Source organism: Vulpes lagopus, chromosome 8 (genome assembly GCF_018345385.1).
Source record: "Vulpes lagopus strain Blue_001 chromosome 8, ASM1834538v1, whole genome shotgun sequence".
NCBI lineage: Eukaryota > Metazoa > Chordata > Mammalia > Carnivora > Canidae > Vulpes > Vulpes lagopus.
Genome location: NC_054831.1, coordinates 122,932,670 through 123,054,565, shown reverse-complemented (window position 1 = coordinate 123,054,565; position 121,896 = coordinate 122,932,670). Strand labels below are relative to the sequence as shown.

General features: G+C 47.8%; 5 protein-coding genes and 1 non-coding gene across 12 annotated transcripts; 2 read left to right on the top strand and 4 right to left on the bottom strand.

Moving 5' to 3' along the window:
• The first annotated feature begins 5,988 nt into the window (after positions 1–5,988).
• Positions 5,989–21,278, top strand: EXTL1 (exostosin like glycosyltransferase 1). Of its 2 annotated transcripts, XR_005989461.1 has the most exons (12): positions 5,989–7,633; positions 13,476–13,566; positions 13,869–13,976; positions 14,790–14,909; positions 15,484–15,616; positions 15,803–15,909; positions 16,702–16,791; positions 17,612–17,698; positions 18,287–18,447; positions 19,676–19,847; positions 19,998–20,544; positions 20,623–21,278. XR_005989461.1 is itself a non-coding variant. In XM_041767075.1 (11 exons), the coding sequence occupies exons 1-11, from the start codon at positions 6,858–6,860 to the stop codon at positions 20,166–20,168; spliced, it is 2,016 nt and encodes a 671-aa protein (XP_041623009.1). In that variant the 5' UTR covers positions 5,989–6,857; the 3' UTR covers positions 20,169–21,278. The 2 variants fall into 2 exon arrangements, 1 of the variants encoding a protein (XP_041623009.1); XM_041767075.1 differs by having other exon boundaries at positions 19,998–21,278.
• Positions 21,279–23,480: 2,202 nt separating this feature from the next.
• On the bottom strand, positions 23,481–30,453 carry SLC30A2 (solute carrier family 30 member 2). 3 transcript variants are annotated; one of them, XM_041767076.1, is made up of 8 exons: positions 29,712–30,453; positions 28,822–28,924; positions 27,946–28,092; positions 27,073–27,226; positions 26,191–26,347; positions 25,383–25,488; positions 24,202–24,336; positions 23,481–23,728 (listed from the first exon to the last, which is right to left on the bottom strand). In XM_041767076.1, the coding sequence occupies exons 1-8, from the start codon at positions 30,411–30,413 to the stop codon at positions 23,583–23,585; spliced, it is 1,650 nt and encodes a 549-aa protein (XP_041623010.1). In that variant the 5' UTR covers positions 30,414–30,453; the 3' UTR covers positions 23,481–23,582. The 3 variants fall into 3 exon arrangements, with proteins under 3 accessions (XP_041623010.1, XP_041623011.1, XP_041623013.1); XM_041767077.1 differs by having other exon boundaries at positions 28,822–29,042; positions 29,712–29,908; XM_041767079.1 differs by lacking the exon at positions 29,712–30,453 and adding an exon at positions 29,043–29,251.
• A 9,297-nt stretch (positions 30,454–39,750) lies between these two features.
• TRIM63 (tripartite motif containing 63) lies at positions 39,751–54,578 on the bottom strand. 3 transcript variants are annotated; one of them, XM_041766883.1, is made up of 9 exons: positions 54,284–54,578; positions 53,235–53,407; positions 50,227–50,395; positions 49,393–49,488; positions 47,950–48,183; positions 47,181–47,203; positions 46,723–46,847; positions 44,529–44,603; positions 39,751–39,773 (listed from the first exon to the last, which is right to left on the bottom strand). In XM_041766883.1, the coding sequence occupies exons 1-9, from the start codon at positions 54,440–54,442 to the stop codon at positions 39,766–39,768; spliced, it is 1,062 nt and encodes a 353-aa protein (XP_041622817.1). In that variant the 5' UTR covers positions 54,443–54,578; the 3' UTR covers positions 39,751–39,765. The 3 variants fall into 3 exon arrangements, with proteins under 3 accessions (XP_041622817.1, XP_041622816.1, XP_041622814.1); XM_041766882.1 differs by lacking the exon at positions 39,751–39,773 and adding an exon at positions 42,523–43,116; XM_041766880.1 differs by lacking the exon at positions 39,751–39,773 and having other exon boundaries at positions 44,146–44,603.
• Positions 54,490–90,547, bottom strand: LOC121497810 (translation initiation factor IF-2-like). Its single transcript, XM_041767515.1, has 3 exons — positions 90,467–90,547; positions 89,747–90,308; positions 54,490–54,749 (listed from the first exon to the last, which is right to left on the bottom strand). Exons 1-3 carry the CDS (start codon positions 90,545–90,547, stop codon positions 54,490–54,492), a joined length of 903 nt encoding a protein of 300 aa, XP_041623449.1.
• Positions 88,984–99,081, top strand: PDIK1L (PDLIM1 interacting kinase 1 like). Of its 2 annotated transcripts, none has more exons than XM_041766885.1 (3): positions 88,984–89,157; positions 91,820–92,121; positions 98,237–99,081. In XM_041766885.1, exons 2-3 carry the CDS (start codon positions 91,837–91,839, stop codon positions 98,975–98,977), a joined length of 1,026 nt encoding a protein of 341 aa, XP_041622819.1. In that variant the 5' UTR covers positions 88,984–89,157; positions 91,820–91,836; the 3' UTR covers positions 98,978–99,081. The 2 variants fall into 2 exon arrangements, with proteins under 2 accessions (XP_041622819.1, XP_041622818.1); XM_041766884.1 differs by lacking the exon at positions 88,984–89,157 and adding an exon at positions 89,513–89,655.
• TRNAR-CCU lies at positions 97,679–97,751 on the bottom strand. The gene has a single exon. It is a non-coding gene; the product is annotated as a tRNA-Arg (tRNA).
• Positions 99,082–121,896: the final 22,815 nt, after the last annotated feature.

Genomic DNA, 121,896 nt, shown 5'->3' with positions numbered 1-121,896 from the left:
ACAATGCTATTGTGAGGCCTAAATGAAATCATGTACACAAGGAGCTCAATAGTGCCTGGTATATGGGGAGCAAATGTATGGGCCCTTCCCTCAAATTCCCTTGAATTCCTCTTGAATTTTACAGGAGAGGAAAATGAGGTTCACTGAGCTATCAAATTATAATCTTCCAAGTGTTTTTTTAAAAAATGATTGTACCCCTGCATAGCAAGCACGTGTCAAAGTTGTATTTCACTCATTCATAAGGAAACTATAGGATGACAGAGCTGGTTCAGGAGACTCGTTGAGGATAGTCGATGAATAAGATTGCTAATCAGATTCCAACCTGGCAAATACCCTATAGGGCATGATTTACAAGCTTTGGGGTGATCTCTATTGGTCATAAATCATGTGTATTTGCTGCTATTGGATAAAAATCGTTTGTATCTTACTTGTGTTCTACAACTTAGTGTCTTAGTTCTCATACTTATAAAATGTTTGGGCTCCCAATATGTAGGGGGTCACATGACCCTTGCGGGCTTCTTGGATGATGCCCCGGTGGAATAATAAAAGTTCACACTGTCTCATCGCCTTGCTTCCAAGTTTTGTATATTTTTCCTTATAAAGTCAAGTGTCCTTAGGATGAAAAAGGGGAGGCTCGGCCTTCCAAACTGTCAGAATTACTTCTCAGTAAGAATTTCAGATCTTTGTGCTCTAAAATCTAGTCCTGCTTCCATGTTAGGCTGATGGAGAGAAATTGAAGTTCCAGGAAAAGAGTGTGACTTATCCAAGGTCAATAGCTATACCTGGGGGAGTGGAAGAGACCTGCTTTCCCTGACTTCCAACCCCAGAGCCCCTAGGAGCTTCCTTGGCCCTGCCCCAGGTCTGGGATCCACTTTAGCTGGAGCTGGGTTGATATCATAGAGTCCTGTGGGGATTCACCACAGTTTGGGGTTATCAGTGCTCAGGCAAGTGAGAGCTGAGACCCCAGAGCTTCCCATGGCCTCCAGCCTCCCACACTTGTGAATTCTTCAGTGAGACACCCAGAAAGCTCAGAGCTGGAGGAAAAAACAGCAGCAAACAAGAAGCAGCAGATGGGTTGCCATGGTGATCACCTCCTGGAGCTCCAAGTGTCTTTCTTTCTGAACAGAGATGGAGGTACAGCAGGAAGAACATGGGCACAGGAGAGAAAGCCCAAGCCCTGGCCCCAATCTACCCCATATGCACAGCCTGGTGCATGGTCACCTTGGTGCTGAGAGGGAGAGAGGACACATTCATTAGGCGTTAGCTTTGTGCCAGGATGATGTGTTAAAGGTTGTCCATTCCTGACTTCATTTAATCCTCTTCCCAGAAAGCCTTTGAAGAATGTGCTATGATCAGTATTTCATAGAGGGGGAAACAGCAACACAGAGAGGTGAAGTAACTTGCACAGGAATGCACAGCTTGTTAAGAGCACCTGAGCTAATGCTCTGGGCCCCTTTCTCTTGGAAGACTAGATACATTCCTTCTGGAAATTTCAGAGAAGGAAGGACCAGAGGGAGGCAGAACCAGGGTGCAGAGAGGGAATAAATACTTCAGAGACAAAACAAAAAAAAAAAACAAAAAAAACAAAAACAAAAAAAACAAAAAAAACAAAAAAAACTTCAGGGACGCCTGGGTGACTCAGTGGTTGAACGTCTGCCTTTGGCTCAGGTCATGAACCTGGGGTCCTGGGATCGAGTCCCACATCAGGCTCCCCTCAGGGAGCCTGCTTCTCCCTCTGTCTGTGTCTCTGTCTCTCTGTATCTCTCATGAATAAATAAATAGCTTTTTTTTTTCTTAGAAAAAAAAAGAGGGACCCTTCAGATCAAACACAGTGGTGTTACTCCCTTTTTCTACCTGTGTGTTTGGCCAGTATGACACCTGGCACCTCAGGCAGGTAGCAAGCCCTTGCTCGGGCAGCCCCAGGCAGCATGACACATCCTTGTAGCTCCCCAAAGCAAAACCTGCAGTGCCCCAGCCCCGGGGGGCCAGCCTGAGCATGTCCAGTCTCCAATCCACATCAAGGTCTGCATCAACCCTGCCCTCCAAGATCTCTGTCTGCTCCAAGAAGCCTCCCCACACTGCACGGGAGCCCTGGCCGCCTCCTCCTCCTCCTCCTCCTCCTCCTCCTCCTCCTCCTCCTCCTCACTGCTGTCCTTTCCTCCCTGCCCTGTCTCACCCGCCTCTCCCCCAAGTGTTGGCTACCGTGCCATTGATCAGAGCCCAGGTAGAGGTTGGGGACTCCTGGTTGCTTTGAGGAGCCTTGAAGAGCTCGATGGAGGCTGCCAGAGCTTTGGGCAGAGCCCAGCGATGCATTTTTAGAATGAGCCAAGCTCAGTCCCACCTGCCAGGATGCCCTGCCTTCTCTCCCTCTATCCAAGCCGCAGGGCAACCATGTGAATCGCAGGCCAGACAAGCCCAGGGCCAGCCAGTCTGAGAGCCACCCCACAGGGCCGTAGGAGGTGGCCTGTGTGTGGACACGAGTGTGGACACGGGCAGGAGCCAGCCAGGGTGCTCAGGGTTGGGGGAGCAGGAGCCTCTACCTGGCCTCTACCAAACCCCTCGCCAGCTGGCCTTGGCCTCCCAGCCCTCTCAACTTTGTCCACCCATCCATCCATTCATTCATTCAGCAAGTATTTGTTCAGCAAGTATTTATTACCCCAGTGCCGGGAAGACAGGGGTGAATGAAACAGAACTCCTAGCCTCAGAACCAGACTCCTGATTGTCTCTGGCATTGGCTCCCTACTTGGTCTTCCTGGTCTCGGTTGACGGCAGCTCTATCCTGCTGATGGCATCCAGTCCATCAGCAAATCTGTCGTTTTGCCTTAGCTCGAAATATACCCAGAATCCAAGGACTTCTCACCCCTTTCACCCTGCCACCCCAGTCCTAGCCACCATCGGGGCTCCTCTGCGAGGTTCCCTGGGGCCAACACGGCTCCCCACTTCTGTCTCTGCCCGTGTCCAGTGGTGCCACAAAAACAAGTCGGATCATGCCTCTCACATCATCACACGTCCATGCCGCCCCCAGAACTTGTGCCCTGGTTTCTCTCTGCCCTGCTGGAGTGACCTGACCTTGCACATACACCCCCCCCCCACTCCCTCACCTTCAACATCAGACAGCGTGTCAGTGTGCCCTCCCCTGTTCGTCCCTTTAAGTGCTGCAGCTCCTCCTCTTCTCCACAGCTTTATTGCCAAATAATACAGGATGTGTTATTTGTTTTGTTCACTGCCCATCTCCCCGCCCCGGAACATGAACTCCATGAGCCCAAGGTGTGTCTGCTTTGTTCCCTGCCCTGAGAACGTGTCTGGCCCACATTCGGGGCTCATGCAGGAGCTGTGGAATGAGGGCCTCTGTGACTTGTGGGGGCGCGAGAGCCATAATAAAAAGCAGTCCTTGGGATCCCTGGGTGGTGCAGCGGTTTGGCGCCTGCCTTTGGCCCAGGGCGCGATCCTGGAGACCCGGGATCGAATCCCACGTCGGGCTCCCAGTGCATGGAGCCTGCTTCTCCCTCTGTGTCTCTGCCTCTCTCTCTCTCTCTCTCTCTCTCTGTGTGTGACTATCATAAATAAATAAAAATTTAAAAAAATAAAATAAAATAAAAATAAAAAGCAGTCCTTGCCTCCACTCCTGCCATTTCCTATCTGCTCCCACATGAGCAGCCACAGAGATTTTTCTAAAAAACTTATTGTGTCCTTCAAGTCTTAGGACAGGCATCACTGCCTCGGATGGATGACTTCTCTGGCCCTGAGTTAGGCAGCCCCTCCGGCCCTCAGAGCTCTCCTGTCCTTCCCCCTCCCTGCTACTTCATCCTGTAATTGCCTGGATCCTGGTGTTTCTCTGGGATGTAGGTGCCTTCTGCAGAATGGGGGCGTACCCGTCTCACTCAAGAGACAGGATGGTGCAATGGCTGAAGGAATGGACTGCCCAGGTCCAAATCCCAGCTAAGATGTGGGAATTTGGGTGAGTTAGTCAAGCTGCCCGGGCCTCTGTTTTCCCATCTGTAAGATGCAGGTAACAACAATACCTTCCTTGGAGGCCCCTAGGAGAGGATTAAGTGAGCTAATATACTTGCACCTGGAGTTGTGTGTGGAACGTGGTAAATGTAATATGAATGTCAGCTGTGGGACGCCTGGGTGGCTGGTGGTTGAGTGTCTGCCTTCAGCCCAGGGTGTGATCCCGGAGTACCAGGATCGAGTCCCACATGGGGCTCTCTGCATGGAGCCTGCTTCTCCCTCTGCCTGTGTCTCTGCCTCTCTCTGTGTGTCTCTCATGAATTAAAAAAAAAAAAAAAAAAAAGAATGTCAGCTGTTACTGACACTGTTACTGTTCTTCAATGTCACATCTCTAGGGCTTGGCACAAAACCTGGCCCACATTTAGTACTTAATAAGTATTTGTTGGATGAATGAATGAATGAGTACAGGGATACAAGGATGAAGAAGTGACATGAGAACCTAGAGGAGGAGGTCCCAGACCCAGCCCGAGGAGAGTCTGGGAGGCTTTCTGTAGGAAGGCAGCCTTTCACTGGTTCCTGTAGGATGAGGTGGAGTTAGCTGAGCAAGGTGAATGGCGGGAGCAGCAAACAGAAAGTACAAAGGCCCCTCTCCACTTGAGAAAGCCTGATGCGTGCAGGGAAAGTCTGCCTTTCTGCCATCACTAAGTGATGGACAATAGGCAAAGAGGCCAAGTTTCCCCTGTGCTGGCCACTTTGAGGGCACTAGGTGAATGAACTGTGCTCTTCCCTCAGACCTGCTGCCCACGGACAGCAAAACATTGTCCCTGGTCAGATCCGAGATTGGGGAAGGCAAGCAAGAAAAGGAAGTTGCCATTTGTTGAGGGACCCCATGGGATAGGCCTGGATTTAACCTGGCAACCATCTCACGGTCAAGCTCTTTACCTCCATATAGAGCTGAGGGGACAGAGGCCCCACATCACCCAGCTGTTAAGAGGTGGAGTTGAGTTCACTCTAGGTTGGCCCATTCCATACAGCCTCCCCCAACAGACTGGGACTCCTGGCAGCCAGGGTCTGTGTCCCCCTTTCACCTCAGCAATTGTTCAGCGGGTGACATCACCTATTCCTGACCCCCTCCCCCTTCAGAGCACAGACCAAGGAACTAAGCAGGGGAACCCCTCAATGGCTGTGGATGAATGGTTAGCCAAGTTCAATGCCAGGCAGAACCACATGGACTGGAGGGTGAGCGTCAAGACCTTCCACGGGGTGGCTCAGTGGTTGAGCATCTGCCTTTGGCTCAAGTCGTGATCCCAGGGTCCTGGAATCAAGTCCCTCATTGGGGTCCCCACAGGAAGGCTGCTTCTCCCTTTGCCTATGTCTCTGCCTCTCTCTCTGTGTCTCTCATGAATAAATAAATAAAATCTTTAAAAAAAAAAATAAGACCTTCCCTGCAGAGCTCCAGACAAGTGCAGACCTGGGCACCTGAGTGAGAGGGGCCGGGAGTGGGCCTGAAATGAGATTTGGTGGGCGATGCTGATGGAGGAGGGACTAAGCCTGGGAATGGTTGAAAGCATCTTACCCAATGCCACCCACCCCATCCCACCTACTCCCTTGCCCCACTTCACACCTCACTTTCTCATCTGTGGACTCTCTCATCTGCTGACTGACACAGACTCCCCACACTCATACCTGTGGGGAGCACCCAGGAATAGAGTCAGGAGTTCAGGTTTCAAATCCCTGCCCTGTCACATCTTAGTCATCTTCGGAAAGTACCAGTCCTCTCTGAGTTTCACTACTCTCACTTGTTAAAAAAAAAAAAAAAAATGACGGTGATAAACCTCTGCCTTGGAGGGTTGATGTGTGAATTAGGCAAACTGTGAGGTGTGGGTCCCGCTCAAGAGGATTATTGGCCAGTGAGGAAACTGGTTTGGAAGGGGTTAAGTGGAGACCCTGCCTCCCAGGCAGGAACGAATCAGAGCTGGCAGGGGAGGAGCCAGGCTGGGAAAGAGATCTAGTCCGGCCAGATGCTGCCCTGAGAGGGAGCCGGAGGAGACACCAGCAGGGCTTAGGGTTATGGGACAGGGGCTTGGGACCAGGTCCCGGTGTCTGCACCGTGAGAGCTCATCTAAGTTTGAGGGTGCAGGCCCAGCTGCTAGGGGTGGGGGAGGAGGGGCCGAGCTGCCTAGGCTGGGGGACAGGGGCAGGGTGGGAGAGGACTAGGGATCCAGAGCACTCCCAGCCCCCCCAGGCAGGGGGCACGGCTGCACCCAGGCCTTGACCTCAGCTGACCCTGAGAGCCCACATGGGGCACGGGGTCTAATTTTAGCTCCAGCCGCAGGGCCCACAGCCCAGGAGTGCTCGCCAGTGGGCACAGGGGCAGCCAGGGCTACTGAGGGGCTGCTGAGGCAGGGGGAGGATTGGGGAGGCCAGCCCCACTTCTGTCCAGCCCCGCACCCTGGCCAAGCCACCTCCTGTGAGAGCCCTGACAGGTCCCCCATGGCCTGGCAGACTGCCCGCCTCTCCGCTGAGGCCAAGGTCAGGGGGTGCAGCCAGGAGGGCAGAAGGACGTGGCCTTGCAGTGTGGTCAGGGATTGCATCAGCCTGAGCAGTGCCCAGGGGCAGGGGGCCTTGCTGGGGGGGGACAAAGCCTGGCTTGTTTGTCCAAAGGCCAAGGAAGCAGATTCCTGACTGCAAGAAGGCAAGGCCAGAAAGCCGGGTCCTCCCCGGCCTCCCGGTGCCTGGCTGGTGGTTGCAGTTTGACCTTACACAGGCAGCCTGTTCTCAATGGGCCTCAGTCTTCCCATCTGTACAATGAAGGCGCCGAACTAGAAGGCCGACTCCAGCTCCAGCGGCTCACCCTCAAGCCCCTGCTCCTCCTGCTTCCCCCAGCCCTGGCTGTGGGTGGCCACATGCAGTCGTGGAGAAGAAAGGCCCTCTGGCTGGCACTGTTGGCCTCTTGGCTCCTCGTCCTCCTGAGAGTCTTCCCCCTTCTCCGCCTGGCAGTGCCTGCCAGACCTTGGACAGGTGCCCCCCAAGGCTGGCCCCGCTGGCTGGATGCAGAGCTCCTGCAGAGTTTCTCGCAGGCTGGGGAGCTCCCAGAAGATGACCCTCAACCTCCTCAAGCCCCCCGTGATGGCAGCCACTGTGACTGGGGAGCTTGCTTTAATGTCTCCAAGTGCAGGGGTAGTGGCCTCAAGGTATTCGTGTCCCCCGTGGCTGGACCTATCTCTGACACTCAGCGCGGGATCCTGGCTTCCATTGAGAGCTCCAGCTACCACTCAGTCAGCCCTGATGAGGCCTGCCTCCTCCTCCTCCTCGGCCCCGAAGCCCCGGCTGGAGAGTGCAGTCCGGTGCCCCAGCAATGGAATGGGGGAAAGAACCAGCTGGTCCTCAGTCTCCACCCAGCCCTCTGCCCCCAGACCTTCCCACCGGGACAGGCGATGGTGGCCAAGGCCAGCCCCGCGGTGGACACCTTCCGGCCTGGCTTTGATGTGGCCCTGCCGCTTCTCCCTGAAGCCCACCCATTGCGAGGTGGGGCACCTGGTCAGCTGCGACAGCACAGCCCCCACCCTGGGGTGCCCCTGCTAGCCCTGGCAGAGGAGAGGGGCGGGTGGCGAGTGGCAGGCGCTGACTCCCCTGCCTGCCCCTGGGACGGGCGCTGTGAGCAGAACCGTGGACCCGAGCAGTAAGTGGACCTTTACCCTGGATGGGGGGAGGACTGGGAGGGGTCTGCAGTGGGGGTGAGCCCAGAGGCCTGGGTGGAGGGCAGGATTGAGATGGGATGGGAGAACGAGCTAGGCCTCAGCTGCAGCAGGAAAGAATCAGGGTAGACCCAGAGAAACACCAGCAAGATGGTACTTTGCCACAGGAGGTGTCCAAAGTAGGTTTTGGAGTTCTCCCTTGGGGGATCTGTAAAAACAAAAATATGACTCACTCCTATTGACTTTTTCTCCTCTTCTAATTCCTCCTCTCCCAATATTTTAACCTACACTGCTCTTGTGTTCACTCTGTGCTACATTATATATAATGGTTAAAATAAAATCATCCTAACTGCTATCATTTGTGTACCAGACAGTAAGCTCAGAGAGGTTAAGTAACTTGCCTGAAGCCATCCAGACAGAAAGAGCACAGCCAGTGTTGAAATCCAGAGTTGCCTGTTGGCAAAGCTGTCAGCTTTAGAATTCTGAGTTTTAACCAAGAGTTTATGATCAACCCATCAAATGCCTCAGAGCCATGGTGATTAAGGACTGGTCTCCAATGGAAGCCACTCTTGTATCTAATTTGGGGGATTAATCCCTTAAGGAAACAGCAAATATGAATGAGGTCAGACCTACAGAAGAACTTCCCATCAGCGCAGCTGCCTGGAGACATGGAAGGGGCATGGTGGCCTATGGGACAGGGAGAGTTGTTCAGAAATTCCTCTCCCTGGGTTAGTTGGAGTGACCTCAGGTGATAAAGCAGTTAACCCCTAAGCACCCCAACCCTTCTGCACCCCTCCCTGGAAGGCCGGAGGTGTCCAAAGGCTGGTTGGGCAGACAGGATCTCAAGGCCTTTTGAGGTTGTCCAGGGCCCGAGCGGCTGGCTGAGGGTTCCTGCTTCATCTCTGGGGCAGACCTGAGTTGGAACCTGTCACTCTGGTGTCCTTCCCTTGCTCCCTCCCTCAGGTATCCCCCTGTGCTCTGCTAGAACAACACGGGCTATTCTCAGCTCCACCTCCCCCCTAGGAATTCTTCACGTGGCCAAGCTCCATTTTTGCCTCTGCTTCTCAGGGGCTTCTCTCAGCCAGAGGGCTCTCACGGGAATGCAATCCCTCTACCTCCTGAAGGCACATGGCCTCCAGGGAGCCCCACAGCCAGGGGTAGGAATGCAATGTTGTCTCCTTGGCCCCCAGGCCCTTCTGCAGAGACGCATTCTTAGTAGGTGTCCTGGGCATGATCTGAAAAGTCAGGGATCCCCCACCCCCCACCCCAGGCACCTGAAGCTCGGAGCTCAGACAGGACTTATGGTCAGTGAACAAGTTTCTCTGGCTCACCATGGCGCCCCCTCAAGTTTCTGATTAGGCTCTTAGCTATTCTTGCTTATAGGAAGTTCCTTCAGCTCACTTTAATTCCCGTTCTCTGCAGCTGGTGACTGGTGAATCTGAAAGCTATTTCAGTCTGAACTTCTTTGAGAAGCTGGAAGTTAGGGAGCTGCATATAGTAGGTGAATTGTTGACTCACTGAGTGTTTACGGATTGATCCCAAATTAGCCAGAATTGGTCAAGGCTTTCAAACTGCTGTGGGCCACCCCCTTAGAGTCATTGTTGATGAGTTTCTGTCCCAGGTGCAATGCCTGCAGCCTCTGTCCTCTGAACTTTCAGAAGCTGTGTCTGGCATCAGCAAGGGACAGGCCTGTAATCTCTGGAGTAGCTTGAGGCTAGGTTCCCCGGAGTGAACCAGCCAGACAGTGGAGGGACAGAGTAAGAGACAGAGGCCACCAGCCACAGGGGAGCCCCCAGAAGGTGGCCTGAATAAGCAAGTACTGGCCAGAGAAAGAGGCAATTCACAGTCCCTGCCACTGTCCCACGGCCACTGCCCCACATTCACTGGGCTGGTGAGGAGGGGGAGAGGGGGAGGAGGAAGTGAGCACGTGGGGAGAGCTTGCCCTGGGCTGGGTGCTGTGCCAGCCACTGTCATGCACCCTCCAGCACCCTTCAAGGGAAGTATTGTTATTCCCATTTCAGGGAACAGGAAACTGAGGCTCAGAGAGCCAGCCGAGGCCCTTTGGTGAGGAGCTCCTTGATTCACCAGGGCCTCCCTCGGGTTTCTGATGGGGCAGCTGCGGTAGTGGCAGCAGTGGGGTTGGGCTTAAACCCTATACTTCTGGTTCCAAAGCCCATATTTTTCCACCTTTGGTGAACAGTCTCCTGTTGCTTTGGAATAAACCTCCACCCATTTAAATTGTTATTTATTTATTTTTATGAATAGGGGATTCATTCGCATGGTATGAAATTCCAAAGGCACAAAAGGGTGTACAGTAAAACTCCCTCCCACCCCTGTCTCTGGCCACCCAGTTTCCCTTCCTGGAGCCAAACACCATTTCTACTTTCTCTCATGTCTTTTCTGAAGTGCTCTGTGTGTGTGCAAACGAGTGTATATGCTCTCCCCAACTTGGGCTTTTTTTTTTTTAAACATAAATTCAATGCATGTTTTAAAGTTCCCTGTTTTGTCTTTTTTTTTTTTTTTCCCTCTGTTTCGTCTTATTTGGATATAGGAGGCACCATACCTGGGACCCATGGTATTTTCAGGCACCCAGGAAAACATTTTCATTTGTTTGAAAATCAGAAGAAAAACATGTACCTTTAAGTAGAAGAAAATGCTTTAATATACAATATTAATGTTTTCATTTATTTTTAAGATTTTATTTTTATTTATTTACTTTTAAAGATTTATTTATTTGAAAGAGAGAGCATGAGAGAGAGAGAGAGAGAGCACGAGCAGGGGGCGAGGAGCAGAGGAGAAACAGACTTCCTGTTGAGCAGGGAGCCTGACTGGGGACTCCATCCCAGCATACTGGGATCATGACCTGAGCCAAAGGCAGATGTTTAACTGACTGAGTCACCCAGGCACCCCAAGATTTTTTTTTAGCATATATATGAAGTTTAATAAAATATGAAATTATACTATGTGTTGAGTAGGGATAGGTATAAAAACCCCAAGATTTTATTTTGAAGTAATCTCTACACCTGATATGGGGCTCAGGTATACAATTCCAAGATCAGGAGCTGTACACTCCACCGACTGAGCCAGTCAGGCATCCCAATGTGTTTGTTTTTATATCAACAAAGTTATCAAATGTAATTTTTTGAAGTATTTATTTATTTATTTAGTTAGTTAGTTAGTTAAGAGAGAGGAAGAGAACACAAGCAAGGAGAGCAGCAGAGGGAGAGGGAGAAGCAGACTTCCCACTGACAGGGAGCCCGACACGGGGTTCAATCTCAGGACCCCGGGGTCATGACCTTAGCTGAAGGCAGATGCCCAACCAACTGAGCCATCCAGGCGCCCCTCAAATGTAATTTATGTATATATATATATATATATATATATATATATATATATATTTTTTTTTTTTTTTTTTTAAATGGCAGAGGGGCCCCAAAGGCCAAAGTGCCTGGGATACATGGAAGTCACGATGTGGCCCTGCCTATAACCAGGCCACAAGAGAGCCCAGTGGAGCCATGGGGCCATGGTGGAGCCACACTGACTCCATCATTGGGGCTGAGGCCCTGAGTCTATGACAACACCTTATATGGTGACCAAACCCTGAGACTTCATTGGCAGGTACCGTGGTGTCCCCTCCATAACACACATGCAGGCAAACATACAAAGGCAGGTGCTCATCAGCTCTGCTTATTTGCCTTTGCCTACGGGGATCTCAGCATCTCCCAAGGCCACCCGCTGGCCACTCTCATCCAGACCCATTACTAGGATTGGTGCAGAGACTGACCTTTCAGACATTTGGCCCACTGGTCCCGGGCCCATCCTTTATTGCACACCAAGCAGCCACTACCTGCCCTGTCTCTGCCAGGGGCTCCACGAGACCCTGGGGATGCTGAGGTGAGGACCACATGGCCCCGGGTGCTCCGTGTTTTGGGAGAGGCAGGCAAGTCACCAGTTGGGATCCACGTTGTTAAGAGACCTGCTGCAAGCTGCCTCGCTGGCCCCTCTTCTTGGGAGCTGCGAGGCCTCTCTAGGCCTCCGTTCCCTCATCTGTAAAGCAGAGGACTAACCACGCAGGCCCCCGTCTCTGAGGGAGTGCTGTGACAGTGAGTGAGGGCGTGAACACTTGTAAAGCACTTAGAATGGTGCTCTGTGAAGGTCGGCAGGGCTCACTCTTACTGAGCACGCACACACGCACACACGGGAGGCTGTGGGAGCAGCGAGGAGGGAGCCATCTCTGGGAAGATCAAGGCGGGCTTCCCAGAGAAGGTGAGGTTTGGGCTTAGACCTTAAGAACCAGTAGGAGGGGGCAGCCTGGGTGGTGCAGCGGTTTAGCACCCGCCTTCAGCCCAGGGCGTGATCCTGGAGTCCTGGGATCGAGTCCCACGTCGGGCTCCCTGCATGGAGCCTGCTTCTCCCTCTGCCTCTGTCTCTGCCTCTCTCTCTGTGTCTCATTAATAAATAAATAAAATATTAAAAAGAAAAAGAACCAGTAGGAGGAATTCCCTGGGCCATAAGGCAGAGAGGGGTGCTCCAGGCTGGGGGCGCATGTGCAGAGACACAGAGTCCAGAACAGTGGAGGTTACGGAGGACCGATGAGTACAGTTTATTCAGAAAGCGCTTTGTCTCTGGGTTCTCAGTAGCCTTGAACTTAGGGCTTCTCAGTCCCTTAGGGCTTTGTTGGGGAGGGGAGGAGGGCTGTGGCCGGCTGGTGCTGTGGCACCAAAGCAGTAGAGAAAGTCCTGGTGTTTAATATGTGGCTTCTTCCAGGAGAAGCCTGGTGACCACCTGAGCAGCAGACAGAAGGCAGGAGACAACCCCTGGGAAGCCCCTGAGCCGCAGTTCCGGGGTAGTTCAAATAACCCAGGGGCGGGAGTTAGCCTACCTGGTTCTAGTTCCAGCTCTGCCTTTACCCTTTCTGAGACCCTAAGCTGGAGTCCTTGGGTCTCTCTGAGACTCAGTTTCTCCATCTGTTCAATGGTTCAGACTCAGGCCAGGGAGGCTGTAGCTGAGGAGGGCTCTGTTCATCAGTCCCACTCTGAGCAGGCCTGTGAGTCCAGGAGTCCCGCTCCCTCCACGCCCTCCCCGCACCTCCCAGGAGCTGTCCTGGGCACTGCTTCCCCGGGTGGGCAGTCCCAGGGAGGGGCTCTCAGGAGGCTGGGACTCAAGCCCTTCCCCCCACAAACACACACAGTCTGAGTGTGGCCCTGGGGTTGGGGGGAGAAGGTGGGAGGAACAGAGGAGGCCTGTCCTCTGGGCGAGGGGGCCTCTGGGCAGCGGCTTCCTGTGCGGTTCCAGGCTGGGGGCCCGGCCCACCTCCTGACAGAAGAGCCTTTCATGGGCCTGGGCTCCCGGGATGGGGGGGCGGGAAGCAGGGCAGGAGGCCACTCAGGTGAGGGCTGCCAGAGAATCTGCGTGGGGCAGAGCAGTGGGCGGGCAGACCGTGCCTCTCCTCGTCAGACAGGCCTTGGGAACAGCGGCTCCCACCACCTCCCATTTTGCACGTGAGGAAACCAAGGTCCAGAGAAGAGCAGGGGGAGATGTCTGAACCCGGGAGGGCAGAGGCAGAACTAGAACCCAGGGCTCCCGCCTCCTAGGCCACCGTGGGTGAGGGGCAGGTGTGAAGCTGGTGTCTGTGTCCAGGTTCAGTGCGTGGTTGTGTGCGTGCTTGAGTGTTTGCTGACATATGAACCCCAGGTGATGGGCTTGCACACTATGAATCTGGGAATGTTGGAGGGGGGGCGCTGGAGGCCATCAGGGAACCGGGTGGGGTGAAGGGCAGCTGTCTCAGGCCTCATATGTTTAGGACCCCCTCCTGTACCTCCTTAGGACCCCCTTTGGGGCAACGCTACCCAATGCCACCTTCTGCATCATCCCTGGCCACCGTCCGGAAGCCTTGCACTTCCTCCAAGCCCTGCAGGTACAGCCCCAAGCTGGGCATCCCCTGGCCCTGTCCCCCCGCCCCCTGCCTGAGCTGACAGGCCACCGTGGGCCCAGGCCGATGGGAAGGGACAGTGAGCTGCTCGCTCCTTTACTCCAGGACGCAGGAGTGCCGACACCCAGGCTCACCACACCCTCTGCAGAATGACCCAGCGCCCCAAAAAACACTTTCTCCCCTCTCTGCCCCTTGCCCCCAACTGAAGCAGCCGCTAATTTGGAACTAGGGGAGGGGGAGGTGTGTAGGACAGGACTGGGCTCCCCAGTGACGCCCCGTTTCCCCAGGCTGGCTGCATCCCTGTGCTGCTCAGCCCTCGGTGGGAGCTGCCGTTCTCCGAAGTCATCGATTGGACCAAGGCCGCCATTGTAGCGGACAAGAGGCTCCCATTTCAGGTGGCTCAGGGCCCTGGCCTCGGGGTGGGGAAAGGGCCTGGGATCTCGGCCCCCGGGCTCCGCTCAGTCCTCACTCTACGTGTATATTGATGGTTTTGCTCCAATCCCCAAGCCTCTGGGGCTCCCATAGGCTCAGAGAGAGGCAGAGACTCCTGATGGTTCTGAGAGCAAGTCCTGAGCCTTTCCTAGCCTCAGTTTCCCCATCTGTACAACGGGATAAGTTAGACCAGATGATGTCTGTGGGCCCAGCCCATGACTTGACCAGTTCAAGGGAAAGCCACAAAAAATCCAAAATCTGAGTATCTCCATAGAGGCTGAGGAGGAAAAGCAAAATGCACGGTGACCTTTTCCATGATGAAACCAATTTCGCCTGGCTATGAAAAAACATGCATAAGCTTGAACCCCCTGAGAAGTGAGGACGGTGTGGTTGTTAATAATAACGGCCACCGGTCACTGAGCCTCTACCACATGCTAAGCACTTAACGTGATTATCTAATTTATTCCCCACTGCCACCCATGGGGCAGGTACTGTTATCATCCCCACTTCACAGATGAAGACAGACTCAGAGAGGTTGAGTAGTTTGTCCACCGTCACACAGCTACTAAGTGACATCTAGGGCCAGCTGTGTGTGACCCTTGAACTCTTAATTGCTAAGTTACCTGGGACTTGGCCAAGGGTGGCTGCTGCTAACCCATATGGAAGACCGTGGGGAGAAAGCTTCTGGTTCCCAGACCTCCCACCGAGGTGGTCCCTCTTCAGAGTCAGAGCCTGACAGGGCCCCGTGCCTTCTCCTTCCTCCCTCTGTGCCTCAGGTCCTTGCTGCCCTCCAGGAGATGCCCCCCACAAGGGTCCTTGCCCTGCGTCAGCAGACCCAGTTTCTGTGGGATGCCTACTTCTCCTCAGTGGAGAAAGTCATCCACACCACTCTGGAGGTGAGGGGGACCTCCATGAAGGGGGCCTTGGTGCTGGGCTCCTGCCTCAGCCCGGTTCCCTCTCCACACTGCTCCCCGCTGTTTGGACTTCCTTTCCCCTTGAAGAGGCTTCTGGGATGAATCTGAGACTTGGCTCTGAGCTCTTGGACAAGTTCCCTCTCCACTCTTCCACACTTTGCCTCAGTTTCCCCATCAGCAGAGGATACAGCTCTGGCCAATAGATTCCGAAGCACGTGCCAAGTTGGCAGCCCAGGTGATGGGCAGCGGCTGCCTGGGATGCTGTGTTAAAGGGGAGTCTGGGTCTGGAAAGAATCTCACGACTTGTTAGCAACATCTGCCGTGAGTGAGGAAGGGAAGGGGGGCAGCAAGCTCACCACCATCTGCCGCCTCCTGACACCATCACCGAGTGTCCCCCACTCTGGACTTCTGGACCGGAACCCTTCGGACAGGGATGCAGCTGCTGCCCTCGCAGGAGCCGGAAGGGGGGCAGGGGGGTTCCCAGGTCCACACTTCCCCGACCGTGCCCTCGGCCACACCGGCCACTCCCTCAGCACAGCCCTCTCTCCTTTCACAGATCATTCAGGACCGGATCTTCGGAGCATCTGCTCACCCTTCGCTACTGTGGAACAGCCCCCCAGGCGCCCTCCTGGCCCTGCCCACGTTTTCCACAAGCCCCTCAGACTTCCCATTCTACCACCTACAACGGGGTATGCCCTCGGGAGGGGACACCTTGAAGTCCCCTCACCAACTCTTCCCAGCCTCATCCATATAGAGCCCTGCCAACCCTCCCTGGTTCTCCAGCGTCTCTCCTGGCTCCTGGAGTCCCCAGCTCAGGTCCCTCCTAGGGGGTCCTGTCCCCTCCTCCCCTAACAGCCTGTGTCTCATTCCCCCAGGCTCTCGGCCTGTGGGTGGGTTCAGCGCCCTGATCTGGGTGGGGGCCCCAGGCCAGCCCCCGCTGAAGCTCATCCAGGCGGTGGCAGGCTCCCAGCACTGTGCCCAGGTCTGTCCCCTTTTCCAGCCGGGGTCCTGGGATCCAGGGTGGGGGCAAGGGAAAGACATGGAGACCTCAAGCGTAACCGTACATTTCGGGGGGAGAGACTCGGGAGGGGCTTTCAAGTGCCATCACTGCCTTCCTCTTAGTCCCAGGGTTCTTATTCCTTTCCTCCCCCTCCTTCCCTCCCTCCATCCCTCGTGGAAACTGATGAAATCATCTAAAAAGCAGGTACCCCTTGGGGAGGCTGGAGAGGTAAACATACATGCATTCACGCGCTCACCCGTCAGTCACCAAGCCCACCCAGGCCGTGGGCTTGATGCTGAGGATGCAGAGAAAAAGCCAGAAAGGTTTCCGCCCCAGATTCAGATTCAGTTAGCATTTCCTGGCACAAGCTGTCAAATCCCACTTCCAGAGGAGCCACATAGACTCTTGAGAGGACTCACAGGGGAGGGAAGCACTTAGCTCAGCCCTCAGCCCAGGACAGACAGAGCAGCTCCACAGATGGGACGTCTGAGCTGAGCAGCCAATGCTATGAAGGAGCAGAAGAGAAAGAAAGAAAGCCTCTGAGGGAAGATGGGGATGGAGCGAGGGGTCAGGGCCCAGGCCAGGAGCCACCACAACTGACTCTCTCCAGTTCTGATGCTATAGGTAGCTACCTTCCTGTCACCGGGAACCTTCCAGAAGCCCAGAGGCAAAAACAGGGCAGTGAAGAGAGGGCCTTGGCTCCAACTAAACTCTCCCAGACTCCCCAATACAGCTGCTCCCCCTGATTTCAGCAACACCCCCTCTTCCTCCTAGATCTTGGTTCTCTGGAGCAGTGAGAAGCCACTTCCACCCAGGTGGCCCAAGACAACAGTGCCCTTGACAGTCCTGGCCGGGCAGAGGAAGGTGAGGAGTGGGGAGGGGCGCGGAAGGAGGGCTCCAGCCCCTGCATGTGGGGGAACCGGGAGGGCACACACAGGGTGCTTTGCTTGAGCCTGAGCCAAATCTGGACTTCCATCAGCTTGAAGCTGGCTGGGAAGTCCCTCCTCATGACTCACTTAAGTATCTCCCCAGGGGCGACTTTGCTTGCACCGTGTGGGTGTGGCAGAGCTTTCTGGAGTGGATGATGGGCTGTCTGTCGTGGTCTCAGCTACAGGCCCAGTAGAAATGATCCGCTTCCATCCCTGGCCCCTGTGGATTGTGCTTCCAGAGAACTGGTGTTTTATGTGACGAGAGAAGGCAGAGGGAGTGTGTTGGCTGTCTTGGATGAGCTAGAGGAGAAACGTGGGATCTTGAGGAAATGAGGACAGATGGCAGCCAGTCGAACCAGAGGAGGGTGGCTTCTGAGAACCCGGGATGGGATGAGCCACCTGCCTGCTGCGTGGTTCTGGGCAAGTCCCTTCATCTCTCTGGATGCCTTTCCTTCAAATGAAGGATGTCCGACAACCCCTCCCAAGGGCTGAGGTGAACATGTCATGTGACGAGAGGAATCCTGAGGTGTCAGAACTAGAAGGGCCCCTAGATACCATCTGCCCCATTTTACCAAGGGGGAAATTGAAGTGCAGAGAGCTGCAGCGAGTTCCAGGTCCCAGTTCCAGGCAGCCAGGCTGCTTCCACTGCCCTGCCTCTATACCACGTGTGCAGGGGCTCCGCACAGCAGATATTTAGACGGGCACCGTGGGAGGCTGGGGAGCGTTGAGTTGGCCTCCCCTCCCCCCCACTACAGGTCAGTGATCGCTTCTTCCCGCACCGAGCCATCAGCACTGATGCCATCCTCAGCCTCGATGCACACAGCAGTCTTACCACAAGTGAGGTGAGGACGGGCCGCGAGGAGCCCAGTGTATGGCGGGGACAGAGCCAGAGGGCCCGGGCAGCCCCTCGGGTCCCCAGAGCAGGGAGGAGCATCGAGGTGCCAGCATAGAGGTGCAGCTTCCAACTGTAGACACCACTCAAGGGAGCCAATCAGCCTCCTCCTTAGCAATCTCTGGAAGCTTTCAGCAGACTCTTGAAGACAGTTCTCAGCTCCAGCTGAGAAAGCATTGTTCCTAGCTCCTAGATGGGCACCCCACCCCCGCCGCCAGAACTCCTGGAGACTTTCATGCTCCTGTCTCCTCTCCTCTGAGTCCCCTCTGCCAGGCTGGCCTTGCCTCCGGATCTTTTTTTTTTTTTTTTAAGATTTTATTTATTCATGAGAGACACAGAGAGAGAGGCAGAGACACAGGCAGAGAGAGAAGCAGGCTCCCTGCAGGGAACCCCATGTGGGACTCGATCCCAGGACTCCAGGATCAGACCTGAGCCAAAGGGAGACTCTCAACCCCTGAGCCACCCAGGCGTCCCGTTGCCTCTTGTTCCCAGCTGGTGGGGAAGTCCCTCCTCATACCTCACTTAAATGTCTCTCCAGGTGGACTTTGCTTTTGCAGTGTGGCAGAGCTTCCCTGAGCGGATGGTGGGCTTTCTGACGTGGAGTCACTTCTGGGATGAGGCCCAGGGTGGCTGGGGCTACACGGCTGAGAGGACCAACGAGTTCTCCATGGTTCTCACATCAGCTGCCTTCTACCACAGGTACAGGTGGCAGCCCTGGCTCTGGGAGCAGAGGGCCAGAGACCCCGCCCTCTTTGAATCAGGAGCAGGGTGGCGTGAGAGTGAACACAGCAGTCAACCTAGAGCCCAGAGACCCAGGTTCAAGGCCCAGATCCGCCACATCCCAGTTGTGTGATGGGCAAGTCTCACCTCTTGTGAGGCTCAGTTTCCTTATCAGTAGAATGTTTTCATCTCACAGGGCTGATGTGATAATCAAATGAGAAAACCCTATGAAGGCCTTGGCGCACAGATGGTCAACAAATGGTAGCTAGTGTTATTTTAAATAGAGCCTTGTAGAGCTTACGGATTTGGGTTTGGTTTGGTGATGGTGGTGATAAGAGAATGGTCCTAAAGCTTTTTTTTTTTTTTTTTTAAGGATTTTATTTATTCATGAGAGACACAGAGAGAAGGCCAAGACAGGCAGAGGGAGAAGCAGGCTCCCTTCAGGGACCCCAATGTGGGATCTGATCCTGGAACTCCAGGATCATGCCCCTGAGCCGAAGGCAGACGCTCAACCACTGAGCCACTCAGGCGTCCTGGTCCTAAAGCTTTATAAATGTGTGTGTGATGAGCTGGGGACTGTTCCAGTCCTTCCAGAAGTTGATGGAAGGGCCTGTCTTTGGGGTAGGGACTGAATCCTGGGAGGCCCCTTTAGAGGGATTGCTGAGATGTGTTTAAACTAATTATGTGTAACCTGGAACCTCTGATAGACTTTCCCAGGAGCTCTGCAGGGAATTCTTAGCAGAGTGAAAAATACCCCTAAGGTCTGCAGGGTGGGCCTAGGTTGTTCTCTCGGAGGCAAGGCTCACCCAGAGCAGTATCAGTCTGGTTAATCCACAGACTTCCTGAGGCTGGTCTTTGGGGCCTGCCATGTTAAGTGGCCTTGGACCCAGTTGATCCCCCACCTCATTCTGGCCAAGTTCAGACCTCAGAGCCCAGGGGTGGGAGCGCCAAGGAGCTGGAAGGGTTGGGGGCAGGGAGTACACACCATTTGCTGCAGACAAACCACAGAGCACAGCAGAGTAGAGGTTTGTATTTCTGGTGTGGGCTCTCTGAGGCAGCCAGGGCTGAGATGGGAGCAGGGGTTTCTAAAGAAGGCGTGGGGATTGAAGTCAAAGGGAGAGTGAGGTTGGGAGAGATTGGGGCCTGGCAGGGACGGGTGGTGGGTGAATTAGGCTGCAACCTCTCCCTGTCATCTCCTCTTGCGCAGGTATTATCACACCCTCTTCACCCACTCCCTGCCCAAGGTTCTGAGAACCCTGGCAGATGAAGCACCCACCTGTGTGGATGTCCTGATGAACTTCCTAGTAGCAGCTGTCACCAAGCTGCCCCCTATCAAGGTGCCCTACGGGAAGCAGCATCCAGAGGCTAGGCCTCCACTGGTGAGGATCTAGGTTGGCACTAGGAGGGCGCTGGCTGGGGAAGGGATTTCCTGTTTAATATGAATCCTTTATTGCTGCAGGGTATGGGGGCATGAGGGTGGGTCCAGAAGGAGGAGAGAAGACCTCCAACCCATTTCCCCTCCCCCTTAGGCGCCTGGGGCCTCGGTACAGCAGCCGCCAGCCCAGGACTGCATCAATCAGATGGCAGCGGAGTTTGGCTACATGCCCCTGGTTTCCTCTCGCCTCCGTCTGGACCCAGTACTCTTCAAAGACCCCGTGTCCGTACTCCGCAAGAAGTATCGCAGCCTGGAGAAACCCTAGGAGAGAGCAGCGGTGGAGGCCCCAGGCCTGCTCCCAGGGGGCACTGCATCTGCGGGGGTGGGGGTGGGATCCGTGGCACATCTGGAGATCCAATCAAGGCTGCCAATTAGCCAACACGTCAGATGTGTTGCACCTTCCAGGCCGCTGCCCGGCAGGTCACAGGTGCAAAGCGCTTGCTCTAGCCGTGCCCCAGCCATGCCCCAGCCATCGCTCACCCTTGGCGGGAGGGCCTTTCTCCGCTCCCCCGTGGGAGCTGACTTCTACTTGTCTTTCAGATCTTCGCCTCCTCCACGGGCTTGCCTGACCCCCATCCCCGACCCGGATCCTCTGCGCTTTCACAGTCGGGGGTTTCCCACTGTTCATGCTGCTTTGCAAGGTACATGGTCAGGCCCCAGGACTAGCCTGGAAGCCCCCGCGGTGGGTGGGGCATGTTCTCTCCTCTCTGGCCTGGCAGGTGCTTCACCAATATTCGATGAACAGACGACACCAGCTGCGTACCTGGCCCTGTGCCGCGGTCGGCAATGTGGACAGGTGCCGAGCGAGACCGAACTCTACCCCCCACCCCCGGGGTTCCTAGTCTGGCAGTGGCGCAGCTGCCCACAGATGCCTGCATTGGCAGGCGCGATCTTCGCACAAAGAGGCGCGGAGAAGCCAGTTTCGGGGCTTCCCGGTCAGGCCGGGGAATTGGGCCTGGGGAGGGAGAGGGTGCGAGCGCCAGCGCCGGCCTCGGTTCTGCACTACCAGCCGCGACCACTAGAGGTCAGCGCCGCACCGCGCTCCCTCCTCCCGGAAAGGGACCGGAAAGGGACTGGAGCTCTAAACGCCCCCCTTCGGTCAAGGGGTGACCCGGCAAGGGGATGTAGTGTTGGTGGGGTGCAGCCTGAGGTCTGAAAAACCGACGGAGGAATTTGAAAGAACAGCCCCACTCCTTTGGCCCACGTTCTCAAGACTAAGAAGCCATTTCTAGGTGGGCTGGGTGGGAGATGGGGTTGTCGGGGGTGCCCTGGCCGTGACAGTTGAGTGGGGGAAGGGATGCTGGGTTCTCCAGGGCTCATCCACCTGGAACTGGAATTATCACTTCCGAAATAAAGCGTGTGTCCTTGCCCCTCACGCTCGCTCGAGCTATAAATACCCCCACAGCAGCTGCACGGGGGAGGGGGAACTCAGGGCTCGCCTGGGAATGGGGTGACTCAAGAGAGGTGGGGGTGATGGGGCCAGTCCAGGTCCAGGGTGTCAGGTGTTTTCCTGCTTTGATGGCCTCGCAGCTTTGGAAACTCTCGTGACTAGCTCACCCTGGCTGGTCAGAACATGCTGTCCCCCAGGGCTCCCACCCCATCCTCCAGCTTGACCTCTGGCCGCTGGGTGACTCAGGTCTCAGGTCCTCCCTGGAACCAATCACAGCTGGGGTGCAGAAAGGACTCTCTTGGGAGTCTTGGGGCTACTTGAGATGGAGGGGCGCCTGGGAGTTAGGAGGGAAGGCATTCTGGCCCCGGGTCAAGAACAGTTGGAGGTGGGTGAGGAAGCACACAGCTGTGGCCCAGGCAGCCTTCCCAGGACGGGGAGGGCTCTGAGTGCCAGGTCCAGCCAAGAGAGAGGCACCCTTCCCCTTCACACTCATGGCTTTGGCACCCAGACATCGAACTGCCTCAGCGGGCCCTTACCCATGGAGGGCACTGCCAGCCCAAGGGCTCGCACTGGACCAACATGCAGCCCAGAGGGTTTTCAGCTCCTGCTGTAGAGGGAGGCCTGGGTGACTGAGGCAGAAACCCTAGACCTGCTTCACAGTGGCTGTGTGACTTCAGACACTCAGCCTCTCTGAGCTTTGGTGTTCTCATCTGGAAAAGTGGAGCACTGCAATGAGTGTCTCTTGAGAGGGGTGTAAGGATCCAGGCTCCTGGGGCCTGCAGGGGAGAAGGGCACTTCCCCAGAGATTGGGGTGGAATAGAACACAGCTAGTGGCAGTCCCCTGCCTCACACTCCCAAGCCACATGACTTCCCACAGATGTTGAGGGGCTGAAGAGCCCACTGACTTGGCTCACAGGTAAGCCTGGATGATGATGCTGGAAAGGCGAGGTTATTTCATAGATGGGAAGAGAGAGGTTCATGGGGAAGGCAAGTGACTAACTGTCCTCTCTCTGCTATGAATCAGGGCAGAGTCAACACAAAGTCATTGCGGCTCCTGGGGAGGCAAGGAAGCCCACCTGGCTCTTGGGCAAGGCGGCCTCATGCTGGGTCTTTCCAGAATGATCAGAGTACACACTCTTCAAGCAACACCAGGAGCTTGATAGGCTTTGGCTCCAGTCCTCACAACAACCCTGTGAGATGGGTTCATCCTTGGTCTCTCATTCTCCGATGAGACCTAAGGACACTTGCTAGCAAAGACCAGGGCTGCCTAATGAGTGGATGTGCTGCCTTCTCTGAGACTAGGGACAAGTCTCCCCTCTTCATCTCGTAAACACAAGCTGCCCCTAAGTCAGGAATCTACATATACCTCAGGAAGCCAACGTCTCCCACCCATTCATTGTACAACCAATTCCTCTTCATCGTCCATCCTCAAGTTTTGAGCAGATCGAGCTACACTGGCAGCAGAGCCGGCCCAATCACATCAGATTTCAGTTTCTGAGGTCCCTGGGACTCTATCAGGGCAAGAGAAGTGGGCCTGGGGCAGTGTGGCCCGTTAGGGCAGGACCCGAGCTAAAATCTCTGCCCTCACCCCCACCACCTGTGGCAAAGGCATCATGGTGTCAGCACAAGTTTCCTGGGCTGGGGGAATAAGGAAAGAAGAAACCAGCTGGGTGCTAGGTGGTGACAAGCCTCCTCCCTCCAAGAAAGGGAAATGTGTGGCTCATAGCTGAAGTAACTAAGGCACAGACAGGCCTTGGGTGCCCACTGGTTTCCCATCTCAGGGGGACAGGTTGGACAGTGCAGATCCTCACAACTCCCAACCCCCAAGGACTCCTTAAACCATATTGTTATAGACAGAGGGAGAAACTCTGTCCCAGGGCTTCTTCATAGATTCATGAGGTACAAGCCAGGCAGACTGAAATGAGGACTTGGGCAGGTGGGCAAGGGGACCCTGAAACCAGTCTCCCCTCAGCCACCCGTCACTGGGCCTCACTGTCTTTCCTGAGGCTGGTGGCAGGAAAGCATTAGCTGGAGATTAGGCCCAAACCCAGCCCTGCCAGGCACCAGAAGCTGCAGGAGCGGGGTCATACCAGCTTTTTACACTTGCTGAGTCTCCAGCCTTAAACTGGCTATAGTCAGATGGGGGAGGCAGGGGGCAGTTCCTTCACACCGAACACAGAGCAGAGGTCGGGAGAGGGAGCTGCTTTATAACACAGCCGGGCCTGGGGGACACTTAGCCCCACCACCTGCAGGTCCTGTCCAAGCCTCAGCTAGCACTTGGCCAAGTAGTCAGTCGGAGGGACCTTGGCACTCCTGACAGTCCTTCATGTCCTCAGAGTAGTCTTCGATCTGGATGGTGATGGTGTGGAAGCGGAACTTTCCCTGTAGGCGGGTGCTGGCTGCCTTCAGCACAGCCTGGCCATCTGCATTCTGAGCTGGGGGCCGAGAGGACACAGCAGGGGAGGCACCAGAGAATGATTTACTCACTCTAGGGCCCTTAGGAACAATCAGGAGCCTATCTCATTCCCTACCCCACCCCTCCCCAGAACAGGAGACAGGCATCAGGGACACCCCCCCTCCATTTCACTCCTGCACCAGGCCACCCTCCAGTCCCCACACCTGGCACAATCCTGCAAGAGGAGGGGAAGCCCTGGCCTTAAGGCTAGGAATCTTTTCTTGGCCTGGGCAAGTGACCTTACTGCCCGCCTCCCCAGTCACCAACCTCAGTTCCTTCATCTAGAAATGGGATTGTGATGATCACAATAATGTCTACAAAGCACTCAGTGTGGGACCAGGTTCAAAGCCGCTGTGCTACAAACATCTGAGGTCCCTGGGTGCTTCGGGGATGGCCCCGGGCCTCTGGTGGCCACTCTCCCTCACCTTGCCCCTGGGGGGCCTGCCCACTCACCGATGGCGATATGGACGGACAGCACAGGCTGGGTCACGGTCAGTGCCCAAATGTGCAGGCTGTGCAAGGCTTCCACCCCTTCGACCGACAGTAGCAGATCCCGAACGGCCGTGAAGTCCACACCCTTGGGGGTCCCTGAGGATGGCAGGGACAGGGGCTGAAGGAGACTGCTCCCTCCCACCCCTGCTCGTTTCTGCTGTTCCAGAGCAGTCTCCTCAGAGCAGACCTCCTCAGCCAGCAGATCTAATGGTGCCTCCACCTCCCAGATGATCTCCCTCATATCGCCCCTTGGTCTTTTCCTCTTCACACTTGACGTCATGACCTTGTTAGTCTCCTGCCTGTGTCCCCCACTAAAATGGAAATTCCACAAGAGTGGGACAGTTTGTTTTGTCTACCCCCATATCGGTAGGGCCTAGAGCAGTGCCTGGCCCATAGCAAGGGCCCAATGACTATTTTTTGTAATGAAAGGAAGAATGCAGGGGGCCGCCGCCCCCACACTGGGCATCAGCATCCTCCCTGGTATCTGGGTCATTTCTATTGAAGAAGATGCTCTGACCTTTGGCCAGACACTTCCACTAATTCCAAATCAGAACCCCACTTCAAACTGACCCTGGCCACCCAGAGCCCCATGACCCGAGGCCCTGGGGCACAGGAAAGCTGGTCAATGCGGTAACTCAGGGTGAACCATTTGCCAGCACTGAGGAATCCTCTCCCCAGCCCCTAGAGCCCAGACACGTGCTCCAGAGCCAGAGGCCTCAGAAAGGAAGGCACTGAGCTGGAGTGGATTGGGGATTCTGAACCTCAGTCTGCCCCCCAGTGCAATGGGAAGTGGAATCCTGCCGTAGGGAAGGTAGACAGAGACTGAGCAGTGTATGGGGGAGGGATGGAGCTTTACCAGACTAGGTAGGGAGGATACACCCCAGCAGGGAGGAGATACCTTGGGGCTAGTGGAAAGGGAAGGTAGTCCGGGGGACATTTCTAGGAACAGCCACACCTGAGGGCTCCAGCTCCATGCCAAGACTGGCCTGGAGCCCCAGGAGGTTTTCCAGCCTCTGCCAGGCTCCAGATCATGGCTCCCTGCCAATGTGCTGGGACTTCCCTGCGCCCCCCACCTGCACCCCCTGCCAAACTTGTTAGTGCCATAGAGTTCAGAACAAAGGAGAGCCCCAAGCCCAGATTACCTTCCATCAGCACCACGATCACGTCTCTCAGGATGGTCAAGGTCGTCCCCAAGACCAGGATGGAGAAGAGGAAGGTGCAGATGGGGTCTACATACTTGTACTCTGGCTACAGAAAATGAGGAAGGCAGAGCTGTGGCTCACCACCCAACACCTCAGCTTCCCTTGCCCTTCCCATCCACTGCTGAGCCGGGGAAAGGGGCTCTCTCTGCAGGCTGGGCTCTGGCTCTGCCTCCCAGTTCTCTCTACCTTTTATCCTGTGTCCACACAGATCACAGCTCAGGACAAGGCACAGGCAGTCCCTTCCCACGCCTCCTTGATCAAGGGACTGAAGTGTGGACAAAACTAAAAGGAATCTTAGACACCAATGGTCCAACATCTCGATTTATAGATGGAGAAACTGAGGACCAGTTAGAGCACACGGCTAGCACGGAGTGAAGCTGGGCTTCAGCCACGATGCCTGACTCTTTCCACTACACCATTTTGCCTCTAGTGATTGGCAAGGCCCAGGCACTGGCAGCACACAGGCCTGGGTTTGGATCTGACTTCACAATTTCCCAGCTGTGTGACAGCATCCAAGTCACCGAACCTTTCTGAGATGCGGAAAGCCCCACCACCGTCTCTTCGGGATTATTGTGAAGATCATAAGTGCCAACACTTGCTAGGCATTGGGTAAATGTTCCTTCCCTCTCCCCACACAGCTGGGAGAGAGCTAGAACCCAGAAAGGGCCATGTGTGGAGAGGAGCCCCCAGATGATCTATACTCTCTAGCCCACCCCCCAGCCTATCTCCCTCTGTCCCCAGTTCTGACCTTGAAGTACAAAATATAGGCTGCCACCAAGATGCCTACACTCTGCAGAAAGTCTCCAATCACATGGATAAATGCAGCTCGCACACTGGGGTTCTCCTGCTGCTGGCTGGAGTCGTGGCTGTGCCCGTGGCTAGACTGATGAAGAGTCAACCCCATTCTAAAGAAGCAGAGACAAAGCCAAGGGCTCACTGATGTAGCAGGTAGAGGCCCCCCCAGTAGGGTTCCTGTGGGACAAAAATCCTAAACCCCAAACTGCCAGATCCCTCTGCCTTGTGAGGATCCCAACCCACCTGGCCTTGGTTCAGAGCACCACAGGAGGATGGGCTCAGCCCCAATGCCAGGCTGAATCTGGGCACAAGGATGCCAAATCTCAGAACAGGAGGGCACCATGGAGGTCACCTACTTCCCCACCCCATTTCACAAAAGAGAAAGCTGAGGCCCAGAGAGGGAGGTGGCTTGCTCAAGACCACTGAGCAAGGGAGAAGCCCAAAGAAGACACCCATGCTCCACACACACTGCCTCTGACACCAATTTCAGGCACACCAGCCAGAAAAGAACTTGGATTCTCCCCCTAGGGACATCTGCTCCTGTAAGAACTACCCTCACCCCTCCCCATTTCAGGAATGAAGGCTCCCAGGTTATCCACTCATATCTAAGGAGGGCAGCGAGGGTAGAGTTGATGCGGCCGCAGACTCATAGCTCTCAATGGCCTTAGTCTAGGCCTAAGGCAGAACTGAGGTGTTTCAGGAACTAGAGCTCAGACCAGGAGGGAAATTCTCGTCCTGTGGCCTATGCATGGCCTCCTTCCACTGAGAGCAGGTGTGCAGATGTGTGTGTGAAAAGTGGGAGGGAGGCCTCACAGGGAACTGAGGCCACACTCACATGATATTCACGGCCACAGCACAGCCCGATGTGATCAGCATGGTCCCCCCTTCGATCTCATAGTCCCCAGAGATTAGCCGCTCCACTGCCAGGAACACCAGCACTCCAGTCACGACCCAGATGGACAGTACAGAGAGCAGGGCTCCCAGGATCTCTGAGGAAGAACCCAACCCCCAACACCAATCTTAGTGTGGGGCCTGAAGACTGAGGAGGGCTCTCCATCCCTCATCCCTCCATGATCCCTCCGCCCCTCCTCTGCAAAGTCAGGGCCTGGATCCACCTGGGCTCTGCGGAAGGTATGGCTGGCATGGTCATTCCTTACCTCACCACACATATGTCAGATCACATCAGAGCTAGAAGGAACTTATGAAGTCAACCCTTTTTGTAAAGAAACTGACTTTCTAAAATATATACCTATTGCTCAGCTGACAAACTGAGGCTTCTGATGGGAGACTGGGCCATCCCCCATGAAGAAAATGACTATGCAGCTCAGAGATGAACCAAAGGGGCTTTAAAGCCTCTATCTTCCAGAAGGCTTTGCTGGCCTTTCCCCCCACAGGAAATTATTCCACATGGAATTATGTGCAGAGTTGATTCCATTGTCATTTGTTCTTGAAGTCTGGCCATTTCATTTCTTAGGAAAGTGAACTCTCCTTCCCTGCAGACCAGAAGTTCCCAGAGGACAGGGAGCCAGGGCTCCCCCATCAGACTAGGACCTAGCAGAAGCCAGAAGCCACAACTCACATCCTCTTCCCCAACCCAAATCACCCTCCTGGACTCACTCAGGGATCCACCTATGGCAGCCACCAAAGAACCTATGTCTTAACCTGCCCCTTCTTCCAATCCCATCCGCACCCCAACCAGGGTCCTTACCAGCTCGCTGCCAGCCAAAGTTCATAGTCTTGGTGGCTGGTCGGGAGGACATCCAGAGAGAAAAGAGACTGACGAGCATGCTGGCAAAATCGGTGAGCAGGTGGGCTGCGTCGGTCATGATTGCCAAGCTGTGAGCTAGGTACCCACCTGCAGGAGCAGGACCAGGGAAATGGAAAAGCTTTATCAGCTCCCCACGGAGTCAACTTCCCAGACTGGGCATGCAGCAGAGAAATCACAGGTTCTGGAGAAAGACTGTGGATTTGGGACCTCTGGACCCAATAGCTGTGTAACCACGGGCAAGTGACTTTCTCTAAGCCTCAACTTCTGTCTGTGAAATGGGACTAACACGATCTACTTAGAAGGTGATTGTGAAAATCAAGTTCAAATACGGCCTGGAAAGCATATAGGCACTCAGTAAATGGACTTTCCTTCTAGGCATTATTCAGGCCATCCCTTACACACTGGACGTGTGTGACCTTGGGCAAATTACTTAACCCTAATGTGCCTCAGTTTCATCATCTGTAAAAGAAGAATAACAGCACCCACATGACAATACAAGCTTGTCATGAGGACTGGGTGAGAAAACCTGTATATGAAAAACTCAGTGTACTGAATATTCAACAGCATAGTGAATATTCAATAAATGGGGCTACTAGTTTTTGTTTTGTTTTGTTTAATTAAGTAGGCTCCACACCCAGCGTGGGGCTTGAACTCACGACCCTGAGATCAAGTGGTACATACTCTACCGACTGAGTCAGGCAAGACGCCCCGGGGGCTACTAGTATAATATTACTGAGAACATCCTGGAGGAAAGCCTTTTGGATCATGAGACTATCCATGTACTCAATTTCATTTAATTAGCACAAAAGTCCTTACCAACGATTTCCCCAATCATGAACACCAGGCAGATGGCAGAGGCCACATAAAGCTGTCGCCGGGCCCGCTCCTTCTTGGGCTCGAGGTGACTGGCAGGACCCTTCTGGGCATGACAGTAATGGTTACTCTCAGCGACTAACTCAATGGCCTGCAAGTCCAGGCCAGGTGAGGGCAGAGGGATCCAGCCAGTCCCCTCCTGCCACAGAGATCCCGTGTAAGACCTGGCCAGAGAGGACGGGAGAGGGCGGACTCAGCTCTGAATCGGGGGCAAGGAGGGCGGACTTCAGTCCTCTCTCTCTGTGGGCCTGGGGGTTCCCATGTGTCCAACGAAAAGAATAGCGAGGGGCACGCCAAGCCCGACCGTCACTGAAGGGTAACCAGAAACTCATGTGTGGAGTCGAGTCGGGGTGCTGGGGAAATGACAGTCCAGGAGTCTCGGGGTCTTGGCCCAGGGTGTCCCTCCCCGCCCCCCCCGCCCCCCCCTCCAGTCCCGGGGCCCGGAGGAGGCAAAGACCTTGGGCACTAGCCAAGGCGCAGGGCCAGTGCAGCCAAGCACGGAGAAGGAACAGAGCTCAGGCTCAGGGAGGAGGGCAGGCGCCCCTCTTGTGCACCTGGGGACCCAGGGCCTCCCAGGGCCCGACTGCCCGGGGCAAAGTGTGGGGCGGGGGCGGGGCTCCAGGCACGCGACAGCGCACTAGCGCGCGGGGTCAGGCTCCGGGCTCAGTCGCGAGGTGGGGGGCTGATCCCCCCGCGAGCTCGGCATCCCCTCGCCCGCCTCCCGCCGCCCCTCCGCGTGGGCCCGGCCGAGCCGCCGGCCAGACCGTCCAGCCCGCGGCGAACCGGGAGATGCGCCCGACGCCGCGCCCTGGGCCCCCGGGCTCCCGCCTTACCGGGTTCCGGACTTGGTGTCCACCAGGTGCTGCTTCTCCGTGGGCTCCATGCGGCCCGGGCCGCCCCGCGGGGTCCGGGCAGGCGCGCGCCGCCGCCGCGTCCCGTGCGCCCTGGAAGTTGCGGGCGGGCCCCCGCGCAGCGCGCACCCACCTGCCGGGAGGGCCCCGCTCGCCGCCCGCCCGCCGCCCCCGCCGCTCCCCGCCGCCGCTCCCGCCTGCGCCGCGCCCGGCGGTCCCCTGCAGCCCCGGCCCCGCAGCCCGTGCGCGCCGCCCGCTGCGCCCCGCGCCCGCCGCTTTATCCGGCCGCGGCCTCCCCGTGTGAAGCGGCGCGCTGCGCGTCGTGTGCAAAAGGCCGCGGGGTGGGGGAGGGCAGGCCGGCCGCAAAGGGTTCCCCGGCGCTGCCCCCGAGCGCTCGCGCCCCGGCGCCCCTGGGCCGCGAGGAGCCGCCCCGCCCGACGTGGGACTCTCCCCCGCGCTCGGCTGGCCGCATCCCGCCCAGAAGTTCGGGGAGCTCCGTTTGTGGGACTGGGTCCCCTGAGAACAGGAATGCGGCTCCCGAGGCTGCGCGTGTCTTGCCCTCAGGCTGGAGACTCCTGAGGCCGGCTGCGTCCTTGGGCTCGGGCTCGGGGTCTCCTGGGGCGGGACGTGCCCGCCCTGGGCCTGGGGCAAGGGCCTCCTCGGCACTGGCTGTGACTGACCCATCCGAGCCGCCGAAGCAGCGCCGGCGCCCGCCTCCCGCGCGCTCCGATCGCTATCGCGAGTGGCTTTATCTCCACCCCTACACGGGGCAGTGTGGCCCTTCAGCAGCAGCGACCATCTGCAAAGAATCACCGCCACCCTCCCTTGCCTGCCCCGCAGCACCTCACAGAAGCCCCAGGAAGGTGCCGCACGTGGCGGTCCGCGGGAGAAGCCGCCTGTGTGGGCCTGGTGCACCACCCACTTTAAGCTGTGTCCTCTCACAGCGGTCCCTTGGGGGAGGCGGTGTCAGGACCTTATGGCCTAGCCTAATGGCTGAACTCTGATAGATGACATAGAAAGAACTCCGGACTGCTGACCTCTCTGCCCAGTCACTCCATCATCCCCAGTGTCCTTGGTCTAGGGGACCGTGGCTTGGCAATGTCCCTTCACGTAGACAAGTGTCTCAGGTGCAAGCCACTTGTCCACACCGCTGGGGATAAAAAGGGGCACCTCTGTCTCTCCCAGACAAGAGTCGTTTTATTTGGAGACTAGGTGCAAGGAGAGAGGATGGCAGCACCATGCCTCCCTAGACTGGGTCCCCACTGAGTGCCTTTCCACCTCCTCTGGACTCTGAGTGTGAAAAACGTTTACCTTAGGTTTTGTGGTTTTCCTGGTATAGTCTAAGAACCGGTCCAAATCAGCAGTACTTGGAAAAGGTGTTTAAATGCAGGTTTCAGGGACGCCTGGGTGGCTCAGCGGTTGAGCCTTTGGCTTGAATCATGATCCCAGAGTCCAGAGATCAAGTCCATCATCGGGCTTCCTGTGGGAGCCTGCTTCTCCCTCTGCCTAGTCTCTGCCTCTCTCTCTGTGCCTCTCGTGAATAAATAAATAAAATATTTTTTTTAAATGCAGGTTCCAAAACCCTGCATCAAACCAACTCAATCAGAATCTTGTATTTGATAGCAAAATGTTAATGCTTTAAAAAGCATATATATATATTTTTTGTATCCCTTTTGTTCCCTTTGATGCAGAGCACATTGATAAGTTCTCTAGAAATGTAGATTTACAAATTGGATTCAGGGGCAGCCCAGGGGTAGCGCCGCCTTCAGCCCAGGGTGTGATCCTGGAGACTTGGGATCCAGACCCATGTCGGGGCTCCTTGCATGGAGCCTGCTTCTCCCTCTGCCTGTGTCTGTCTGTCTGTCTGTCTGTCTCTCTCTCTCTGTGTCTCTCATGAATAAATAAATAAAATCTTTTAAAAAATTGGATTCAGGTGCATATATTCATTTTATTAAAAACTTTTATGCCAGATTTCCTTTAAATTAAGAAGATGGACTTGACTTATAGGAGCTTGACCAGTCAAGACTTTGATATAGTAAAAAAAGTGCTCAGTCTGCTTATATTATACCTGACTACAGATTGCCAGGAGGTCCTCTGTGGAGGTCCTCAGACCTCAACTTGAGGAACTTTATTTTAAAAATATAAATCCCAGGGGCACCTGGCTGCTGGTTCACTTGGCTAAGTGTCTGCCTCTTGATTTCAGCTCCAGTCTTGATCTCAGGGTCATGAGTTGGGGCCCCTAGTTGGCCTCAGTGCTGGGCGGAGAGCCTACAGTTAGAAGATACAGATAAAGATACAGATTTCCACATTCCACAGGTCTGATTCCGTAGGTCTGGGGAGAGGTCTGGGAACTATAATGTTTTGTTTTGTTTTTTAAAGATTTATCTACTCATGATAGACATAGAGAGAGAGAGGCAGGGACACAGGCAGAGGGAGAAGTAGGCTCCACGCAGGGAGCCCGACGTGGCACCCAATCCCTGGACTCCCGGATTGTGCCCTGGGCCGAAGGCAGGCGCCAAACCGCTGAGCCACCCAGGGATCCCCAGAACTATAATGCTTAAAACTTAAACTTTTGGGATCCCTGGGTGGCTCAGCGGTTTAGCGCCTGCCTTCGGCCCAGGGCGTGATCCTGGAGTCCCAGGATCGAGTCCCATGTCAGGCTCCCTGCATGGAGCCTGCTTCTCCCTCTGCCTATGTCTCTGCCTCTGTGTGTGTGTGTGTCTCTCATGAATGAATAAATAAATTAAAAAAGAAACCTCAACGTTTCATGCTGTTATGAAATTATTGTTCATTTTTTATGGTATAGTGGGTTTGATTATTTTTATTTTTACTTTTACTTTTTATTTTTTATTTATTTTTAAGATTTTATTCATTTATTTGAGAGAGAAAGAGCGCACAAGCAGGCAGAGCAGGAGAGGGAGAAACAGGCACCCCACTGAACAGGAAGCCTGATGCAGGCAGGACTTGATCCCAGGACCCTGTAATCATGACCTAGGCTGAAGGCAGATACTTAAGTGACTGAGTCACCCAGGCACCCCATGATTTTTTTAAAAGATATATTTATTTACTTATTTGAGAGAGAGAGAGAGCACGTGAGCAGGGGGAGGAGCAGAGGGAGAGAGAGAAAATCTCAAGCAGACTCCTCGCTGAGCACAGAGCCCAACTCTGGGCCTGATCTCACAACCCCAAGATCATGACCCAAGGGGAAACCAAGAGTCAGACGCTTAACCATCTGAACCACCCAGCACCCCTATAGTGGCTTTGATTTTTAAAAATACCTTTATCTAGGGACACCTGGGTGGTTTAGTTGGTTAAACATCCAGCTCTGGATTTTTTTTTAATTTTTTTTTTAAATTTATGATAGGCACACAGTGAGAGAGAGAGAGAGAGAGAGAGAGAGAATGAGAGAGAGGCAGAGACATAGGCAGAGGGAGAAGCAGGCTCCATGCACCGGGAGCCTGACGTGGGACTCGATCCCGGGTCTCCAGGATCGCGCCCTGGGCCAAAGGCAAGCGGTAAACCGCTGTGCCACCCAGGGATCCCCTCCAGCTCTGGATTTTGGCTGGATCTCAGGATTGTGGGATCTGGCTTCATGTCAGACTCCACACTCAGCATGGCCTGCTTAAGATTCTCTCTCTCCCTCTCCTCTCTGCCCCCTCCCCACTCCAGCTCTCAGTCTCTCTCTAAAATAAATAAATATTTTTTTTTAAAAATAAAAATACCTTTATCTGAAGTATTGGAGGATAAAATGATATGATATCTGGGATTTGTCACCAAATAATCCCAGTGCTGGGAGTGGGTAATGATAAAGAAACAAATGTGTCATTAACTGTTGAAACTGACCGATGGGGGTACATTACACCATTCCCTCTACCTTTCCATATGTTTGCAATTTTCCCGAATTAAAGGTTTGGGGAAAAATAAACCTTTTCTGGTGGTTCTAATGTAGCAGGCTATGGAACCATATTGAAGATCCATTGGACTAACCCCTTTGAAGTTTTCCTCTCTGACAGCATGGTCTTAAAGGAAGTTTTTGATCAAGAACCCTTCATATTAGCCTTAAGTGTTCTGGTTTGCGAGGACAAGTAGAGTCTCTTGTGTGGCAAGGTAGAGATCTTCCTACTTGCGGTCAAGAGATACCTCCCTGGAATTTAAACTTTGACTACTAGCTTTAACTGCCTTCCCTCTCTCTGATAAGTGACAAGATAGTGAATTGATATCTGTTTCTCATGTTATCAGTAACCTGGAGAAGAAATCTGGAAGCAGAATGTGGACAGGTTGTAATACTCATTCTTGTGATTTTTAAAAATATTTTATTTATTTATTCATGAGAGACACAAAGAGAGAGAGAGAGAGGCAGAGACATAGGCAGAGGGAGAAGCAGGCTCCACGCAGGGAGACTGATGTGGGACTCGATCCAAGGACTCCAGGATCACACCCTGGGCTAAAGGCAGGCACTAAATTGCTTGATTCTTATGATTTCAAAATGATGAAAACCTCCCTCTTTCCGGCTGCAAATTCCTTCAGTCTTCTATAGGAAGATATTTTAGGACTATAAAGAAAAGCAAGGGTATGGTTATCAAAAAAAAGTCAGGATAGTGGCTACCTCCAAGGAAGGGGCCACATGAGGGCTTCTAGGGGCTTGGCAGTGTCTTTTTCTTGACTTGCACACACAGAATCTTGACTAGCAGCACAGAATCTCATTATGCAGTAGTCTGTTAAACTCTACAGCTTGTTTTGTGTACTTGTGTGTAACATATTACACAATTTGTGTAGAGGCCGCTTTTAGGCAAACAGGCTTGAGCAATGGAATGTTGTAGAAGGGGCTTCAGCCCCCACCTGGCTGAACACAGACAGGCCCATCAGGCCACACCTCAAAATATCCATTGCTCCAAACTAATCAATGGGTTACTTCCAGCTAGGCACAGTTACCAAACAAGGGGAATTTCCATATGCTGCTCTACGGCCTCATCTTCCCCCTTTAAAAACAGCTGCCACCCACTGCCTCCTTCGGACAATCCCTCCTCTGCTGTTCTGCCCTCTTCTCCCTTGCCAGTATATTCAGGAAACTTCTATCTCCTTTGTTGGGCCTCAAGTGAATTCTTATCACTGCCAGCGCCACAGGCTTCACTGGATCAGTTGCCCACATTTGAGGGGCCCTTATCTGATGGGGAGAGACACCCCATGTAGCCACCACATTCGGTGGCCCTCGCGGGGAGATTTTGTGCCCTCCCCACCCTGACACACATCTGCGCGGGGAGACTTTGCTGGTCCAGGACTCTTTCCAGATTCTCCGGGAATTTCTCAGGACTTTCCCTCAGCGGACCAACTCTAGCATTCCTTGGGGAACTGAAAATTCCTTGCCGAGGTTCCTGTGTGGTAAGGAACCAAAGCCAAAAGGGGGAACCAGCTGGACTACCCTTACCCCAAAAGGTGAGAGAAATCCCCTTCTGCCCTTGGAAGTGACCCTTCTCTCCCTCTCCTTTTTCTTTTCAGCCCCACTTCAGTCTACCCCTAGTACCTCCCAGATGACTGAAGGCTGTGGCCATGACCACGGCTCCCTGGCATGGTCTAAAGGTCTGAGGACTGGATGAGCAGGTCAGCCTGTCAGGCCCGTGAGGGAGAAGGACCCGCTTCGTCTGCTTTCTTACTCCCTCCCAAGGTCTGCTCCCAAAGTCCAGCACAATTGGCTGCGCCTCCCAGAGAATCCCCTCATGTTAGGGATTCGGTTGAGACCCTTTCCTGAGGCTGGCTGACTTTCAGCCACCTGGCTTCTTTCACCCTCCACCCTTCTTCCTCTTTTCGCGTGGCCCCAGCTTGCCATCTTGATCTGCAGGCAAACATGTTCCCACGGATCTGAGTGGTCAGTCCTCTGCATCCTTTTTCCCACCTGGTCTGGCCAAAGGGCATCTGGCTCTACCTGCTGCCAGGAGACACCGCCACAGGAAGTGTTATGCCATTTGCTGCTACCTCTTTCTGAGATAGGACACCACCAGAAGGGTCAGTTGCCTCATAGAGATCTGGTCCTTGCTCAGCTCAGCAGAACTCCTGAGGGAAATGGTGACCAGGAGTGGAATCTGTATTCCCTTTGGCAAGGGCACGCCTTTGGGAATCGGCATACCACAAATGGGACCTCTCTCTTCCTTTGGACTTGCCCTTGGGCTGTGTTCTTAAAAGCTGGAGCAAATTTGACAAACTCCTAGATCAAGAGATATGGCTCTCTCACAGGCCTCTTTCTTATACTATTTTCCAGCTTGACTTCCTCTGCTGAACTCCATATGGTGGGAAGTCCCATACATGTCTCGCTTGGTTTCATAGCCCTAAATCAGGACCTCGACCTAAGGAGCCTCTTATAGAATGTGTTTGACTGCTAACCAGCCACCTCCTGACCTACTGGATGCTGACTCTCTGATTGTTCCTCCTCCCAATAGACTCTTGCATGTGGGGGCTTCTCCCTCGTTCATTTCCTAGGTTAATGGCTATGATAATCAGAGCCAACTGTGGTTAGTCTACCTCCGGATGGAGACTTTAAGGAATATTCCCAAGCAGCTGCCAAAACTCCTTTTGTTTCAGGGACACCCCCTGTCTTCTCTGGCCTGATATGGACTGCCTTTTCCCTCTTACTGGTGGAAAAATAAGGCGTTTGCTCATCTGTCTGAGCTGATGAACTTTAAGAACCAGGAACCCTCTTTTTCTGTCCTCTGCAGCACTTCACCTCTTCTGCCTCCCTCTCCTCTCCCTGTTTTGGCACCACTTTGGGTGCAGCCTACATAACTGGTCCCTACACAGTGCACGGTGACTCCCATGCCACTGGCTCCTCCTTCTACCCTTGCTATCAAGGAGTGAAGAGCACCCCCTTGGATTTACACCGACCACTTCAAATTTCCCCACCAGGGCCCCAGGTAAAAATTGACAATGGGAAACAGATTGATTGGCTTTTAAGTGAACCTAAGAGGAACATAATTCAGTATTTAAATTCATTGAAACTTCTACCAAGGTTTGCTGAAGATCATTTTATCTCTGTTGCAGTTTGTCAGCAAAATGAGGACTTAAAATTATGGTGAACTTTTCTGTCCTGAAGTTTTCATGGGCAGTTGTTAAGATAGTCTTTGGTAACCTGAAACTTCAAAGTTTCTCTTGGATAATAAATTGGATTGAATTCATTGGACATCTTGGTCTTCTCCAAATAGAATGGAGAGCTAGAGAAATAAATCCTGAACGTAGGTTCGTGATTTTGACTTCTTACTGCAGAGGAACTAAGGATATTTGTGTGTTGAAGAACACACTTTGTGCTTGATTCATAAATTTGCCATCTAAAGAATTCTGGTGTAATAATTCACAATTGGTTACTGCTTAGTTTTCACTGGAGACTGAGGTGCAAAATTCTGCTAAATGTAATTTAGATTGATGAAAAAAAGGGAAGCAACTCTGAAGATAGGAGAGTAAGAGATGTGTAAGAAAGATATAAGGAACGGAAATACAAAATTTCCTTTTGTTGAAGGGAGAAAAAAAAGTAATTTTGTACTTAAGTGAAACTGGTTGGAGAGAAACGGCTTAGGACAAAATCTGAATGGAAATAAAGTTGTGGAAGGTTTATGAAGGGAAATCTTTGGAAAGGAATATTATGTGTGGTCAGGACCAACAAAGATTGAAATGAGTGAATTTTTTTTTTGAAGATTTTATTTATTTATTCATGAGAGACACACAGAGAAAGGCAGAGACATAGGTAGAGGGAGAAGCAGGCTCCCTGCAGGGCTTGATCCCAAGACCCCAGGAACACGCCCTGAGCCGAAGGCAGATGCTCAACCACTGAGCTACCCAGGTGCCCCTGAAATGAGTGGATTTTTAAAGTATACTGGTATAAGACTGAAATTCTGCTTTCTCTCTGTTAAAAAGATTAAGTTTTCTTGGATTGTTGGTCTGCTTTTGATAAGAAAATGTAAACAAAGTTGTTTTTTTCTTTTCTTTGTTTGCCCAGAAAAACCAGTTTCTATGTTTGTCTTTAGCAGGTCTTTGATGATCTGAAATCCTATTTAGGCATGTGCTTTGAAACTTCCTAAAGTTTTTAACAAACTTCCCTGAGATTTGATGTGTCACAGAAATAACTGATTTCCTTGTCAATTGCCTCATAATGAACTCTCATATCAGATCATTAAAAATGTCCATAGTTATTGTTCTGATGCTTTTTGTGAAATGTGTTTCGTCTTCAAGGAGATTCATAAAAAGAGCTTTTGACAAATACAAGTATTTGGTATATTTAAGATCATAAAACTGAAATGGGTAAGAATTTCCAGAACTAACTAAAAAGCTGCATTCGAACTGAACAAAAATTAGTACCATAGAACTAAATGAACTGAGGAAAATGATTATAGTTTCTGTAATCTTGTTTAAAACATTGCTGGCTCTCCAATGTTTGCTCTTTCAGATTAAGGAAACTTTCTCCTAATATGCTTTATTTTATTTTATTTTATTCTCCTAAGATATTAAATGTTTTTCTTTTGTTTTTTAGAGAGAGAAAGTGCATGCGTGTGCAAGGGGCAGGAGGGGAAAAGGGAGAGAATCTTAAGTAGACCTGATGCGGGGATCAATCTCAGATGCCCAACATCATGATCTCAGCTGAAATCAAGAGTCAGAAGCTCCAGATGCCTGGGTGGCTCAGTGGTTGAGTGTTTGGCTCAGGGTGTGATCCTGGGGTCCTGGGATTGAGTCCTGCATTGGGCTCACTGTGGGGAGCCTGCTTCTCCCTCTGCCTATGTCTTTGCTTCTCTCTGTGTCGCTCATGAATAAATAAATAAAATCTTAAAAAAAAAAAAGTCAGAAGCTCAAATGACTGAGCCACTCAAGTACCATGAAGCATTTAAATTTTCTCTATCCAAACCTTCTGAAATACAAAAAGTCTCAGTGAGTATTCTTTCATTCGTGGCAATCATAGTTATTTGCATAAATTCAATAAAAATTTGTTCTCCTTGTAACAGGACACCAATGGGAACATTGGTTATTTTATGAAGGTGTTGACTAGAATGTCATATTTGAAAGAGATCTGCATAGACTCAGATGCAACCAGACAGCTTTAAGAAACTAAAGTTGACTTTATGAACATGAAACCAATAAATCCCCTTGAAAATGTTGGCCTGATACCTGCTTTGAGTTCCCAGCATCTTTACCAGGTAAGTAAAGAATGTCACTTCTTGGCAGGTACAGGAACCTCAAGATATTTGGGGGACCTTGAGAAGCGAAATTTGCCCAATCCACAGGTATTACAAGCATGTCTGATGGCAAGTATTTGGTCTTGGCTTCTGGCCTAGAGACACTACCAAAAGTTCAGTTGAGATTCCTCATAAAAAGTTCCAGCAAAGCAAATTTTGAAAGATCTCTGATTAATCACTATTCTTGCTGAGCTTATTAAATGATTAAGTCAAGTTTGTTAATATTGAACTTGTTTTTCGAATGCATTATACTTGATTTGCCTATCTCCAGAAATTAGGGTGATCACAGAGAGAAAAATAATGATTCAATAACACACCTCTGCGGACGTTAAATTCGATTCTGATCGTCTTTCAGGGTTTGTTGTTTGCCTAAGCTGATCAACTTGAGGCAAACATTAGAGAAATTGCCATAGTAGCTCATGTATAAACGATCTTTGTTCTTGTTATCCTGTAGGGACAACAACAGGACCCCATGGACATATGATTATTTGAACAGCTGGAAAATGGAATGGATTCCCCAACAATTGTACAACTCAACTAGCACCTTGACCAAATTTGTGTAGCTGGGATGACAAAATGGATCCTTAAAAGCCTGAGCCTACCCCCACTCCATTGGGTTAACTACGGACTTTTGGAGAAAATAGATGGTCTCATTTTCCTTACGATTGGATTGGATGATGCACTTGGGGATGCCCGAATTCCCGGATAAGTCTTCTCCCACTTGCCAGCGGTTCTTTACAATCAGGATGTTAAGGCTAGACTTCAAACAAAGAGGGCTTCTTGGGGCACCTGGGTGGCTCAGTCGGTTAAGCTTCTGCTTTCCGCTCAGGTCATGATCCTGAAATCCAGAGATGTAGCCCCACGTCAGGCTCCTTGCTCAGCAAGTTGTCTGCTTCTCCCTCTCCCCTCCTGCTCGTGGCTCTCTCTTGCTATCTCTCTCTCTCTCTCTCTCTAAGATAAATAAATAAAGTCTTTAAAAACAAAACAAGGGACGCCTGGGTGGCTCAAGGGTTGAGCCTCTGCCTTTGGCTCAGGGCATGATCCCGAAGTCCTGGAACTGAGTCCCACAATGGGCTCCCTGCATGGACCCAGCTTCTCCTCCCCCCGCATACGTCTCTGCCTCTCTCTGTGTGTCTCTCATGAATAAATAGATAAAATCTTAAAAAAAAATAAAAACAAAACACAAAGAGGTTTTATCCCTTAGCCATATTCTTGATGGTTTTATTCCTTAGCCGTATTTGTCCCAGAAACAATTGGGACTATATCTATCCATGTAAAATTGCAAATGGACGCTTTAACCAAGCAGTCAACAGCCACCTTAAGCCACATCCAACTTGTATCACTCCACAGATTTGGAGTCACCCCCCCAAAACCAAATATCTTCACTGCAGCTCAAGGAGGAACCTATACTTTAGTAAAAAGCAGAGTGTTATGTATATACTCCAAATTTTCACAAAAATGTGACAGGGTTACTAACTGATATAAATACTCAAATTGGTACTTTAAGAGATCTCTCCCTCTCCTTTAATGATTGGTCAGACTATTGGACTGGAAGAAGATTTTTGTCAACTATCAAGGACCCTTCATTGGGCTTCTTTTCTTGTTATTCTAATTACACAGTATGTTATGTCCCTAAGGCAAACTGTGTCAGCCATTGACCATGAAAGCCAGTACAATCCAAAACCTGACCCCTTTTTCTCTGGTAACATACATCCAAAACTTACTTCCAGGAATTGGGTATACCTTCAGACCATTTGCAGACTAAAAGCTACTCGAACCTGTCTGGACCGGGCCCTATCATGTTCTCTTGACCACTCCAACAGCGCAAAAACTTCACGGCTTCTCCCCATGGATCCACCTTTCCAGAATCAAGACTGCTCTGGCCCCAGATGAGGAGCCTTCCCCTTAAGTAGAGCTGTTGGAGATCTACACCTGTTATTTAAACGAGACTCAAATTTATAAGTTTGCAGTGTCTTAGGCCCAATAATATGTCTCCTTGGATGCGCTCAGCCTCACCTCTCTCCTAGCCCCTTGTCTCCTTGTTTGTGGAGACCATGGATGCTACTTCACGTTGGTCATTGCTCAACCATCCCCTAGCACTGGTGGCTGGCTTGGCCTTCCCTGGATTAAGTCTGGGGGATCCCTGGGTGGCGCAGCGGTTGGCGCCTGCCTTTGGCCCAGGGCGCGATCCTGGAGACCCGGGATCGAATCCCACGTCAGGCTCCCGGTGCATGGAGCCTGCTTCTCCCTCTGCCTGTGTCTCTGCCTCTCTCTCTCTCTCTGTGACTATCATAAATAAATAAAAAAATAAAATAAAAAAATAGAAGTCTGGGCTACCGCAGAGCCACTGTTGCCCACCGCTCCCATGCCACCATGGGAAGTAGCAGCAGCTCCAGCAGCCATATGTCCAGTCCACCTAAGTGGGCCACGGGGGTTCTGCTCATTCCACTGCCTGTAGAGTCAGGTGTAGCCATCTAGCCTCCCCCCACCCCCTGCAGCTGCCCGACTATATGTCAAGTGGTACACCCTGGAAGTGCAAGGGAATTAAACACACTCTGGAGAGCTGACTTCGATCCTGAGACAGACGAAATTCTTCCCTCTGATGAACTGCTTTGAGTCGTGTTGTGTTCTTTATGGCCTTCTAGAAACATCTCCCATGACTGAGCAAGCAGCAGGAGGTCTCTTGGTAAAGCTGTGGCCAGCTCAGTAATGCCACACATCATATTTGTTTCCCTCTTTTCCTGCCTTGCTGCCACTTCCCTTAACTCTGGCTGCCCTAGGATCGCACCTAGGTTACAGCATGGAAGCTTTGCTTCAGTCTCTGTGTTCTGGAGAATCAGAGAACGAGGCATTGAACCTGTTTCTTGAGGACCCTCTCAGGGCCTGTTTTCCATGGAGCTCTCATTGGGAAATGCTAGTTTAAAGAATTTATTCTTTGATGGGATGGAAAATGAGCCTAGCCATTACTTTCTGCTCCACCCTCCCTTTTTTCCCCTAAGATTTTATTTATTTGAGAGACAGAGCAAGCATGAGCAGAGGGAGGGGCAAAGGGAGAGAGAGAAGGAGACGCCACCCCCCAACCCCAGCAGGGAGCCCAATGCAGGACTTGATCCCAGGACCCCGGGATCACAACCTGGGCCAAAGGCAGACACTCAACTGACTGAGCCACCCAGGTGCCTCTACTGTCTGTCTCCTGCTCAAATTGCCATCAGGCCTTCTGTCCATCTCCTCTGAGCTCTTCTCTCCAGAACAACAAGTTGAATGAAACCTCAGCTTTTCCTCTCTAATTTTTCCCCACTCGGTGTTCCCCCTTCCCTTATGGTCCCTTTCACTATTAGAGAGGAAGACAAACCACAAGACTCCTAACTCTGGGAAACGAACAAAAGGTTGCAGAAGGAGAGGTGGGGAGAGGATGGGGTGGGTAACTGGGTGACAGGCATTAAGAAGGGCACATGATGAGATGAGCACTGGGTGTTATACTATATGTCGGCAAATTGAATTTAAGAAATTTTAAAAATAAAATTAAATAAAAAACTTAAAAACTAAAAAAAAAAAAGAAAAAAAAAGAAAGGCAGAAACCCCAGCTCTTTGGTAATAACAGAAAGAGAGCGCTGTGCATTTATTGAAACAACATGTAACACAAACTCAGTTGCCATCCCCTATGTCAGGGACAGGCATTGACATCTGTACAGTACAGTATCCCTTCATAGGCCTGTGTGCTACCCAGCCCTCCCTCCCAGGAAAGGAAGAGGGCAGCTTTGTCAGCCTGGCTTCTCTCCCCTCTTTCTAACAATAGCTGGTCACACCATGACCAAGCATTATCATACAAAAGTTCCTTTACAAAAAGCACCAATTGGCATACATATACAAGTATATACAAAAATCACATTTAAAAAATGTACAAAATATTCCATTTTGCACCAACGTAGAAAAGTGTCCTGTGTGGTTGTTTCAAGCACGTTTCCAATTCTGGATCAGTGGCCGCTGGACACAGCAGTGGGGGTCCTACTGCTAGTCCCTGCTCTCTGGGCAGAGAGAAGACACACCTTCCCATTGCCCCTCCAGGGGCCCCGACCCCTCCCACCCTGGGCCTGTCACCAAGGCAGCTGGGCCCATCCCCACCCTCCCCAGTCTCTCCGCATCTAGAAGGTCTCTCCCTCATCCAGTTCCTTACTGGTGCCCTGAAAGAAAAAGACAAAGAAACACAAGGTGAGACAGGACACAGGAGGATCCAGGACTTACCAAGCCACAGTGACAAAATTATCAGACTCCAATTCCTGCCTAGGCTCTTCCTTTTTAAACCAAAACAAGAATTTAGTCATCAAGGGATGTCTGGGTGGCTCAGCAGTTGAGTGTCTGTCTTTGGCTCAGGGCATGATCCCTGGGTCCAGGCATCGAGTCCCATATTGGGCTTCCTGCATGGAGCCTGCTTCTCTCTCTGCCTGTGTCTCTGCCTCTCTCTCTCTCTTTCTCTCATAAACAAATAAAAATAAATAAAATCTAAAAAAAAAAAAAAAAAGAATTTAGTCATCAAAACCCCATGCATTGCACATCCAACACAAAAGTCCAAAAGAGTACTCTGTATTTTTCAATTGGATTGAAATTTAGTTCCAATAGTAACTTGGCTTGAAAAATGATATTAGCAAACCTGTTCTTTCTATGTGCCAGTAAATGAGATGAAATGTTCATCTGTTACCATTCGTCTGTGGTAAAGCTGTGATTCAGAACCTAGGCACTTAACCACACTCTGCGACCCAGAGAGCTTTCTAAATGACTTGCCCAAGGGCAGGTGGGTGATCAGATGCCTACAGGGGCCTGCAGAGGACAGGACTGAGTAAAACAGGCAGGCTGACCGGGTGCGCTGAGCAAAGGGGGAAGCCCCTGCCCAGCACCAGCTCTCTGGGATTAGGGAGGAGGGAAACCACAGCATTGTTAGTTCTTTCCAAATTTTCAGAAGAAGGTAGAAATCCAGATTCTCAGTTGAAATCTCCTTTTAAAAAAAATTAAACACAAAAAACGGGTGCCCCTGGGTGGCTCAGTTAGTGAAGCCTCCAACTCTGACTTTGACTCAGGTCATGATCTGGGGGTTGTGAGCCTGAGTGTGGAGCCTACTTGGGATTCTCTCTTTCTCTGTCTCCTCTCTCTCTTTCTCCTTCTTTCTCTCTTAAAAAAACAAAACACCTGCCTCCCCACCCCGTCCCGCCAAGTCCTAATTTTTTAAATATTGGCAATTAATTTTAAAAAATTTAAACATTGTGCTGGCCAAAAGTTCTCGGTGGGCCGAGCCTGGCTCATGGTACCTTATCTTTTATGTCTCTTATACTGTATTGCTCTCCACTCAGGAAGGTCATTTAGATATAAAATGGGAGCTTTTTATTATGAATAGTTTGTTTTTTTTTTTCTCTAAGGATAAAGGGAAACAGTGCTATATCCTCAAACGGTATAAAACACATATTGGGACCTCACCACATATTGGCATCATCCCAAGAGTCCAGCACAGCACTTTGCACACAGGACTTCATATTGTTGAATGACTGACTGACTGAATGAATGGATGAATGGATGAATGAATGGAGGTAGATAAATTTCTTACCTTCTTCCTTTCTCTCTGTGGACTCTTCCTCTTCCTGATCTTCTTCTTCTTCAATGAACTCTTCCTCTTCCTCATCTGTGTGTGACAAAGCACTACGGTATTAGGATGGGGCCAGTTCTTCAGAGGAGCTGCTCAAAGGGGCACCAGGCTGGAGACAGCACTTATCCAAACCCCTTCCCACACCCAGTTGGGACCACATGGCCATGCAGTGACATTGGTGGCCCCCGGAGGTAATGGAGGTAATGAGCTTCTCAAACCTAAGCTGCACATTCATTCTCCCAGGGGCTTCCTCCTTCCTTCCCACACTCTTCTTGGGGAGGGGAGTCTAAGACACCCCTTTGTTCTAGTACCAATAGCAGCTCCTATCACTTGACCTGCCAGGGACCAGAGTGGGCTTTGGGGAAGCACACCTGGTGCTTCTATACATCTCCCACTTAGATACACATGACCTGGAGAGAATGGATTCCTTGGTTCTCAGGGGTCAGAGTCCTCATCATGAAGGAATTTGCTCAGCCTTTGAAATCTGCTTACCTAGCACTCCTTGTCCAGTCTTCCTCATTCCACAGCCTACGAAGGGGTGGCTGTGGGGTGAGGGACACTTCTGAGGCCATCTGCTTGATAGTACTCTGAAGCTGAGCCCCAGATAGACAGTGACCTGTGTCCTCACCTCCCCATCCTGGGACATGACCTGCAAGCTCCACTAACAGAGAACACGTCTATTCTCCACCCTTCTTTCCCAAGCCACTTCCATAATGCTTTGGGGCCCTGAGGGGGTCACCAGAGAGCCAGAGCATTTTCAAGAGTATGTCGGGAAAGGTCTGAAAGAGTGCATGCCTCCAAAATGTCAGCCCAATTTCTGATTACATCGCTGGGATCTGTGCATAATCCAGGGGTTTTCGTTGTTGTTTAGTTATTATCACAATTAACTACTCTTAGCAGCATCTGCTGAGCACTTACTATGTTCCAAATATTGTGCCAAGTGTCTTGTGTGGGGGTGGGGTGAGATGGGTGGAAGGGTGGATGGGTACGCTGAATGTCTTATGTGCATTGTCTCATAGAATCCTCTCCAGGGGCTTGGGAGCCAGATGGCCCTTGGTGAGTCCACGTGGGCTACTTACTAGCTGTGTAGCCTCCAGCAAATCACTGACCCTCTCTTGGCTTCATTTCCTTAACTACCAAATGAAGACGGCGATAGAAACTGCCTCATAAGGTTAAATGACATAATTTAACCAATGGGCTGTTGTGGGGTTCTGAGCATAGATCCAACACCAGATTCTAAAAGCCTGTGGGAGAGCCAACACAATAGGTGCCAGCTCTGTCTTTCTCAGCTGGTCATCGGAGCATCAGCTCTCAAATCAATACAACATTTAGCAAACTTGGCTCTGCTTTCTCTTTCTCTGTTGCTAAGTATCTCCCTTGCAACTGTGTAACCTTGAGCAAATTATTAAATCTTTGCTCTTCTTCTGGTTTCCTCATTTCCCCTTATTACTGTTATGGTTATACTGTTACTTACAAGTATTATCAGTACTCTATGATTGAGTAATTACAAACCGAAATGAGGGCGTAATGCAGGTAAATTAAGGTGCCCGAGGATCAGCGATGGTAGGCGAAGGCCAGCCTTAGGCAAGAACTAGTATTTGTTGAGTATCTGACAAACTTCTCTGTATCAGTGTCTTGTTGCAAGAGCACCATGATGTGGTCATTATTAGTAGGCCCATGTTTAACTTAATTTTTAAAGTTAGAAAATGCTGCTCACGGGGCACACGGCTGGCTCAGGCAGAGGAGAACACAAATCTCGGTCTCAGGGTTGTAAATTCGAGTCCCATGTTGGGCATAGAGATTACTTTTAAAAAATTGAAAAACAAACAAAGGAAAAATGCAGTGCAGGTAGGTAGAGGGGCTCACCAAGGGTCACACAGATAACAAGAGGTAGAACCAATATTGGAACTTGATCTACCTAACCCCAGTTGCCATGCTCTTTCTATTGCCCCAGGCTTCCTTGTAGGGGATCCATACACAAATTATTGAGCAATAATTATGTATCAGGTACTGTGCTTGGCTCTGGGTGCATCCAGAAATTAGATGTATGAGTTTGACCATTTGTAGTGTATCTGCCTCTGCATGGGGCTCAGTGGAAGGGAAGCAGGTTTCCATGGGTTGAGCAGGGAAACAGATGTACCACCATCTCCTTTACCTGTCCCAAAGTCGATGGCCCTCAGGGTGTCTGCTATGTGCTCCAAGTCCAAAGTAAAGTAGTCCATGTTTTCAAAGCCCTGTTCTGTCTTCCCCAACTGGCAACCCTTGGAGGCTTCCACAATGCTGTGGGGGAGGAAGAAAGAAAGGGGGAGTAGGATGAGATTTCTGGGCCTCAGTGAAAGAAGGGAGTGTCTTAACTCCAATTCTCATGAGTGCACATACTTGTCTCACACCCAGGCCTTGCACCTAGAGGCTGCCCTGGAGGCAGGGTTATTTCCTCTTCAGGTGCAAACAGAATGGATGGGCCACGAAGATAGGGGATGCAAGGCCAGGAGAGCTAGCCTTGGCTGAGACCCTCCCAGAGGACCTAATGCCAAGGGGGAGGCCAGCTGGACCAAGGTCAGAGGCCCTGGTGGGAGCTAGAGCCTTGGATAATAGCCCTGGAGAGACACTGACCTTTTGATGAGTTGCTTGGCGCTCTGTGGGGGAAAGAGAGAGAGAGAACAAAGGGTTAGGACTGCAGAAGAAGTGGCCCCGAGAAATCAGCAAAACCAGTGATGGTGCCACAAAATGGGCACCTGTTGCCATTCCCTAGCCTAGCCATGACCTGCTCCCTGCCCTAAGTTGAACAGCACTTGGGTCTTTTCCTTCTGCTCATGGTCTGCACAGGTTTTGGTTATCATTCTAGGACCCTTCCACTCTCATAGCAGGAAGGTTGGATTTTAGGGGTATCATTCTAAACACACTTAAACCCCCAAATCTTCAAGATGAGAATCATATCCTCATCCCCTTTTAATACCCAATGTCTAGCACAAAACCTGGTCCATAGTATGTGCTTAGGAAATTTTTATTGAACTGTGAAATCTTATAGTTGATCCATTTCTGTCACCCCCAACAAGCTTTTCTAGGGCAGGGCTGTCTCATTCATCTCTGTGTCTCTACCTCTGTGGTTGACCTATAGTATATGCTCAATGAATAGTCTCTATGGAGGCACTGTATTTTGTAGCTTACAGTGCCATTCTGCAAACACTCTCTTATTTGATCCTCACAAAATCAGTGAAGAGTAAAGAAGGTAGGAATCGTTGCGTGGCCATTTGAGGCCATTGAGGACGTTGACACTGAGCGCTTTAAATGGTTTGGCTTGGGGGGCACATGGGTGTCTGACATGCATCTTAGTCAGAGCTGGTAAGGCCAAGTGACTGTCCACACCCTGCTAGTTGCTCACCAAAAGGAAGATGGCCCCACCAGGCTCGTCCAGGGACTGGATGGCCGTCTCCACCAGCTTAGTGGACTTGTCCAGCTGCTCCCGGTACTGCTGGATGAGGCCCTCAATGAAGCTGAGCTTATCCTCCTGCTCCCGCGTGATCCGCTGCAGCAGCTCACTCTTCTTCTCGTCCAGGATAGCATATAGTACGTCAAACTTCTGACTCAGCTCTTCCTTCACGTGGTGACTATTCTCCTGAGGACAGAAATCTCAGAGTCACACCCTAGGGAGTCTTCCTCTCCCTGGCACATTTTTCCTGGGATGGATGTGCTAGGAATAACAAGTCTGAAGCTGGAAGAGATCTTGCTACACCCCCATTTCACAGAAGACAAAATGAAGTCTTGGCAAAAAGAACGATTTGCTGAGGTCTCGTAGCTACTTAGCACACCAGTAACATTTGGAGGCTAGTGCCATGGAGAAAGCTAGCCCTTTCCTCAAAAATAGAGACTCCAGGATCAGATGGAATGATACAGTCTGGGCCTTCTGTGGCCTCCCAAGTCACCCCCCACACATACACCCCTGGCCCCTATTTTAGGATCAAGACTGGATTCAGGAGGCTCTAGTTGGTTCTAGTAAGAAAGGAGAAGCAGTGACTCCTCTAGTGGCCTCCTCACTGAGGCTCCCTTCTCTCCAACACAGATGCTATACCTACAAAATAGGTATAATAATATATCTCACCAGACTGGAGGCTCTAGTATCCTCTATCAGCCTGGGAGCATCTCATGGGTAGTCCCCTCCTTCCTTCAAAGCCATCCTTCACACAGCTCTTCGTTCATCAGGAGTCTGATGACCCTTTCCCCCCCACCTCATCTCCAGGCCCCACCTCAAGTAGAAATGAAAAATCATGGATTCTTTTTCAGAGATAGAAAAGTTTCCTTCTGCCCCTATGTAGTCTTGCTACTCATGGTGTGGTCCGTGGACCAGGAGGTTGGGCAAAGCCTGGGAGTTCATTAGAAAGAAATGCAGAACCTCATACCTCCCTCCAGATCTATTGAATAAGAATTTGAATTTTCACAGGATCTCAGGGGGGATCTGAACGCATTTTAAAGTTTGAGAAGCTTTAGTCTACAACACACTGAAGACAGTGGTCTGAAAACTACTTGTGCTGAATAAATACTGAGAATTATTGCTGGCATGCTTCCCAAAGTCAGGGATTGGTCTGCCTTGTTCACCACTCCAGCCCCAGCGTCTTTGGCAGGGCCCGACACACAGCTGTGTTCCAGAAGCATTTGGTGAGTGAGTGGATGAATAGATTAGTTGGTTTCCACTCCACCACCCCTGCTTGAACACCCCAGCCTCCAGGCCCCAACCATTAGCCACAGCTCACAGCGGAGCCTTCACCCCAGAGAACCAGGCTTCACTGAGAGGCCTTGGACCCCTAGACAGAACTCTTCTCCCTCTCACCTTGGTCACTCGACAGGAGTCCTCCAGCTGAGTGATGATGGTCTGCATCCGGTCATTCCCTGCCACCAGCATGGAGATACAGTTACTCAGCTCCGTCTAGATGGGAGAGGGGGTGAGGGATCAGGAGAAGAGAGATGAAATAGTCCCAGGGCCTGTCTTCTCAGGAATGGCACCCTCACTCCCCTCTCTGCTAGAAAAAGCCTACATCTCTAGAGATACTATATCCCTTATTTTACAAATGAGGCCCAGAAAGGGGAAATGACCAAAATACAAACAGCAATGTACTGTCAGAGGAGGGGTTTGTTTTTAGGAACGAAGAGATACAGAAAAGAAATAGAGTCAGAGAGTTCTAGAAGAGATAGGTCAAGAGAAGAGTGGGAGGCAGGGAAGAAGTGTCCAGAAAGAGGGGCCATAGCTTACTGCATGGGCAGGATTATGGACTTCCACAGGCCTCAGGGCCAGGGAGAGGGCTCTGAGCTACTTTTTCTGCTGCAGGAGAGGTAACCAGCACAGGAAGAGGTATCTGGGGCCCCAAGCACACTGGGATATAGAAGTCATGGCCTGAGAGGACCCTGGTGGCCTGGCCCAGGGGTCTGGTCTCTCGCCTGTGGCCACACCCAGGTGCTCTCAAGTGGCTCTAAGTATAACCCATGAGCTCAGCCACCTCCCCCAGGAAGGCAAGGGCTGCTGTCCCTGTGGCCTGGGAAGTCCCTCCAGAGGGACTATTCCTGAAAGGCCGGCTCAGCAGATCTACAGGGATCAAATCTACATCCTGAATCATCTGGCCATGCCCCACAAGCCCAGGCTGGGGGTAGAAGTGGTATAAGCCAGTACCTTTTGTCCCTGAAAGACGCTCTGCAGGGGGGCCACCTCACAGGCCTTGTGAGCCCCAAACACCTTGCACATGGAACACGTGGGCATCTCACACGTGAGGCAATAGATGTTGATTTTCTCGTCTTCATGCTCCTTGCACATGGGGTGGCTGCCCTTCTGCAGGGGCCGACTGCAGAAGAATCACAAGTCACACAGTGTGTGGGGGGGTCCCGAGTCCCTGTCTCCCCCCACCCCAGCTCTGGGTGGCAACCTCAGATCTATGGCCTGAGCTCTCTGTGACTGGCTGTACACAGTCCTTTTCATTTTCTGGATATCCAGAACCAGGAAAGCCAGTGACACCAAGGCTATCCTCATATCCTTGGACTCAAACTCCAGTGATGGAGTTGGCCTTAGGCCCCACTAGTGCAGAACATGGGAAAGGTTGTAGAATCCCAGAACTGGAGATATTTTTGAGAAGAAGAAACTGAACCCCAGAAAGGTGAACTGACTTGTCCAAGGTCACCCATCAAGTCAGGGCAGGGGAGGCAAGAGTGCATTTGCTCTAATTATAGTCCCTGTAACTCCTGGTTACTGCAGGCTGACTTTGAGCAAAGCAATTTATACTCATGGCCTCACTTAATTCTATATTTAATCCATCAGACTGTAACCGCATCAAAGCAGGGAAACTTGCCTGCTCCCGGCACCTCTGAATTTGCAGTGTACAGTGTGTGTCATGGAGGAGGTGGTTATTCAATACAGGTGGAGAGACTATACCAGTAAGCACGCCATGAGGGTGTCCCCAGGCACAGAGAGGGAAGAAATGTGTGCGCCCCAAGTCACACAACCAGAACACAGGCAGCCCAAGGATGAGTAACAGTTCAGCTCAAGCCTTGACTTAAAGTCCAGAAAGTCTTTCCAGCATTCAGAGTTTTTTCCTTCCCAAACACACATTCTTAGAATGCTTTTCTCCCTCGGTCTGGTTCTCTACTTAGGGGCCTCTGGCATGTTATCTATGCTTCTCGCAGGGCATCAGTTGCTTCCTATCTGAGGCTCAGTTTTTTGTGTCTAAGTCCTACCCCCTCATCTAGACATATCATTAAGAGCCAACACCATGTCTACATCACCTCTGCTTTCCCAGCCCCTAAAACAGCAAGCATCTCACAAATGTCAAATGGTGACTGTCCCTCATCCATGTCAATGCCTCACCTCTGAATAGCCTTGCACAACTGGCCACACCCCAGACATTATTATCTCCCCAGGTTTTTAAATAAGTCCCTTTCAGACTTATCTTTTTTTCATCTTTTATTGCAGGGCCCCCCCTCCCCATGCTGGCAGGAGTCTTCCTTTGCCACCTGTCTCTACCCCCCGGGAGGGAGCTCTGGAATGGCAGTAGCTGCAGAGATGCGCTAAGATCCTGAGGGTCTGGTGCCTGTGCCCACTGCCATGCCAGATGCCCATTCTCCTGAAGCCCAGGCATCAGCATCTGGGTTTAAATCCAGACTGTTCTGCTGCTCACTCATTTTGTGACCTTGGGCAAGTGATTTCACCTCTCGGAGCCTTGGTTTTACCCCAGAGCTACTGGGATCAGGGCAACTATCAGCAATGAATGTATAGAGCCTAGCACAGAGCAGACCCTCAATAAAGGGCATCTCTCACGGCCATTTGACTGTGTAGAAAGGCCCCCGAAGGGTTCAAGCATAAATCTGCTCTTCAGAGGTCGATACTCGAGGTGAGGGGCTAATATTTGGGTGCAATATTAATTTTCTTATTGGAGAATGGTCAGCAATATATCTGCACTTTTATGGAGTTTTACTCCAGGAACATAGAGGCAATAGCAGTTAGGAATATTGACCATAGAGTCAGTTAGGCTCCCTCTCAGCATCACGGCTTGCTGAGCAGCCTCGGGCACACCTCTGACCTTCTAGGAGCCTCCATTTCCTCATTGGAAAATGAGGGTAAGAAAGTCGTATGGATTACTGTGAGAATTAAATAAAGGTCACACATGGAAAATGCTTAAGACGAGGTGCCTAGACACAGGAGGTGTCCATACATATCTGATACTTTTAACATTTCCCATCAAAACCCTATTTGATAGTCACACTAACAAACCTTACCATCCTCCTCTGCAGATGGATAAAATGAAGGCCCAAAGATTCATCCAAGTTCCCACAGTACATTAGTAACAGTCAGACTAGCCGACGGTTCCCCTGGTCAGGGCTTTTTCACACTAAGATTGGTCTGTCACTTATCCTGGGGCAGGACACTGCCAGGCGGGCAACACTGGATGATGGTTTGGGACCCAAGGGCCTGAGGGCAGTGGCCTGGGAGTCTTGTCAGGTGTCAAATTTGTAAAGAGCTCCCTGGTGGCCATATCTCTCTCCAGCTGGACACACACACTGCACAAACTCCACTCCCACAAATTCTGCCCAAGACAGAGCTGCTGTTTTACAAACAGGGAGACTTGGGGCCAGATCGGCAGGGCTGTCCTCAGCTATTTCTCTTCCCAGCTGGGAACATTTGGGCAATTGACTTCACCTCTTCGAGCCTCAGCTTCCTCATCCAAGAAATGGGGAGGATGAAAGTCATGCCCAGTTCCCAGGATTGTTGTGGGGCAGCAGGAGGAAGCGTCCCCGGTACCCACGATGACAGCCATTGCCTCCACTATAGAGAGACCGGCTGTGTTCCCTCTGGGCACTTTTCTCTGCTTGCCCGGCCACTTTGCTGGCCCCAGTGTCTCCCTCTCCATGTCACAGTTTGTCCCTCCCCTGGTTCCTGTCTCAGCCTGTCCTAGGAGAGCAGCCTAATGTCTGGGCTCTTCTCATTCACTGAGGGACCGACCTCAAGAGCCAGTGTCGGGGGATAGAAATAAACCTCTGTTGTGCCTGAAGAAGAGGGAGATGGCTCTCTGGACTGGCTAGTGTAGCTCTCCAGCCAGGGCACTGATCCTGGGCAATGGGGAGGAGCCTGGGAGAGCTGGGCACAGACCAGGTGGGGAGGAAGGATGGCTCCCAGGAGCCGGGAGGACTGACCTGGAGCACTCCTGCTTGTAGATATCAATGATGTTCTCCACCAGCAGATTCCGTTGCAGGCCGTACACTCCGTGACGATCCATGATCACCTCGTGGCGGCAGGAGGGGCAGCGGAAACGGCCTCCAGACATGGACACGGAGCCAACCCGGCTGGTCCAGAAGGGGTTTGCGGCCTGCGGGTGGCAAGGGCAGAGATGAGGCCTGGGACAGTCTCTGTCTTTCTTGCTCACCCCAACCATTCTCGTCAAACCATTTGACGTGGAACTCCCCATCCTGAGATGAGAGCCAGCCCACGTACACGGGGAGCACCTGAAAAAGCAACTAAGCGGTCAGCAAGTTTGGGAGGCAGCAGACCTAGGTTCAAGTCACAGTTATCCTCTGAATGACCTTGGGCAAGCCACTTTCTCCCTCCAAGCCTCTGTTTACTCATTCACGCAATGGACATTATCGTTAGAGCCTGCTCGTAGGGCTGCTAATTCAAAGATAAAATTGTGAGAGAACATTAGTACAAAGTGCTTCTGGAACCTTGAGTCCTGCCTCCCAGCCAGGGCACTTCTCCTATTCCTTTGTTGAGGAGATGGATCCCCTCCTGCCCCACATTATAGGGAACCGGTCTCAGCCTCAAAGGGGAAGATGCCTCTACTGCCCAGTGCCTCCTGGCCACCCTCCTCCTCCTAAAGCTCTGGGCCCCCTGCCACCAGGGAGCTGGCTCCAGCCCCAGGGGTCTGGTTTCTCTCTCCTCTCCACCCGCCTCTCCCACTTATCACTTGAGGCATTTGACTCCTGTTTGGAGAGTCAACTGTGGGCTCTGGGCAGCAGTGGGGGAGCTGCAGGCAGGGTGGAGACGGGAAGCACACGTCATGGAGAAGGAATGGGGCGGCCAGGGTCACCTCCGAGCCCCCTTCAGCCCAGAAGCCTCTGCAGGGGCTTTGCTCTGCTCGGGAGAAAGCCAGCAGTTTAGAAGTCCTGGACTAAGAGACAATGGCTTTCACCACAGGAATACTGAGCAGCCACCTGGAGCCCAGGACAAGGCCATGCCCAGCACTGACCTGGAAAATGTCATTGGCACACTTCCGGCAGAGGTTGTGCTGACAAGGCAAGATGACCACCGGCTTGGTAAACATCTCCAGGCAGATAGGACAGATGAGCTGCTTCTCCAGGTTCTCCATGGGGTTCCCATCCTGGATTAGGCTTGATTTATAATCCATATTGTCAGGACGCGTGGTGGTTCACCTGGGTGCCTCCTTTACCTGCCTCACTTTACGTAGACCTGGGGTGTTGCCTTCGTCACAAAATACCCACACAGAGCCTCCTTGCCTTGTTCTCCTGGTGCCCGAATTCTGTCTTGGTCTGAGGCCCCTCTGATATTTATAGCTGGGTCCCGGTCACATGAGCCCCAGAAGGGGACCAGCTGAACATTCCGATGCCAAGTGGCTGGCTGGGGCTTGAGTTTCCTCCAGGCCTGAAAGACCGGCCCTCTCAAATCACATGTAGGGATGAGCAATCGCTGTTCTCCTGGGAGGAGGGTCGTAAACAAGAACAGCCTGTTCGTGGGCAGCGTGGGGGGAGGAGAGGGTACCAGAGTTTCCTCCAGAACCTAGTCTCCTATACCAGGCTGGTAAGCCAGGAAGTGGACCCAAGGAGTGGGCCACTGGGATTTGCAGGGTTCATACCCAGTGATCCCTCACTGTCCTAAATCCCTTCCTCTAGAGTACTGAGTGGCTCCCAAGAAAAGGGGTCAGGGCAGCCCCTCTCTCTGAGCCCATCTCTGAGCACAGCATATTGCTGGAAACTTTGAAACCCTACCCCAGCTAGCCTGTCCCTCCCACAACCACAATGGCCACTAAGTTCACTTTAATGTTGAAAGGGCTCCCTTGAGACATAGTCCAGTGCCCTCGTTTTATAGATTTTGACACTGAGGTCCAGAGAAGGAAAAGATCTTATTCAAAGTCACTTAGAAAGTCAGTGGCAGGGACTCCTGGGTGGCTCAGTCGGTTGGGTGTCTGCCTTGGGCTTGAGTCATGATCTCTGGGTCCTGGAATTGAGCCCTGTGTCAGGCTCCCTGCTCGTCAGGGAGTCTGCTTCTCCCTCTGCCCTCATCCCATTCATGCTATCTCTCTCTCTAATAAATAAATAAGATCTTAAAAAAAGAAAAAAGAAAAAAGCAGGACCATGCTTTTTAAAAAAAGAGGGCAGCCCTGGTGGCCCAGCAGTTTAGCACCGCCTTCAGCCCAGAGTGTGATCCTGGAGACCTGGGATCGAGTCCCACGTCGGGCTCCCTGCATGGAGCCTGCTTCTCCCTCTGCCTCTCCCCCCGCTTCCCCGTCTGTCATGAATAAATAAATAAAATATTTAAAAGAAGAAAGAAGAAGGAGGAGGAGGAGGAGGAGGAGGAGGAGGAGGAGAAGGAGGAGGAGGAGGAGGAGGAGGAGAAAGTCAGTGGCAAAGCCAGGAATCTTTCATTCATCAGACATTTCTCTGAGTACTAACTATACTTCAGGCACCAGGGTGACAGATAAATGAGTAATCCTTTTCCCTGTCCCAAGAAGCTCACAGCTTATCGAGGGGGCAAACGAAATAGCTATCATTTTGGTACCATGAAGCCCTACCTGGACATCTAGAGGTTATCTAGATGTTCCCCTCTACTCTCTGCACAAATTTGTATTTTTCTCTATGTTCTTCTGGACACTTCTGTATTGGCACGTAGAAGTCACTAGAGTAGTTCTGATGGCTATTTTTAAGGTAGAATCTCATGCAAAAGGATGTAGGGGTTAGCCAATATTGGTGTTGGGGCAAGAGGGGGAGCAGTGACCGCAGGCCTCAAGGATGAGCCTAAGACACCATAGAATGTACAGGAATGTCCAGGGTCTCACAAAAGAGGGGCGGTAGGAAAGTAGGTTGGGTCACCTCAGCCTGAAGAAGAGACGATGGTTGGAGCCTTGAGACGAGATCTAGTGAGTAGTGAGGGCAGAGGAGCCAACCTTGGGGTGAGGGGAGGAAATGGGAGTGAGAACCAGTCATAGAAAGAGGAGGAGGCCCAGAGGACAAGAGGCTGGGGAATTTTTTTTTTTAATTTTTTTTTTTTAAGATTTTAAAGTAATCTCTACACCCAACACAGGGCCTGAACTCGCAATCCCGAAATCAAGAGTCGCATGCTCCACCGACTGAGCCAGCCAGGTGCCCCATGAGGCTGGGGAACCTTAAGAGGAGAACTGTCCCCCCGAAAATGTTAATGGCTGGTTTTAGCTGAGCACTTACCAAGTGCCAGGCACTGTGAAGCACTTCATATGAGTTATTTCATTTTATCATCCCAACAGCCAACAACCAAGGACTGTTCCATTCCTGTGGAACAGGTGAGGAAACTCCAGTTCAGAGCATAAAATAACTGCCATGAAGTAACACAGCTTGCAAGAAATGGCTCTAAGATGTGAATCCAGATATGCTTTACTCAGGAGCCCAAGCTGCTTCTTTGTTCTAATGTGTGTGCTTTTAAAGATTTATTATTTATTTTGTGAGACAGAGAGAGAGAGAGCAAGTGCGCGCGAGTGCATGCATGAGGAGGGGAGGGGCAGGGGGAAGAGAGAGAAAAACTGACTCCTTGCTGAGCACGGAGCCCAGCTCGATGTAGGGGCTCGACACCCCCCCCCCCCCGAGATCATGCTCTGAGCCAAAACCAAGAGTCTGAAGCTCAACCCACTGAACCACCCAGGCACCCCCTAAACTCCTCTCTCTATCAAATTGCAGGTCAACACTGCCAGGCCAGCTAGGGGTTGGAAGAGAGGGAAGTTGAAAAGAGGCCATCCTTTCCTCCTTGCTCACACCAGTTTTGTTCAGATATCAGACAGCACTGTTCTCCAGGAACGTGGACCTCTCCAAGGCCACACCAGACTAAGGCTTAAACCTCTTATGGTAATCCCATTCTCCCTTGCCTAAGGAGATATAGATATGGCCTAGAGACCCAAGGGCTCATGGATGTGGGCTAAAGATAAAGGATTTCCCCCGATATAAAGTGAGTGCAAAAGGAAAGCTTTGTTTTTGTCTTTGAACGGGGCTGTGAGAGGGTAGGGCAGCTAGCTCGCAGCCAAGAGGGGGGACAAGACTCAGGGAGACATCCAGTCCCTGAAAACAGCAAGGAAGAACTACAGAAAGCACAGGTGACATCGATGCCATCACTGTGCTGCCAATTTCCCAGCCCTGGCACTGCCCCCCTCTGGACTATTTAAGATGTGAGATAACAAATGTCATCATAGTGCAATTACTCTGTTGCTTGCAGCAGAGAACACTCTGTATACATTCAAGACTCCACCTCCTATATGCCAGTGACCCTCACAGCTCTAATTCCAGTTGAGACCTCCTTCTCCCTTAAGCTGAAGATTTGTTGGAGATCTCTACTGGGATGTCCCAACAGAACCTCTAACTCCTCGTACCCCCAAACAGAACACAGCATCTTCCCCAACACCTAGCCCTACCTTGCGTTGCCCTTGTGTCATGTCTCAGTGAACACTACCATCATTCCCCTGTTTGCACAGACCAGAAAGCTGAGAGCCGGCCTTGAGCTCCCCTCCATTGCACATCTGGTCAATCTCTACATCAAGCATGGGTTCATCTTTGCATCCCACTGTCGTCTTACCATTATTTTTTGTGTGTCTGATTCTCCCTCAGGACCTTGAAGATTTTGAAGGTAAAGACTGTCTCTGTCCATTCTGTACCCCCAGTACCTGGCACATAGTAGGCACTCCACAAGCATTTCTTAAATGAGTGGACTAGTGAATGAGTGAGTTAAGTAAGGGAGCAACAGAGTCACTGTCAGACTTGAGAAAGATTAAACTACTTGAGCAAGGGTTTTTTGGCTGACATATGGGAGAGAAAGTACTGGAAGATTGGGGAGGGGGTGATAGAGTCAATGACCCAGCCTCAGAAACGCGAAGGACATTCTATGTCTTGAGTTGGGAGGACAGGAACGAGGAGAGGATGGAGGTGAGAATCAGGCATTGGGAAGTGGAGAGAAAGGTGCTCCTATTGCAACCTTGGTCAAGAGGGAGTAGAAGCTAAATTGGAGGCTAAGCAGGGGGAAGGGGAGCACAAGTGGACAAACTGGCCAGTGCCAAGCACAGGAGGAAGTCCCCTAGAGAGGGGCGGAAGGGCTGTGTGAGGGCAGGGGAGCTTTGATGGTGTTTCATAACCCAGGCTTGCTATTTGTGAGGAGCCATTCACATGGTTCTGTTGACTTTCTCCAGCCACACTTGGCAGTCCAGGTGCAAAAGCCAACGCAAATGGACAGTGGGATCCACTCCAACCTGGGCTTTGGCCAGCCTAGTGCTGCTGAAAGTCAAGGGGTGAGGAAGGGGAATTCCCACGTGGGCCACACTGGGCATCAAAACATGTCTTGTCATTTAATCCTCCTGACAGCTCTGCAAGGTGGAGGGGGGGGGGGGGTAATGATCTCCGTTTTTCCCAGAAGGAAACAAGATTCAGAGAGTTAATTGGATTGGCCAAAGTCACACAGCCACAAGTGGCAGAGCAGAGCTGGGGTTCACATCCAAGGTAGCCTGACTCCTAAACCAGTGCTCCTCACACTGAAGCATTTATTGAGTGCTTACTGCGTGCCAGGCTTTGTGCTAAGCCTTTCCCATCCACGCTCTCTTGTTCAGTCCTCAAAATAACTCCGTGAGGCATGGACCATGATTTTCCCTGTTTTGGAGCTGAGCAAAGAGGCTCAGAGAGGTTAAGTCACTTGGCAAAGTACTCCAGCCAGTGAGTGGCAGAGCCAGGATCAGAACCAGGAAGTTATAAACCAGTAACATTACCAGTTGCTGGAACATACTAGAAAGCTATGGACTGACAGATGAAGAGACAAAAAAGGAGTCTCAGTGGTGCATCTGAGTCCAGAGCTTTTGGCTACTACATTTTACTGCTTCCCTTTCTGCCTGTCTCCTTGCTATTTATTTCTACTCTTTATTTTTTTTTTATTTTTACTGCTTATTAATGAAAATTTCAAACACACAGAAATACTGAGAATAGTATAACGAATTCATATAACCAAATCAGCTTCAACTGCTACCAACAGTTCCTCAATCTTACTTCATCTATATCCCCACATAACTTTTTTTGTCTGAAATATTTTATTTTATTTTATTTTTTATTTATTATTTATTCATGATAGTCAGAGAGAGAGAGAGAGGCAGAGACACAGGCAGAGGGAGAAGCAGGCTCCATGCACCGGGAGCCCGACGTGGGACTTGATCCCGGGTCTCCAGGATCGCGCCCTGGGCCAAAGGCAGGCGCCAAACCGCTGCGCCACCCAGGGATCCCTTGTCTGAAATATTTTAAAGCAAATCTTAGACATCAAGTAATTTCAACTGTAAAAACTTTTCAGTAAGTATTTCTAACCAATTGGTATTTTTTTGGTACATAATCACAATGCCATTATCACATCTAACAAAAGTAAACAAGAATTTCTTCATATTATCTAGCTTCCAAGCTATTTTCGGAGGACATGGATTGCCTCAAATGTCTTTTCATAGTTCGTTTGTGCAAATGAGATCCAAACAAGGTCTTATATGTGGCATTCTGCTGTTTTTGTCTCATCGATCACTTTTAACCTATAGTGATTGCCTTTCCTCCCATTCTTCCGTGTCATTGATTTGTCAGAGAATGATTCAAGATATCATGATTCTCATTTGGACATGTCAGGGATTCAAGTTCAGAGAAGTTAAGTGACTTCTTAGAACATCACCCAGCTAAGTGATAGACCTCATTTAGGACTGCCTCCAAAGTCTGTTACTCACGGGAGGAGCTTAGTGCCCAAGGGGGGTCCTAGCTGGGTAGGGTTTAGGTGAGGCAGTGGGGGTAATGGTCTGGGCCTGGCGAGGAAAAGGAGTGATGGAAGATAATAATAACACTATTTTTGATTGATTTACTGCTTGCAAGTGGCCAGACATCTACTAAGAGCTTCATGGCACCATTTCATTCAGTCGTCACGACAACCATGAGTAGGTCATGCTTATCCCTATTTCACAGATGAGGAAACTGAGGCATAGATTGGCATGTGGGATTGCCCCAAATCCCACAGCTAGTGTAGGCAGAGCTGAAAGTGGCCACTTAACCCCAATTCTATTCTGTTTTTGATTGTCACCAGAGAGAGGACTTTTGGAAACTTGAGATTTGAGGCCTGTTGGGGAAGAAAACTGTGCTGAGACTGGCAATATGATGCCCAACCAGCCACACCCACCTTCAGTTTCTTATTTGCCAAATGGAGCAACCATTAAGAAATGCTCCCCAAGGGTCCCTCCGTGTCCTCAGTGGCTGGGTTCTCAGAGGAGGTCTTCCAGGGATGGATGACTGGCTGACGCAGGGCTGAGGGCGGTGATGCTGGAGAGGAAGCCACCCTCCATCTCCCCTTTCATTTCCGCATAGCTTGGGGCTTGCTAAATGTTTCCTTGGTACATCGTGGATCGGATCCCTTCCACGTGTGTGCTGTTCTCACACAGCCCCCATGACCTCCCCAGGAGTGGGGGGGGGGCTGCCCTGCCTCTTCCTGTGGATTTCCCCTCAAGCCACTGTGGTGTCTGAGCACCCTCTGAAGCGGGTGGGGTTGGACAAAGACTGTTTTTCTCACAGGTTGAGATCCCTGTCACATGCTTCAGTGTCATCCTCGACAAAGAATCATCCCAGATCACAGGATCAAACTGACAGGTCTTTTATCCAGAGGCTAAAGACAGAACAGTTGGCAGAGGGAGGTCAATCGGGTCCGGGGTGAGATGCAGTGCCCCAGGTGCCAGGGCAAAGCCCCCTGGGCCTGGCCCACATGCCATGGAAGGGGAGCAGAGTGTTCAGGGATCTTACCACACAGACCTCTTCCATGTCCTCAAGTCCAGACCACCGCTATGGGCAGCTATAAGGGCTCTGGAGAGTGGATGCCCTTTAGAGAAACGGGCATCCTAGAAAGTCTGGAGGGGGCTCTGCACTGATAATCCCAAAAGAAAGTATTAAAAGTGCCTTATAAACTGTGAGATGCAATTGTCCTTTAATTAGAAGGCCCTTGAGTGTAGAACAACAGAGAGGCTGCCCAGGCACCTGTGGATCTGAGTTCAAGTTCAGACTCCTCTAAATATCAGCTCTTTCACCTTGAGTGGGTTACATAATCTCTGTGTCTCAGCTGTAAAATGAGAATTGGGTCGAGTAATGGTATCTCCAGGTCTTTTTACCCTAAGAGTCCAGGACTCTCTGGGTGACTGCCCCCAACACTCTATGCCTTGCTGAAAATTGATGGCATAGAGGTGGGAATCCATTTATCCTACATGTGGCACATATTTGGCACATGACAGACAATTGAAAAACACCATTGCTAATATTTTCACAGTCAGGGGAATAATAGTGGCTGGCATTTACTGAACAGTTACTATGAATAACCCCATGGTCTGTATTATTTATTGCTGCAGAATAGATTTCCCCAAACTTAGCAGCTTAAAACAATAATCAACACTGATTATCTCAAATAGTTTTCCTGTGGGTCAGGAATTCAAAAGCAGCTAAGCTGGGTGGTTCTGGCCCAGTGCCTCTAAGGAGGTGGTAGTGGGGATTTTGGCTGGGGCTGTAGTGCAGTTTATCTTAAGACTTGACTGGAGGGAAGCCTGGGTGGCTCAGTGGTTGAGCATGTGCCTTCAGTTCAGGGCATGGTCCTGGAATTCTGGGATCAAGTCTCGCATCAGGCTCCCCTCGAGGAGCCTACTTCTCCCTCTGCCTATGTCTCTGCCTCTCTCTGTGTGTATCATGAATAAATAAATAAAATATTAAAAAAAAAAAAAGACTTGACTGGAGCTGGATGATCCGCTTTCAAGATGGGTCACTCACATGGTTGGCAAGTTGGTGGGAAGCCTCATTTCTTTAGTATGGGCACCTCTCCACACAGTTGCTTGAGCATCCTCAAAGCATGGTGGCCAACTTCCCCCAGACAGAGTGCTCCGAAAGAGCAAACGGTCTTTCATGACCTAGCCTCAGACATCACACACCATCATTTCCATTGTATTCTGTGGGTGATGCAGACCAACCATGATACAGTGTGGGAGGGGACCACACAAGGACACGAAGACCAGGCAGCAATATTTATTGAGAACCATCCTGGAGGGTGGCTACTGCAGTCTGCTCTAAGTGTTTTAGAGCTATAAATTTATTTATTAATTCATGAAGTTGATACTGTTATCATTCCCACTTGACAGATAAAGAATTTGAGTTACAGAGAGATTTCAGTAACTTGCCTAAAGTTATGCTTCTAGGAAATGGCTTGGAGCATTGGACTCTCCAAAATTCATATACTAAAGTGCTAACCACCGCCCCCGCCACACACACACACACATTGTGATGATATTTGGAAATGGGGCCTTTGGGAGGTAAGGACCAGGGCCCTTAGAGATGCTAGAGACCCTGCTCCTTATCTCTCTCCTCACGCACATGCCCCCGAGGAAAGGCCATGTGAGCACGCAGCAAGCGGGCAGCCATCTACAAGCCAAAAGAAGAGGCCTCAGAATGGAGCCCACTTTGCCAGCGCCTTCATCTAGGACTGCCAGCCTCCAGAACCGTGAGAAATAAATTGGTCCTCCCGGCTGTGGTATTTTGTTATGGCAGCCCGAGCAGACTAAGGCAGGATCTGAACTCAGAGATGTGGGGTGCTTCGCCCTTGCTCTCAAATTTTCCTCCCGGGGATCCCTGGGTGGCTCAGTGGTTTAGCGCCTGCCTTCGGCCCAGGGTGTTATCCTGGGGTCCTGGGATCGAGTCCCATGTCGGGCTTCCTGCATGGAGCCTGCTTCTCCCTCTGCCTATGTCTCTGCCTCTCTCTCTCTCTCTCTACATGTCTATCATGAATAAATAAATAAAATCTTAAAAAAAAAAAAAAGTTTCCTTCCTCTGCTGCCAAGGTAACACTGGCCCTGACTCACCTGCTCCCTGCCTGGCTCCCGGGTGTGCGGAGAGATTCTCCCCTGAACAGTGGGCTCCAGATGGCACTGGGAAGACTTGCAAAGGGGACCAGAGGAAGCTTTGCAATGAAGGCAAGGTCTGGGGCCCAGGGCTGGCCTGGATGTTCCAGGGCTCTTGAACCCCAGAGACAGGCCTGGGGCCGGCTGCCCACCCGACCTGGCCCACTAACTCCCCCGCCACCAGCTTGAACCTGGGGTTTGCCACACACACCATCAGGGCGATCCAGATCATAAACAGTAAGCAGGAGGAAAACAAACTATATTTAAACCGGCAGTTGCTCCATAAACAAAGCTAAAAGACAAGTGACGGGTTGGGAACGGTAGAAACACACGGAAACAAGAAGTGTCAATACCCATACCACATTAAAGTTTTAGAACAAGCAAAGCATACAAAAAGGCAATTCACAAAAGAAGAAATGCCAATGCCCCCACCCGCCAAAGCAAAAAAACAAACAAGAGGCTTTTTCACACTAATTTTTAAAATCTTATTAAAACCACAACAAAATCTGATTTTTTTTCCCTCTATCAGATTGGCAAAACTATTAAAGATTAGTAACATACGAGTTTGGTAGACACGGAGGTCAATGGGCACTGCCACGACTCTTGACCTTGGGGGCGGGCGTACAGTTTTACAAAATAAAAATGTAAAATATGTATACATGTGACTCAGCAGTTATATTCTGAGGCATCTACTTTATCCAAAAACTAGAAAGATAGCAACCAAAAGATATATTTAGCTGTAGCTAGAGACAGAGAAATAGAGATACAGAGATCAGAGATACAGAGTCATTTAAATACAAAGATGTTTTCTGCAATCTTGCTCATAGTGGCAAAACTTTGGAAACAACCCAGTGTCCGTCAATGGAACAAATAAATAAATTATTATGTGGTTTTATAATGTTTACTGTACAGCAGTGACAGTGAACAAATATTGCCATTGGCAATGACATAGATGAATCTCAAAGATTGAGATGAGCAAAACAGCACATGCAGCATGATTCTGTCTTTAGAAAGTTTCAAAAAGCCCAAACTAATCTAAGCAGTTAGAAATCAAGATAGTCCTGCCCTCAGTTGGGGGGAGGAGGGGCTGGATGGGGGCATAAGTCAGGCTCTGGGCACGCTGGTCAAGATCTCATTCTGGATCTGCGTGTGGGTTATTCAGGGACACTCCCTTTGTGAGGGTGCTTTGAACTGTACCCTTGTGGACCATGCCCTTTTCTGAATGCATATTATACTCAAAGGGAAAGTTTACTTAAGGATAAAACAAAGCAGGGGCACCTGGGTGGTTCAGGTCATGATCTTAGAGTCATGGGATCGAGCCCAGCGTTGGGCTTAAGATTCTCTCTCTCCTTCTGCCCCCCACCCTGCATCCCCCCAAAAGAAAACAAAACAAAAAAATAAAGCGTATCTATGTATACATATATAAGTATTCCTCCAATTTAAAAAATGACATCGAGTTGTCTGTATTGAATACCAATATGAAAAGACGTCAGCAATATATTGTTAGCTACAAGCAGAAAAACAGATGCCATTTATATGTACTCTGATTCTTTTCTGTTAAAATCATATATATGTTTATGTAAATAAACTTAGAGATGAAAAGTGTTGTATAGGCACAGAAAATGGCTGGAAAGAAATCCCTTGTTAAAAAGTCACTGTTTTGGGTGCTTGGGTGGCTCAGTGGTTGAGCACTCGCCTTTGGCTCAGGGTGTGATCCCGGGGTCACAGGATGGGGTCCCACATCAGGCTCCTTGCTCCAAAGGGAGCCTGCTTCTCCCTCTAACCATGTCTCTGCCTCTCTCTGTGTCTCTCATGAATAAATAAATAAAATCTTTAAAAAATAAAAAGTCACTATTCCTCTGGATCAGGTCTCAAAGAGCTGGGGCTTCGTACCAAGGCCCTCTGAGGAAGCCCAGTAGGAAATCTGAGCTGCAGCTGACTGAGCTAGGCCTTCACCTCTATCAGAGCTGGGCCCTGGCCAGAAGGCCAGAGGGGACTTAGGAGTAGGGTTTCTGGAAGCACTGTGAGAGGTGGGCAGCGTGGGACCCCTGGAACAGTCATGTCAAGGTCTGGGAGAGTACATTTAAGGGCCCCTGCTGGGGAGGGGGAGGACAGGAGAAGCAGCCCTGCCCAATGGGCCTTAGTGGTGAGGGGGGAGGGGAAGAAAGGGGGGGACACCCATTCAATCATCTCGACCCTATGAAGTATGTATGATTATCTCCATTTCTAGATTAGGGTGCCAAGGTAAGTACCTTTCCTAAGGTCACACAGGTAGTAAATAGAATAGCCAGGCCTTGAACCCAGGTCTGTCTGAACCTTGAGTTAGAGGCTGTGCACTAGGCTGGGGACGGAGGGGTGCAAGACAGCAGAGATGAGCTGCCTTCAGCAAAGACTCAGAAACCCAGTCCGCATGTCTTTGCAGGAGTCACCTATTAGGAACGGCAACAGTAGGTTCTTGCCCAGTGCCTGCAGCCATGCCACCCATCTGGGGTCAGGGCTCAACCTCTAAATCTGGCCCCAGGGGCTGCTCTGTTAACTCAGCACTGATGCCTCCAGCTCTGGCTGCCAGCAGGCTAGAGGCTGGCATCATCCAAAATAGATCCCAGATGTGAGAGCAGGGTGAGTTCCTTGTGCCTCTGCATGCAGCCACCCCCTCACCTCCTAAATCCCCTCCTACCCCCTCATTCCTCTGTCCCTATTCTTGGGAAGAAACAAGGTTGGCACAGTAGAGCAGTGGTGACTGGAACAGGCTGGGTCCTGGATTCAAGTTTGAGTCCTGGATTCAAGTTTGAGTTCAAAGTGACCTGCCTAATTGTCCTAAGCAACTTAGAACAAGCTAATTTACTGATCGTTGAGGGTAGGGGATGGGAGACTGCACCTAGTGGCGGGAGCCTACCACGTATCAGTTTTATTTAGTCCTTACGTCTGTGAGAGGTAGGTATTAATATCTCCATTTTACAGATGAAAAAAACTGAGGCTTGGAGGGAAAGCAATTTGCTCAAAGTCACCCACAGCTTTGACTCTGGAACCAAGGAGACCTAGATTTTGAGCCTTAACCCACTACTTGGTGGTCTTGGGCAAGTTACTTGACCTCTCTGAGCTTCAGTTGCCTCATTTATAAAGATGATATTAAAGTAATATCCAACTTACACAATTATTGTGAGGCTTTTAAAAAGTAATGTTAAAACTCTTAGCATGGTATCTGGTACAGAGAAGGTCCTCAGTCAACATTATTATAATTGATTCAATTATCTGACCAGTGCGAGGTTTCACTCCCCAAGAGTGGCCGGGCTAGGGTAAATTTTTAACCTTCCCAGGTCAATCCGAGAGGTTTTCCTTTTTTTTTTTCAAGATTTTATTTATTTATTCATGAGGGACACAGAGAGAGAGAGGCAGAGACAAAGGCAGAGGGAGAAGCAGGCTCCACGCAGGGAGCCCGATGTGGGACTCGATCCCAGTTCTCCAGGATCAGGCCCTGGGCTGAAGGCGGTGCTAAACCGCTGAGCCACCCAGGCTGCCCTCAAGAGGTCTTCCTGAGAGAGCATTTCTGTCCCATTTTACCCTGAGACTGTAAGTTCTCTGGGTGTAGGTGTGGTTGTGATGGGGCTGGATGTGGGGGTATTTGAGAGAAGGAAGAGAAGCTGAGGTAGAGAGAATTGCCTCAATCTGGCATGTGGGGGTCAGGTCAGGTCTAAACATGGGCAGGCCACCAGACCTCGTTCTCGGAGGATGTCCCAACAGCCTGCTTGGGCACCTTGGATGATAAACAGGTTGTCACCCTCTGAGCCCCAAGTGAACCTGATAAATCCTGGCAGGGCTGAGGGGAAGAGTGGAGGTCCATCTATAAATACTCCATGACTCAGGCTCAATGTCCTGTTGAAAGAGTTGCTGTGTTTATGGCTCTGTTGCTCTGGGGAGGTGTTCCAGCACAAGGAGGAAGGTGTAGGCCACCCCGAGGTCTTAGACCACCCATGTTGCTCTGGTGGGGCAAGTATAGGTCTGCGGCTTAGTGTCCAGTCCACTACAGGATTTGGGAAATCTCTCACCTCTGGGCCTTCTTTTTTTTTTTTTTTTTTCCTAAAGATTTATTTGCTTATTTGAGTGAGAGAGAGAGAGAGTCCAATCCAGGGGAGGGGCAGAGGGAGAGGGAGAAAGAGAATCTCAAGCAGACTCCTGCTGAGTATAGAGCCCAACCAGGCGGGGCTTGATTCCACGACCCAGAGATCATGACCCAGATTGAAACCAAAGTCAGATGCCCAACCAACTGAGCCACGCAGGCACCCCCACCTCTGGGCCTTCTGTCACTTAGGAAAAGAAACATGTTGGCTCCCTCTACTTTAGCCAGATGGGCTATGAGGTAGGATTGTCTACTGTTGGGCACACATGGTTTTTTTTTAATTATTTATTTTTTTAAATTTAAATTCAGTTAATTAACAATAATGTATTATTAGTTTTAGAGGTAGAGGTCATGGCCCCATCGGTCTTATATAACACCCAGTGCTCATCATATCACATGCCCTCCTTAATGTCTATCACCCAGTTACCCTGTCCCTCTCCCCTCCAGCAACCCTCAGTTTGTTTCCTATGATTAAGAGTCTCTTATGGTTTGTTTCCCTCCTTGATTTTATCTTGTTTTATTTTTCCTTCTCTTTCCCTGTGATTGACCCTCTGTTTGTTTCTTAAATTCTACATATGAGACCATATGATCATTATCTTTCTCTGACTAACTTAATTTCGCTTAGCATAATACCCTCTGGTTCCATCCACGTCATGGCAAATGGCAAGATTTCATTTTTTTAAAAATATTTTTTTTATTTATTCATGAGAGACAGACCGAGAGGGGGAGGCAGAGACACAGGCAGAGGGAGAAGCAGGCTCCATGCAGGGAGCCTGATGTGGGACTCGATCCCAGGTCTCCGGGATCAGGCCCTGGGCTGAAGGTGGCACTAAACCGCTGAGTCACCCAGGCTGCCCCAAGATTTCATTTCTGATGGCTGAATAGTATTCGATTGTATGTACATACCACATCTTCTTTATCCATTCATCTGTCGATGGACATCTGGGCTCTTTCCATAGTTTGGGTATCATGGACATTGCTGCTACAAATATTGGGCTGCATGTTCCCCTTAGGACCACTACATTTGTATCCTTGAGGTAAATACCTAGTAGTACAATTGCTGAGTCATAGGGTAGCTCTATTTTCAACTTTTTATGGAAGCTCCATACTGTTTTCCAGAATGGCTGCACCAGCTGGCATTCCCACCAACAGGGACACACAGGTGTTTATGGTGCCAGAAAAACATGGGCTCATGTCCCAAAATCATTCCTAAACTAGCTATGTGACCTTAAACCAGTCACTTTACTTTTCTAAATCTCAATTTCCTGAACTATAAAATGGGGATAATAATGGAAATCCCTTCATAAGTTTGTCATGAGGATGAGAAAAAGAGGATCTATAAGGCATTTAATATGGTAACCAGCATGTAGTAAACCCTCAGTTAATTGGTAGGCATTATACTGGGGCACTTGGGTGGTGCAGTTGAGTGTCTGACTCTTGGTTTTGGCTCAGGTTGTGATGTCAGAATCAAGGGAGCAGGCCCTGTGTTGGGCTCTGTGCTCAGCGTGGAGTCTTCTTGGGATTCTTTCCGTTCTCTCTCTATCCCTCTGCCCCTCCACTTGTGCTCTCTCTCTCTCTCTATCTCTGAAATAAGTAGATAAATCAAAAAAAAAAAAAAGATATTTTACTTGCAAATTAAGCTATCTGTTTAAAATACTTGGAAAAGGGGATATTTGGGGATTTGGTTTCCCCAGAGAGATACTTAGGTTACCATCTCTCCATTTCCCAAATATGAAGAGCCAAGGTATGCAGAAAATAAGATGGCTCCCAAGACAGGTGGGGAAAGTGCAAGCACTGTATTTATCAAATACCTGCTGTGTGCCAGGTGCTGTCACTCACATCACCCTCTCCTTTGACTCCCCAGCCATCATATATAACTCCCTGTAAACCGAGGCCCAGTGAAATACACAGAATGGCAGAGCCGAGGTTTCAACCCATATTTGTGTGCTTCCAATGCACTTGTCATGTGTGGCCCTCTACACGAGAGTACCTGGCTGCTTCCCTGGTCTAGGAAGGTGGCCAAAGAAGGGACGGAAGTGAGAGAATGAGAAAGAAAGAATCAAGGAACTTGGCAACAGTCTGACTGAGTGGAGAGAACTAGAAGGACAACTGAAGATGGGAAGCTGGTTGGGGAAGATGTGACTTTGAGTAAACTGTTTCGTGGGGTCAATCAGCAGACAGAAGTTGGAAGAAAGATCAGCCTGGGATGGAGAGAAGAGTTCTTTGTCCAAGACTGTCTGAAATGACTTCTGAACTTACAACAATGTCCTCTCTATGCTCCAGCCTCAGGGCCTTTGCATGTGGTGTGTGCCCTGCACACATAGTCTCCCCCTTCCCAACTAAGATGTTACCTCTCCAAACAAAGAGGCCTTCCTTAACATTCTATTTAAATAGGTTCCTGTCCCATTATTCCTGGGCTTGGGCTCAGCACCTCCTCTTTCCTAATATTTCTCAAAATCTATTTTTACTATTTTACTCCATTTCCTTGTCAATTTTCTGTCCCCACCTTCTCCCAATAAAGTACCTGTTCCATGAGTGCAGGGATGGATGGGCTTGTTTATTGCTGCAGCCACAGATCCCAGCATATAGGAGAAGCCTAGCAAATATTTATGGAATGAATGAATGCTCCAGCCCTATTTCCTCATATTCCCCTTTATGATTCTCTGCTCTTTTAAGACTGGTTTCCTCATCACACTCTCCTCATTCTCTCCTATGTGCCTCTACTTGGAATGCCCTTTAACCTCTGCCCATTCAAACCCTGATAAAGGTTTAGCTCCTACTGGACCTCCTCTGGGAAGTCCACTTACCCCTGGATCAAGTGCCCTTATACAGTGAACAACCTAAGCAACTGTGCATGATGGCCCTACTCCAAGCACCACTACTTAGATGTGACCTTGAGCAAGTCACTTCAACCCTCTGGGCATTTCCTACATTTAATTCTATCCATGGGGGACACCTGGGTGGTTCAGTGGTTGAGCGTCTGCCTTTGGCTCGGGTCGTGAACCCGCGGTTGTGGGATCGAGTCCCGCATCGGGCTCCCTGCATGGAGCCTACTTCTGTCTCTGCTTCTCTCTCTCTGTGTCTCTCATCAATAAATAAATAACATCTTTAAAAATAACAACAACAACAACAAAAATCTATCCATGGGATTTTATCTAAGGGAAATAATTCAAAAGCAGAGAGAAGCCGTAACTGCCCCAAAATACTCTCTGAAGCATTATTTAAAATAAAAGAAAAATTTTAAACAACAAAAATGTTAAAAGTTAACAACAATAAAAGTTACTGCCGACTGACAGACAATTCGACAGACAGTTTTGATAGACAAAATTATCAGAAAAAGTGAGTGGGGCATTAAGAGCTGTGGCGGCCAAGACCACAGGTGCCAGAGTCTCAGCCTCACCACTTGCTCTCTAGTGGCCTTGGGCCAATGACTCACTTCCTGGACCCTCAGTTTCTTCATCTGTAAGATGGGGAGGATAACAGCTCCTACCTCATAGGCTTTTTGTTGTTGTTAAGCAAACATTTAATTGACTATAATCCAAATACAGAAAAGTGTACAAATAAATGTGCAATTCAGCAAATTTTCACAAAATAGGTATGGTTGTAACCAGGGCATTTTTGAGGGTTACATGAGACAACACCTAAGAGTGCTCAGGGTGCAGGTGATGGATGGCTAATGTTACTCTCTCTGTGTTTCCTGTGTGTTGTGCTAAGCACTTTCCGTACATTCTTTTTTAGTCCTCACAGTGACTCTATGAGGTAGGCACTAATACTACTCTCAATACAAATATTGTAGAAAACCTAGATTCAGAGAAGCTAAATATACTGGTCAACATCACCAAGTTAGTAAACGACAGAGGTGAGACAAGAACCCAAAACCTTCCTCCCAAAACCCCTAGATGCACTAATTCATCTAGATGCACTAAGATCAACTAATAAGCCAACTAATAACCTAAAAAAATTGGACAATGACCCACTCAGAAAACTGGTCTTCTGAATTCTTGAGTCCATTAAATAAATATTTCTTGATCTACTGTGTGCCAGGCACTGTTGTAGGCACTGGAGATACAGAACAAGCAAGATTGAAAAGTTTCCTGTTCTCGGGGATCCCTGGGTGGCTCAGCGGTTTAATGCCTGCCTTCAGCCCAGGGCGTGATCCTGGGGTCCTGGGATCGAGTCCCACATCAGGCTCCCTGCATGGAGCCCGCTTCTCCCTCTGCCTGTGTCCCTGCCTCTCTCTCTTTCATGAATAAATAAATAAATAAATAAAATATTAAAAAAAAAAAAAAGAAAGAATAGTTTCCTGTTCTCACGGAGCTTATATTCTCTGTTGGGAAAAGACAGACACAAAAATAAAGATAATTTCTGATGATAATAAATGCTATCAAGAAAAGAAAACAGGACAGTGGGATGGAGAGACTTGTAATCAGGGGTGCTGCTTTCAATAAGATATTCAAGAAAGGCATCCTGAGGAGATGACCTGAATGATGGTACAGGAACCAGCCGCATGGCAACCGGGTGGAGCCCATTCCAGACACAGCAGCAATAAGCTTGGCATGTTTATGGAAAAAATAGAATATTAAGCAGCCATTCTAAAATATCATTTTGAGGGGTGCCTAGATGCCTGGGTGGCTCGGTGGGTTAAGTGTCTGCCTTCAGCTCAGGTCATGACCTGAGGTCATGGGATGGAGCCCTCCATCGGGCTCCCTGTTCAGTGGGGAGTCTACTTCTCCCTCCTTCTGCCACTCCCCCTGCTTGTGCTCTCTCTTTCTCTCTGTCAGATAAATAAATAAAATCTTTTAAAAAAATAAATAAAATACCACTTTGAAAACTAAAACCTGGAAAAAGTAAAATAAAAAAGCAACCAAAATGACCACTATGACAGTTCGTGTTTACACCTTGTCCCAAATTTGCTAAGTAGACAAAATTATCAGAAAAGCCAAACAGTTGATTTATTGGGTGGCATGATTATGGGTGGCTTTTTAATTTTTTTCCTTTTTGAAAAATACCTGCTGTTGTCACATGACTGTTTATCTAATTTTTTTTTAAGTCAAGAAAAAAGAAGCAGCATTCCAGGCATCTCAGACAGACCAAATAAGACGGTTTTCTGGCTACTGTGAAGGCTATGCACATGAGATGGATATATCATCCTAGTGAACATGCTGTGCAATTTCAAGCAAGTTACACTCCCTCCTTGGGCCACAATACTGAACATGCAGGATCCCACACTGCCTGGCACATCTGCCAAAAGTGGGGTCCCTCAGAGATGAAGGCACTAGCAAAACCAAGCCACATGCTATTCATGTAATACATATTTATAGCAACACTTTTTTTTTTAGTCATAGGAAAAAATGAAATCATTAATAAAAAATTAATCAGGAGAATGAAAAAACAAGTCACAGATGGGAAGAAATAGTTGCAAAAGACATATTTGATGATGAACTGTGATCCTTGGGGCCTCTGGGTGGCTCAATTGGTTAAGCGTCTGCCTTTGGCTCAGGTCATGACCCGGGGTCCTGGGATCAAGCCCTGCATTGGGCTCCTTGCTCAGCAGGGAGCCTGCTTCTCATTCTCCATCTGCCTGCCTCTCCGTCTGCTTGTGCTCTCTCTCTGTCAAATAAATAAATTAAAAAAAAAAAAAAAAAAAAGAACTGTGACCCAACATCTACAAAAAACTCTCAAAAGTTAATAAGAGGGGATGCCTGGGTGGCTCAGCAGTTGAGCGTCTGCCAGGGCGTGATCCTGGAGTCTTCGGATCAAATCCCGTATGGGGCTCCCTGCATGGAGCCTGCTTCTCCCTCTGACTATGTCTCTGCCTCTCTCTCTGTGTGTCTCTCATGAATAAATAAATAAAATCTTTAATGAAAAAAAAGTTAATAAGAAAATGAACAACTCAACTAAAACATGGACAAAAGCTCTAAAGAGCTCATCAAAGAAGATATACAAATGGTAAATAAGCATGCAAAAAGATGCTCAACATCATATCCCATCAGGAACTTGCAAATTAAAACAAAAATGAAACACCACGACACACCCATCACAATGACCCAGATTCAAAACACTGACAACACCAAGCGCTGGCAAGGATGTGGAACAGCAGGAACTTTCCTTTGTTCTGGTGGGATTGTAAAATGTCACAGCCACTTTGGAATACAGTTTGGCAATTTCTTACAAAACTAAACACACTCTTAGCATAAGATACAGCAATCACACTCTTTGGTATTTACTCAAACAAGTTGAAGACTTATGTCTACACAAAAGCCTGTATGTAAATGTTTATAGTAGCTTCACTCATAATTGCCAAAACTTGGAAGCAACCAAGCAACCCTCAGTAAGTGAGTGGATAAATAAACTACGGTACAACCATACAGTGAATATTATTCAGGCCAAAAAGAGAGTGAGAGTGAGTTATCAAGCCACATAAAGACATGGAAAAAATTCAAAGGGATATTACTAAGTGAAAGAAGCCAATCTGAAAATGCCATATACTGTATGATTCCAGCCATATGACATTCTAAAAAGGCAGTATGGAGACAGTAAAAAGTTCAGTGGTTATCTGGGGTTTAGAGAGAGGGAGAGATTCATAGGTGAAGTACATGGAATTTTTAGGACAGTGAAAATATTCTACATGATACTATAATGGTAAGATACATGTTATATACATCTGTCAAAACTCATACACACCAAGAATGAACTCTAATATAAACTATGGACTTTGGGTAAACATGTCAAAGTGGGTTCATTGATTGCAATAAATGTACCACACTGGTGCCTCAGTGGGGGTGATGATGGGGGATGCAGGGAGCGGGGGAAACAGGGGAATATAGGGACTGTCTGTACCTTCTGCTCAATTTTGCTGCAAGCATAAAACTGCTCTTTTAAAAAGGTCATTAATTTTTCAAATATTAGTATAAGAAAAAAGAGGGGCGCCTGGGTGGCTCAGTTGGTTAAGCATCTGCCTTCGGCTCAGGTCATGATCCTGGGGTCCTGGGATTGAGCCCCACATGGCACCTGCTCAACGAGGAGTCTGTTTCTCCTTTTCCCCCTCTCTCTGCTTGTGCTCTCTCTCTGTCAAATTAATAAATAAAATCTTAAAGAAAAGAAAGAAAAGAAAAGGAAAGAAAAGAGGCCTTCATTGATACAATTGTTAGCTCAGGTGGGGAAACAGGAAATTCGTGAAAGATCTTTCTTCCTTAAGGTCTGCCGCCACTCAGAAAGGAACGAGAAGTCATATATAAGATGAAGGGACTGGCCTCCCAACATCCTCTCTTCACTGGACCCTTACTGCCCACTAAGCCCTGTGTTTTACATAAATCATTCCATTTGTTCTTTCAACATCCAAGTGAGAATATTTCTACTACGTGAAAGGGTTGAAAGTTATTATTATTCCCAGGGAACAGCTGAGGATATAGATTTCCCGGGTCACCCAGCTCTGAGAGGGGAGATTGGGGGGTCCCCTGGCCCTGTCCACCTTCAACATTCCATAATTCCGTGAGTTGGGTTGTCTCTCCTGGGGGCCCGGTTGGGGGGCCCTGCTTGCTCAGACATTAGATTCCTGGAAGGACAGAGCTGTGCCCTTAGGGGACTGAGAGGCTGACTGCCTGGAGCTCAGCTTCAGGCAGGAATTTCACACCTTCCCAGACCCTAGACCACAGGTGGAGGGTGTCTGGGGGACGGGCCAAGTCTGCCTGCGAGGTTGGGAAAGGTTGTTCCCACGGAGAGAGGGCTCCTTCCCCAGCCCTCAGCCACCTGTTCCCCAGATCCACCCTCCCCACCTCTCCACCTCCTCTTTGGAATGCTAAATCCAAGAGCCGGTGGGGCCGGCAGGGTATTAATAACTGGAGTCTGACGTTTGTGCTGATTAGAAAGGCATTCCCTCCTGGCAGCCAAGACGTCTGAATGCCTCTCAGCCCATCTCTCCCAGCCTTCTATGACCCTGAAGAGGATAAGGGTGGCAGGGTAATAATAATAATAATAATAATAACAAGGGCCATTCTGGTTTGAGTGTCCTGGTGCTAAACGCATCACCCACGCTGTTGCATTCAATCCCTTCAGGTACTTTTAGTACTTTTCCAGTTACTATACAGAGAAGCTGAGGCTGGAGAGAGGTCAAGTAACTTGTCCCAGGCCACACAGCAGGGGAGCAGCTGGGCAGGAGCTCAAATCTATCTGCCAGCAGCAGCAAGCGCTCCTATGGGTGGTGGAGCCAAAGACAGGTGTCCTGCTCAGGTGCCAGTAAGCCCTGTGGCCCAGTTCCCTTAACTTCCAGGAGCAGAGTTGACTGGTACAGTGGAGGGAGGGGATGAGCTTCCAGGAAGCCACTTTTCTGGTGGACGACAGGACCAGACCGGACCAGACCTCTTGGCCCAGGCCTCAAGAAAGCCCCAAGAGACAGGGACAGGCTGGAAGAAGGGCCCTCGCCTGACTTCTGGCATGGGGAGTCAGGTGACAGGAACAGCCACTCCTGCCCTGGGAAAACTCCGCTCCCCTTGCAGTAGCCCTTCACCCCTCTGCTCACCTCTTCCGGTTCTGGTTCTCTAGCTCTCACTCACCTCTTCACTCCTTTGAGGTGACTGTTTGGGAGAGACAGGCTCAATCACAGGGAGAGGCGAGCAAAAAGGCCTATTTGTCCAGTGGCTCAGAGTCACAAAGGTCTCTAATCTAGGCTTTTGACATTAGCTTTCCAGGGGCAGTGTGGATAGTGGTTGCTTCACCACTGGAGCCAGACTGCTGCTGGGCCGGCTCCCAGGTCTGCCACTTAGGGCTGTGTAGCTTTGGTAAGGTTCTTGAACTGCTCTGGGCCTCAGTTTCCCCATCTATAAAATAGGGATAAATATCTCCTTCATAGGGTTGTTGTGAAAATTAACTAGTTAATAAATGTAAAGCATACATCTGAGCATAAAAGCCTGGCACAGATAAGCACTCAATCAGTGTTAGCACTCCATCATTTGCTATTTCCAAATGAGGTTCCACACAGAATAACAGAATGGAGAGAAGACACTCATGAAGGAAACTTTAAAAAAATCATCTCCATCCCGCCACTCAACACAATCACCAACACCATTTTGCTGCACTTGCTTCCAATTATCTTCCTGTCATTTTTACAACACTATAATTACAGTGTACTGGAAAGGGACTTGGGACTTGTTTTCCTTTTTCTCTCTCTTTTTTTAAGACCATTTTTGAGGGGCAGCCCGGTGGCTCCGCGGTTTAGCGCCACCTTCAGTCCAGGCGCTGATCCTGGAGTCCTGGGATCAAGTCCCACATCAGGCTCCCTGCTTGGAGCCTGCTTCTCCCTCTGTGTCTCTGCCTCTCTCTCTCTCTCTCTCTCTCTCTCTCTCTCTCTCTTTCTCTCTGTGTCTCTCATAAATAAATACAATCTTTTTAAAAAATTAAAAATAAAAAAAAGACTTTATTTTTGGGAGAGAGAAAGTGCACAAGTGGGGGGAGGGGCAGAAGGAGAGGGAGAAACAGACTCCCCCCACCCTGAGCACAGAGCCCAATGTGACTCCATCCCAGGACTCCGAGATCATCACCTGAGCTGAAGTCAGATGCTTAACCGCTTAATCGACTGAACCACCCAGGTGCCCCAGGATGTGTTTTTCATTTAACATTTTATCCTAAACGTTTTCTATAATCATTCAGTAGGATTTTACTGAGGGTCTGCTCTATGCTGAGCAGTGTTCTGGGCTCTGGGCACAGAGCAACCAGCAGGAGAGGGCAAATCCTTTCTCTCCAGGAGCTTACATTCTAGCAAGTGTTGCTACATTGCCTTCAGAATTCATTCTTTTTTATGGAGGTCTCATCGTGTACAATAGAGAACATAGATAGGAAGCACGTTCAATGAATGAAATAGGAAGGTGTTCAATGAATTTTTACACATATATTCATCCATGTAACTGCCCCCAGATTAAGACCCAGAACATTTTCGTCACCCCAGAAGATGCCTTCACCTTCCCCATTAATAACCGCCCCCCCACTTCCACGTAGGTTAGTTTCACCTGTTTAAGAAGAGAATCCACTCTTTCGAGAACGCCTGCTTTCTAAAGGCTGCTGAATATTCCATCCTATCAATATATTGTTGGACACATATTTCGCTGTTAGTTTCTCACTGTTATCAACAGTGCTACAAAGAAGGGACATTTTTAATTATCTCCTTAGCCTAGACTCTCAGAAATGGGATCGATTTTTGAAACGGTGCTTAGTAAATATTGACAGAATGCTTCCCTAGAAGGTTATAGAGCTCCACCAGCAGTGGGAAGAGCAAGGCACACAGCATAACCAGAGTCCAGCTCAGTCACCTGCCTTCTGGACTAGAATTACCTAGAATTTTAGGTAGAATGCTCAGCATATGATACAGAAGGGTGTCTTCACAACAAGCTTAACTGGCACAAGAAGGACTCACAAGACAAGATCTCCCTTGGTCCTGAGTTTAGGGCTGGGCTATACAAGTCAGAACCCTGACTTCTCCCAGCACACTACAAAGGGATTCAGGGGATTCATCATTTTTCTTTTCTTTTTTTAGGGGCTTGAACTCAAGACCCTGAAATCAGGACCCGAGCTGTGATCAAGAGTTGCACCTTAACCAACCACGCAGGCGGCCCGAGGAGTCATCTTGCATTGGTGGATGAACAATAACCAAGCAGCAGAGCCGGATTCAGTCATTAAAGCAGCTTTCAATCTAGGAATTTACAGGGGTACACGGAACAGTGAAAGAAACCAGAATGTGCGTACTGGAAGACTAGCGTGCCCTCCCTCTGTTAGAAGGCCACAGGGAAAGCCAAATCACGAGGAAGGTTCTTGGCGGCTCAGTCTTGTGCCCCAGAAGGCAGAGCTGGTGAGAAGGAAACACCGAGCTGTAACGACAGGACACCTCAACTGCAGCTCAATGGATTCCCTCAGATCTGGGTCCTTAAGAAAAACTGAGGTCAGCCCAGCATTCCTCAGTGGTTCTTCCTTCCCACGGCACACTTCCAAAGCCCAGATCCTGTGCAAATTCCTACCCGTCCTTAAATCTACTTCTCCCCTCTTTCCTGGTCATAGCCCAGGCCACTCCACCACCATCACCTCTGGCCTAGATCTTTGTTTGTTTGTTTTAAGATTTTATTTATTTATTCATGAGAGACACACACACAGAGAGAGAGAGAGAGAGAGGCAGAGACACAGGCAGAGGGAGAAGCAGGCTCCATGCAGGGAGCCCAACGTGGGACTCGATCCCCGGTCTCCAGGATCACACCCTGGGCTGAAGGAGGCGCTAAACCATGAACCACCTGGGCTGCCCTGGCTTAGATCTTTCTAGCTCTTGCCACCCTGGCACCTGGCAGCTAAGTAATCTTTTATTTATTTTTATTTTTTTTAAGTAGGCTCCACACCTGACGTGGGGCTTGAACTTACAATCCTGAGATCAAGAGTGGCATGCTCCCCTGATTGAGCCAGCCAGGTACCCCTCTAAGTGATCTTTTAAACTAGAAATCTGATCTCATTTAAAAATCTCTATTTAGGGACGCCTGCGTGGCTCAGTGGTTGAGTGTCTGCCTTCGGCTCCAGGCTTGATCCTGGGGTCCCGGAATCGAGTCCCACGTCCGGCTCCTTGCATGGAGCCTGCTTCTCCCTCTGCCTGTGTCTCTGCCTCTCTCTCTCTGTCTCTCTGTGTGTGTGTGTGTGTGTGTGTGTGTGTGTGTGTCTCATGAATAAATAAATAAAATCTTTTTTAAAAATCTCTAAACCCCTCTGGTGAAGGAAAGATGAATGGATAAACAAACTGTGGTGTATACATACAATGGAAGGTCATTCAGCCTTAAAATGAAGAAACGCTGACGCATGCTATGTGAATTGCAGGCATTATGCTGAGTGAAAGAAGCCGGATACAAAAGGACAAATAAATATACAGTGCTACTGTGGAGTACCTGGAATAGTCAAGTTCTTAGAGACAAAGCAGACTGGCGGTTGCCGAAGGCTGAGGGAAAGAGGGAATGGGTAGTTGGTGTTTCATGGGGACAGAATCTCAGTTTGGGGAGATGCAAAAGTTCTAGCAATGGATGGTGGTGATGGTTGCACCACAATGTGAATGTATTTATGCCACCAAACCATACCCTTAAAAATGGTCAACTTTATATTATATATATATATTTCACCACAATTAAAAAACAACTTCAATGACCCATTCTTTCTATCTCAAAATCCATAACAAGGTCTACAAGGTCCTGTAGGATCTAGCCCGGGCCTTGTGTTGGCCTTTGTGTGTGTGTGTGTGTGTGTGTGTGTGTGTTGGCCTTTTAAGGCTGATCATCATACCCCTACCCTCTTCAACTGGAGTCAGACCCTACTGAGAAATAGGACCGGGAATCAGACAGGTGGTCTGCTGAGGATCCGAGCTTTAAGATGTTGGGCCAGAGACAGGCCCTTGCTCACTTGCCTAATCGCTTCTCATCATTTGTTAGCAGAAATGGCACATGTTCAGAGGCCTGTGGGTTGATCAGTCAGTTAAGCGTCTGTCTTCAGCTCAGGTGGTGATCCTAGGGTCCTGGCATTAAGTCCCCCATGGGATCCTGGCTCAGCAGGGAGTCGGCTTTGCCCTCTCCCTCTGCCCCTCCCCCCACGCGAGAGTGCACACACTCTCTCAAATAAATAAATAAAATCTTAAAAAAAAAAAAAAGTCCCATGTTCAGAGAGGCCTTCCATGACCCAAACCACCATCCTACCTCTGCTACCTGCCTACTAACAAGTCTTGGACCTCTAGAGTTTCCACAACCGCATTTCTGTGTCTCATTGCTTGATCATTTGTGGAAGTAATTAGGAAGGTAAGCTCCATGAAAGCAGCTTGTTTTGGATGTTTTGTCAGCACCTGGCACAGTGCCTCAACAGTCCTGTATACTGTTGGAAGGAAAATGTGGGTAAGGCTTTGGGGGTGGGAGGTCAGGGATAAGCCCAAGTAACATCTGATGCTACACTGAGTAGCAAGCCTTTTCTGCTTTGTTATATGCACTCTGCAGGTTTGTAAGGATGAGGTTGCTCAGGACCATTGGGAAGCTAAGTACGGTTACCTGGGGCCTCCTCCTCTACCTTTTCCCCCAAACAGCATTCAGCCTCTGCTCTATTTTTTTTTTTTAAGATTTTATTTATTTATTTGAGAGAGACACAGAGATAGAACATGAGCAAGGGGAAGGGGGCAGAGGGAGTGGGAGAAGCAGGTTGTTTGAGGAATGGAGCAACTGACTTTCTCATTCCTACAGGTGTATGCTCCTGGGGCTCAATCCCCAGGTGCTGCCTACCACCTGAGCCCATCTGAGAGGCCAGTATTAAGACGTAGTCAGCAAAGTGGAAGGCAGAATAGAGGAAGCTGAGTATTTAGGCAATATGTGAGCTGTGGGGTCAAACCTTTCCTGAAACCCATACTCCCATCTCAATTCTTTTTAGACACACATGCCAAAAATTCCCTCTAAGTCAGTTTGAGTTGGGCTTCTGCCCTTGTATCACACAATATCCAAAAGGGTCAAAGGCAGCCAAAGCTCCAACATCTTAGTAGCTGCTGAGGAGCTTTGTGAATTCTCAGTCTGAGATGCTTTTGGGACCTTGTCTTGCAGCTCTCAACTCAACCATCATGGCTATCAGATGGGGACACCCCTTAGCAGCAGCTCTTGGCACCCCTAGGGCAGAGGATATGGAGTTTGGTCTTTTTTTTTTTTTTAAGATTTTATTTATTTATTCACGAGAGATACACACACACAGAGAGAGAGAGAGAGAGGCAGAGACACAGGCAGAGGGAGAAGCAGGCTCCATGCAGGGAGCCCAACGTGGGACTCAATCCCAGGACTCCAGGATCATGCCCTGGGCCAAAGGCAGGTGCCAAATCGCTGAACCACCCAGGCATCCCTGGAGCTTGGTCTTAATTACCAGCAGCTCCAGCTATTCTCAGTTCTTATGGAGGAGACAACCAAGACCCATCCAAAAACACAACAGCTAAAGCTGTGGCTGGCACATGACCTTCCTGGGCCCCTAAATCACTTGTTTGGGGGCTAGATCAGAAATAAGCATTTCAAGCTTCTTGATACAAGCATAGTGGAGGTGTAGGACTGAAATCAGAATGAAAGAGCTAGAAGGATCTGTAGAGATGAGCTGGTCAGACCCCTCATTATGCATATGAAGAAACTGAGCTGAGGCACGGGACAGAGAGACTTGTTCAAGGTCACACAGCATGTCAGTGCCAGAGCTGGCGTTCTCCTTAAAGGAGTTTCTCCATCAGCCTCCTCCTGCAGAGTTGGGGCTGGGAGGAGAGGGGAGAGAGCATGGATGGGGATTCTTCTTGCTATAGCAAGATAGGAACTGCTCCCCCAGTCACTGGTACACCTACTTACTTACTCGTCCTTTAAAAAAAAAAAAAAGATTTTATTTATTTATTCATAATAGACATGGGCAGAGACAGAAGCAGGCTCCCAGCAAGGAGCCCAATGCAGGACTTGATCCCATGACCCTAGGACCATGACTTGAGCCAAAGGCAGACACTCAACCACTGAGCCACCACTGAGCCACCCGGGCTGCCCCAGGCTGCCTTTAATAATTTGGCAGCCTGGGGCAGCCCGGGTGGCTCAGTGGTTTAGCGCCACCTTCCGCCCAGGGTGTCATCCTGGAAGCCCAGGATTGAGTCCCACATCAGGCTCCCTGCATGGACCCTGCTTCTCTCTCTCTCTCTCAATATCTCTCTGTTTCTCAAGAATAAATAAATAAAATCTTAAAAAAATAATTTGGCAGCATGTCAATAATACCTTGTGGCTGACTCAGGGTAAGAGGATTTCAGAGGGTACTAGGTCTCTGATAAAGCATCAGTGATGCCTCCAGAATTTCCACAGAGAAGAAATTTAGGGCCAGTAATCTGGGGGGAAGGAGATTAAGAGACCTTCTCTGAAGGTGTGTTTGCATAGCAAGTCTACCGTTGTCATGTAGACCAAGGCTTCTCAATTTCCACATTAATGAAATTTGAGCAGGATAATTCTTTGCAGTGGGGGACTGTCCTGTGCCTTGTAGCAGCACCCTCACTCTCTACCTACTGGACACCAGTGGTGCCTACCCTCCAAGTGTGAAAATCAAAAATGTCATTGCCAAATGCACACTGAAAGGCAAACTGCCCCATTTGAGATCCCCTGACTTAACTATATGTTTAACTGGTTGAGAGAGCATGATGGAGATTCTTCTAAAAGAAGAGAGGAGATAAAAATAGGAGCCACCCTTTCCTACAAAGAAAAAAAAATCATTAGAGGGATGGTCAGCTTTAGGCAGAACTGTGACCTCTCACCTTACCCATGCACCCTTCCTTTGGTGATCATTTTTTCCCCTTTCATAGCTCCCATTCCTATGTAGAAAAAAATGTAAAAACTATCCATGAAAAAAAAATTAATATTTGTATTCACGCTAAAAGTGAGATAATCAGGATACAATACTTGCTGGAGGTTAAAAAACACAAGCATTCTATTTTTAAGATGTGAGCATTTCACTGTACATAAACCATATCTCAAAAAAAGTAAGTAAAAAATACATAAAATATTGTAGTCAGACCTGGGTGCAAGTCCCAATTCAGACGTTTCCAAGCTACGTGACTTTGTCCTCTTAGAAACTCCATTTTCTCAGTTGTAAAAGGGGAGTAATAACAGTAAATGCGTCACAGGATAACTATGCAGAGTAAGTGAAATCATGTATAAACAGACTTTGCACAGCGCTGGCACAGGGGGTTATATGATTACCTATTTTTATTTACAATTATAGTACCTATTGATACTTATCTGTATTTTTTTTAAAGATTTTATTTATCCATTCATGAGAAACACAGAGAAAAAGAGAGAGAGGCAGAGACACAGGCAGAGGGAGAAGCAGGCTCCCCGCAAGGAGCCTGACATGGGACTCGATCCCAGGACCCCAGGATCACAGCCTGAGCTGAAGGCAGAAGCTCAACCACCGAGCCACCCGGGCATCACTTATCTGTATTTTATAGGCGAAATTGCTGCCCGATTATCTGCTTCCTGTGGACCTATTCTAATTATGGGCATCTCCACTTGTCTCTTTTCATGGGACCCCTTTGTTTAAATACAAAAAGTAAAGTCTGGAGACACAGCAATTTATGGGGCTTGGAACCTGGAGTCTTGGCTCTACCAGTGACTTATTAGAAACTGAACTTACTCAGTCCCTTTCCCTAGCTGCAAAGGTATACTATTACTACCCATTTCCTAGGGTTCTTGTGAGATTTATAATGTCACTCTTAACAGCTCTGGGAATTCAGGCCTGCCTTCAAGGCTGGGGCAGCAGCTGTACCAATGGAACCTACCACAAGGGGGCAGGATCGCTACATCCAAGTTCCCACCTATCTGTGATATTTCATTTTTTGAGCGTACTTGTCTAACTTGTTAAAATCAACTTGTATATATTACTTGTATATTCAGACATATACATAAATAGAATAGTATAGTGGACCCCATTTACCCAGCACCAGCTTTCAACAACCATCAACATTTTGCCAATCTTCCTCCTTCTTGTTTGCTATACTGCCTGTGGAGTAGTAAAGCACAGCTCAGACCTCGTCGCGTTTTATCCATAACACATCAAGGTGCCATTCTAACTGAAAAAGGCTTTTATTTCCATGAGCACTATGTCATTATCACACCTAACAAAAAATAATAATAATTCCTTAATTTATCAGTCCATATTCAAATTTCCAATTGTACCACATGTCTTCTGACAGCTGGTGCACTTGAATCAGGATTCAAACAAGGTTATTGCATTTGGCAAGTGTCTTGAGTTTTATGCTTTAACATTCTATCTTCCTTTTGTAACTTCATGCCATGAATTTGTTGCAAAAACCAGGTCACTTGTCCTGTAGAATGTCCCACATTTTGAGTTGGGCTGATTATTATATTTGTCCATCCCCCTGGTTTCTGATAAACTGGTAATCAGATGGTGGCTTGATTAGGCTTAGATTCTTTTTTTTTTTTTTTTTTTTGCTTTTTGCTTTTTGCTTTTTAAGGCAACAATATTTTGTGGAAAGGGATGAATCCTCCTCTTGGTACTGTTAAGTTGGGTCACTGGCTTCAGGCAGTGTCAGCCTAAGCTTTCCATTGCAAAGTTCCCCAACACCCATCATCCAATTGTTTAAGCATCATTTCATGATTGCTGCCTAAACTCATTATTTCACTAAGGTTTGCAAAGTTGTGCTTTTCTAATCCTACCATTTCTTTTGCATTTATTAGTTAGAATTCTTCTACAAAAAATAACTTTTTCTTACTTACCATTTGGTTATATGCAATATAACTGATCAAGGAATGACCAGAAAAATGTTTCTCTTTATCAACATTCAATTAGTTGATTCCCTATAAAACTCCCTTGATAACAAATGTGTTTTCCTTAAGTATCATTATTTTTTTTTAATTTTTATTTATTTATGATAGTCACACAGAGAGAGAGAGAGAGGGAGAGAGAGAGAGAGGCAGAGACATAGGCAGAGGGAGAAGCAGGCTCCATGCACCGGGAGCCCAACGTGGGATTTGGTCTCCAGGATCGTGCCCTGGGCCAAAGGCAGGTGCTAAACCGCTGCGCCACACAGGGATCCCATCCTTAAGTATCATTATTAATTGGGGCACCTGAGTTGATCAATCTGTTGAACGCCTGCTCAAGTCGTGATCCCGGAGTCCTGGGATTGAGTCCCACGTCAGGCTCCCTGCTCAGGAGCGGGTTTTTAATATATTTAATAAAATATTCATAAAATAAAATATTTAATATATTTGTTATGATCTATGGGAATTATTATTTTTCTCTTAAAGCTCAAACTGTTCCATCTTTGGCCAGTAGGGCTCCTTCATATTGATTCTTCATTTTCACATGACCCCAATAGTATTTGATAGCTTCCTGGCTTCCAGGCACAAGATGACCCAACCTCACCTTTCTGGCTCCAGATCTGGAATCAGCCATTTATCAAAGGAGCCTTGATTTTCCGTTTTTTTGTTTGTTTGTTTTGGAGGCTTGATTTTCTTTGCTTAATTTTTAATTTTTTTAAACTGTAAAATGGTGTTTAGAGACCAAATCTGTAATATTAGGGGTGTTCATTATTACTGAATTGGTGATTGATTCTAGGCTTTTTCAGCAGAAAACACTTTTTTTTTTTAAGAGGAACATACAAACTTCATTCATTCTGCTAAGTCAGATATAAGATTATCCTAGGCTTCTTTATTTTTTCTTAAAATATTTTATTTATTTATTATGAGAGACACAGAAAGAGAGAGAGAGAGGCAGAGACACAGGCAGAGGGAGAAGCAGGCCCCACGTAGGGAGCCCGATATGGGACTTGATCTCGGGTCTCCAGGATCACGCCCTGGACTGAAGGCTGTACTAAATCGCTGAGCCACTGGGACTGCCCCCTAGGCTTCTTTAATATTTTTTTAAGATTTATTTATTTGAGAAAGAGAGAGAGAGAGAGCATGCATGGGGGCATGCATAGAAGGGGGCAGAGGTAGAGGGAGAAAAAGTCTTAAACAGACTCCACACTGAGTGCAAAGCCTGATGTGGGGGTTGATCTCATAACCCAGAGATCACAACCTGAGCCAACACCAAGAGTAGGATGTTTAACTGACTTTGCCACCCAGACACCCCATCCTAGGCTTGTTTTTTTAAGATTTTATTTATTTGTGAGAGAGAGAAAGAGAGCACATGAACAGAGGGGGTAGGGAAAAGCAGGCTCCCTGTTGAACAGGGAGCTCAATGTGGGGCTCGATCCCAGGACCCTAGGATCATGACCTGAGCTGAAGGTAGAGGCTTAACCAACTGAGCCACCCAGGTGCCCCAGGCTTGTCTTAATATTAACTCTTTTTCTCATATGTTGAAAATCTTGATGCCTAATGTTATTAACATCCTTATTTGCCTTATCCTTAAATATATCTATCATAGTTTCAAAATAGCAATGTCAATATTCTTTTTTTTTAAAGATGTATTTATTTGAGAGAAAGAGGGCATGGTGGGGAGAGGGAGAGGGAGAGAAACTCAAGCAGACTCTGTGCTGAGCACAGAGCCCAACATGGGGCTTGATCTCACCACCAGAGCCGAAACCAAGAGGCCCATGCTTAACCAACGGCACCACGCAGGGACCCCAGCAATGTCAATATTACCTATAACAAGACGAATGAATGAAATTTAATATTTGTATGCAGTTCTAGTTGTCCTTAGACTATAGCCCATTAGGGAGGTACAGTCAAAAGACTTATAAAGCCACTTGAAATTATTTTCTCTGTAGTTATACCATGCAGATGGCTCATTTGTTTCTAATTTTTATGGAGTGTTTTATTCTTTTTCTTGAATTTTGTTTTATAAATATGCAAAACATTTACAAGCTTCCAAAATAGTCACTATATAATAAGGTACATTCACAGAAGTCGCATTTACATGTCTACCCTCTCCATCCCACAAAGGAAACCATTTTTAGAAAACTGGAGTTTATTCTTCTGTTTAACTTTTGAATATAAGCAATTAACGTTTATTTATATCATCCCATTATTGGGTGATATAAACACTATTATGCCCCTTGCTTATTTCACTTAACAATATATATGGACAACACTCCAGATTAGCATGTTTATTAGTATATGTAAGAAGTCTCCCACATATCTTTTTAGAGTTGCATAGCACTCTATTCTGTGCATGTACTGTAATTTATTCAGCCAGTTCTTTATTGACATGTGAGCAGCTTCCAATCTTTTACTACAAAAGTACCATAATGAACAACTTTTTGTATTTTTGCCAAAATATCACTAGGATTGATTCCTAGAAATTTAGGATTAAACCTAGGATTGCGAGGTGAAATAGTAAATATATATGTAAAGTGGCTATGTGTGCGAAATATTCTTAATGAGTTACATCATTCTGCCTTCCCACAAGCAATGTAGGACAGTATTACCCGCAGGTGTATTCTGGTACCATAACAGAGGAGGCTTCAGAAATGAATCATAGACAAGGTTCCTTTCCCCAGGAACTCTCAAGTCTAGTAGAAGTCCTATGGGCAAACTAATAATGATATTTTGTAATAAGCAGAGGCAGATTTACCCCGAAGCTAATGAAGCTTAAGCCTGAGACCCTGCCTTACAGAGACACATTCCAAGGCCCTAGCTATGTGTTCATGGGACCATTCTGTAATCTTTTTCTTAAAAAACACCTCAAATTTCTTAAGCTTCAGGCTCTGTATGACCTGAATCCACTTCACAATCTTTAGTCATCCTGGGGTTCCTGGGTGGCTCAGTCAGTCTGCCTTCAGCTCAGGTCATGATCCCAGGACCCTGGGATGGAGCCCCACACTTGGTTCCATGCTTAGCAAGGAATCTGCTTCTCCCTCTCCCACCTCCTCTGCTTATGTGCTCCTCTGTCAAATAAAAAATAAAATATTTTTTTTAAAAAAAACCTTTAGTCAGCCTATCTTAGGAGTTACCAAGTTGGATTTCAAGTCTCAGTTCTGCAGTCAGCTTGAGAAGAGGGATTCCTATAGTTAATGACCGAGACAGACAAAAGGGAAAAAAAAAAAGGAAAAAAAAAAAAAAGGAAAAAAAAAAAAAAGCTCTTCTAACCAAAGGAGATACCACTCTCCTGATTCTGATCAATTACCCACACAGGCATTGAGGCCTTCCAGAGTTTCCCTCTACTTTCAAGGGCAGAAACTAAGCCTTGGCTGGCATCAATACCCCAGCAGACAGCTGATGAAGACCGATCTATGATACTCAGGACAAAAGTCTTAATAGATGACAGAGCTAGGTGTTGTTGGGTTTTTTAGCGGGGTAATTACACCGGGAGAGTGGGTATTCAAGGTATTCAATCCTAGGTTAAATCCTAAATACACCGGAACACACACACACACACACACGCCCCAAACTACACAACTTTTGGTCAAATAAGGCAGCATCTGTGTCCTCACCTGTAAAAACAGGGTTAGTAATAAAGCCTACCCTGTGGGATTTGGTCAGGATTAGAAAAGCTAATTGAAAGACCTAACCCAGTCCCAGACCCTCAGGACAACGTCCATAAATAGAGGACAGCAAATAAAAGGGGTAAGTGGCTGATCTTGAGAGCACCGACAGGGAATCTCCGCACATGGAGCCTAACGCCGCACTGGGGAGGAACCACCACTCTACTGACAAACAGCAGGTGCAGAACTCAGCAGTGAAGGGACGGACGCTTCAGGCGGACGCGTACTGGTCCGTGTGACTGACTGAGTACTGGGCTGGCCCGAGGCTCTGAGTCACGGACAGTCTCGGGCCGGCTATCAGGCGACTGCGTGCCGGGGTCTGAGGAGCCGCTGTCCGCCGGGCCGCGAGAGAACCGCTGTCTCCGCGGCCCATCCCGGCCCCCGGCCGCCCCAGACCGGCCTGTCGCCGCGCGCCGGCTGGATCCCGACTCCCCGCGGGGGCCGCCGCCGGGCAGGGCCAGGTGCGGGCGCCGTCGTCCCTCCCGCCCCGCGCCGGGCAGGGCGCCCCCGACTCCCCGCGGCCGCGGCCCGGGAACAATGAGGCGCCGGCTTCTTTAAGGGAGATACCACCGCGCCGGCGGGGCAGGGGACGGCGTCCTCCCAGATGATCGCACCCAGTCCCGCGCCGCCGCCGCCTGGGCAACTACACCGTCCGCAAACATGGCTCAGTGACTCGGACAAAAGGTGCAGCCTCCCTCCCGGCGGGGCGGACGCCAGGCCTCCCAGCTCGGGCCGCGCCTCCCCGCGGGCCAGCCGAACAGCTCCGCGGCCCGCAGGAACCCCAGGCCCGAACCCAAGAAGATGCACCAGGCGTTCCGCCCCAGCGACCCCCGCACACCTGCCCGCAGCTCGGTAGGTGGGAAGGGGGGCGGGGAGGGAGCGGGGAGGCGCGCCGGGCGCGCGCACCCCCAGGCCCGGACCTGCTGCCGCAGACTGTCCCCCGGGGCCGCGGGCCCTGCGCGCTCGCTGCGGCTGGACGGTGACCGAGCCCCGGCGGGCAGCGGCCTCCCCGTTCCCGGGCCCGGCCACCCCTGCAGGGAGGGGCACTAGTGGTGCGTTCCGGGGCGCGCACACCTTCGGCGACTCCCGGCTCCCGCGAGCCACAGGAGAGGGAGGAGGCTGGCGGAGCGCGGGGCGCGCGCCCAATAGGGACGGCGCTCGGCGTCCCGGCTCGCGCTACGGAAAGCCGGAGGGGGGCGGGGCCGCACGGCGTAAGGGGGTGTGTCCGCGCGCACCACGGGGGCGCGCGCCGGTCTCTGACTGGAGGCCGCGGCGGCTGAGGCGCGAGCTGCCCGATAATGGCGGCCTGCAGCGCCCGTGAGAGGGAGAAGCGGCGGCGGCTACCCTGAGGTAAATCTGGCCCTTAGGCCTGGCACTGAGGCCCTGCTGCAGAGCCAAGGACCCTGCATGCGCCTCCCTCCCCGGGAGGCCTGTCACAGACCTGTCAGCGGAGTCATCCTAGGGAAGGCCCCGCGCTGCTCAGGCCTCCGGCCCGCACCCCTCAGGCCACCGGCGCCAGCTGCGGCCTCCTCTCCTGCCCCTGGGCTCCTCCCCAGGCCCCGGGCCTCAGCCGCCAGCCCCGAGGAGTTGGGGCCACCGCGGGACTGGCTCCTCGGGGCGAAGGGCCTCGGGAGGATCCCCTCCGGGTTTCCTCTGGACGCCGCCGGGGAGGGGGAGGGCCTGATACTCGGCCAATGAGCGGGGCGCTGAGCCGCCGCGTCGGGCAACACCTCTGCCCGGGACTGGCCCTTCCCGGGCCGGCAGGTGTGTGGCCTGGCCCGCCGGCGGCGGTGCGCGGGCTCGGCGGGGCCCGCGGGAGGCGGGGGAAGTGCCGGCCTGGCGGCCGCGGGGGCTCGCGTCCAGGGGCTTCGTGAACGCCCCCTCCCCCTTACTCGGGTGCTCTTTCGCGCGTGGCCATGGGACAGCTTGCAGGAGACGAGCCGCTTTGAGCTGCAGAGTAATTGGCGCTCCACGGGGAGCAGGGGAGAGCGCCTTGGGTGGACCTGGGGCAAGGCGTCCGTGGCAGGGCATCAGACGCTAGGAATTGCGGCAGGAATTTGAAGGGGGTTCCAGTTAGAGGAAGTGGGACCGAGAAGTAATCGCAGAAGCTTTCATTTTCTTTATTAAATCCATCCTGTGAACTTAAAGTAGCTGTACCCACTTTTTCAAGCTCAACAGTCAATAGCTTCTTCCCCTCCTCTCCAAACTGCACGCTGTAAAGATTGTACAATCTCTTGCCCATCGTGGCAATCTACAAATGAGAATCTGTTCCAGAAACTCGTGAGAATTTTAACATTCTTTGGAGAATGAGGTGGCACACTTCAGAATTTCTTGATTCAACTCACCAGCATTTCTGTGTCAGGCCTTTGCTTCTAAGCCTTTAAATGATTTATCAAGTTGAATTTGAAAGCACTCTGTCCAAGAGCCCCATCATATAGAGGACAGTTTTTGGTGGCAAAAATGGCCTACATCTAAATAGGTGTTGTTTAACAACAGAAAGGTAACAATATTCTAAGTAGCTTGCTTTATTTTTAAAGGACCATTTTTTTTCTCCACAAACTTCATTTATTTTGCAAGAAATGAGAAATAACAAAATTAAAATAGGGACATACAGTTTACTTAAAAAAAAAAAACTACATATTTTCAGTTCTATATGTAACCTGGTTCACTTTCAGTCCCTAAGCACAAGCCAGTTATATTTCTAACTGTGAGAGGGTTTTTTTTGTTTTGACATGTTTATGAACTTTTATGTGTGTCAGCTTTAAGGAGAAGCAGGGGAGTGCTCATCATAAGAATGATGAGTTCTTTGGTTTATTTTTATTTTTATTTTTATTTATTTATTTTTTTAAATTTATTTATTTATTTATTTATGATAGTCATACAGAGAGAGAGAGAGAGGCAGAGACACAGGCAGAGGGAGAAGCAGGCTCCATGCACCGAGAGCCCGACGTGGGATTCGATCCTGGGTCTCCAGGATTGCGCCCTGGGCCAAAGGCAGGCGCGATCCTGGGTCTCCAGGATTGCGCCCTGGGCCAAAGGCAGGCGCCAAACCGCTGCGCCACCCAGGGATCCCTTTGGTTTATTTTTAACAGTAATATTTTGAAGCAGTTTGTGCAAGAGGCAGTATAGTGTAATGGTTATGGTTATGAATGTCACAGCCAAGTGGCCAGGTTTCAAAACCCAGGTCTACCAGTTAGTAGCTGTTTGACCTTAGGCATGTTGCTTAAATTCTTCGTGCTTTAGTTTTCTCAACTATAAAATGATTGTAATAATATCTATTTCATAATATTGTTTGAGGATTAAAAGTGCTTGGAACAGTTCCTGATACATGGTAAGTAATACCAAAGTGTAAGCTGCTTTATTATTATTATTCAAATATTTAGATTTGCCCATGATACAACAAATCTTTTTCAAGCATTGCAAACAGTGAGACAGATAATTAAATCATACATAAGAAGGTATACAAACCAGTAAGTATACTTAATTTCAACAGAGCACTTTGTTGATTTTCCAGAAACTTTGACCTTGAAGATGGTGAGTAGCCAGCCAAAGTACGATCTAATACGGGAGGTAGGCCGAGGCAGTTACGGTGTTGTATATGAAGCAGTCATCAGAAAGACCTCTGCACGGGTGGCAGTGAAGAAAATTCGATGCCATGCACCTGAAAATGTTGAACTAGCCCTGCGTGAGTTCTGGGCACTAAGCAGTATCAAGAGCCAACATCCAAATGTGATTCACTTGGAGGAATGCATCCTACAAAAAGATGGGATGGTGCAAAAAATGTCCCACGGCTCTAATTCTTCCCTTTATTTACAGGTATGTATGGTTAATGGGAAATAGAAATGACTTGAACTTCACATTGGTCAGCAAGAAGAGGAACAAAAGTGTTGTGTGAACTTTTACTTTAAATACAGGTGTTTATATAGTTAGGAGTAGGTAAGGGTCTGCCAAGAACTGAGTAGATGTTTTCTTTAAAACAAGGTTTTATTTAAACCTGTGATGCAAATACCTAAAAATAACATAAGCCACCTGTTATGCCATGATACTTGCCAGTCTGCATGGGAATGGGACAACATAGGAGCTAGAGAAGTGATCGAGATTAGAGTCTAATAAATTCACCTATTTGAAATCAATTTTTTTTTTTGGAACTGAAGCCAGAAGAAAAGGAAAAACTCCACAATCAGCAGCACCCATATAGATAATTGGGCATTTTTAAATAAATCTGGTTTGAATATAAGCTTCCTCTATTTTAGAGGATTGTGTGGTTTCTTAACCAGGCAACTCTAGTTAATTTTCATGAAGTATATGGCATGGCACTTGAATTTTTTTTTTTTTAAGATATCATTTATTTATGAGAGACATAGAGAAAAAGAGACAGAGACATAGAGGGAGAAGCAGGCTCCATGCAGGAAGCCCCATGTGGGACTTGATCCTGGGACCCCAGGAGCATGCCCTGAGCCAAAGGCAGATGCTCAGCCACTGAGCCACCCAGGTGTCCCAACACTAGAATGTTATTAATAGTGCTAAGAGCTAACATTTGGGTTCCTACTCAGTTCCACGCTCTGCTAAGTGTTTTGTTTTTTATTTTTAAAAGATTTTATTTATTTATTCATGAGAGACACAGAGAGAGAGGCAGAGACATAGGCAGAAGGAGAAGCAGGCTCCATGCAAGGAGCCGGATGTGGGACTCGATCCCGGAACTACGGGATCATGCCCCAAGCTGAAGGCAAACAACCAATGAGCCACCCAGGTGACCCTCTGCTAAGTATTTTAAAGGCAGCTGCTCAGAACAATCCTATGAGGATAGTACTATTATTATCATCATTATAGATGAATAAACAGAGGCTTAGAATACATAATCTATGCAAGTCACATATACAGCAAATGGCAGAATTGGGAGCTGAATGTAGGACTGTATCTGACTGCTAAAACTTTTGTTCCCTTAACTTCCGAATTACTCTTGCTCTCAAATTACTTTTTGTAGACCTGGGGAAAGCATTAACATAGGAAAACAGAAAATGTTTGTTTGTTTAAGGTTGGCTTCTGGCATAGATCAAAATCCCTAGTAGGTCTATATTTGCTGAAGAGAAAAGATACTTAAGACATTGTTAGTTAAAGACCAGAGAAAAAATTCCAAGTCCAGTCATTCTTGGAAAAGAAACAACGTTCCATTAGTATGTCTAAATTCAGAATTTTACCCTCAAGGTTCAGAAGTATGATTTTAAAACAACAAAAGCTTTTGGACTAGGAACAATAAAGAAAACAAACACATTAATCTGTGTAATTAGAAACTTGCTGGTTTCATTATATGGTGAATAAATACCAATCTTGAGAACCTAATTTATATTGCAGTTTTAGCATGCTGTGTCCTGAAGTTTTACCTCTAAGGCAGTGACTATTAAGCACAACTATTTAGTCTCTATTCCATTTATTATTTACTTTTCTAAAAGTGCTTAGTATGTAAGTTGCACTGATAGAAAATATTAGAAACATTCTTACCCCATTCCCTCTTAAAAGTGAATAGAACCTTGATGAACTTTGCATTGAATTTTGGAGACAAGATGTACAATCTCTTTTGGTCTACAAAGATATTTAAATATATGATTTAGGGCAGCCCAGGTGGCTCGGCGGTTTAGCACCGCCTTCGACCCAGGGTATGATCCTGGAGACCCGGGTTCGAGTCCCATGTCGGGCTCCCTGCATGGAGCCTGCTTCTCCCTCTGCCTGTGTCTCTGCCCCTCTCTCTCTCTCAAATAAATAAATAAATAAATAAATAAATAAATAAATAAATAAAATCTTTTAAAGAATAAATTTAAAATAAGCAAATAAAATAAATAAATATATGACTTAGAGGGCACCTGGATGGCTGTTAGTTGAAGGTCTGCTTTCTGCTTAGGTCATGATCCCAGTGTCCTGGGATGGGGATCAAGCCAGCATTGGGTACCTGCTCAGAGAGAAGTCGGCTTCTCCCTCTTCTTCTGCCCCTGCCCCTCCCCCCTTCTCCATGCTTGTGCTCTTGAACTCTCTCTCTCTGAAATAAATAAAATCTTTAAAAAATAAGTAAATAGGGCAGCCCTAGTGGCCCAGCGGTTTAGTGCCATCTTTGGCCCAGGGTGTGATCCTGAAGACCCGGGATTGAGTCCCATGTCAGGCTCCCTGCATGGAGCTTGCTTCTCCCTCTGCCTCTCTCTCTCTCTCTCTCTCTCTCTCTCGCTCATGAAAAAATAAATAAAATCTTAAAAAAAGGGGGATCCCTGGGTGGCTCAGCGGTTTAGCGCCTGCCTTTGGCCCGGGGTGCGATCCTAGAGTCCCGGGATCAAGTCCCACATCGGGCTCCTGGCATGGAGCTTGCTTCTCCCTCCTCCTGTGTCTCTGCCTCTCTCTCTCTCTATTTCTATAATTAATAAATAAATAAATACATACATACATACATACATATTTTTTAGATTAAATAAATAAATAAATATGTGACTTTGTGCCGATGGTATCCTTGAGATCAAGCAACCTTTATAGTAATTAGGCATTAGGTAGTCTTTCTAGACTTTTTTTTTTTTTTTTTTCTTTCTAGACTTTAGAGTGTAAAGTATTAGGGCACCTGGCTGGCTCAGTTGGTAAAGCACACAACTCTTGATATTAGGGTTGTAAGTTTGAGCCCCATGTTGGGTGTAGAGATTACTTAATAAGATGTAAAGTACTTCCAAACTTGACTCAATTATTTTTTTAGTCTTTTTTTTTTTTTTAAGATTTTATTTATTCATTAGAGACAGACAGACACAGGCAGAGAGAAAAGCAGGCTCCTCGCAGGGAGCCTGATGCAGGACTCGATCCCAGAACCCCAGGATCACACCCTGAGCCAAAGGCAGATGCTCAACCTCCTGAGCCACCCAGGCATCCCGATTTTTTTTTTGTTTAAATCTAAAGCACCTCTTTATTGAGTACTCTCCTTTATCTTTTAAGGCCTGATAGGCCTGTGTTTGACTTGTAGCATTTTGCTAGCTGTATGATCTTAGCTAATTAACTCATCTCTTCCAGCATCTGTATCTTCAAATGTATAATAGGAATAATAATTTTTTTAAAAAAGGAATAATAATTTTTACCTTCCATGGAAGTTGTCAAAATTAGAGATGATACAGGTATAATATTTGGCACATAGGAAGTACTCAGTAATAGTACCTCTATGAAAATTGTCTTTTCTATGGACTTAGTGAACAAGACATTGATCAGGGCACCTGGGTGGCTCAGATGGTTTAAGCATTGGCCTTCAGCTCAGGTCATGATTTCCAGGTCCTGGGATTGAGCCTCATATGGAGCTGCCAGCTCAACGGGGAGTCTGCTTCTCCCTCTCTCTCTCTGCCTCTCCCCCTCCTTGTGCTTCCTTTGTTTCTCTCTCCCCAAAATGAATTTTAAAATCTTTAAAATTTTTTAAATTAAATTAAAATAAAAAAAAACATTGATCAACACACTTATTAATAAGCAAGTCCCTTCTCTAAATTTATATCTAGTAAAAACAAATCTATAGTATGACCACAGAGTCCCTATGCATGGCCTTCTCCATTCCTTACACAAATTTTTGTTTTTCTAGATATTTTCCTTGTTCTGAATGATTAAGTCAGTTCCTAATAGCTAAAAAAAAAACTCACCTAGGAGAAAGTGCAAAGTAATTAACAAAGGTTACAGTTTCAACATAAGAATTTAATGGCCAGTCTGTATCACTTGTGCTAAGTGTCATGAATGAGAGGTACAGAAGGATATAGGAGCATATGAAAGAGACCCTGACATAAATTGAGGATTTAGGAATTATGAACTGTTACAACTAAAACTTGAAGGTTAAAGAGTGAGCCATGTGAGTGAGAAGACTTTCCAGCCAGAAAGAACTGACATACAAATGTCTTGAAGCAAAAAGTACAAAGCATTCTAAGAATTGAAAGAAAATAGTAAGACTACTATACCTGGAGAGTTGTTTTAAATGAGACCAGAAAGATCAGCAGGGTCAGAGAATCCCACAGCCCATGTTAAAGAGCTTAAACTGTATCCTAAGAGAATAGGGAAGCTGTTGAAGGACTTTAGGCAAGAGAACCAATGGCTGATGACATCCTCTACACAGGGAAATAAGTGGATTGGGCACTGTACTTCTGTATCTCTCAACCAGTGGCCCTTAAACTGTTGCCCTCAGGCAGTATTTATGTGGCCCAGATGATAAAACTAGTTTTCACATTTTTAAAGAGTTTAAGAAAAAGAAAGAAAAGGAAGAATATGGAACAGAGACCTTATGTGACTTGTTAAGCCTAAAATATTTACTGTCTGCCCTTACTCTAAGCCATTCTTTGAATGCTGGGACTCTGCATGAAGTTTGCTTTTGAGAGTAAATACAGAAGATGAGAAGAAATGAAGTAAGAGTGATGATGGCACTGGTCTTTAATCTCAGCATATTTAGTTAACAGTGCATCTGGTAAATAATTGTGTGATCTATAACTTTCTAGTCTTTCATTTTCTGGCTCACTGGCAAACACATGCAACAAAGAAAATGCATGCAAAAGACATCTGCAGACCGTTGCAATTACAGCTGTTTGCCATTGGGGGAGATGTGAAAAGGTGTTCTTTGCTTCTGCCCTCCAAAATGACAAGAGGAAGTACTAGTAGACTTAAATGTAAAATTAGCAGTTCATTCATTCTTCAACAACTCTCCAGCTTCCCTACTGAGTTTTTATTCAGTGGGTCTGAAAAGGCACCATGGGACAAATGTTTTCAAAGCACTATATGCTGTATTTTAAAATGGTAGTTCATATTTGGTGAAGTAATCAATATTCTTGAATTTTAGGTAATAGTTATAATTTGATAATGATAAAATAGTGATTTATTCTAGGTTTTCAGCTTGTAGCAAAGAAATATACAAACTTATATTTGAATTTTTATATTAAAATGTAAATATGTTTTTTATAAATTGGTTTTTAGAAGCTATCCAGTGATAGAGATTGCTGATATATTTGCATTCTGCTTATAGAAGTTTATGAAGTTATAATGGCAGTTTTTATTTTTATCAGTGACTACAGGAAGGCTTTATTTCTGAAACAACTAATGTTCCTTGATCATTTTTCTCTGAATTTTACAGATTATATAATGTTGATGGTGTATGTCCAATGAACAAGAAACATATTTTAGGCAGTTTAATTGAATAGAACTTCCTAATTGATGTTTATACACCAACTGGCAATCTCCCAGGTATAGCTGCTGAAATACCAGTTTTTTCATGAAGCTATTGGCTATGTAGGTAGAGTTTAGCTCCATTAACACATGCAGAAAATATATAGTCAGTTGGACACTTTTCAAAATAAAGCATTTATTTATTTACTTATTTATTATTTAGTAAGCTCTATGCCCAACGTGGGGCTTGAACTCATGACCTTGAGATCAGGAGTCCCGTGCTCTACCAGCTGAGCCAGCCAGGTGTTCCTAAAGCTATTTTTAAATATGCTTTTACCTCTTTTGACTTAGAGATTTGGTATGTGTTCATTAGGGGCAAAGTGACAGTTTGAAGTACTGAAATTTAAAATAAAATGCATATATGAAAGCACTGACCAAATAAAACATTCATGGATTTTCCATTTAAAATTGGGAGTCCGGGCAGCTCGGGTAGCTCGGCGGTTTAGCACTGCCTTCAGTCCAGGGCGTGATCCCAGAGACCCGGGATCGAGTCCCACGTCAGGCTCCCTGCATGGAACCTGCTTCTCCCTCTGCCTGTGTTTCCGCCTCTGTGTGTGTATGTGTCTCTATGAATAAATTAATTAATTAATTAAATAAATAAATAAAAGCTTTAAATAAAATCTTTAAATCAATAAATAAAATAAGGAGTCCAACTAAACCAGTTATTTTTTTTCTGTAGCTGAATTATATAAACTGCACATGATTGTAATCTTTTTTTCCCCTCTTATAGCTTGTAGAGACTTCATTAAAAGGAGAAATTGCCTTTGATCCCAGAAGCGCCTATTACTTGTGGTTTGTGATGGATTTTTGTGACGGCGGAGATATGAATGAGTATCTGTTGTCCAGGAAACCCAACCGTAAAACTAACACCAGCTTTATGCTTCAGCTGAGCAGTGCTCTGGCTTTCTTGCATAAAAACCAGATCATCCACCGAGATCTTAAGCCTGATAACATCCTGATTTCGCAAAGCAGGTTGGATACCAGTGACTTGGAACCCACACTGAAAGTGGCCGATTTTGGTCTCAGTAAAGTTTGTTCAGCCTCTGGTCAGAACCCAGAAGAACCTGTCAGTGTAAACAAGTGTTTCCTTTCCACAGCCTGTGGAACAGATTTCTACATGGCTCCTGAAGTGTGGGAGGGACATTACACAGCAAAAGCTGACATCTTTGCTCTGGGGATTATCATCTGGGCAATGCTGGAAAGGATCACATTCATAGACACAGAGACAAAGAAGGAACTCTTGGGGAGTTATGTAAAACAAGGAACTGAGATTGTGCCTGTTGGAGAGGCGCTTCTGGAAAATCCCAAAATGGAACTTCTCATTCCTGTGAAGAAGAAGTCTATGAATGGGCGAATGAAACAACTGATTAAGGAAATGCTGGCTGCAAACCCTCAGGATCGTCCAGATGCTTTTGAACTAGAACTCAGATTAGTACAAATTGCATTTAAAGATAACAGCTGGGAAACGTGACACATATATTGTTTGCAAATATCTTGGATGATATGCTGCTTATGTTTTAACAGTGATGCAACAACATAATGTGGCTGAAAAAGAATATAAAAAGCTAAACTCCACCTTCTAAGGGTTTAGATTTTATTGTGGGGTGTTTTTTTTTTTTTCCTCGTTTTTCTTAAGTCCAAGCTGGCCATTTTGTTAGTATGTTTTAAATGTGTATTACCAATGTGGGTGTACATTTTTTAAAATGATCATTGGTAGAAGTTTGGCAGGAAAATTCTCTAAGAGCCAAGAAGAGAAGAAAGTCCAGTTTTCTGGAAATAAGTCTCTTAAGTATTTTAGACATTCCTTGTCAGTATTAGGAATTTCCATGGAAGAAGAGGTTTGCATGCTGGTAATGCAACCTTTGAAGCTTTGTAAAGGAAACATATATGTATATATTTATGTATATGTAAGTATGTGAATGTGTGCATTTTGCATTCCATATGAAGAAAATGCCACTTCTGTTTAAATTATTTGATGTAGGTTTGGGTTTTTGAGATTTGCTGGTGAAATCAGTGATGAAAAATAAAAGAACCTTCCCTCATCTTCCTACCCTGTCCCTCCCTCTAATGAAATCATACTACATTTTTTATTTTTGTAATATTATACAGCTTTTTTTAAGGCATCATTTGGAGGGTCTAAAATTATCCAATTAAACATAAACAAAATTAAGTGATCCAAAGCTGCTGAAGTATGTTTGAGCTCTCCAGTGCCCTATAGCTGCAGGAGTTGCATTAGCCATGCAATCATGTGGTAGCAGGTTGGCAAGGACCTTGATTCAGTCATACCTTCTTTAGGTAACCAAGCATTCAATTAACCAATTGAACCACTGCACTGGAACATGTCTGCACTTGAGCATCTGCAATCTGATATGAATCTGAACACAGGATTCCTCTGCAATATATATGAACTATCCTACTTGATATATTAAGTTTTGATTTCAAGACTGTCTAAGCCTCAGCATAAAGTTGAAGAAATCAAATGAGCTCCACCCTCACATTGCCTGCTCTGATATGGTCTCTTGTTTAATCACTGGAATTCCTTTCATTTTGGCACTAATGCTGTTTTCTCTTGTCTAATTTAACACAGTAATGATGATATGGTTGTGTTAAATGTTGATCACCTTTTTCTAAAGTGAGGAGATGATACCTATACAGTGTGGCAGATGGATAAAATATTGTCGCATCAACTATATCTTTCAAGTAGAAACTTTCAAGTTATTGATTTTATACAGTCACTTGGTATGGTCTATGTCAAAAACCAGTAGACTGTTACTCTAATTGAATTAGTTTGATTTTTAACCCTATATCGTTGTCTCCGATTTGTTTTCCTATAAATGCAGATAGATAAACTTTCTAAGGAAAGTTTTGCTAAAACAGAATATTAGCCTTTAAGGTTAGATAGACTTTAAGACCATTGCATCTAGGTTGGTCTTTATAAAGCACTAGAATCTTTGGTCAAAGTTTAAAAAAAAAAGTATTAGAATACTGAAATCATTAATAGTTTGCGGTCTCCTCAGCTTTTTTTTTCCCTAAGGTATTTTGTTTTTAATTAAAGTGTAGTTGACACTCAGTGTGTCTCCCCAGCTTTTTGGAACATCCATAATTTTTGGAATTTTGGTATCATAATTCTTTCCTTATTTAAAATGTGTTTGGGAACTAGAGAAGGTAATAAAAAGCACAAAAAATTAAAAGTATATAAAATTTCTGAACTATGCGTTACTTGGTCTGGAAGTTTAAAATTTGGACTGAAAGGTTTTATTAGGATAAAACCTTTTTTGAAAAAAAAGAAACCTTTTAAAATAAAAATCATATACTTTTAACATCACTTTCAAGCTAATAAATGTAAGAAATTTTTTGGAAATGAGAGGTGGAATACACTGGAACCTCATGATAATTGACCCTCTGGATCACCAAATCACTGTAACACAGATCTGGCCAAGGGGACTGACTTACTGGAAGTGAAAAGTATTATAATGTTGCATCAATAACATGGCACTTCAGCAGAGATTCATGATGATTCAGGTGATAGTATGCCAGTGCTTCATTTGCTCTTCAAATATCTGTGTACTTGGAGCCATGGCTTCCTAAGTACATAGTTTTTGGTCTTGCCTCATTTAAAATAGTTAACGATTATCATTTATTTTGAAAGGTTTCACTTGTGAAGTGAATCTTTCATTGGCAGCAAAGGTATGAGGTGATCAGGAAGTTTCTCATAGAATTTTCTCAAGTCCTTGTATTCTAAAATAGCCTATGATACCAATTCTTTGTCTTTGTTTTTTCAATCAGAAGGTATTTTATTCAGTACCTACTGTGAGCTCAGCACTAAAGGTCAGTTGGTAAAATGACAGTTTAAAAATGGCATATAGCCACAGGCCTTTTGCAGCTAGGCGTAAGAAATAAAAGGTTAATGATACTTGGAAATTCCTAGATATTTGCTAGAGGAAAAATGAAAGCAAAAATTTGTGCACAGTGCCTTGCCCATAATAGGTACTCAATAAACAGTTATTCCTCAGAGTCTCTTGCCATGGTTTATAGTGTTTTATGAAATTTGTCTTAATTGAAAAAAAGACCAAATATTTCAAATAAGCTTATAGGCAGCTGTGGCCAGTTAAATATGGGGTTGTACAGTTAGTTCCTAGAATGTTATTTTGCACTAGTTGTCACTTAGAAAGAAGGGGTTCCTGTAGATTTTTGGTGCTAAGGGATACTTTGTCAATATGATGAAGTAAATGTTAAGTGTCAGATAAATAGCACACTGAATAGTTCTTTCTGCTGGTCTGTTTTTTCCTCTTTGTTGTTGGTGTTGTTTTTAATTGTAAAACGTTTATCAATCAAACTATTGTAGCAGCTACAAAATAATTCACCAGCATGACAAAATGGTCAAAAAAAAAAGTCATCAGCACTTCAAAAATGAAAGCAACTTTTGAGATTTTCTTTTAAAATTGTCAAATATATTTTATGAAGAATTTATAAAAGGGGGAAATGATTGTAATTTATTGTTCATGACTGTTTTTTTTTTTAATAAAGTGAGTTTCAACAAAAAAACAACCCACCCTGAAAATTTTATATTGTTGAATTTGGTGGCTCTGTATAGTTCTATAGTGCTTTACTTCATGAACATAAAATAGAGGGTATAATATTTGAATCAATGTCATTTTCACCCTATCTATTAGGTGAAACTTTCTGTAATAGAAGCGATTGCTGAGGAAAAGATTATTGAATTCTAGGAATTTCTTTCAGCATTTCAAGTTCTCAAATTTTAATGCTTACTATCTTGTATTTGTCAGAAGAACTTGTACTGCCTGAAATAAATGATTTTTTCATTAATCCTTCTATCATTAAGATAAGGATACATCCCAGACTCAGAATGAAGTATAGTAAATGTACCAAGAGGAAGTAATTTTTCAACCCATAACTTGAAGGCATAGTTTCCTTTCTATAAAGTCATCTGACCTGCTTTTTTTCTTTTATAGGTTTTATTCTGTATTCTCTAGAATAAACAAGTACTGAAGACAGTGCACTTAGTGGTCCAGTGGACCACCAGAGGGAGAAATGGGAAAAAGAAAACAGTGCTGTATGTGATCTAGCAACAAGTAGGAAAGAAGGCATCAGGAATTGCGGCTGCTTCTGACTCTGCCACCTTCCCCTGGCATAGCCTTTGTTGACAGGCAAATTTTGCTTTCTATTTAGATATTAATTTTTTTAATTGCATCTTAAACTATAAATACTTGCATTTACTAGCTTTTACATAATCACTTGCAGTTTACAAAGAGCCTTCACATGGTGTTTACATAGCTTTTCAGTGGTGTTTACATATCTTAAAATAGAGACTGGCTTTTTGATGAGAAAATGAATGAAATATTGGTGTAAGGTTTTTTTTTTTTTTAAACACAATTACTACTGTATATAAGGCCGCTAATTGTCCTTTTTTTTTTTTTTTAAGATTTTATTTATTTATTCACGAGAGACAGAGAGGCAGAGACACAGGCCGAGGGAGAAGCAGGCTCCACGCAGGGAGCCCAATGTGGGACTCGATGTGGGACTCGATGTGGGACTCGATCCCAGGATCGAGGGATCACCACCTGAGCCAAAGGCAGACGCTCAACCACTGAGCCACCCAGGTGTCCCCGCTATAAGGGTTTTAATGCCTAATCTCAGACTCCAGTTGGAGTTTTCTCTAACAAAGCTTTATCTTTCTCACTGAAGGAACACCCCTGGTTGTTTTGGTCTTTAAATTCAAATGTTGCTCTCTGAGTCGACCAATCATAGATGTCCTCTAAAATGCAGTGTAATGATAGACAGTTGGTTTGTGGTTAGATAATAACTTCTACTTGAGAAAACCTCCCGCCACACCTCTTGAGGGCACAGTGCGTCTTGCGTCATTTAAAGGCAGTACTTTCTCTTTTGCAATGATTTCTCATTGGTCAAAAGGAAATTGTTTAAAAAAAAAAAAAAAAGAGGTCTTTGACTTCACTCTTTCACTTCCTGTTCAGCCCTGGTATTTCAACCTTAGCTTGTTCTGAGCAGAAGTTAGGCAACTTGGTATTACTGAGGGCATCACAGCCTGGCTTCTAAAGCACAGGTTTGCTATATCAGAGATGGTGATATGCACATTTCAGAATTTTTATAAGGGTCAAATACCCGTAACGTGCCTTGCATAGTACCTGGCATATTAAGTTCTCAAATGGTAGCCATTGTTGTTCATTGTGTTCTGATTTAAACAATATGTTGAATGAATGAATGGATTCTCAATAAGCCAGGCTTCAGGTGTAGCTTTCATTCTTTTCCTTTTGGGAGAATCTGATGAAGGCATTACATCCTCTCCTCAGGAAAATATTTGTCTGTGATTTCAGGGGGTACTTTGGGGATGATGGGTATGTTCGTGAGTTTCATACATATATCAGAAGTCACCAAACTGCACTTATATTTGATGTACTTTATTTTACATCAATTATACTTCAATAAAGCCATTTAAATTTTTAAAAAACTGATGTCTAGGATCCATCCCATATTAATAAAGTGAGAATTTCAGTAGGTCGTGCACTCAACAGTATTTTTTAAGTATTAGTAATTCTAATGTGAAAATGGTAAAATATTACAATTGAAATAGTATTGGTCAGACTGTGGGGTAGGAATAAAAGTCATAGATAGTAGTATTTTTTAGATTCGCTTACCTCCTAGCAACCAACGCCCAGACCCGTTTCAGCACCCCACCCCGAATTCAAGTCCCTATCTTCACTCAGACTGTCTGCCTCATAGTAGAACACAGGTTGTGTTTCTGAGAAACAGAAGGTGTAATGCATTAAATCACTATCAGGTATGTTATCGTAGAGCCAGGCTTTTTAAGAATCCACCAAAGGAATCCAGTCTTATCAGTGGATCCACTAGAATTGTAAGCAAAATTTTATGTGAATATGCATTTTTCCATGGGGACAGTTCACAGTTTTTAGCAAATTCTTAAAGACACCCAAAAGACTAAGAACCACCATGCAAGTCATATCAGGAAACACTTCATGAGAACTCTGGGTGCAGGGTACATGGAGTGGATAGACATTGAAAAGAAAAGAATAGACACCAAACATATTGGGAAACTAAGTCACCAATCGGCCGAGGGCAGGCTGGAGTTGAGTGACTGACAACCATCCTTGCCTAGGTCTATATGTCAGACTACTCTGTTTGCAGAGGCTCTGGCCCCTCTCCAGCTGGCTCACAAACTAATCGGCCTGCTCCAGCGACTGGTTGGGCCATGCCTTTTCCAGTTTAGCAGACAGGACTTACTTCCTGAGGCTGAGATCTGGTGGGCCCTCAACCCCTCTGCTCTAACCATATCAATACCAGTGGTTTTTCTAGTCTTTCCCAAAGGCATGTCAGTGCCTGTGGGCTACAATGGGCTGTGGAGAAGAAAATGTTCTTTGAGGATAAATTACATGTTTATCTGGACTCACTTTCAGCCTAGGCCTGGGTCCTTAGACAAGAAACTTCCCAACTTCAGGATATCTTTTAGGGACATAGGACCCAAAGAGTCCAATAGGGAAGTGTCTTCTGCCTTCATAATAATTACTGTCAGCACTACTAGGAATAATTTCTAATAGCCCTTCCAGTTCTAAGATTCAATGATTCAATTCAACATGGAAAATTATTAATGAAAGGATCATGAGATTTACAAAGAAAGGTCACATATCCCTGCCCTCGGTTGAGAAAACAAAACACACAGTGTATCGTTATAAATTTCCTCAAAGACACCAAGAGATAAGAAGTGTCACGTTCCTTCATCCTTCTAGGACAGTCAAGATTATAGGGAATTTTTCCAGAATTATCCATCAGACTTGGAGAAAGTCCTCTGGTCCTCTTCTGTCCACTGAGATGCCTAGTGACCAGATCCCTAGGCCAGCCCTATTCAGACACAGAGGCCTGAGTCCCATTCCATCCCATCAGAAGTCTCGCTGCCATGGGTCACTATTAGAACTCAATTCTCAAAGAAATCAACCACATGTCCACCCCTTCAGTCTCAGGAAGTCCCACTTTTGCAGAGGTAGGTAGGATTGCTTATTTCCATCTTGTAACACTTTGAGCCATTTCATCACCCTTGAGACTTGAAAAGCAAAGCACTTGTCTCTCCACGGGGACAAGTGAACCCCTAGGACTCCAGGACAGAACGCACTATTACCCTCTTCAAATGGCAACAGGAAAATTGCCTTTCAAGAAATTAGCACCACTGTGTGCCCAGTACTTTTTTTAAAATACTTTTGAGAACTATTTAATCTATGTATGTTAATGAACTGGAATTTAAATAAAAACTTGAAACTACCAAAAAAAAACCTAAAGTGACAATGTTTGGTTTCAAAAATATAATAATAAGGAATGCCTGGGTGGCTCAGCGATTGAGCGTCTGCCTTTGGCTCAGGGTGTGATTCTGGGTCTGGGGATCGAGTCCCACATCCGACTCCCTGCGAGGAACCTGGTTCTCCTTCTGTGTCTCTGCCTCTATCTGTGTGTCTCCCATGAATAAATAAATTAAAAAAGAAAAAAGAAAAGAAATAGAGCCACAGAGAGGGTGGTACATAACCTGCCTGTGGTCTACAGTTTGCTCAGGATCTGAACCCAGACTGTGAGAGCCTGTAATCTTAGTCACTGCTTCTCCCCACACAGAGGCAAGCCACAAACAGAGCCCAGAAGGACTACTTCAGGGAATGTATGTCAGGAAAAAAAAAATGGATGAAGACAGCAGGATCAGAATATGAAGGGTCTTTGAAGACAGGCAGAGGAATATGAACTTGTGATCAAAGCTAAAAAATTAATATGTCTTTTTGTGCTAGCATCTACTCTCAGCATTATAACACACATAGGTTCTTCCATGGTATTATCCATGGATGGACTTCGTAGCATCTGGAACCCCCTACAATTTTAGTGTATTGTATCAATGTACATATTTTTGGGAAGAGGAGCTAGAGCTTTCATCAGATTCATATGTGGGCTCATGTCTTCCAAAGGCTAAGAAACTTTGGAGGGTGAATATCAATGGCTAAGTCCCTGTTCACCCATATGGTTGGTGAAACCTTGGGCAAAACTCAGAGCCTACATTTCCTTATCTGTAAAACAGAGATAATAGGGGATCCCTGGGTGGCTCAGCGGTTTGGTGCCTGCCTTCAGCCCAGGGTATGGTCCTAGAGACCCGGGATCGACTCCTACTTTGGGTTCCCTGCATGGAGCCTGCTTCTCCCTCTGCCTGTGTCTCTGCCCCTCTCTCTCTGTGTCTCTCATGAATAAATAAATAAAATCTTAAAAAAAAAAAAAACAGATAATAATGTCTACCTCTCCATAGTAAATGTGGAAGTGTCAAATCACTATATTATACAACTGAAACTAATATAGCACCATACGTTAACTATACTGAAAATAAAATAAAACATAAAGATAGCTCCCTCCCTGAGTTAGTTGTGAGAGTTAAATGTCATTATAAATAACATACACAGTCATACCATATAAAACTCATACCATTAAAATGTAAGAAGACTATAAAAATGTCATGAAACAAATGTGAGTTGTGATCATGAAATCCATGTTTTAAACTTTTTTCCAACAATATAGTGGATTAGAGACCTAAATAACCCTCCTGATGAAAAAAATTAAAATGTTGTATAAAGGAGGGTTGTTGGTGCTTTTTTTTTAAATTTTTTTTTAAATTTTTTTTTTATTATGATAGTCACAGAGAGAGAGAGAGAGAGAGGGAGGCAGAGACACAGGCAGAGGGAGAAGCAGGCTCCATGCACCGGGAGCCCAGTGTGGGATTCGATCCCAGGTCTCTAGGATCACACCCTGGGCCAAAGGCAGGCGCTAAACCTCTGCGCCACCCAGGGATCCCTTGTTGGTGCTTTTTAATTCTTTTTTACTATGCTGCTGAGCTGCCATGAAAGTTAGGAGTATGGCCCTGCCCCACAATGAAGTAAAACCAGGAACTATGGAAAGTAAATGCACAAATTATCTTTAACCCTCAGGGTGCCTGCCAACACCTGCCCATCATAACATCCTCCTTCCCTGTCTGCACAGGACATATAGGAGACAGATAAATCCCAGGGCCTCTCCAAGATGGGAATACTAATATGAGACCCCAAAGGATTATAACTACAGCACAAGGACTAATATAAAACAAACACTAGCACCCAAAAGGGAGAAGAGTTAAAACTTCCTATGTCAATTCTGGCCCTGGGAAAAAGGGGCAAATAAAATTTCCTTTAAGAATTCATAATTTGTAGGGCACCTGTTAAGCATCTGCCTTCTGCTCAAGTCATAATCTCAGGGTCCTGGGATCCAGCCCCGCATCAGGCTCCCTGCTCAGTGGGGAGTTGGCTTCTTCTCTCTGCCTCTCCTGCCCTGCTCCTGTGCTTGCTCTCTCTGCTCTTTCTCTCTTTCATTCAAATAAATAAATTAAAATCTAAAAGAAAGAAAAGAAAGAAAAGAAAGAAAGAAAGAAAGAAAGAAAGAAAGAAAGAAAGAAAGAAAGAAAGAAAGAGGGGCACCTGGCTCAGTCAGTAAAGTGTGTGACTCTTGATCTTTAGGTTGTGAGTTTGAGCCCCCACGTTAGGTGTAGAGATTAAAATAAAATTTAAAAAAAAAATATTTTATTTATTTATTTATTCATGAGAGACACAGAGAAACAAAGAGAAGGGCAGAGACATAGGCAGAGGGAGAAGCAGGCTCCCCGTGGGGAGCCCAATGCAGGACTCAATCCCAGGATCCCCGGGGATCATGCCCTGAGCCAAAGGCAGATGCTCAACCACTGAGCCACCCAGGTGTCCCCTTAATAATAAAAATCTTAAAAAAAAAAAAAAGAATTCATAATTTGCAAGCCAGCTCCCTCATGAAATAGGAAGTCAAATCACATTATTTATGTAATCTTAAAATCCTCAAGTAAAGAATTTAATTTAAGGTGGTATGGGTTAGTAGTACCAGACCATTATTGACAGAAATAAATGCAAATTGTCTTTGGAGGAACTTGATGTCAACACAGGCCTCAAATAATTCCTACAAATTTCTAGGCAATGTGAGCAGCTCACAGTAAGAAAAGAACCAAACACACAAGGTGACAAGGCACATGAGGGAAAACACATAGAATTGAGATGGCAGAAACAGACCTTCAAAGATATCGGAATCACCAGACGCACAATATAAAATAACCTTAATATGTTCAGAAAATAAAAGAGAAGCTTGATGTATTTGGGAAGTAGTAAACTTGAAAAAGAACCAATTTCTGAAAATGAAAAAACATGCTGATTGAAATTGAAAATTCAGCAGACTAATCATCAGGTTAGAATGGCCAATGTAACAGCTGAAAGACATAGAACCTGTAAATTCTAAACGAAAAGAGGCAAGTGCTGGGGATCAATCCAAAAAATGTTTTTAAGAAAATAGAGGGTAGCACCTGGTGGCTCAGTCGGTTGAGCGCTCAACTCTTGGTTTGGGCTCAGGTCATGATCTCAGGGTATTGGGTTGGAGCCCTGTCAGGCTCTGCGCTCAGCAAAGGAGGTCTTCACCCTTTCCCTTGCCCTCTGCCCCTTCCCCTGCTCACACACACTCTCTCCCTCTCTCTCTCAAATAAATAAGCACATCTTTAAAAAACTTTAGGAAAAAAAATAGAGGGGGGAGTACAAAAATACAATGCACGTTACAAGCTGAGAAAAGTAAATAAAAATAAATTCATCTCAATAAACAAATTCAGAGATAAAAGATGTCAGATCAAATAAAAGAACAAAACCCAATGATGTTCTGTTTACAAAGGGCAGACCTAAAACATCAGAACACAGATTGACAAAGTTGGGGAAGAGGAAAACTAGGTTAAATAAATAAATAAAAGTGATATCAAGGCAAAAAGCATCACTAGAGATAAGGAGGGTCATTATATAATGATAAAGTTCAGTTCACCAGAGGGAGGGAGATAGAACATTTCTAAACTGGTACGCATCTAATAACATAGCCTCAAAATGCTTTGGACCAATATGGAGAAAAGGAGAAATCCACCATCCTATGATGGGCTATATTAACACACCAATCCTAGTAATCAATAGGTTAGGTAAACAAACAAATTCAGTAGGAAGATGGGAGATTTGAACCATGTCATTAATAAGTTCTATATGTCCCAGTCATCTATTTGTCTATCCCTACTGTCAATACTTCATGGTCTCATTTACTGCAGAATTAAATTACAAGCCAGCTTGTACATCATCCTTGGCACATGGAAAGTGCCCAATAAATAAATAAAATCTTAAAAAAAAAAAAAAACAGATAATAATGTCTACCTCTCCATAGTAAATGTGGAAGTGTCAAATCACTATATTATACAACTGAAACTAATATAGCACCATACGTTAACTATACTGAAAATAAAATAAAACATAAAGATAGCTCCCTCCCTGAGTTAGTTGTGAGAGTTAAATGTCATTATAAATAACATACACAGTCATACCATATAAAACTCATACCATTAAAATGTAAGAAGACTATAAAAATGTCATGAAACAAATGTGAGTTGTGATCATGAAATCCATGTTTTAAACTTTTTTCCAACAATATAGTGGATTAGAGACCTAAATAACCCTCCTGATGAAAAAAATTAAAATGTTGTATAAAGGAGGGTTGTTGGTGCTTTTTTTTTAAATTTTTTTTTAAATTTTTTTTTTATTATGATAGTCACAGAGAGAGAGAGAGAGAGAGAGAGGGAGGCAGAGACACAGGCAGAGGGAGAAGCAGGCTCCATGCACCGGGAGCCCAGTGTGGGATTCGATCCCAGGTCTCTAGGATCACACCCTGGGCCAAAGGCAGGCGCTAAACCTCTGCGCCACCCAGGGATCCCTTGTTGGTGCTTTTTAATTCTTTTTTACTATGCTGCTGAGCTGCCATGAAAGTTAGGAGTATGGCCCTGCCCCACAATGAAGTAAAACCAGGAACTATGGAAAGTAAATGCACAAATTATCTTTAACCCTCAGGGTGCCTGCCAACACCTGCCCATCATAACATCCTCCTTCCCTGTCTGCACAGGACATATAGGAGACAGATAAATCCCAGGGCCTCTCCAAGATGGGAATACTAATATGAGACCCCAAAGGATTATAACTACAGCACAAGGACTAATATAAAACAAACACTAGCACCCAAAAGGGAGAAGAGTTAAAACTTCCTATGTCAATTCTGGCCCTGGGAAAAAGGGGCAAATAAAATTTCCTTTAAGAATTCATAATTTGTAGGGCACCTGTTAAGCATCTGCCTTCTGCTCAAGTCATAATCTCAGGGTCCTGGGATCCAGCCCCGCATCAGGCTCCCTGCTCAGTGGGGAGTTGGCTTCTTCTCTCTGCCTCTCCTGCCCTGCTCCTGTGCTTGCTCTCTCTGCTCTTTCTCTCTTTCATTCAAATAAATAAATTAAAATCTAAAAGAAAGAAAAGAAAAGAAAGAAAGAAGAAAGAAAGAAAGAAAGAAAGAAAGAAAGAAAGAAAGAAAGAAAGAAAGAAAGAAAGAAAGAAAGAGGGGCACCTGGCTCAGTCAGTAAAGTGTGTGACTCTTGATCTTTAGGTTGTGAGTTTGAGCCCCACGTTAGGTGTAGAGATTAAAATAAAATTTAAAAAAAAATATTTTATTTATTTATTTATTCATGAGAGACACAGAGAAACAAAGAGAAGGGCAGAGACATAGGCAGAGGGAGAAGCAGGCTCCCGTGGGGAGCCCAATGCAGGACTCAATCCCAGGATCCCCGGGGATCATGCCCTGAGCCAAAGGCAGATGCTCAACCACTGAGCCACCCAGGTGTCCCCTTAATAATAAAAATCTTAAAAAAAAAAAAAGAATTCATAATTTGCAAGCCAGCTCCCTCATGAAATAGGAAGTCAAATCACATTATTTATGTAATCTTAAAATCCTCAAGTAAAGAATTTAATTTAAGGTGGTATGGGTTAGTAGTACCAGACCATTATTGACAGAAATAAATGCAAATTGTCTTTGGAGGAACTTGATGTCAACACAGGCCTCAAATAATTCCTACAAATTTCTAGGCAATGTGAGCAGCTCACAGTAAGAAAAGAACCAAACACACAAGGTGACAAGGCACATGAGGGAAAACACATAGAATTGAGATGGCAGAAACAGACCTTCAAAGATATCGGAATCACCAGACGCACAATATAAAATAACCTTAATATGTTCAGAAAATAAAAGAGAAGCTTGATGTATTTGGGAAGTAGTAAACTTGAAAAAGAACCAATTTCTGAAAATGAAAAAACATGCTGATTGAAATTGAAAATTCAGCAGACTAATCATCAGGTTAGAATGGCCAATGTAACAGCTGAAAGACATAGAACCTGTAAATTCTAAACGAAAAGAGGCAAGTGCTGGGGATCAATCCAAAAAATGTTTTTAAGAAAATAGAGGGTAGCACCTGGTGGCTCAGTCGGTTGAGCGCTCAACTCTTGGTTTGGGCTCAGGTCATGATCTCAGGGTATTGGGTTGGAGCCCTGTCAGGCTCTGCGCTCAGCAAAGGAGGTCTTCACCCTTTCCCTTGCCCTCTGCCCCTTCCCCTGCTCACACACACTCTCTCCCTCTCTCTCTCAAATAAATAAGCACATCTTTAAAAAACTTTAGGAAAAAAAATAGAGGGGGGAGTACAAAAATACAATGCACGTTACAAGCTGAGAAAAGTAAATAAAAATAAATTCATCTCAATAAACAAATTCAGAGATAAAAGATGTCAGATCAAATAAAAGAACAAAACCCAATGATGTTCTGTTTACAAAGGGCAGACCTAAAACATCAGAACACAGATTGACAAAGTTGGGGAAGAGGAAAACTAGGTTAAATAAATAAATAAAAGTGATATCAAGGCAAAAAGCATCACTAGAGATAAGGAGGGTCATTATATAATGATAAAGTTCAGTTCACCAGAGGGAGGGAGATAGAACATTTCTAAACTGGTACGCATCTAATAACATAGCCTCAAAATGCTTTGGACCAATATGGAGAAAAGGAGAAATCCACCATCCTATGATGGGCTATATTAACACACCAATCCTAGTAATCAATAGGTTAGGTAAACAAACAAATTCAGTAGGAAGATGGGAGATTTGAACCATGTCATTAATAAGTTCTATATGTCCCAGTCATCTATTTGTCTATCCCTACTGTCAATACTTCATGGTCTCATTTACTGCAGAATTAAATTACAAGCCAGCTTGTACATCATCCTTGGCACATGGAAAGTGCCCAATAGGTGTCAATGACAGCCGCGCCAGGAACTCACTATGTGACTTTTCCAAGTGTAGCCACTTCACCTCTGTAAGCCTCATCACCTCTGCTAAAAAGTGGCCCTACAATAAATTATTTTTCCAAGTGGCTTTGCAAACCAAATGAGAATAATGCATGTGAAGGTATTTCATAAACTACAAGAAAAAATATAAATGAAGGAGTGGCTGCTCTTACCGGTTAGCTGGTATTGCACAGCACCCAGCATCAAGGTAAATAACGTCGGAGTGGTCGGCAGAGGGAACAGCAGCGCTGAGATGCCCGGGAGTGCCGAGTAATGCCAGGCAGCCCTGTGGACCCTGCGGCTATGGGAGCTTGGAAAAGAGAGTCCGTAGGTGAAGGCGAATCAGGAAGGCTTCTCGAAGGCTGAAGCCTGCCCTCTGGTGGATGCGCCCGGGATACTCGGCGCAAACGCGAGGTGCTCCGTGCCTGTCCCTGGGAAACCTCTTTCCAGCCTAAGCCCCTACATCCCCTCGGCTCATGATTCCTGCAGACACTGGAGGGTAGAGTGGGGTGACTTGGAAACAAAATTATCACTGTGGTCTGTGTCTCACAGTGCCAAGCTCGCCTGATCTCAGAGGCTTGTTGGGCACCTTCCCAAGAAGGGGTGGGCGGCACCTGGGTGGCTCAGGTCATGATCCCTGGGGTCCTGGGATTGAGTCTCACATCAGGATCTCCGCAGGGAGGCTGCTTCTCCCTCTGCCTATGTCTCTGCCTCTGTGTGTCTCTCATGAATAAATAAATAAAATCTGTCTGTATATTTATTTATAAATAAATAAATAAATAAAATCTTAAAAGAAGCAATTAACCACAGATGCCAGGGAGGGGACGTGGCCTAGGCTCCTAACCACCAACCTGTTTCAGATCGCTAGGACTGGCAGGGATGGCCTCTCTACCTGTGGCTGGAACCTCAGGATGCCGAGTGGAGCAGACCACGCAGGGTTTAGGCCCTTTATGGAGAAAATATTTACTCCCATTCTCTCTGAAAGGCGTTTAAAAATTGTCAAGGCTCTGGAACTAGTGGGTGCTTAATATTTGTTTGCAAAGCAAATGTTGAAGGGAGGAGGAGGGATAGGATGTGTAAATCTCAAGTAGAGTGGGAAGCCCTGTTGGAGGAGCTGCTCAGAAGCCCCCTTCAGATGGCCTTGGGCTCTGGGGAGAAGCCTGAGACAGAGGCGAATTGTTCCTGGGGGCTCCTTATATTCCAAAGGTAATACGTCGCTGATGTCACAGCTGAGTTCTCTGAAAGCAGAGCCCGAAACAGAGTTTGGGTAAAGGATGTTTATTAGGGCCTCAACCCCTATGAGAGAAGGGGCAGGAAGCTGGCTCGGGCAGGGGAAGGGGTTGAACCATGGTCCAGGCTGGCAAAACCTGGCTCAGAGGACCTGCCCACAGCTCTGGCGTGAGCTAGGTCAGTCCGTGTCCTGCACTGGGCTGGAAAGCCTCGACCTTCACACCCCACCTCTGCCAGTCGGCAGATAACAGGCTGCCCTTGGAAGGTTATGACTTTACCTGAGGGGGATCTGGGCAGGGGAGGCCCGCCCTAAAGGAGGGGACATCTTCCGGCCGACTGCACTCACCACAAATGGGCAGCAAGCCCCTTCTCTAAAGTCTGGTGTCTACCACAGACTGCCCTGCAGCTGCCTGAATCTGCTTCCCCGTAAACATTCTAAGAGCCCACTAAGAGTCATTCAGGAGTCCACTGGCCAGCAAGTCCAAGGAGGAGAACCTGGGAGGAATGTTAGTGGGACAAACTAGATCCCCCACCACTGCAGACGGTCTCAGGGCTGCAGCTGATAATCATCATGTCTCTTCTCCTCTATCCATTCTAGATTCCACCCTACTGTCAGCTGGCCTCAGTGGCTCATCTGGTGGCATGATCCGGCCCCTCCTCCTCGAGGAGCCTGAGCCCCTGGTCTCCAGGACCTTCTCAGGCCAGAGTTGTATTATCTGGCCATTTATAGTCACAGCTGTACCAAGGAGTATCACGAAACACTCAAATAGATCACCTGGAATAGATTATCCTAATTGTGTAACAGCAGCTTTATTCCTTTTATAAGCAAGGTCAACCCCTCCCTCTCCCCCGCCTGGCCATGACAGTGGCCCCTTTTCTGTCAGTCCCTGGATACAAGGAGCTCAGAACACGCAGCAGGCAGATTATAATCTAATGCAACTCCTTTTGACAAAAATGTGCCTCCTCTGAGGGCCAGGACCTCTTACCCTGCAGAGCCCAGAGTGGCAGTGTTGTGCCCAAGATTGCAAATCCAAGAAACCACCAAGGAGCCGACACCGATGCAAGTGCACGAGGGTTTATTAGCAAGCTGGAGCTTGGGTCCAAGTATACCTGACACAGCGGAGCAGGGACTTGGACAAGTGGCTTACAGCTGGGTTTTTTATAGGCTGGTCTAGGGGATTTTCAGAACTCTGCTGAGGGCAATTCTAAGCTCTGTTGTCTTTCTGATGTGGGATTCCCTGCCGAGGACATTCTGCAGTTTTTCCTGTAAAGTTCAGCTCTTATTCACAGGGGCCTAAGATGGCTGTACTTGTGCTAATGTTAAACTTTAGGTGGGACGGCCTTAATTTTTCTCAGCCTCCACAGCAGGACTGGGAAGCACGAGGTCTCCAGTGGGATATTAGATTGATAGTAAGTGGGGTCACTCCTGCTTTCACCCTTGGTTCCTGTACTCCTCTATTCTTCCTATGGGGACACAGTGCCACATAAAGGTCTTTGAATTAGTCAATGCTTTGGAATAAGTATTGTTCATCCGTGTCCCACTTGGGACCAAAAGGGCAGATCTTTATACCCTCACCTGCCTCAGTCACCAGATGCGGGCCACCTGGGGAAGAGCGTGACCTTGCGAAAAGGGGCTCTCAGCAGTTGAGAAAGACACCGAAGGAGGTGAGAGGCACAGGCAATTGACTGACTGCACTGCCCACAGATGAGGGCACTGAGCCATTCCTTGAGGGTGCCTGAGTAAAGGACCCAGATGCTCCACACCCCCCACCCGCTGCATTTTCCTTAGACTGACTCTACTCGTGATCCCCAGATGACCAGAATCATTCTAAAAATCACATCTAGGCAGCTCCTCTAGAGGAGAAAAGGGACCATTTCTTCCTGTGTCTCCTTGAGAGCAGGGAAATTTTCCCTAGGATCCTGCAAGAGACTTCCTTGCATCTCACTGGCCAGAAAAGGAAATCATGTGATTTTAGAAGGCCTTCAGGGGCCCAAAGCTTGCATCGCTCTGGTCCCAAGACCCTCAAGAGACCCTCTCAAGCCCCTTCCACAGTTTTTCCATGATTTCTTCGAAATCCATTCATGAAACAAATGTATTGAGCACCGCTAAGCACAAGGCACAGTGCCAGGTGCTCAGAATGCATCAGTGAACAGAATGAAGGTCCCTGTTCTCACTGAACTTATATTCTAGTGGGGGAGACATTTATGAGCATAAATCAAGAAGTTATTTAGAATTATAGAATGTGCTAAGTTCAAACAAACAAGAAGATGCAAAGAAAAAGTAGAGCAGGGCAAAACGTGTTGGGGATGCTGCAGAAAGATGCTGGCCGAATTATTAAATGAAGTGGTCAGGGTAGATCTCGCAGCAAGAGTTGAACCACATCTTAAAGGAGATAAAAGAGTTAGCAAAGTGGAGCGCTAAAGGAAAGGCATTCCAGGCAAAGGGTCAAAGCCCTAAGGTTAGACATGGTCGCGTGTTCCAGGAATCGGCCAGGAAACCAAAGGACCTGGGGCAGGGTGGGTGAGAGGGAGGTTAGCCAGAGAGAAGATCTGGGTCCTGGAAAGCCTTGCAAGCCTTTGAGGGCTTTGACTTTCACTCCAGCAAAAAGAGGTGGGGCCTTTTTCAGGAATTTGAGCGGAGAAGTGATAAGGTGATTAACTTCCACTTTGAAAGGATTGATCTAGCTGCTGGGCAGATAAAGTTAGGTGGGAGCCCTAGAAGCTATTGCATTGTGGCAATCCAATCCGGGCAAGGAAGGATGATGTTTGGATCAAGGCGGTAGGAGTGGGGTGGGAGGGGTGACCTAAGTTAGGGTGCGTTCTAAAGATAGAGTCAACAGACGTTGCAAATGGATTTGATGTGGAATGTGAAGGAAGGGATCCCTGGGTGGCGCAGCGGTTTGGTGCCTGCCTTTGGCCCAGGGCGCAATCCTGGAGACCTGGGATCGAATCCCACATCAGGCTCCCGGTGCATGGAGCCTGCTTCTCCCTCCGCCTGTGTATCTGCCTCTCTCTCTGTGACTATCATAAATAAATTTAAAAAAAAAATTAAAAAAAAAAAAAGGAATGTGAAGGAAAGACATGTGTCCAAATGACTCCAAGGTTTTGGCCTGAGCAATTGGAAGAACGCTGAGATGGATCTGGAGGGATAAGAGATAGATGAGTAGTTGAGTTTTAGACACGTTGAATCATGGGTTCCCAGATCTTAGCATCAATTCAAAGTCAATGCCTAGTAATGTCTAATAGGTCTGAATTTTCCCATCCCCCTTCCTTGGAGGAAGACATACACTATACACTCCCCCCTTGTAGCAGTGCTACAAGGTCCTCCCTTAAGGTACCTGGCCTCCTATTCAGTGGGGACTTCAGCTCTGTGAACCAGCTTGGGTGTGGAAATTAGCCGCAAGGCCACAATGTTCCATTGTGACAATTCACATTAGATTTCTGGCCATAAGACATGGAGCTTTTACTGTTCTATGTAACTCAAGGATATCTAATAAGCTGCTCATCTATTTCATTCCTAGGGCAACTCTGATCAAAGGTCCCTGCAAGTGAAAACATCCTGGTGATCACTTCATCCTGCAGTGAAAGCATCTACCTTGACGCTGGCAGTTCAGCCCTGCCGCTTGCCCTCTACTCCTTCAGGAACTCATCACCCCTAATGAAATCAGGGAGCCACCTCAGCACTGCCTCTCCCGGTATACCCAAACTGCAGAGGACATCCACCATAAAATTTCTCAAGGATCCTGGTGTTGCTCTCACTTGTGCTTATCTCAACAGCAAGGTGAAGCACTTGGGGGATGTCCTCAATGGGATGAGGGAATAGATGCAGTCTCATGTGATAAATCTCCAATACTCCTGTCTTCTTGAACAGGAGAGACATTAACCAGAGAAATGCTGATATCTCAACCTCAGTGTATATGGGTCATGTTGAACACCGGTTTCCGTCAACTCAACAAGCGATATTCAAGTTACTTTCAGCTGCGAGAGGTAACACATTAAATCTAGAAGCTCTAGTAAGGGCATTCATATCAATAAAATCACACTGATCAACTATTATATTCTTTCCTTCTTGACTCCCCACCAGATCTACTAAATTAGATTATCTGAGGGCAGAGGTCTGGCATCTGTTTCATTAGCAAGCTCCACAGGTAAATTTGAGGTAGCCAACCAGAATCCACCAAGGAATAGCATTGGGAGACCACTGGTCTAATCCACTTTCTTCCTTTTTTAACAGATCAGAATCTGAGGTGTGAGAGAGAGCAGCTTGCTTCAGACCAAGAGTGAGTTGGACCAGAACTCTAGTGTCCTGACTCCTTATGAGAACTTCTGCTCTTTCAAGCCAGCTTTACAGTGAACCTGGAGGCATTTGTTCAGCATTCTCCAGAAATTCGTGCAGAGATGGGTTGCAATGATAAGCCAAAAAAAGCTGCACATGTCCAATGCTACAAGCCCTGTGATAAAGGTGACCCTAGTTTTGATGTGTTTCTTTCCAGTTTATTTTGGTTGTGACTGAAAAACCAACCCAGCAGGGGTTAAGCCAAAAGGAAAGGTATTGGCTTCCCCAACCATAAGAACCGCTACAGGTTTGCTTCAGACATGACCAGATACAGAAGCTTCACTCCTCAAGGTCGGGTTTTCACTCTCTCTGACTCTTAATGCTGCTCTCTCTCTGCTGACTCAGTCTTCAGGCAGGCTAGACCCTCTGGGCTCTGTCTGCTTAGATTCCTGCACAGCAGGGGAGATAGAGATTTGTCTCTGCAGTCTCAGCAAAAGGCCCCTTGGCTGGGAGTTATATGCCCATCTTTAAATGAAGTGCTGGGGCCAGAGAAACGCGATAGGCTTTTTGACCCAAGCCTAGGTCAAGTGCCCCACTCTGAGTCCAGTTACACCACTCTGAGAGCACAGGTGGCCAAGGTCAGGGCAGGATGAGAGCAATTGCTGAATGGCAAAAGCCTCCGATGTTCACAGTGCTAGGAACCATGGAGAAGTTGACAATCACTGTGAAGGAGGTGACGATTTTAATCTAGGGGTAAGGGGCACCTGGGTGGCTCAGTGGTTAAATGTCTGCCTTCGGCTCAGGTACTGATCCTGGGATCAAGTCTCGCATCCGGCTCCCTTCAAGGAGTCTGCTTCTCCCCCTGCCTATGTCTCTGCCTCTCTCTCTCTGTCTCTCATGAATAAATTTTAAAAATCTTTAAAAAATAATAACAATAATCTAGGAGTAACATTAAGGTGTTAGTTACAATGCTATGGTGAGGAATGCGTGGGTGGCTCAGTGGTTTAGTGCCTGCCTCCCCCCGCCCCCCCATGATCCTGGAGTCCCCAGATGAGTCCCACATCAGGCTCCCTGCATGGAGCCTACTTCTCCCTCCACCTGTGTCTCTGCCTCTCACTCTCTCTGTGTCTCTCATGAATAAATAAATAAAATCTTAAAAAAAAAAAAACAATGCGGGATATTAGCAACGATGGTTATTGATGTGGGAAACAATGGCAGAAGAGAAATTATTAAATTTCCTTACTACCTACAGCCCATTGACAAGTCCTTGAAACAGGCAGTTACATTCCTCCAGGGACTTAACTGTCTCATGTTAATACTTTGCTAAGGGCAAAAGGCAATCTTAGCCTAATCCCCAGGATCCTGTAAGTCTACTTTAATATATAAAAATTCCTTTAGAAATTTCCTTTATCTCTAACATCCCCAAGATACATGTTGGCAATCACCTCCCAAGCATATAGCCCACTGATATACATCTGAAGAGTCTCCTGCCTAAGGTTTTATTAGACGGTAATAAATTATCTTTTTCTAACAATAGCTAGCCCCCCTCAAGGTCCTGGGAACCTTGCTTCCAAAATTCCTTAGAGACCTACACTATCATACCTGACCCCCTCCCACTTTGAGAGTATAGAGTAGGTCACTCCTCATGACCCCAGGGCAGTTCTTTCTGCCAACAGGTCCTGTCCCCATGCTTTAATAAAATCACCTTTTGCACCAAAGACATCTCAATTCTTTCTTGCCGGTCAAACTTAACGCCTTTTACTACATCAGTTATGATAATAAGTCACCTTTTTGGGCATCTACCTAGATCTCAGCTTCTACATTCTCTGGGAACTTGCTCATATACAGAAGGACAGGTCCCCACCATCAGGTATATTCAATGTGACACAACACCTTTCTGGCCATCGCTCAGTGCCAACCTTAAAACCAGCTAGAGGGATCCCTGCCCTCCAATATCAAAATCGCCCCCAAAGTCATTTATTAAAGACCATACAGACATCTCAGTTCGATACGGTGTAAACTGTAATCCTCAACATCTGTTATCATACCTAACATCATTCAGCCCCAGGGAAACAGATGCTTCTCCACGCCTCTTGCTGTCTGTCCTTGAAACAAAAGATCACTGCATCCAAATACCATGAAGCTTTGCACAGCTGCTGGCATCACAAACAGCCACGGTTCCAGGCTGTGGAGTTCGGAATGGTAAGGGACCTTAGGTAAGACAAATGAGAATTTGTCTTTCTTGTCAAATTCTTCCTCTCTGAGAGCAGGAATGCTGTAACGAGAACATACTATCCCCCAGCAAATGCTGAACATCATTTTCTTGCTCCACTTCAAGAGTTTCAAACAAGTAAATGATTTTTGCAGTAGTAACATATGACGGCAGAGGAACATTTTTGCAATGTTAAATAATGTAGTTTACTCTTACATTTGGTTTTTTGTTGTTGTTCTTTTATGTAAACTCTGTAGGGGCTTGAACTCCCAACACTGAGATCAAGAGTCAAATGCCCTAATGACTGAGCCAGGCAGGGCCCCTGAAATTTTTCATTATAGTAACATACTTGGTCATTTTGCTCCAATCAAGAAAAAAAATAGATTTCATGGAATTAAGATGGAACAATTTGTGAATTATTCACATCTTTATTTTCTTACCCATCCAGTACAGCTGGCCCTTGACCAGAATACCCACAAATATGTTCAATAACAATTACATTCAGTCATGTTTGATATTTTCATGACTTTGTGTAAAAAAAAAAAAATCAAAACATTTTTCAACGTGTCATTAAGGACCGTGTATCTGTCAGTATTTGCAGGAGGATAGATTTCTCGGGGCTGCACTGCACGGGAACCCCGGTTCCTTGCCCACGTGCTCGCTACGTGCTGGGTCGAGACCGGATGGCTTTTGTCCCTGGTCCTGGATCTGGAGGCGCCTGGCTGAGCACAGCGGTGGAAGGTGAGGACGGAGGTGACGCAGGTGCGAGGAGGAGGCGGGCACCAGGTGTCGGTGGCGAGCGCCCAGCGGGGCTGCCCTGGGTCCCCCCCCCCCCCGCCCGCGCGGAAGCCTCCGGGCTCCTCCTCCAGGCGGCGGCGCAGGCGCGCAGGGGCGCAGGCGCGCGCGGGACCGAGGCCGGCGTGCCGGGGGGTGGGGTGCGGTGGCCCGGAGCCCCCGGGGCGGCCCGGCGCTCCGGCCGCGGCTGCGTGGCCCCCGCTGAGTCGCCCCTCCCGCCTGGGCGGCGCCCCCCGCCGCGTCCGCGGGGGCTGCGCGGGAAGCAGGTGGCGGGGCGCGGGGCGCACGCCCCCGGGGCGCCGGGTCGGGTCGGCTTCCTCATCCTGCCGCGGCCGTCCGCGCTGCGAGAGCCGAGGCCGATCCCTCACTCGCTCGGTTCGCCGGCGGCGCGGAGGGGCTCCGCCAGCAGCGCTGCAGACACCGTCCTCTCCGCGCCCCCCGCCCCCGGTGGGTGCGGGGCGCCGGCCCTGCCCAGAGGCCGCGCCCCTCACCGGGGGAGAGCGGGAGCCAGGCTATTGTTGTGGCTGAGATTCTTTCCTAAACGGAAGGCCCCGAATTACGGGATAGCTGCTCTAATCTCTGTGGGGGTGCACA

Excerpts from the sequence above, each read along its gene's own strand:
- EXTL1 (XM_041767075.1), top strand. The coding sequence starts at position 6,858 with ATGCAGTCGTGGAGAAGAAAGGCCCTCTGGCTGGCACTGTTGGCCTCT. Across the intron at positions 7,634-13,475 it reads CAGAACCGTGGACCCGAGCA|GACCCCCTTTGGGGCAACGC; the intron begins GTAAGTGGACCT and ends GTACCTCCTTAG. Across the intron at positions 13,567-13,868 it reads ACTTCCTCCAAGCCCTGCAG|GCTGGCTGCATCCCTGTGCT; the intron begins GTACAGCCCCAA and ends CCGTTTCCCCAG.
- SLC30A2 (XM_041767076.1), bottom strand. The coding sequence starts at position 30,413 with ATGGGTCAGTCACAGCCAGTGCCGAGGAGGCCCTTGCCCCAGGCCCAG. Across the intron at positions 26,348-27,072 it reads GCTGTGGCCGTGAATATCAT|AATGGGGTTGACTCTTCATC; the intron begins GTGAGTGTGGCC and ends CTGCTTCTTTAG. Across the intron at positions 25,489-26,190 it reads CCTATATTTTGTACTTCAAG|CCAGAGTACAAGTATGTAGA; the intron begins GTCAGAACTGGG and ends CATTTTCTGTAG.
- TRIM63 (XM_041766880.1), bottom strand. The coding sequence starts at position 54,442 with ATGGATTATAAATCAAGCCTAATCCAGGATGGGAACCCCATGGAGAAC. Across the intron at positions 53,408-54,283 it reads GTGCCAATGACATTTTCCAG|GCCGCAAACCCCTTCTGGAC; the intron begins GTCAGTGCTGGG and ends TGCCACCCGCAG. Across the intron at positions 47,204-47,949 it reads GTGGGGCCATCTTCCTTTTG|AGCGCCAAGCAACTCATCAA; the intron begins GTGAGCAACTAG and ends TTTCCCCCACAG.
- LOC121497810 (XM_041767515.1), bottom strand. The coding sequence starts at position 90,547 with ATGGGCAAGAGATTGTACAATCTTTACAGCGTGCAGTTTGGAGAGGAG. Across the intron at positions 90,309-90,466 it reads TGACTGTTGAGCTTGAAAAA|GTCCACCCAAGGCGCTCTCC; the intron begins GTGGGTACAGCT and ends GCCTTGCCCCAG. Across the intron at positions 54,750-89,746 it reads TAGGATGACTCCGCTGACAG|GAGAACAGCGATTGCTCATC; the intron begins GTCTGTGACAGG and ends CCCTCCTCCCAG.
- PDIK1L (XM_041766885.1), top strand. The coding sequence starts at position 91,837 with ATGGTGAGTAGCCAGCCAAAGTACGATCTAATACGGGAGGTAGGCCGA. Across the intron at positions 92,122-98,236 it reads ATTCTTCCCTTTATTTACAG|CTTGTAGAGACTTCATTAAA; the intron begins GTATGTATGGTT and ends CCCCTCTTATAG.